A 121,654-nucleotide genomic window follows, 5' to 3' on the forward strand; every position below is an offset into this window, starting at 1 on the left:
GGTGCGAAAAGTGCAAATAAATCCCAGAACAACAGCAAAGGACCTTATGAAGATGCTGGAGGAAACAGGTACAAAAGTATCGATGTCACGTTCTGACCTTAGTTTCTTTGTTTTGTCTTTTGTTTTAGTATGGTCAGGGCGTGAGTTGGGTGGGTTGTCTATGTTCGTTTTTCTATGATTCTATTTCTTGTGTTTGGCCTGGTATGGTTCTCAATCAGAGTCAGCTGTCAATCGTTGTCCCTGATTGAGAACCATATTTAGGTAGCCTGTTTTCGATTGTGTTTTGTGGGTGGTTGTTTTCAGTCTTTGTGTGTCTACACCAGACAGAACTGTTCCGGTTGTTTCTTTGTTGTTTTGTTATTCAGTGTTCAGTTTTCATTAAATAAGATGAACACGTACCACGCTGCACTTTGGTCCTCACCTTCTTCCCACGACAGCCGTTACAATCTATATCCACAGTAAAACGAGTCCTATATCTACATAACCTGAAAGGCTGCTCAACAAGGAAGAAACCGCTTCTCCAAAACCGCCAAAAACAAGCCAGACTACGGTTTGCATCTGCACATGGGAACAAAGATTGTACTTTTTGGGGAAATGTCCTCTGGTCTGATGAAACAAAAATAGAACTGTTTGGCCATAATGACCACCGTTATGATTGGAGGAAAAAGGGGAGGATTGCAAGCTGAAGAACACCATCCCAACCGTGAAGCACGGAGGTGGCAGCATCATGTTGTGGGTGCGCTTTGATGCAGAAGGGACTGGTGCACTTCACATAATAGATGGCATTATGAGGGAGGGAAATTATGTGGATATATTGAAGCAACTTCTCAAGAGATCAGTCAGGAAGTTAAAGTTTGGTCGCAAATGGGTCTTCCAAATGGACAATGACCCCAAACATACTTCCAAAGTTGTGGCAAAATGGCTTAAGGACGACAAAGCTGAGGTATTGGAGTGGCCATCACAAAGCCCTGACCTCAATCCTACAGAACATTTGTGGGCAGAACTGAAAAAGCATGTGTGAGCATGGAGGCCTACAAACCTGACTCAGTTACACCAGCTCTGTCAGGAGGAATGGGCCAAAATTCACCCAACTTATTGTGGGAAGCTTGTGGAAGGCTACCCAAAACGTTTGACCCAAGTTAAACAATTTAAAGGCAATGCTACCAAATACAAATTGAGTGTATGTAAACTTCTGACATTTCACATTCTTAAAATAAAGAGGTGATCCTAACTGACCCAAAACAGGGACTTTTTAAATGTCAGGAATTGCAAAAAACTGAGTATAAATGTATTTGGCTAAGGTGTATGTAAACTTCCGACTTCAACTGTAAATAGCAATTTTCAGTAGTGCTCAAAGCATGCCATTCCATGAGCGCATTCCAACTCGAATCAGTTAGCCCAATCAGTACTCCTTGACAACAAAATCATAAACAACAGAGTAGGGCTGGCTAATAAATCCTTAGTTTAGGGCTTATGCTCAGGTAAAACAAGTTGGCTAATCTATGCTTCTGTATTTCCAAGTCCTTTTCTTGAAGATCAAGGGGTATACTATAACATTTATTGGAATGACTGGAAATCTGATAGGCTTTGTTTTTTAATGTAAAGATATCATTTGTAGTAGAAATATGTAGTAGAAAGCGATGGGTTAGAAGAAGCCTACATAACCAACCCATAAACTAAAATTGAACATCCATATATTGGCCAGCAATGTAAATTTAACATTGATTTATCTTGCAATAGATGTCATTCAATTGGTAGCATACATTTTTCCAATGCCTCTTAAGGGGAAAGTAATCTAAAACCAACAGAATGTAATCAGATAAAGGTTACTGAGTTTGGGTAATCCAAAACAGGTAATTAGTAACTGTAACGGATTACATTTACAAAGTAACCTACCCAACCCTGTTTCATGAGTATGAGTTTCTGAAGCATGTAGTCTTAGTTTTGAAAAGACTCCATAAAGTGCGTAGTTCGTTCAAAGTGGGACTAAAACTTTTAATGCAAGTCGGTACACGGTGGCCGAATGTCAATGACATGGTTCAAAGTAGAGGAGAGATTGACTGCATCACTATTGGTCTTTGAGCGAGGTGTTGATGTGTTGAAAGTACCAACCTGTCTGTTCAACAGTTGGCACTCATCAGTATCACACACGACATGCAACCAGAGGTCTCTTCACAGTCCCCAGGTCCAGAACAGAAGCTGTGAAACACAGTATTAAATAGAGCCATGACTAAATGGAACTATCTGCCACCCCAGGTAACCTAACATAGCAATAAACCCAGATTTAAAAAAACAGTTAAAAGAACACCTTACGGCACAACGGGGACTGTGAAGAGACACACAGACATTTTTATGCATTTTCTGTTGTATTATGCATTGTATTATGTACAGTATGTGATACATGGTTGGGATACGACTGTGATCTGTACTTGTCTCACCTGGCAGTCTTAAAATTATGCTCTTGCTGTGGGTTGCTCTGGATGGGAGTGTCTGTTAAATGACTCAATTGTAATGTAAATGTAGTGCTATGTATATTTATGTATATTATATATTTCATTTGTTGTGTTGTTTCCTGTTGTTGTGTTGTTTCCTGTTTGCTGTGTTGTTTTCCAGGAAGTGTAGTCCCTGCCTTGGCAGCAACTAATTGGGGATCCTAATAAATATTAAAAATACAATGTAGAAACTGTTTTCCTACATTGGAACGACCTGCAGATGTCTTCTTTGTTTTTTCTTTTTTTCTTTTTTGACTTATTTTTGTTTAAAAAAAACATGTACTTATTCTCTCTTGATGACAACAAATTGCTGTTGAATTCGTAAAATAACAGTTCAGTATGTATTTACTCATTTTCGATATTCTGAAGTAAAAACTGACCCTGCCCAATGTCTGTACAGGAGGCTACACCTGCAATTCTGCTTATCTTGCCAATGCTTTGATTGAGTCTCAAGAGCTTAGCTGATTCTCCACCCATCTGCTCTACCAGTTACTGCAGTAAGCAAAGCACTGGGTCATGTTCTTTATGCACCAAACAGAGGAAAACAGACTAAAACCAGGAGGAACTGCCTGGGCTTGTCCGTTTCAAAAAGTTTCAAATTCAAGTTTTATTGTAGTTCAGTAATACTGGTTAATAAACGATCATTGGGAGTTCTTGTGTAAAAATCACAATTAGAGCTCCATGCTTAGAAATCCCCAATCCATATGCGACTTGAGCATTTTATGAGAAACATATTTGGTTCTGTAAGGGTTAAAGAAGTTAAGCATCTGTTCTGTGCTCCCCTGCAATCCCCGACATTTGCCTTGTTTCCCTGCGCTCCCCCTTCTCACTCCTCTCCTAATTCGCTTGGAACTCAGCCCAGAGAAAGCTAGAAAGTCCAATCTTTTTTTAATGATTTCGACCTTAAACTTCTCTGCTTTTCTCAGTGAAGTTGTTTCTATCTTCTCGTCATTGTTTCAAGCAAGTTGGGATAGCTGGTACTCACTGTCTGGCTCCATTAGGATTTTCCTCTCAAATTCATTAAGACGAAGCCAATGAGTTGACTGCCTGGTTAGTCAGCTCCACTCCATAACCTAACCGCTTATGTTCATTCTCCATATGATATTATATGAATGCAGAAATGAACTGGCCATAGGGCAGTGCGGTCAAATGTCAGATGGTCTGGTCCATCTTTCGTCCAGTTGGCCTGTCTGGGTTTTCTGGGTGGGCTGGTGTGTTCATACGATTGACATGCAGTAATTTCTATCTTGCCTCATCCATGGAAACTAAGTGATGCTGTAGACCCATGGGTAAGTGGGGTGAATAATCTGCACTTCAATGGAGAGATGAGTCTCATTTATTTTGCAAGTTACACATTCAACAACAGAGGGCGCTATTATGTCACATTAGCCATATGCACAGACAGGTCATATACAGTACAGATCACTGGCTACATGCAGAACAAGATATCAGTACAGCTGAATGCATGGTCTCTTGCTGTGATGGGAGCAGTGTTTGTGTTACTCCAAAACAGTACATCTAGAATGCTAAAATATGTGCAGCTGTAATCAGATAAAGGTGGATCATGAAAGTGTAAATGTTCCATGGTCTAAACTAAGTCTGTGAATATTTGGTGTATGTCATTGATATGTCAGCATGAACCATCAACAGAGTGATTAGACCAGTAGCATAGTCTGTAAACATACAGCAAGTGAAATATTAAGCGTAGCGTAAAGATTGATCAGATCCAGTAGTGGGATTCTGTTTGTTAAAGCTATTCTTTTTCACAATGGAACCGGGTGAGAGTTACAGTATATAAAGATTATGCTTTATGTGGCTCTTGGACACATGTTGAAGAGCCAATCACAGGTGCCGAAAGATTCTCTCCACACACAGATCATTCAGCTCTGTCTTATCTGTCACATGACATGGGGAGTGAAGTGGAGCCGCTAAATAAGTCTCTTGCATTCCTTATCTCTTTTTGCACGTGTTCAAAGGGAAAGGGAGAAAGAGTTACTATGTCGCCCTTCTCTCAAAATGTTATATTTGGGACCTCTAGAGACGTTTTGTGACAGGTATTGTGGGTTCATTTAATTCAATCTCTCAGTGTTGCTGGTTTCCCCACATGACACCTCTTGGGTTATTCCTTTGTGTAGTAGAGTTGCAATAACTCTGTGTAATAGAGCTGTATGGACGGTGTGATTGCCAAGTTTTCTGTTTCAGTCAGCTGCCAAACGTGAAACTGACCAAAGGGAGGGGAGAGGGCTCTGAGGCATTTTAATTTACAGCTTTAAAGTAACTCTGGGCCAGCAAGACAAAAGAAGGGAAATGACACTGAAAACAATGGGCGGGCGGGGGGGGGGGGGGGGGGAGAAGGAGAGAAATGACAAAGCATATGGGGTTGGGGAAAAGAGTGCAGGGGAGGAGTGGAGTGGAGACCCTTAACTTGGACGTGAGAGGGGGAATGACACGGAGCAGGAGAGAGAGAGAGAGGATGCAGAGGAGAGAGTGGGAGCAGAGAGAGGGAGAGAGAGTTTGCCGAGTAGTATTTGATGTGTCGAGCCTCTCTTCCAAGCAGCTTCTCGGAATCCAGTGTCACTTCTACCTCCTGGAGCCTCTCAGCTTAGCCGTCTCTCTGCAATCAGGAGTCAGCAGGCAGCTGCCCAGCCTACACACACACACACACACACACACACACACACACACACACACACACACACACACACCAATAGCTCTGGAGATGAGCAGCACAGAGGCACTTCAAGAGGCTGTCGGATACACATTCACCCTAGGATAGGAGTGTGTTTTCTATCAGGTAAGGTCAAACATTTGCTTTCAGTGCTAATACTGTACTTCTATTATTTACTTTGCCTCTTGCTCTGTCAAAGGTATCACATGCATTGGCTGTGTTCATTCAGTGTCCACCTTTTAGATTTCAAGACAATTGCTCATCAGGATGACAGTCATACGTACAATTTTGTTTCCAGGGGATGAAAATGAGACTTTTAGCCCAAAAACATGTTTGCATTTGCCGAGAGCCTATGCAGATGATAAAGTTGTTTACAGTGCATGTCGGCCATAGTTTCTCATGAACCCCTTGGACTGTTGCTTGCCAGATCAAACATAAACAACAAGGCTGGAGCAGAGGTTTGACTTCTGCAGGGCGATATTTCAAAACAAGTAAGCCTCATGTCTTCTCACAAGTCTGCAGCCTCCGTGTTTATTTTTCAAACTCTGGCACGTGCTCACGGAAAATGGTGAGCCCCAATCTATCTGATGGGAAAACTTGAGGGGACTGAACGCTTTCAAGCTGTGCTTTCCACAGGTGGGGGAACCTCTAGCTTCGAGTTAAATACTGTATAACGTTGCATGGTTGTGTAGAAGTGGTGTTTTTGTTTACTGTACACTAGGGCTCTCTTTGGGCTAATTTATCTTGGGGTTTCTCCCAGAGATTGCAAAGCAGATGATGTCTATTCTGAAGTGATACCCGCTTTGGTGTGAGTAATGAGGGCTAACAGAGCTTTGACACACGCTAATCAAAAGCAGCCTCCAGTCGGACAGGTCCCATGTAGGCTTATTAGCAGGGTGACAGGGAGGGTTGCTGCAATCCTTAATTTAAAGATAAATACGACAAAATTATGAAAAATGGCTAAACTATGCCTCTTAAAAATGACTGAACAATGCCTTAGACCCAGGACATGCTTTCAATGGTGCTATCCCACTTAGTAGTGTACTATCATCATAACCCTCCACCCTCGTCCACTCGATCCCACTCACCCACCCACCAATCCCCATCCCACCATTTCTCCACCACAGCCCTGCAATTCGCATTGATGCCATTTTGTGAGAACCTGAAACTGAATTCCAGATTAAACTACTCACTTGAGAAATATAAAACTCTGAAAGGGAGAGAAAATCCAAGCCAGGAATGAATGTTTCAGTTCCAGTTGTGAGAACAGTTTTTTTTCCCCCATACCGTATGGCGATGGAATTCAGTGGAAGAGGTAAATGTTTTTAAATCAAAGTGAAAAATAAAGACGTCAGTTGAGCAGCTCTCAGGATCCATTACCTTGCCTAGACAAGCCATTAACATGAAATTCACTGTGCCAATAGCCTTTTTCTCTTAGAGTGTAGGTCTGTCTCTGTGATGATAGTTATTCTTGTAAATCGGGACAATCCCATCTTTTTTCTTCATTTTAACAACATTTGTTGTATATTTGTATGGACCACAGTATCAGCTATCACACCATGTACAGTGCTTTTAGAAAGAATTACCACCCCTTGAAATTTTACACACTTTGTTGTGTTACAAAGTGGGATTAAAATGGATTTAATCGTCATTTGTTTGTCAATGACCTACACAAAATACACTCTGTCAAAGTGGAGGAACACTTAAAAAATATAATGTAATTTATCAGATATTCAACCGCCTATGGCAGCAATTACAGCTGTGAGTCTTTCTGTGTAAGTCTAAGAGCTTTGCACACCTGGATTTTTTTACCCAATTGGTACAGACTTGGGAGAGGCAATGGTCTAGAGCCATGCGTCCTCTGAATCACAACCCAGCCAAGCCACGCTGCTTCTTGACACAATGCCCACTTAACCCGGAAGCCAGCTGCCCCAATGTGTTGGAGGAAACACTGTACACCTGTCAGGTGTACACTGCGCCCGGCCCGTCAAATTAGTTGCCAGTGCATGATGGGACAAGAATATCCCTGCCGGCCAAGCCGTGTTTTAGGTTATTGTCCTGCTGAAAGGTGAGTTTGTCTCCCAGTCTGTTGGAAAGCAGCCTGAACTATGTGTTCCACTAGGATTTTGCATGTGCTTAGCTCTATTCCGTTTCTTTTTATCCTAAAAAACTCCCTAGTCCTTGCCGATGACAAGCATGCCCATAAAATGATGCAGCCATTGAAAATATGGCTGCATCATACTTGAAAATATGAAGAGTGGATATGCCCCAAACATTGTATTCAGGACATAAAGTTAATTTCTTTGCAACATTTTTGCAGTTTCATTTTTGTGCCTTATTGCAAACAGGATGCATGTTTTGGAATATATTTTTTTTATCTGTACAGGGTTAATTTTTTTTCACTCTGTCAATAAAGCCCCACTGTGGAGGTGTCATAATACCGATAAAACCTAGTGGACAGACAGAGAAATGGATCTTATTGTTTTTCCACCATTCATTTTCCCATAGGCGATTTTTTAGAAACACTTAAAATAAGGGCTGTGTTTTCGTATAGGCTTAGCCTACGTGATGCTTTGATAACCATGTGAATCTCTCTCGGACAAGATGAATTTTATCAATATATTGCGCAGTCCACTGCTGGTTGATGCATGCGACGTCTGAGCAGGGGAACGTAACCAATATCTGCGGTGCTGCTCGTGGCAACGTCCTCTCAATGGGACCGTAAGATTCAGAAGCTTGAAAACCACATTAGAAAAAATAGCTTAAATAGCTTAAATTCGATTTTTACCTAAAATGTAGACAATTTATTTTTTAACTGAACATAATTCATGATGGTTTTATTTTATTTGTAATTCCTTTTGGAGTCAAAGATAATAATTTCAGTATTGTTTTTTCAAACGGGTTTATTAGTTATTCTATTTCAGTTTACGAAATAGTAATTTTATGATTAGCTTTTGTTTTAGTTTCAATTTTAGTTTACTATAATAACCTTGGTTTGTTGATAGTATGACCATCTGTAGAGCATCTACAGATGGACTATCCGGACTGTCCAAATAAGGTGGATTTATGTCAACTCCGTCATGCACATAATAAACTCCATGGCAGCTAGCCATATTCCAAGATCTTCATTTCAATCCCACCAAAATCGAATATCTTAAGTAAACAAATTAGCATTCCGGAAAGGAAACGACAACAAATGACTGTCCAAATACTGTAGAAAGTAAATGGGAAAAATTGTAAATTAATATATAAGAACTGTATCGTTTTACTGAGAAAAATAAAGCTTTCAAATGAATTACATATTAGATAATAGGCCATATAAGAACGGCATGTGAAGATTGACTAGTACAGTTAGTATAGAATGTTTGGCTAACAGAAAACAAATGGAATGTGTTAGCTAGCATTAGCAAAAGTTTGCAAACTATTTATTTTTAAGAATAACACATGGCCTCTGCGTGCCCCATGTTCCCTCCTCAACCCCCAGGGATGAAGCCTCCTAGCTTGTAGTGCACTACATAGGGAATAGGGTTAATTTGGGACACATCCACACACATCCCTCCCTGGCTTCGAAATAATACCCAGAATGGTGCCTAACACCCAAAACATTGATTACTCTGAGAGGAAAAAATGTGTACGGAAATGTGTTATGGAAACATCCTCAGAAGGCTCTCTTGTAACAGTAGGCCTACTGAGTTGCAATGATTAACTAGACATTATGATAGAGTTAGCCTGTCCATACCCAATAAAGATATGGAATAAGATTGACCAAAACAGGTCGGCAGTAGCTGTTCATTTATGATAATTAATAGGATTGTGTCACTTTCTGGGGCTTTGGAGAAAAATTGTGTCACTTTCTGTGGCTTTGGAGAACAATGGCATCTACTACAGGAAGGTATTTGTGGAACTATGCCATGGCACACATAGGAACATTCTATGCACCCCCATCCTCTGGAGTCAGATATCCGGTTTTACTTTTCCAGATGACCATTTACATTAGTAATGTATGGAGGCATTGGCATATGCCCCTAAAAAGGTACAGTGCTGATAGGAAACAATACTTTATCATGAAGTTATTGAGCTAGGAGTTCTGCTGAACGTTAGTTGTTGTGGGGGCAAACGTTTTGCAGTGACTTCAATGGCTATACTTCCCACTGGTGTACCAGAGCATTTAATACTGATTCTTCCCCTGTGAATTCTTATTTTTCTTCCCGCAATGGGATTTTGCCTCTGCCTGGAACATAAGTCGTTTCAAAAATAAGAATGAGGAGAGAAGTAATAGAGGAAGGATGGGAATGGGATGCAGGCCTGTGAGTGTTTTGCATTTCAAGCGAGAGCCAACATCCCATTGCCTCCAACTGAGGTGTGTGTGTGTATGTATGTATGTATGTATATATATATATGAGAGAGAGAGAGATTTTAAAAAAGAACACTCACTGGACAGTTTGTACTGTCCTCTGTGCCCTTTATTGTATCCATTACAGCCTAAAGTAAATAAGGTCCAGTGTAAGTCGTGAATGTCCCTTCAGGGCCACTGTACAGGAGCCATGATCCCAGGAGTCTAGTCATGGGGAGACATGGGGGAAGCTTGTTATGCTATTCCCTATGAACATGTAATGCACTATTTTTGACCAGGGTCCATAGGGAATAGGGTGCCATTTGGGATGCAGCACTAATACAGCCCATCTGGCATTCCACACAAACAGGATGCAGGGCACCAGTAGCTCTGGGATCCATTAAAACAAAACAGAACGAAAATATCAACTTGAAAGAAGCCTTGATTGAACTCCTTGTCTCTGTCTGCCCTGTCATCTCTCAGGCTTTCAAAGTGGCTCTCTACAAATACCAAAGGGGAGAGAGTTTGGGCTCGGGTTTAAACCAAAAAACCCAGCCTTTATTTTTGTTGACACTGTGGAAATCGTGTGCATGTGACCCTCTTTGCTTCTAAAGGGAATTGTTAAAAACATTTGTTTGTTTCCCTGAAACATTGACTGTTTAACCAGTCTCCTCATCACCAGTTTTAAAGGCCCAGTGCAGTCAAAAATATTTTCCTTATTTCATATATATTTCCGCACTATGAGTTTGTAATAATACTGTGAAATTGTGAACATGATGATAATGCCCTTCTGGTGTAAGAGCTATTGGTAAGAGCTGCCTGAAATTTCAGGCTGTTTTGGTGGGATGGTGTGTTGGCCTTCCAAGGTGACATCACCATGCAGTAAAGTAGTTAATAGACCAAAAATAAAGACAGTTCCAAACCTCTCTGGCAATAAGATAATTTTCAGATAATTTCTTCAGTTTTACAGCTAATTTCCTGCAATTCTACACATTTTGTAATGACTTACAGTATGCCATGTTAATATGATATCTGAGTGAGAATGATTAACAAAACCAATGGGGGCAGCCTGGAGGTCAGGGCCCCTGGGCATGTGCCCTTTGTGCCAGGTCGGTATTCAGACATGATTACTACTACTACTAAGTATAGATAGCTGGCTAGATTAACCACCACTCTCAAAATTGTTAGCTGACATGGCTAATTGAGTGACTGTCTGTGACTGACATAACGAGAAAAACTGCTAATGCACTACCAAATTTCGAAATTGTACCTGGTATTTTCTACTATTCTTATACTCTCAATAGTAAGTTGAGACCCCGACTGAGTCACCCCCACCCGAGTCACCCCTCCACCCCCAAATACAAAAAATAAATAATAATATTTTTTGATTTGGGGGTGGCGGGGGTGACTCGGATTGGGGGCCCCCTAGCGACCACTTACGTCGCTTAGGCTTGGAACTGGCCCTGCTCATCACATTTTATTAGCATGTTTTTTTGGGGAAAATAACAGTTGTTTTTGAACAATATGGTGATCATAATGATGCAGAATGTTGCATGGGAAAGACATTATATTCACATAAAGTCAAAATGCACAAAACTTTTTTCATATAAAATATTGAAAACTATCATCTGTTTCTATGCAATTTTACCTGCTGGCTAGCGAATAGCCAGACACATAGTCCTCCCTTTTCCCTCCCTATGCCAAGCACTGCATTCAAGTAACACATGACAGAATCTGACATCTTTTCCAGGTTTGCCTTCAATTCACAGAGTCAGCAGGAGAGTACATTAGAATGTATTCCTACCACACTCTGCACACGCATGTGCACACAAGCACACACACACACACCTTAAATAATTGCCATTGTCTGTCTAGACCGACGACACACATTTAGATTAAGATAAATGTATTGGTCAACTGCAATTAAGGTCCAACCAAAAGTTTACTTCTGCTTTGAACCCACCCCATCGAAGTACACATACACATATACAGGTCTTGGAGAGGTGCGGGACATCCTTTGATGCTCCCACAGTATAGACCTACATGAATACCCCAAGAACCGTCTTTTATGTAAGTCAGGAAGTGGAGTCTTTCCTATTTTATTCTTAAGGATAAGATTTTCGTAACAGCTTTGAATCAAGATGTCGCCGAAGAACATGGCTGGCGTTTTACATTCTCCCAACCAATTGTGGTATTTTGTTATTTTTGTTTTGTTTTGTGTAACTTATTTGTTTACTTATTGTGTACATAATGTTGCTGCTACCGTATCTTATGACCGAAAATAACTTCTGGACATCAGAACTGCGATTACTACCAAGACAGTCGTGAAGAGGGCACGACAAAACCTTTTCCCCCTCAGGAGACTGAAAAGATTTGGTATGGGTCCCCAGATCCTCAAAAGTTCTACAGCTGCACCATCGAGAGCATCCTGACCGGTTGCATCACCGCCTGGCATGGCAACTGCTCGGCATCTGACCATAAGGAGCTACAGAGGGTAATGCATATGGCCCAGTACATCACTGGGGCCAAGCTTCCTGCCATCCAGGACCTATACAATAGGCGGTGTCAGAGGAAAGCCCATAAAATTGTCAGAGACTCCAGTCACCCAAGTTATAGACTGTTTTCTCTGCTACCGCACGGCAAGCGGTGCTGGAACTCCAAGTCTAGAACTAAAAGGCTCCTCAACAGCTTATACCCCCAAGCCATAAAACTGCTGAACAATTAATAAAATCACCACCGGACAATTTACATTGACCCCCCCCCCCCCCTCCATTTTGTACACTGCTGCTACTCACTGTCTATTATCTATGCATAGTCACCCCCACCTACATGTACAAATTACCTCAACTAACCTGTACCCCCGCACACTGACTCGGTACAAGTGCCCCCTCTATATAGCCTCATAATTGTTATCCTTATTGTGTTACTTTTTATTATTACTTTTTATTTTAGTCTACTTGGTAAATATTTTCTTAACTCTTCTTGAACTGCGCTGTTGGTTAAGGGCTTGTAGTAAGCATTTCACGGTAAAGTCTACACTTGTTGTATTCGGCGCACAAATAAAGTTTGATTTGATTTGAATGTCTGAAGTTACACCCTATACCCTATACACAATGTACTCTATTGGCCCTGGTCAAAAGTAGTGCACTCTATAGGGAATAGAGTGCCATTTGGGACATTACCTGGAAGATAGATATGAACGGCCTTCCTATTGTCAAGAGAAAGGTTATAACTGATGAGCACAATACTAATATGGGGAAAGGGCAACAATCGTTCAGATATAATTTCTCACAGTTGGCACTACAAAACAGGGTTTGACTTGAACTTTAGAGGCAGAAATGTCATTTGATTTACATTTGATTCACTTTCAGCAAATAAATAATGCTGTTAATTATGCCATGATGAAGATATGACAACAATAAGGGAATGATTAAGATGCCATGATAAATCATGCAGGGGCCAAGCTCATCACCGAAAGGGAACAGAGAGCAAGCATGGAGAGAGGCATGCAGCATCTGGAGAAAACATTTTGACTAACCATTATATACCCAAATATCTCAACAACAACAAAAATGTAAACGTTCCCTGTATGTGAACGATGTGTTTAAAGCGTCTCATCGTTCCGGGTTACAGAATTAGTATCAAGGTTTAATGGGTATTCACGTTATGGGCCTTTTCTTTACAAGAGGGTCTCTCTGGTGAGGGTTCCAGTGGTTAGCCCGTGGTCCAGGTTGTGTGTGTGTGTGCTTATTTATGTGTTTGTTATTTCTTTGAATGTCTGAGTGTGGGGGTATACATACACTATATAAACAAGAGTATGTGGACATCCCTTCAAATTAGTGCATTTGGCTATTTCAGGCACACCCGATTCTGACAGGTGTATTCAATCGAGCAAACAGCCATGCAATCTCCATAGACAAACATTGGCAGTAGAATGGTCTTTACTGAAGAACTCAGTGACTTTCAATGTGGCACCATCATAGGATGCCACCTTTACAACAAGTCAGCCTTCCCGTGGAGGCTGTTATAACAGCAAAGATGCCCATGATTTTGGAATGAGATGTTCAACGAGCAGGTGTCCACATACTTTTGGTCATGTAGGGTATGTGAGTATTGTGTAGGTATATTGGGGGAAGTGTATAGCCTAAGTCTGTCTGTGTGTGTTTGTGTCAGGGTCCCCTCCTCTGGGCACTATTGTGGACCTTTCTGCCCATTGGGGAGGCTGTTTCTTAACAATTACTGCTGACCTGTGAGTGATTTACACAGTCTCTGTGTGGGGCTGGCTCTGGACGTTTGAGTAGCCCCCTTATGAGAGCCCAGCATACGTCATACCTCTCACATGTAAACATAGGCCCCCTTCTCCAATGTACACAAGAACATGTGAAGCTGGAAACACAAGGAACTGATTTGGGGCGTGTCTCTTTTTCCCTCTCTCTTGGGTGGGATGCGAAGAGTATTCACACAGTATGTTTGCATGTACAGCACCAGTCAAAAGTTTGGACACACCTACTCATTCAGGGGTTTTTCTTTATTTTTCCTATTTTCTATATTGTAGAATAATAATGAAGACATCAAAACTATGAAATAACACATGGAATCATGTAGTAACCAAAAAAGTGTTAAACAAATCAAAATGTATTTTATATTTGAGATTCTTCAAAGTAGCCACCCTTTGCCTTGATGACAGCTTTGCACACTATTGGCATTCTCTCAACCAGCTTCATGAGGAATGCTTTTCTTGAAGGAGTTCCCACATATGCTTAGCACTTGTTGGCTGCTTTTCCTTCACGCTGCGGTCCAACTCATCCCAAACCATCTCAATTGGGTTGAGGTCGGGTGATTGTGGAGGCCAGGTCATCTGATTCAGCACTACATCACTCTCCTTATTGGTTAAATAACCCTTACACAGCCTAGAGGTGTGTTTTGGGTCATTGTCCTGTTGAAAAACAAATGATAGTCCCATTAAGCGCAAACCAGATGGGATGGCAAATCACTGCAGAATGCTGTGGTAGCCTTGCTGGTTAAGTGTGCCTTGAATTCTAAATAAATCATGACAGTGTCACCAGCAAAGCACCCCCGACCATCACACCTCCTCCTCCATGCTTCACGGTGGGAACCACACATGCGTAGATCATTCATTCACCTACTCTGCGTCTCACAAAGACACGGCGGTTGGAACCAAAAATCTCAAATTTGGACTCATCAGACCAAAGGGCAGATTTCCACCAGTCTAATGTCCATTGCTTGTGTTTTTTGGCCCAAGCAAGTCTCTTCTTATTATTGGTGTCCTTTAGTAGTGGTTTCTTTGCAGCAATGAAGGCCTGATTCACACAGTCTCTATTGAACAGTTGATGTTGAGATGTGTCTGTTACTTGAACTCTGTGAAGCATTTATTTTGGCTACAATCTGAGGTGCAGTTAACTCTAATGAATTTATCCTCTGCAGCAGAGTTTACTCTGGGTCTTCCTTTCCTGTGGCAGACCTCATGAGAGCCAGTTTTATCATAGCTCTTGATGGTTTTTGCGACTGCACTTGAAGGAACTTTCAAAGTTCTTGAAATTTGATATTCATGTCTTAAAGTAATGATGGACTGTCGTTTCTCTTTGCTTACTTGAGCTGTTGAAAAAATTCCACAAATTAACTTTTCATTAACAAGGTGCACATGTTAATTGAAATCCATTCCAGGTGACTACCCCATGAAGCTGGTTGAGAGAATGCCAATAATGTGCAAAGCTGTCATTAAAGCAAAGGGTGGCTACTTTGAAAAATCTTAAATATAAAATATATTTTGATTTGTTTAACACTTTTTTTGGTTACTACATGATTCCATATGTGTTATTTCATAGTTTTGATGTCTTCACTATTATTCTACAATATAGAAAGTAGGAAAAATAAAGAAAAACCCTTGAATGAGTAGGTGTGTCCAAACTTATGACTAGTTCTGTACATTTGGATGAAGCGAAGTTGAGGTAGAGTTCTGATTGTTTTTGATATTGTGTCTCTGTTAGCCTTACTCTCTAAGTCTAAGTGAATGCACATGCATACATACCCATACACCGATAGAATTGAACGATGTGCTCCGTTGCTTTCCTCTCCCTTGTGGTTGGAGGATGAATTACGTACACAATTGCAGGATGTTATCTCCTAGGAAACAACAATTCACGTCTCTTTACTCAACCACAGCATATGGAGAAACACTTACCTCTTGTCCAGTCAGTAAAACTCAAAACAAAAAGGTGGAACATTTTGTGCGCCCCCCCCCCCCCCTCCACCCTGCTCAATAAATGCTGCTTTCTGGGGATTCTGGTTTTCCCTCTGTAGCCCCTACCCCTTCACCTCCCCATTCCTCCATCTCTGTGAAACAGCTTTTCAGTGTCAGTGAAAACATGTATCTCGCTCTCTCTTACACTCTCTCTCACTCTCTCACTCACTCACTCACTCACTCACTCACTCACTCACTCACTTATTCACTCACCTATTCATTCACTTATTCACTCACTTATTCACTCACTTATTCACTCACTTATTCACTCACTCACTCACTCACTCACTCACTCACTCACTCACTCACTGCTTAAACATACGTTGCACAATGGACTTAATTGGGCTCAACAACTTTCATACGCTCTATTTCCATATAGGTCCAAATGTTCCAGAGTGTTTATACTTTACAAATGCCTCCTTAGGAGAGGCTCGTTGTTCGTTTTTTTTTTTTTTTTGCAAGGAGAGCAAAGAAACAGACATACTATTATGATTATCAGATTATGCATTGCGAGGCCCCGTCATCTGTGGCTCAGAGCCAAAGGAAGCTGACTGGCTCTTGGGGAACGGTCATGCTGGAGTTAAAGTGCATTGATGAGTAACAGTCCCCTGAGTGAACAGCTATGCTCAACATGCAGAGAAGAGAGGAGAAACATCACTTCCCAAAACAGTGACTTAGTAACAACGAGAAACACTCACTGCAATAAACTAGTGAAGGGTCGTTTGCGAATGAACTGCTCTTTTTGAATTACTCTTTTTGGTTAACGTCAGGAACCGGATCGCATCTGTAAAATAGCCATTCATTAGGTAGTGAGGAGACATCCTCATTCTGGTCCACACACCACTCAACGTAGAGCTGTTTGGCAGAAAAATGAACGGCTCTTTTAGGTGAACAGAGCCAAAAGATCCGGCTAACTGAAAAGAATGCTCATCATTACAATAGACAACATCCTCAATCAGTCAAAGAAAACTAAAAAGGTTTACACAACGCCAATTCTTTCTATAGTGATGTCAACTTTTTAAGAATGTTTTTTATATATACAGTCATGGTCAAAAGTTTTGAGAATGACAAATATGCATTTTCACAGTCTGCTGCCTCAGTTTGTATAATGGCAATTTGTATATACTCCAGAATGTTATGAAGAGTGATCAGATTCATTTCAATGAATTGCAAAGTCCCTCTTTGCCATGCAAATGAACTGAATCCCCCAAAAAACATTTCCACTGCATTTCAGCCCTGCCACAAAAGGACCAGCTGACATCATGTCAGTAATTCTCGCGTTAACACAGGCGTGAGTGTTGACGAGGACAAGGCTGGAGATCACTTTGTCATGCTGATTGAGTTCAAATAACAGACTTGAAGCTTCAAAAGGAGGGTGCTTCCACTGGTCCTGGGGCCCTTGTTAAGGTCAATGACATCATCAACTTTACCCAGTACCAGGACATTTCCGCCAAAAACCTGGTTGTCTCGGCCAGGAGGCTGAAACTTGCCAGCAAGTGGATTTCTAGCAAGACAATAACCCCAAGCACACATTAAAATCCACAAAGATTTTTGACATATACTAGATTCTTGACATAGCTCATTCTAATATATTTACTACTGTACATATAATTCTTAGTATATCTTGTGTACATTTGTCTGGTGTATATACGTATAGATTACATTTTGATTACTGTTACAGTGCTATTTGGGTTGTTAATTGGATTCATCCTTGATTTCTAGTAAAAAATATATATATATAATAACATTTGAATTATTTGCGTTCTTGTTTGACATTTACTGCATTGCTAGTAACGTAAGCATTTCGCTGCACCTACTACAGCATAACATCTGCTAAACTGTGTACACAACCAAAAAACCTGGTTTGAAAGAAATAGTTAATTGGCCACAAAACCAACATTTTGCAATGGCCATCGCAATCTCCGGACTTGAAGCCCATTGAAAACCTGTGGTTTGAAGTGAAGATGGCAGGCCATAAGTGCAGAGCGAAGGATATCAAGGATCACGAAAGATTCTGTATGGAGGAATGGTCATATATCCTTCCCAATGTGTTCTCCAATCTTTGGAAACATTTTTGAAAAAGACTCAGTGCCTTTATGCTCACAAGGTGAGGTATTGAAAGGAATTGAAGAACAGGGGTGCCAATAATTTCAAAAAAAATCTAATGACTTGTTAAAAAAAATCTATTTCGCCGAGTAATTGTATTAGTATAAAATAATATATATAAGGTTGTACAATATAGCTCAGTATTTGTAGCATTTATTTTATGCCGTCTTTTTTTGCTCATCTTTATCAAGGGTGCCAATAATTTTGAACATGACTTTAGAATGTGGACTAAATTACTAGACTATGTCACCTTTTTGTGTCGTGAGGGGAGGTATTCAGGCGACAAAATAAAAACGCAGGTTTGTAAAAGTCAACACCGACTAAGTGGACTCATGAAATACAGGTTTCAACACTGCCTTGACATAATGTTTCGACTTTGTGTCAAATATGAATAATTCTAGTGAATCTGGGCCACTGCATGGAAAATAGCAAAGAAACAAGCAAACAAAAACTGTGAGTTGTGAGTCTCCAGATTGTCTCTTGAGTTTCCACAAGGACATTTTTCTTACTGGATCTTTTCTTTGTGCTAATATTTCAGTTGGCCCGGGCTTGGTAACTGCAGCGTTGTCATGTGGAGAGACACGGCTATCCGGGTCAAACACCGGTGTCTAGATTAAAAGACTTTCAGTAACTTCATCGGCCATGAAGTTGCCGAGTCTTAATCCTTTTTCACTTCCTACAAATATACCAGCGCTAATATTATTATGGAAATGGTACACGCTGCCCCGAACACCATCTGAGCCATACACTCTCAGAGAGCAGAGGAGATGTGTTTATTAAAGCCGTGTGTTGGAACATGTGCGATGATGGCTCTCATAAAGTCAACTCCTTCCCACTCAAATCATCCCTGTTTATTTTTCCACTGTTGGGGACAAATCTCTCACAGGGAGAATGTAACCGTTTTCAGATGAGCCAAAAATGTTTTTTTTTCAAAGTTAATCTTGCTGAGTCCCTCCCCTGTTGTGTACATTTTTTTCTCTGGTGGTTGTGCAGATCTTGACACTGAAAGCTGAAGGATCCAAACGTACACATACGCTGAAGTTACCTCAGGAGATCCAAAGGTCTTTCTCGGGGAGTATGTGAACGTAACATTTGCCTCTTGTCAGTCTCTGTCTTGATCTCTATCCTAGCCTACAATTTTATTTCACCTCTTGGCATGGTTGTTCCACATATTAGACCATTTTTGAAATGTTTTATTATTATTGGTAGTTACACTCTTGTCCCATCGCTGCAACTCCCGCACGGACACAGGAGAGGCGACGGTCGAGAGCCATGCAGCCTCCAAAATACAACCCTGCCAAGCCGCACTGCTCGCTTAACCCGGAAGCCAGCCAGCCTGGCGACTGAAGTCAGCTTGCAGGCGCCCGACCCACCACAAGCAGTTGCTAGAACACGATGGGACAAGGACATCCTGGCAGGCCAAGGATGCGCCCGCCTCATGGGTCTCCTGGTCACGGCCAGCTGTGACACAGCCTGGGATCAAACCTGGGTCTGTAGTGACACCTCAAGCACTGCGATGCAATGCCTTAGACCGCTGCGCCACTCGCGATGCCCTGACCATTACTTCCCTTGGTTACTCTGACCATTGCTTCCCTTAGACTCTTTCACAATTACAATGAATCAGTACTGCAGCAGAGATGTGCTAGGCTAGAGTATGTCCAGTGACACATTAGACACAAACTGACAAAGTATTCTAATAGGCTGATTTGCCTCTTTGCCTTGACTGGAGTCTCTTTGATATTGTGCTACCTCCATTCATAGAGTATTATGTAGCTAAACAGAAAGGACTATCTTAAACTGGATAACCCTGCATTGCGTCATTGAGTAGAAACATTGAAGGCCCAGTACCTTCAACATGATTTTCTATATATTCCCACACTATGAGGTTGGAATAATACTATGAAAATGATAATGCCCTTTTAGTGTAAGAGCTGTTCAAAAGACCGTCTGAAATTTCTGCCTGTTTTGGTGGGATGGAGTTTTGGCCTGCCTTCTGACATTACCAGGCGGTAATTACAGTTTTTTTCGATTGCTAAACGACAGTGGACACAACTGGAGTCACATGTGCAAAACTCTAACTACAGTCTGCACAGCAGCAGTTCATGTGGACCAAACTCTAGTTCGTTTTTCATTGCTTGAACACAGTTTTCAAAACTCTACACACTTATCCCATGACTTTAACCACAACCTGCACAACACTGTGGATTTACAGCACTTTGTTCAAATGCTAACACACTGCTGTCAAAACTGTGAACCACACATTCAAAACGGAATAGATTTCAGCCTTGTGCCTTTCAAACACTGCTGATTGCAATTTCAGCTGAAAGGCTAAGCAGGTGTCTTGTTTTAGACTTGTTAGTGAACACACACACATATTACAGTATATATAGGTAGAGCTCAGAAAGACTCATTTTGGAAATGGAACAAGGAAGATGGGTTCGTGGAGGGAGAAGGGTGGCAGGGAGAGGGCGGATGCGTGGAGGAAGACAAAGAAGACAAAGAGCTGTTATTTCAGATGAAATAAGGGCTACACTTATAGACCATGTCGTGAACCATGGTCTCTCATTGAGAGAGGCAGGGTTGAGGGTGCAACCCAATCTGCAAAGATCCACAGTGGCATCTGTAATGCGAATTTTCCATCATGCAAACAGGTAAGAGTTACATCCTTACAGTAAATGAAAACATTACAGGAATCTATTTTGCATTGCAATTATAGAATATTTACACAGATATATATTACAGTAAGTTTGACTGTAAAATATATTTTTACAACAGGACCCAAAGGCTGCCCCCAACAGGGGGAAGAGGAAAAATATTTTCAGATGTGCAGGAAAATGCTATTGTTGACATGGTTGTTGTCAACAATGCAATAAAACTGCGGGAGATTCAAGATAGAGTGCTGGCTGATAATGATATATTTGAAAATGCTAATTCTGTCAGCACAACAACTATTGCTCGAGTCCTAAAGAAACACCAAGTTACAATGAAACAGTTATACACTGTACCGTTCGAGAGAAACAGTGAACGGGTAAAAGAGCAAAGATACCAATATGTCCAGGTAAGACGTCTGAGGTTACGTACACAGCTATACAAAATATTTACAGTAAAAAAAAACACTAGCATTTCTACAGTAAAACTGTGCACTTACTGTTTTTCAGAGAGTAATGGAGGTGGAAGCACTGGAAAGACCACATTCATTTGTATGTATCGATGAAGCTGGATTTAACCTTGCCAAAACACGGCGCAGAGGAAGGAATGTTATAGGTCAAAGGGGCACTGTGGAGGTTCCAGGCCAAAGGGGGGGAAATATCACCATGTGTGCTGCAATGGCCAATGATGGTTTGCTTCTCAACACACCACTCATTGGCCCATACAACACAGAAAGGCTTATAGCTTTCCTAGAACAGCTCTATGCTCAGCTAGTGACAGCAGAACAGGGGGAGCCAGTAAGAAACCCCCAAGTTTTTGTCATAGTTTGCGATAACGTTGCTTTTCACCACTCTGCAGCTGTCACAGATTGGTTTGCAGCACATCACAGATTTATGGTTTTGTACCTGCCTGCATATTCACCCTTCCTCAACCCAATAGAGGAGTTTTTGGTGGAAAGTGTTTGGTCACCACCCACATGACCAAATGTCTCTTTTGGAAGCCATGCGTGCCGGATGTGAGGACACGAGTCCAGAGGACTGCCAGGGATGGATAAGGCACTCCAGAAGGTTCTTCCCCAGGTGCATGGCAAGAGAAAACATTAGATGTGATGTTGAAGAAAACCTGTGGCCTGATGCTAGAGAGAGGCAGGATTAGCCCCTCAATTATTTGTTTGAATTACAGTATGTACTTTTAGTTTCTACCTTTTTTTTTTATCATTACTGTAATTCCGTAAATTACTACAGACTATTGAAGCAAACTGCTAATTTTCATTTACCTTAAAGAATTGTTATGTTCTAAAAATTGTAATAAATCATGTGAAAGAATGTCACTCTTTTCTTTGAAGAAAATATTACTTTGTATGAAGTCACTGAAATTGTTCAAACTGTAAAGATGAAAAGTTTGTATTTTCTGTATTGGTGTTTGATGCTAGTGTTTTTACTCTCAGTGTGTTCTGAGTGACCGTGTGTGTTATCTCAGTGAGGGTTGTGCATAGTGTTTGGCTGCACTGAGCGTGTTTTGAGCCATGTGTTAAGAGTTGTGTTGCTTGGAATGAGTTTTGCAGGTGATGTGAACTGTTTAGCTCAGGTGACTGTTGGTAGTGCAGACTGTAGTTAGAGTTTTGCACATGTGACTCCAGTTGTGCCCACTGTCGTTTAGCAATCGAAAAAAACTGTAATAGACCAATAAGAACGAGAGATCCTAACTTTTCTGCCAATAACAAGCTAGTTTTCAGTTTTACCCTCCCCACTCAGACCACGCCCAGACAGGCCTAGCAAAATTCTTGCTTGTGAAATTGCTCGTTGCTAAGAAGCTATTTTGGTTTCATTATGCCCATTTTAATTGAAAACAATCCAAGTAAGGTACTTAATTGTTATCCAGAAATTATTTGATGTTGATCTACAAATGGCTGCATTGGTCATTATGGCCTCTCAAGCAAATCCTTTTTAGTTGTAGATATAAACATGTACAAGGCTCTCACCCACACTGGAGACAGGGAACAAGACATGTTTACATGTTTACTTCAAAGTCTAAATGAATTATTTTCTAGGGTTGTCGGAGAATATGCTGTTTTCAAGGACAATTACAATATATTTTAGTAGTTGTATACTGTTGTTTAAAGTGTTGACATTTTATGTCTGGTTTCACTAAGTTGCCTTTATTAGTGAGTAACAGCAAAAATGTTTTAACTGTCGAAACTATTGCTTAGTTCTGTGCAAATTTCTATCTCCGGCAGGAAATTGCATGAGTTACAACCCGAGGGAGGATGAGAAGTTCTGGGTTCTCAATCTCAGTATCTCTCCATGGCCCTCGCCTAGATCTGAGCCTAACTTACACAGAGACAAGGCTGGAGTGTGTGTGTGTGTGTGTGTGTGTGTGTGTGTGTGTGTGTGTGTGTGTGATGCTGGCGGGCTATGGAAGAGAGTAAAAAGCCATCTGACACTAAAGAATGTACAAATTAAGTGGATGACAACAAACTGAGACATGTGAGGGGAGACAGTACAAAACTAGGGCTGTCAAATTATTTTTTAAATGTAGTCAGTTAATAGTACAATTTACTGTGATAAATCAAGGTTAATTGCTTTTTCTGAATTTGCTGAAATTGAGCTGTAATTTAAGAAGTATTATACAAAAAGCAGAATATTGACGTCTTGATTTAGCAAAATCAGGTAAATTGATACACTTTCTTTTAACCTCAATGTCAACTTGTTTTGACATCACCTTGTTGTTTTAACTGTATAGATTATGTATTCTAGATGTTTTCAGTGTGTTTTGAATGCTTTCAGACAATGCGATTAATTGCTATAAAACCATTGTTTTTCACTAAAATGACAAAAAGTTAACTCAAGTTAACTTATTAACACTGACAGTCCAAAACAAAACGTAAGACGTCCTTCACCACACACGTCCTTCACCACACAGAATGTCACTGTTTGGAGTGAGGAATGGGACAGAGGAAAGGGAGGAAAGTATTGATGATGTGTCTTTCTGGCTTCACAAGAGGGTGTGTGAGGGGGGAGGATAGATGAGGGGATGAAGGAGTGATACTCTTTTTATGTTGTGGTAGAAAAGATCCTTCCTATCCTGTTTATCTGGATTGTTTATCAATACAAATAACCAGATTTTCTGGCCAAAACCATTTAAGGTTAGTGTCCTTGAGATAAAAGAGAGAGAGAAAGTATTCTGGTGCTGTGAGTATGGGGGTTTGATTTCATTATCAATGTAGCAATGTTTACTGTGAAACAAAACAATTCAACTTTGTTTACATTTTAAAATGCCCACAGTGTAAGAGAGATCCTAGAAAACCTGGAACTGTAAAATAACCTGAGTGATTAAGGCCCTCAGTCTGTTCACTGTAGGCTGAATGTAAAGTAACTAAATCAACATTGTGTGTGTGTGTGTGTGTGTGTGTGTGTGTGTGTGTGTGTGTGTGTGTGTGTGTGTGTGTGTGTCAGGCAGGCAGTGAACAATGTCGGTGAAGCTGCGGTTTGAGAGTCCCGCGGATGGGTGCGTGGTCCAGAGGAGCTGCTCCTTCACGAGGTTCAGCCCCGTGAGTGGACGCCGCCGGTGAGTGACATCCTTAGTCGACCACTAAGGCGATAAACAACTATCATATAATATGGTCACGTATAACATGGTCACACACCATGCTCCAATCAACTGAACTATCAGACAGACCCATGGGTATGGAACCAGGATCATCCTGACCAGCTCAGCAGGAGCTTGTTCCCTGCAGTCTAAAATACATGTACTTATAAGCACCCTATCAACCTCCACACATTCACTCTTTATTAGTGTGTATGGATGTCTTTGCTGACAGGGACACACACTTTTCATGCCACGTCATTACAAAGTGATTTTCGTAGCAGGTTAGGAGAGCATTTTCCCTAACCCTAACCCTTTTCCTAACCTTAATCTAACCTGTAACGAAAAGGTCACTTCGGTATCGAAGTGGCGTGAAAAGAGTGCTTCCCGGATTGCCTCAGGCACAAATATTGCTCTGCAAGAGAGCCAATCCCTTCACTTGGCCAGTGTTAGAGATAGTCAATCACTATGTAGTACAAGAGACAGTCAGCCTCCTCCCACAACCTCAGTCTTGGCTGCCAATCGACCACCTTGTATTCTAGATAGACAGATATAAATACTTCATTAAGCAACTCAGTCACAAGGACAACAATCAACAACAGTTAAACAATCAACAGGCAAATAAAGGTTAAATAAAATAAAGAACCTTATGACTGAATCCCTCCAATGCTTAATTTATGCTTGACTTACTTACAGTACGTTATCAATAACGAATATCAATAACGAATAGTGAGACAAGTAGAACTCAAGAGGTGAGCCAGCAGAAGAAAATTCAGTCATAGGGTGCATGTATATTTGCTCTGGCGTTCTACTTCGATTTCAGAGCACTCTCGTTTGAGTGTGCCAGAACACAGATTAACTGATGAGTTTACAAATGTATATGGCCGGTGTCAGTAAACGTCGGCAAAAAAAAGGTAATTCAAATGTGCCAGCAGAACAGTTACAGTCACCAGCGCTCTGGATAACATGAAAACAGCCTAACCAGCTCTGCTAGGGCGAATAAAATGGTCAGAGTGAGCTGTTCTCTCTTTTGTGTCTGGAAGTACCTAGCAAGCTAGCCAACGTTAGCCAGTTAGCTTGGGTGCTTGACTGCTTTTGTGAGGTCAGAACGTTCGGATCAACCCTACTCTTAGGCCAGAGTGTCCAGTGTGCGCTCTGAACACTCCAGGAGCGAAACACTCTGAATTTACAAATGGACAATCTGACAACGCTCTGAATTTTTGAACGCCCAGAGCTCACTCTGAGCACACTCTGGCAATCAAGATTGAATGTACGAACACACCCTTAATGACTATTAATTCCAACCCAAAGCCCTTAGTTTGCTGTGCGCTGTGTATATCATCTCAGGAGTGTAAGACACAGCTGCCAGTTGGAGAGGGGGGATTTTCAACAATTTTAGTGTCCTATTTACTGAACACTAATACAAACATAGCACATGGGACAGCAACCCGTTCCATCTCATCCCAAAGAGGTCTGGGGATTGTGCAGACCACTCAAGTAAACTGAACTTGGTGTCATGTTTCATGCAAAGTTTTTCAACACCTCAATTGTCCAGTGTTGGTGAGCAAGTGCCCACTGGATACACTTCTTCTTGTTTTATTTGATATGAGTGGAGTGTGATCGCCTGCTACAATAGCCCATCCATAATAAGGTTCGTCGAGTTGTGCGTTCTGAGATTACGTTCTGTACACCACTGTTGTGCTGCACCGTTATTTGTCTATTGGTCGCCCGCCTTTTAGCTTGCATGCCTTTTGCCATTCTCCTTCGACCTCTCTCATGAATGAGCTGTTTTTGCCCACAAGACTGCCGTCGACGGGAACCATTCTTGGTAAAATCCTAGACACTGTCATGAGTGAAAAGCCCAAGAGAGCGGCTGTTTCTGAAATACTGGATCCGGCACACTCAAGTGACTTACAGTAGTGAATGCATACATTTTTGTGTTGGTGGCCCCAGTAGGAATCAGACCTCCCATCCTGGCATTGAAAGCACCATGCTCTACCAACTGTCACACTTTTTTTTTGTACTAAAACACTTCTGGAATTCTGATGGGTTTGCAAAGGGGGACATGATGTCATCTTAAGAACCCAGGAGCAACACACTGGAATGCATTTCCTGCCTCAAAGCAGAGAGGGACAGAGGAAAACTGAGGATATTTATTTGATTAATTTAACCTTTATTTCGACAGGGAGTCATGCTGAGACCAAGTTCTCTTTTACAGATGAGCCCTGAATCAAACATACACATCAATACACTCAATACACATCAATATACATATAGAAATACACAAAATGCAAAACACAATCATATAAAACAAACACGTTCTTCAGTATAAAGGCCCTCATTCAGCCATCTAAATAGCCCCAGAGACACCAACGCTTCCAATTGCAAAAAAACTAAAATCAGATTAACCTAACTCAGCGGATATCGAAGGGCTCTTCAGAGTTAGCCATCCTTGAGATTGAGTCTGGCAGCTCGTACGTCTGTAACAATGAAGTAAGGTACAGCAGAAGTTTATGCAAGTCAAGAGGGCTTTATAAACAAAAAGAGTGCAATGCATCAATCTACGAGACTTCAAAGAGGGTCAGGCCTACTTTCTGATACAGAAAGCAATGATGTGTACAGAACCTGTCGCCTGTAATAATGCGTAGTGCGTTATGATAAACAATTTATCAAAGTTACGAAGTTTATTGTGCTAAGCATGAACAGCACTTGACGGTGGTCCTCATACATTGTTATTATAAAGCTTTCATGGTGACATACAGTGGCCTGTGAAAGTATTCACCCCCCTTGGCATTTTTCCTATTTTATTGCCTTACAACCTGGAATTGAAATAGATTTATTTTAGGTTTGTATCATTTGATTTATACAACAAGCCTACCACTTTGAAGATGCAAAATATTTTTTTTGTGAAACAAACAAGAAATAAGACAAGAAAACTGAAAACTTGAGCATGTGTAATTCATCCCGTCCCCCCCAAAAGTCAATAATTTGTAGAGCCACCTTCTGCAGCAATTACAGCTGAAAGTCTCTTGGGGCATGTCTCTATAAGCTTGGCACATCTAGCCACTGGGATTTTTGCCCATTATTCAAGGCAAAACTGCTCCAGCTCCTTCAAGTTGGATGGGTTCTGCTGGTGTACAGTAAATCTTTAAGACATACCACAGATTCGATTGAGAATTGGATTGAGGTCTGGGCTTTGACTAGGCCATTCAAATACATTTAAATGTTTCCGCTTAAACCACTCGAGTGTTGCTTTAGCAGTATGCTTAGGGTCATTGTCCTGCTGGAAGGTGAACCTCCGTCCCAGTCTCAAATCTCTGGAAGACTGAAAAGTTTTCCCTCAAGAATTTCCCTGTATTTAGCGCCATCCATCATTCCTTCAATTCTGAGCAGTTTCCCAGTCCCTGCCGATGAAAAACATCCTCACAGCATGGTGCTGCCACCACCATGCTTCACTGTGGGGATGTTGTTCTCGGGGTGATGAGAGGTGTTGGGTATGTGCCAGAAATAGCGTTTTCCTTGATGACCATAAAAATCCATTTTAGTCTCATCTGACCAGAGTACCTTCTTCCATATGTTTGGGGAGTCTCCCACATGACCTTTTGGTAAACAGCAAACGTGTTTTCTTATTTACTTCTTTAAGCAATGGCTCTTTCTGGCCACTCTTCCATAAAGCCCAGCTCTGTGAAGTCTACGGCTCAAAGTGGTCCTATGGACAGATACTCCAATCTCTTTTTAACAATGGATTTACTGGTGCTCCGTGGGATGTTCAAAGTTTTGGATATTTTTTTATAACCCAACCCTGATCTGTACTTCTCCACAACTTTGTCCCTTACTTGTTTAGCGAGCTCCTTGGTCTTCATGGTGTCGCTTGCTTGGTGGTGCCCCTTGCTTAGTGGTGTTGCAGACTCTGGGGCTTTTCAGAACAGGTGTTTATACATGTATACTGAGATCATGTGACAGATAATGTGGCACTTAAATTGCACACAGGTGGACTTTATTTTACTAATTATGTGACTTCTGAAGGTAATTGGTTGTGCCAGATCTTATTTAGGGGCTTCATAGCAAAGGGGGTGAATACATATGCACGCACCACTTCTCAAGCTCTGTCAAGCTGGATGGGGAGCGTCGCTGCACAGCTATTTTCAGGTCTCTCCAGAGATGTTCGATCAGGTTCAAGTCCGGGCTCTGGCTGGGCCACTCAAGGACATTCAGAGACTTGTCCCGATTCCACTCCTGCGTTGTCTTGGCTGTGTGCTTAGGGTTGTTGTCCTGTTGGAAGGTAAACCTTCGCCCCACTCTGAGGTCCTGAGCGCTCTGGGGCAGGTTTTCATTAAGGATTTTTCTGTACTTGCTCCATTCGTCTTTCCCTCGATCCTGACTAGTCTCTCAGTCCCTCCCGCTGAAAAGCATCCCCACAGCATGATGCTGCCACCCCCATTCTTCACCGTAGGGATGGTGCCAGGTTCTTCCTCCAGATGTAACGCTTGGCATTCAGGCCAACGAGTTCAATCTTGGTTTCATCAGACCAGAGAATCTTGGTTCTCACGGTCTGAGAGTCTTTAAGTGCCTTTTGGCAAACTCCAAGTTGGCTGTCATGTGCCCTTTACTGAGGATTGGTTTCCGTCTGGCCACTCTACCATAAAGGCCTGATTGGTGGAGTGATGCAGAGATGGTTGTACTCTGGAAGATTCTCCCATCTCCAAAGAAGAACTCTGGAGCTCTGTCAGAGTGACCATTGGGTTCTTGGTCACCTCCTTGACCAAGGCCCTTCTCCCCCGATTGCCGGGCGGCCAGCTCTAAGAAGAGTCTTGGTGGTTCCAAACGTCTTCCATTTAAGAATTATGTAGGCCACTGTGCTGTCTCTAAGCTCTACAGAGAATTCCTTCGACCCAATGGCTTGGTTTTTACTCTGACCTGCACTGAGGGACCTTATACAGGTGTGTGCCTTTCCAAATCATATCCAATCATTTTAATTTACCACAGGTGGACATTTCAAGGATGATAAATGGAAACAGGATGCACCTGAGCTCAATCTCGAGTCCCATAGCAAAGGGTCTGAATACTTATGTATATAAGGTATTTCAGTTCGTTTTTTGTTTTTTGGCAAAATTTCTAAAAACCTGCTTTCACTTTTTCATTGTGGTGTATTGTGTGTAGATTGATGAGGATGTTTTATTTAATCAATTTTAGAGTAAGGCTGTAACGTAACAAATGTGGAAAAAGTCAAGGGTCTGAATATTTTTTGAATGCACCATACGACATCTTGGTCCTCTTCCCTGCTATTCAAATCTGAAATTGGAACAGCATTATCTGGTACTGATGCAGCTGTTTAAACCTGTTACGGCTGCTGTCCCTGTACAGGGATCAACATCAGCGCACATCAGCAGAAATTTCAGAGTGACAACTAATAGTACTCGATACAACTCAAACTTTCATTAAAACACACATGCAGGGTACTCAATTAAAGCTACACTCGTTGTGAATCTAGCCAACATGTCAGATTTTTAAAATGCTTTTCGGCGAAAGCATGAGAAGTTATTATCTGATAGCATGTAACCCCCGAAATACACAAAGGGGACGTAAACAGAATAATTAGCGTAGCCGGCGCTACACAAAACGCAGAAATAAAATATAAAACATTCATTACCTTTGATGAGCTTCTTTGTTGGCACTCCTATATGTCCCATAAACATCACAATTGGGTCTTTTTTTCGATTAAATCCGTCCATGTATACCCAAAATGTCCATTTATGAAGGCCGTCTGATCCATGGAAAAGCACCGTTTCAAAACGCACCGTAATTTTTTTTAATTAAAAAAGTTACCTTTGACAAAACACTTCAAACTACTTTTGTAATCCAACTTTAGGTATTAGTAAACGTTAATAATCGATCAAATTGATCACGGGGCGATCTGTATTCAATAGCAGCACGTTTTGAAATCATGGTCCACATTCTCTCTTTCATTACTTCCTGTGGTGTGCTCGACGACAGGAAGTGCCTATTCCTCATGTTACCAAGAATTAATTTAAAATCAATTAACAGTACTGGCGACATCGTGTGGAAGCTGTAGGCATTGTAAACATCTATTTTCCCTTGCCATAGACAATACAGAGACTGGCGGAGGGATATTTTTGGGTTTTTTTTGTGAACAGTTTTCCTTGGGATTTTTCCTGCTAAACGCGTTCGTTTATAGTCACAGACATGATTTAACCAGTTTTATAAACTTCAGAGTGTTTTCTATCCACACATACTAATCATATGCATATACTATATTCCTGGCATGAGTAGCAGGACGTTGAAATGTTGCGCGATTTTTAACAAAAAGCTGCAAAAATTCGCAGCCTCTTTAACAGGTTTAAGTAACTGCATCAACAACATTTTATGTATCTTTTTAAGACAACTGACATTTTTACCACTTTCTTAACAAGTTAGAAAAAAGTAAACTTCTCTGCTATTCAAATTTGTCAATGGAACATACATTCACATTATAAATCTTTCATGGTGACATACAGGGTATATGACCACACAGACCAATGTCTGTAAAGAGAAGAGCGGGATGTACATTGATCCTGCTGCTCTGATTGGATGGAGTGAAGCTGTCTCCGTTCACTCGCTTCATATTTCACCTGATCACTTCTCATCGCACTTCTTTCAGTTTTCACACACAACAACTGTAGTTTAGACACTGACCACAGCTACTGACTACAACCATACACCTCTGACCCAAACTACTGAACCAGACCACAACCACAAAACTACTGACCACTAATGACCACAACTAGCTACTCACCACAACCACACAACTTCTGACCACACACCTACTTACCAAAACTACTAACCACTACTGACCACAACTACTGATCTCAACTACTGACCACAACCACACAACTACTGAACACTATTACTGACCACACAACTACTGAACCACACAACTAATGACCACAACCACACAACTAATGACCACAGTTAGTGACCACAACCACACAACTACTAAACCACAACTACTGACCAAAACCACAAAACTACCGATCACACCTACTGACCAGAACTACTGAACACAACTACAAAACTTGGGACCGCAATGACTGACCACTACTAACCATAACTACTGACCATAGCTACTGACCACTACCACAAAACTACTCACCAAAACTACTGAACACAACTACAGACCACAAACACAAAACGACTGACCACAATGACTGACCACTACTGACCACAGCTACTGACCACAACCACACAACTACTGAACCAAAACTACTGACCACAACCATACAACTAATAACCACAAAACCACTGAACCATATAAGTTATGACCTCAACTACTGACCACAACCACAAAACTACTGACCACAAGCACACAACTACTGACCACAACTACTGACCAGGTCCATACTGTAGGGACCAAAGAACCTTCAACACAACCACACAACAACACAATTACTTACCACAACTATTGACCACAACTACTGACCGTAACTACTGACCGCAACTGGCACTGTCATAGTATTCCACCTTTCCAACAAGTCAGTTCTTCAAATTTCTGCCCTGCTAGAGCTGCCCCGGTCAACTGTAAGTGCTGTTATTGGGAAGTGGAAATGTCGAAGAGCAACAATGGCTCAGCCGCAAAGTGGTAAGCCACACAAGATCACAGAACGGGACCGCTGAAGCGCATAGAGCATAAAAATCGTCCTTGGTTGTCCCCGGTTGCAACACTCACAACCAAGTTCCAAACTGCCCCTGGGAGCAACGTCAGCACAATAACTGTTCATTGGGAGCTTCATGAAAGGGGTTTCAATGGCCGAGCAGCCACACACAAGCCTAAGATCAATGCCAAGTGTCAGCTGGAGTGGTGTAAAGCTCTGGACTCTAGAACAGTGGAAACGTGTTCTCTGGAGTGATGAATCACGCTTCACCATCTGTCTGACGGACAAATCTGGGTTTGGCGGATGTTAGGAGAATGGTACCCGCCGGAATGCATAATACCAACTGTAAAGTTTGGAGGAGGACGAATAATGGTCTGGGATTGTTTTTCGTGGTTGGAGCTAGGCCCCTTCGTTCCAGTGGAGGGAAATCTTAACACTACAGCAAACAATTGTAATGGCGCTGGGGAGGAGAGTTGGACCAGAAGGATTTACTCCAGACACCCGAACAGGCCCTCATCCCCGTCATTTGCAGGAGAAAGAGATGGAAGAGTTATCAATGAAGGAGATTGTGGTGCCTTGTGAGGATCCGCCAACGAGTGACTAATTTGCCTTTGTCATCGTTCCTATTGGCCAACGTTCAATAGCTGGATAATGAATTGAACGAACTAAAAGCACATATATCCTACCAACGGGACATTGAAAAGTGTTAAATCTTATGTTTCACCTGGCCGTGGCTGAACAACAACATGAATGACATACAGCTGGTGGATTATACACTGTATCGGCAGGATAGAAGAGCAGCCTCTGGTAAGAGAAGGGGTGGCGGTCTATATAGATTTGTAAACAATAGCTGGTGGATGATTTCTAAGGATGTCTCAAGGTTTTGCTTGACTGAGGTAGAGTATCTCATGATAAGCTGTATACCGATTCTCTACCTAGAGAGTTTTCATCTCTATTTCCGTAGCAGTCTACATACCACCACAGACCGATGCTGGCACTAAGAACGCACTCAATTAGCTGTATACCGTCATAAGCAAACAGGAAAATGCTCATCCAGGGGCGGTGCGCCTAGTAGCCGGGGACTTTAATGCAGAGAAACTTAAATACGTTTTACCTAATTTCTACCAGCATGTTAAATGTGCAACCAGCGGAAAAAAAACTCTAGACCACCTTTACTTCACACACAGAGACGGGTACAAAGCTCTCCCTCACCCTCCATTTGGCAAATCTGACCAGAATTCTATCCTCCTGATTCCTACTTACAAGCACAAATTAAAGCAGGAAGCACCAGTGACTCAGTCAATAAAAAAAAGTGGTCAAATGAAGCAGATCCTAAGCTACAGGACTGTTTTGCTAGCATAGACTGGAATATGTTCAGGGATCCTTTGATGGTATTGAGGAGTACACCACATCGGTCACTAGCTTCATAAATAAGTACTGTGACAGTTTGCTTGGTACTGGGTCCTTGCGGCGACACGGAGAAGAGCGGCCCGGGCCTTCCTCCAGGTGCGATGACAACGGCGCATTTGATCAAGAACAGAGGGGACCGCAACCTCAACCTCTTGGGCGGGGAACAAGGTGGGTTCGTAACCCAGAGCACACTCGAAAGGTGACATACCTGACGAGGCGTTGGTGAGGGTGTTGTGGGCATATTCAACCCAGGGTAGCTGAGCAACCCAGGAGAAAGGGTTAGTAGAAGTCACGCAGCGTAGGGTAGTCTCCATCTCCTGGTTGCCCCGTTCGGTCTGGCCGTTGGTCTGGGGGTGATATCCAGAAGAAAAACTGACATTGATACCAAGAGCTGAACAGAAGGATCTCCATATCTGTCAGAGGGAATGCCTTGCAGACGAAACACATGGGATACCAGCAGGTCCTCAGTTTCCCTGGAAGGGAGCTTGGAGAGTGAGTCGCTTTGGAAAATCTGTCAATAATGGTGAGGATGACTGAGTTACCATTAGATGGGGGAAGGCCAGTGATGAAGTCTAGAGCTATGTGTGGCGACTGAGTATGGGAAATGGGTTTTAGTGGAGGTTTTGTTCCGGGGATAGACCGAGCAGGCTGAGACAAACTCCCAGGCATCTCTCTCCATAGTGGGCAACCAAAAGTGCTGATGCAGGAAGGTGAGGGTCCGGTTCATACCAGGGTGACAGGTGAGGCAGGTAGAATGGGCCCACTGAAGAACATCAGAGCGAACAGAATCAGGAACAAACAGAGCATTTCTAGGACTGGTCAGGCTGGTGGCAACAATGCAGGTGGATGGCACAATGGAATCTGGCTGAGAACCAGTGTTGTCGGTGGTGAACTGGCGGGAGAGGGCGTCAGGCTTGGTATTCCTAGAACTGGGGCGATGAGTGTGAAATTGAATCTACCGAAGAACAAAGCCCACCTGGCTTGTCGGGAGTTCAGATGTTTGACGGTCTGGATGTAGGACAGGTTTTTGTGGTCTGTCCACACAATGAAGGGGAGTACAGAGCCCTCCAGCCAGTGACATTACTCCTCAAGAGCCAGCCTAACTGCCAGGTGTTCCCGGTTACCGATGTCAAAATTGTTCTCTGCAGGTGAGAGTTTACGGGAAAAGAATGCACATGGTTGGAGCTTCTGATCAGAGGGGGAATGTTGAGACAGAACAGCATCTATCCCGATGTCGGAGGCGTCCACCTCCACGATGAACCGGAGTTCTGGGTCCGGCTGAGTGAGGACCGGAGCGGAAGTGAAGTGGCGCTTGAGTTCCAGGAACGCTGCCTCTGCCTCAGGGATCCAGTGAAACGGAGTGGATGTGGAGGTGAGAGGGGTGAGAGGTGCTGCCAGATGGCTATAGTTGCAGATGAAACGTCTGTAAAAATGGGCAAACCCCCAGGAAACGCTGTAGCTGCTTCAGGTTAGAGGGCGCAGGCCACTCTGTGACTGCCATGACCTTGGTGGGGTCCATACGTAACTCCCCCTGTGCAATAATATATAACCCAGGAAGGACACCGAGGAAGCAGGAAACTCACATTTCTCAGCTTTGACAAAAAGCTTATTCTCCCTGGAGAACTTGGTGAACGTGTTGCTGGTAAGCCCCAGGGTCCTTAGAAAAAATATGAATGTCATCCGAATAGACAAAAATGAAGCGTCCAATCACATCCCTCAGCACATCATTGACTATGTTCTGGAAAACAGCAGGAGAGTAAGACCAAAAGGCGTGACCAAATACTCAAACTGGCCAAGTGGTGTGTTAAACGTAGTTTTCCACTCGACCCCCTCTCTGATGGGGACAAGGTGGTAGGCATTCTGGAGGTCGACTTTGGTGAACACCATGGCACCATGGAGGGAGACAAAAGCAGAACTGATGAGTGGCAAGGGACACTTGTTTTTCACTGTGATATTTTTCAGCCCATGGAAGTCTACGCACGGCCTCAGTGACGCATTCGTCTTATTTACAAAGAAAAAAACAGTATCCACCGGAGAGTATGAAGGCCTGATAAGTCCTGCAGCCAGGAAATCCTGGATGTACTTCTCCATAGCCTTGTGCTCGGAGCAAGAGAGGTTATACGACCGGCTACTGGGGAGATTAGCTCCAGGCAGGAGGTCAATGAGGCAGTCATACGGCCGTTGAGGCGGCAGCGGCAGGGCGTGGAGCTTGCTGAACACAGGACCTAGATTGTGATACTCGGGAGCAACTGTTGACAGGTCCGGAAGTTATGGAATGGACTGGGGCACAGACAAGGCAGGAGCAAGGGCAGAATGTAAACAATTAGAGTGACAAAATGAACTCCAAGTGGTTGTCCAGTCGATCTGAGGGTTGTGCAGCTTTAACCATGGATGGCCAAGAACCAGAGGAGAGTGAGGGCAGTCGATTATGTGGAAACTGATCCTTTCCTGGTGATTTCCAGAGAGATGACAGGGACGGTCCTCTACCACTGTCCCAGACTCTCCCAGACACTCCCAGACAGCTGTCCATTGAGAGCGTTGACATCGAGGGGTGGATCGAGTGGAACAGTGTCCAGGCCCAACTGAGTAACGACACCACGGTCCAGGAAACTCACGTCGGCTCCCCAGTCGATGAGAGCTGGCAGAGGAAAAGCCTGGCTCTACCGCACGAGGACGCCGTCAAGCAGGGGTCTGGGGGGCGATGGGCAGGCAATTTGGCTCAACAGTATATCCCCCATTATTGCAGAGATTGCCGAGCCACCTCTTTTGCTGGACACAGGGAACAAGTGGAAACAAAGTGACCAACCTGGTCATAGTATAGGCAGCTCCTAGTGCTGATTCGCTGCTGCCTCTCCTCTGGAGAGCGAAAGGCCCGGTCGAGCTGCATGGGTTCAGGTTCTGGAAGAGACTTGGGGAGGGAGGCAGTCGGGGAAGGAGAACAAGGCAAGGAAGCAGATGTTATGGGGCATGCAACCTTACCTGCCTCTCCCTCTGACGCTCACGGAGATGGTTGTCGATTCGGATGGCGAGAAAGATGAGTTCAGCGAGTCCATCAGGCTTATTCCTGGACACCAACTCGTCCTTGATGGTCACAGTGAGAGCATTCTGGAATGCTCCCTGAAGGGCCTCCTCATTCCAGCCTCTCTCAGCGGCAAGAGTGCGAAACTCGATCGCCACTTCAGCGACACTATGGGAGCCTTGACGGAGGGACAGGAGTCATTTAGCGGCATCCTTAGCATTGACAGGGTGGTCAAAGACTCTATTCATCTCCTCCGTGAAGTTGGAGCAGGTGAAGCAGATGGGAGACTGTCTATCCCACACCGCCATGGCCCAGGAGAGCTCTGCTCCACGGAGGCAGCAAATCAGGAAGGAAATCTTGGCCCATTCGCTAGCATAAGAGTAGGGCTGTTGCTCGAATACTAGTGAACATTGTACCAAAAAGGCTCTACAAGTTCTGAGGTTGCCATCATAACGCTCAGGAGCCCGAGCAAACGGCGGAGGAGAAGGACTAGGGGCTGGTTGCGAGCTCTGGGGGAAGGTCCGGCCCTGCAGGTCAGAAAGGCTCAGTAAAAACTAATTGACGGTTGGGGTTTTAGGGCTTGGTCATGTTGCTCGAGCAGGGTGCCTTGGCAGGCGAGGGTTTGGTGGAGAGGATCTAAGTCTGCTGGGTTCATATCTTGGGCCAGATCGTACAATTACGTGGGGTGGAGCAGGTGAACCCAAGTGCATCTGCTAACCATGTGTATGTGACCAATACAATTTGATTTGATTAGATTTTTATACATGACCCAGAGCATGATGGGATGTTAATTTCTTTGGAATTGCTCAGGAACCACACCTGTGTGGAAGCAACTGCTTTCAATATACGTTGTATCCCTCATTTACTCAAGTGTTTCCTTTATTTTGACAGTTACCTGTACATGTAGTTCACTACTCCCCAACTCTGGCGATAAATATGTTGATTGCGTCAACGAGGATGTGTAAACTAAGCTATGACATACATGGACATACAGCACATATTTGACATGTCATAAATACCTCAGTAATTGCATGTAATTGCATGAATCAATCCAAGATGGCGTAGCAGTCAGACGTCTTTGTCCTGTCGTGTCCCTTGTATATATCGTTTTACATCTTTTTCTTCGCATATCTTTTAAAATATTTTGCTAAATCCCAACATCTAAATACTCTCCTGCAACCCACCTCACCCAATGTAGCGTGGATCTGCTTTTTCTCTCTAAAGTATTAATATTTACTTCGGATCTGGAATCCCTCAACTGAAGCTAGCCAGCTAACTACCAGCTATCAGTCAGCAAACCATTGCCAGCGGTCATCAGCTAACATTCAACTCGGAAAGCTCTCGCCAGTTCGAACAACGTGACTCTAACCAGAGCATAACGGACCTTTTATTTTTATCCCCGGATTCCTACCGCAAACTGAACATTTTCATCTGGATCTTCACAACTTGCTAACCACAATCCCGGATGACTACTCCTGGCTAATGTTTCCATCCCACAAGCAAGCACCAATTAGCTTGAAGCTAGCCCGGTCAGGGCTCCTGTGCTACCACCGAAGCATTCTCCTGGGCTACAATATCCGGACCCATTCTACAGCCGGTACGGGGCATGGAACCCCGCAGATCCCCTACGACTGGAATACCAACATAATCTGCTCGAGGACTCCAACATGCCCCTCTGGCGCGACGCCCGCTGAAGGCCCGATATGCCAACCAGCAAGGCCTGCTAGCTACCTAGAGCTACTTGGAACCATACTTATTCCACGACTGGTCTATCGACGTCACCGCACGAAGAGGCAAAAACAGACTTACCCCCATCGCGACGTCCCCCAAAGGCTAACTTTCTAGCCCCTGCTATCTGCTTGCTTGCTAACCCGGTCTGCTAACTGCTAGCTCGCCGAGCCCAGTCTGCTAACTGCTAGCTTGCCTGCCCGGTCTGCTAACTGCTAGCCGCTGCTAACTGCTTGCTTGCTCACCCGGTCTGCTAACTGCTAGCCCCTGCTAACTGCTTGCTTGCTAACCCGGCCTGCTAACTGCTAGCTTGCCGGTCTACTAGCTGCTAGCTTGTTTAGCCCCGGCCTACTAACTGTTAGTTTGTTAGCATCGGCCTGCTAACTGTCTGAATCGCCGTGTCCCCAGCCAGCCCAACCACTCACTGGACCCATATGTTCACTTGGCCACGCATGCCTCCCTCTAATATCAACATGCCTCGTCCATTACTGTCCTTGTTAGTGATTACTGTTTATATTTCACTGTAGAGCCTCTAGCCCTGCTCAATATGCCTTAACCAACCATGTTGTTCCACCTCCGACATGTGCGATGACATCACCTGGTTTAAACATCTCTAGAGACTATATCTCTCTCATCATTACTTAATGCCTAGGTTTACCTCCAATGTACTCACATCCTACCTTACCTTTGTCTGTACACTATGCCTTGAATCTATGCTATCGTGCCCAGAAACCTGCTCCTTTTACTCTCTGTTCTGAACGTGCTAGACGGCCAGTTCGTATAGTCTTTAGCCGTACCTTTATCTTACTTCTCCTCTGTTCCTCTGGTGATGTGGAGGTTAATCCAGGTCCTGCAGTGCCTAGCTCCACTCCCACCCCCCAGGTGCTCTCATTTGTTGACTTCTGTAAACGTAAAAGCCTTGGTTTCATGCATGTTAACATTAGAAGCCTACTCCCTAAGTTTGTTTTAATCACCGCTTTGCACACTCTGCCAACCCAGATGTCTTAGCCATGTCTGAATCCTGATTTAGGAAAACCACCAAAAACCCTGAAATCTCCATCGCTACCTATAATGTTTTCCGCCAAAATAGAACTGCCAAAGGGGGCGGTGTTGCAATCTACTGCAAAGATAGCCTGCAGAGTTCTGTATAACAATCTAAGTCTGTACCCAAACAATTTGAGCTTCTACTTCTAAAAATTCACCTTTCCAGAAACAAGCCTCACAATGTTGCCGCTTGCTATAGACCTCCCTCTGCCCCCAGCTGTGCCCTCGATACCATATGTGAATTGATTGCCCCCCATCTATCTTCTGAGTTCGTGCTACTAGGTGACCTAAACTGGGACATGCTTAACACCCCGGCCATCCTACAATCTAAGCTTGATGCCCTCAATCTCACACAAATTATCAATGAACCTACCAGGTACAACCCCAAATCAGTAAACACGGGCACCTTCATAGATGTCATCCTAACTAATTTGCCATCCAAATACACCTCTGCTGTTTTCAATCAAGATCGCAGCGATCACTGCCTCATTGCCTGCATCCGTAATGGGTCTGTGACCAAACGACCACCCCTCATCACTGTCAAACGCTCCCTGAAACACTTCTGCCAGCAGGCCTTTCTAATCGACCTGGCCGGGGTATCCTGGAATGACATTGACCTCATCCCGTCAGTAGATGATGCCTGGCTATTCTTTAAAAGTGCCTTCCTCACCATCTTAAATAAGCATGCCCCTCTCAAAAAATGTAGAACTAGGAATAGATATAGTCCTTGGTTCACTCCAGACCTGTCTGCCCTTGACCAGCACAAAAACATCCTGTGGCGTTCTGCATTAGCATCGAATAGCCCCCGTGATATGCAACTTTTCAGGGAAGTTAGGAACAAATATACACAGGCAGGTAAAAAAGCTAAGGCAAGCTTTTTCAAACAGAAATTTGCATCCTGTAGTACTAACTAAAAAAGTTCTGGGACACTGTAAAGTCCATGGAGAATAAGAGCACCTCCTCCCAGCTGCCCACTGCTCTGAGGCTACGAAACACTGCCACCACCGATAAATCCTCTATAATTGAGAAGAGAGAGAGAGCTGCAAAATCTGGACCCCTACAAATCAGCCGGGCTAGACAATCTGGACCCCCTCTTTCTAAAATTATCTGCCGAAATTGTTGCAACCCCTATTACTAGCCTGTTCAAACTCTCTTTCGTATCGTCTGAGATTCCCAAAGTTTGGAAAGCTGCCGCGGTCATCCCCCTCTTCAAAGGGGGTGACACTCTAGACCCAAACTGCTACAGACCTATATCTATCCTAACCTGTCTTTCTAAGGTCTTCGAAAGCCAAGTTAACAAACAGATTACTGACCATTTCGAATCCCACCTTACCTTCTCCGCTATGCAATCTGGTTTCAGAGCTGGTGATGGGTGCACCTCAGCCAGGTTCTAAACGACATCATAACCGCCATCAATAAGAGACATTACTGTGCAGCCGTGTTCATCGACCTGGCCAAGGCTTTCGACTCTGTCAATCACAACATTCTTATTGGCAGACTCAACAGCCTTGGTTTCTCAAATGATTGCCTCGCCTGGTTTACCAACTACTTCTCTGATTTGTCAAATCTCAGTGTGTCAAATCGGAGGGCCTGTTGTCCGGACCTCTGACAGTCTCTATGGGTGTGCCACAGGGTTCAATTCTCAGGCCGACTCTCTTTTCTGTATACATCAATGATGTTGCTCTTGCTGCTGGTGATTCTCTGATCCACCTTTACGCAGACGATACCATTCTATATACTTCTGGCCCCTCCTTGGACACTGTGTTAACTAACCTCCAGGGGAGCTTCAATTCCACACAACTCTCCTTCCGTGGCCTCCAACTGCTCTAAAACGCAAGTAAAACTAAATGCATGCTATTCAATCAATCACTGCCCGCACCTGCTCGCCCGACCAGCAGCACTACTCTGGATGGCTCTGACTTAGAATACGTGGACAACTACAAATACCTGGGTGTCTGGTTAGACTGTAAACTCTCCTTCCAGACTCACATTAAGCATCTCCAGTCCAAAATTAAATCTAGAATCGGCTTCCTTTATCGCAACAAAGCATCCTTCACTCATGCTGCAAAACATACCCTCGTAAAACTGACCATCCTACCGATCCTCGACTTCGGTGATGTCATCTATAAAATAGCCTCCCAACACTCTACTCAACAAACTGGATGCAGTCTATCACAGTGCCATCCGTTTTGTCACTAAAGCCCCATACACTACCCACCATTGCGACCTGTACGCTCTCGTTGCTTGGCCCTCGCTTCATACTCTTCACCAAACCCACTGGCTACCGGTTATCTACAAGTCTCTGCTAGGTAAAGCCCCGCCTTATCTCAGCTCACTGGTCACCATAGCAGCACCCACTCGTAGCACGCGCTCCAGCAGGTATATCTCACTGGTCACCCCCAAAGCCAATTCCTCCTTTGGTCGTCTTTCCTTCCAGTTCTCTGCTGCCCATGACTGGAACGTATTGCAAAAATCTCTGCAGCTGGAGATTCACATCTCCCTCACTAGCTTTAAGCACCAGCTATCAGAGCAGCTTACAGATCACTGCACCTGTACATAGCCCATCTGTAAACAGCCCATCTATCTACCTACCTCATCCCCATACTGGTATTTATTTATTTTTATTTTGCTCCTTTGACCCCAGTATCTCTACCTGCACATTCATCTTCTGCCGATCTACCATTCCAGTGTTTAATTGCTATTTTGTAATTACTTCGCCACCATGGCCTATTTATTTCCTTAAAAACTTGTTAAGGACAGTATTTCCCCTTTGGATGAATTGCGTGCCCATAGTGAACTGCATCAAAATCTGTCCTAAATTGCTAATATATGCATATTATTATTATTATTGTATAGAAAACACTTTGAAGCTTCTAAAACCGTTTGAATTATGTATGTGAGTATAACAGAACTCACAGGGCAGGCAATCTTCCAAACTAGTTTTGGAATCCTGAAAGTTGGGGCAACTTTGACGTCATCGCCCCCTCCCTTCCCAACAAGTTATGGATCTGGAAACACTTCCTATGTCTTCCACTAGATGTCCTCATTCAGTAGAAAGTGCAATGGAGCATTTGCTGTGAACTTTGACCTAATGGGAGGGAAATTACTACAGTGTCGCAAAAGATTCATGTGCTTGAAAGCGCGTATGCGTTTGGAGTGAGTCGTCGGTTCCAATCAGCCCGAGATGAACTAGAATTGCCCGTTTGGAATGCCATTCGTTTTGTACGTTTATAACATCCTGAAGATTGATTCTGCACTTAGTTTGACCAGTTTCGTCGACCTGTAATATGTAATTTGGAAGTTTTGATGCAAAATTATCCTGGACCAGAAGCCATTTTTTGGGCATTTGAGCTGAAAGTGGTAGCAGATGCTGCTACATGGACACTAGAATTGAACATTATGAAATAAAACGATTTATTGTTGAAGTAGGACTCCTTGCAGCACATTCTGATCGAAGACCATCAAAGGTAAGGGAATATTTATGTTGTAATTTTGTATTTCTGTTGACTCCAACATAGCGCTCAGACGTAACAATGTTTCTCCGCCGTCTCAGTTTATTGCAATGTTAGGCTTTTTCCGTAACGTAAAAAAAAAATGTGACACAGCGGTTGCATTAAGAATTAGTGTATCTTTAATTATATGTAGAATATGTATCTTTAGTCAAAGTTTATGATGAGTATTTCTGTTATCTGGCGTAGCTTTCTATAATTCCTCCGGACATTTTTGAGAATTTTCTGAACATGGCGTCAATGTAAACCGAGATTTATGGATATAAAATGCATAGTTCCCTGAAGGGAACGCCTCGCCGCAACAGGCTTACCTCATTTACACTCACTGTATATCGACTTTTTGTTTTCTTTTGTTCTACTGTATTATTGACTGTATATTTTGTTTATTCCATGTGTAACTCTGTGTTGTTATGTGTCGAATTGCTATGCTTTATCTTGGCCAGGTCGCAGTTGCAAATGAGAACTTGTTCTCAACCTGGTTAAATAAAGGTAAAAAATAAATAAAACAAATATTTAAAAAATTGTCCCAAATGGCACCCTAAATCCAAGCATACCTTATTCAAGGTGTCAACTAATCATCAAGCCCTCAATGCGTTGAATCAGGTGAGTTTGTCCGGGGCTACAACAAAAAGGTGTGCTGTTGGGGGTACACGAGGACTGGAGTGCCCTATTAGGGGTACTCGAGGACTGGAGTGCCCTATATGGTGCAGTACATTTAACCAGGGTTCATAGGACTCGAAAGTAATGCATTATATTGGGAATAGGGTTCCATTTGAGACGCAATCATCACTGTGTGTAAATGCTTGCCTTCTTCATCCTCTCCTCCATACAGGGTCTCCCCTTTACAGAACTCTTTTCGATCCAAGGCCCTGTCGGGGAAATCTACCAGGGTGCATCCTTCTCCCAGTCGGATTGGAGCCAGTATCTGGGGACAGCAACCTGAGCAGGTGGACCGGATATTTCAGGCCTTACGGAAAGGCCTCAAGTAAGTAGCAACTCCAATCATATGAATGTCCAATGGAGTAGACAAGTGTGAAGTTGCCCCTAGTCGCCGATCTAAGGTTTTATGTTTTCCACTTTAATTGGTAGGCTTGGGGAAACATAAGCTGATCTTCGATCTGTGCATCAGGGCAACTTGCTGTTAATTCAGAAGTCTCATGTACTGTACTGCACCAATCAGCATCACGCACAGTGCTTGGTGGCTGATATTGAGCTTTGTTGGCAGGGAGTATCTAGATGGCCATCAGACGGAGATGGACTTCCTGACCTCCCAGCAAAGAGACACCAAGAGGAACTCCAGACTGGTGAGTATATAGTAGTTGAGGTTGTTGGATGGGAAAATGGGAAGTATGGGCTCATTGCATTACACTCCTAGATAAACAAAAAGTTTATTTGTTTGTCACCATAGGTGAACACTTTTTGGTTCCAGGTATAACCCTTTGCTGGTGAAAACGGTTCTACTTAGAACCTTTTAGTGGACAAACGATTCCACGTAGAACCTTGTATTAATGAAAGGATTCCACTTATAACCAAACATAGTTATTTTCAGAGGGTTCTCCTACGGGGACAATTGAAGAGCCCTTTATGGTTCCAGATATTCCAGATATAACCTTCTTTTCGAAGAGTGGAATGAGTGGAACTGCAGTAAACACATGGAATAGAAAGCCTCCACTAGTACACAGTCCAGTCACAATGAACAATTTAGGCTCTTTATCAACAGTCTTTTCTCAATCTCTCACATCCACTCTTCTCGTCTCCTCAAAACACATTGGAGCAGAATATCTGAGGTTCCTCATCTAGGATCTCTTCCTCCAAAACGGCTTGAGAAAGAGGCGAGGAAAGGGAATGTGAGGGATAAAGAAACAACTTTTAAGACATTGCTTTTGTATCGAGTTCATAAAACATATAGATCTCCCAGAAATAAACCTAGACACTCCTCTGTTTTCAGGCTTTTCTGTATGATTTGGAGAAGGTGAGATACCGTTTTTTGCCTGCTCTCTTATTATTATTCGAATGGTCAAAATGAATTGTCATGGGGCCTCCCAAGTGGCGCAGTGGTCTAAGATCCTGGTTTGAGTCCAGGCTCTGTCGCAGCTTGCCGTGACCGGGAGACCCATGGGGCGATGCACAATTGGTCCAGCGTCGTCCGGGTTAGGGGAGGGTTTGGTTGGCAGGGATGTCCTTGTCCCATCGTGCACTAGCGATTCCTGTGGCAGGCCGGGTGCATGCACACTGACATGGTTGCCAGGTGTACAGTGTTTCTTCCGACACATTGGTGTGGCTGGCTTCCGGGTTAAGCGGGCCTTGTGTCAAGAAGCAGTGCGGCTTGGTTGGGTTGTGTTTCGGAGGATGCATGGCTCTCGACCTTCGCCACTCCCGAGTCTGTATGGGAGTTGCAGCGATGAGACAAGACTGTAACTACCAATTGGATACCATGAAAAGGGGGTAAAAAAAAAAATAAGACAACATTTTTAAAATTACATTTAAAAATTGTTGTCATAAAATGTACCACTTGATTTTGCGATGTCAGGAGATCCGAGCATTGGAGAGATACATAAGAAGACTGGAGTTCCAAATCAGCAAGGTAACAACTTCCATAACTTTCCTAATGTATATTGCTGGTGTTTTTATTTAACAGACATGATACTGAAGAGATGACAGGAAAGGTATGACATCTATGAGTCAGAGGGGCAGTGGTTCAGTTTCGAACACGTTCTGTCTCCGGTATACATGCAGGCCAGGATCAACAGCACAAACCGCTAGATAACACAGGCCACACTTCTATGACCTCTATGTAGGTCTATGTAGTGTCAATTCTGTCTCCACCACAGTCAAACACTGAGGGGTTTTCCCACCAACCAATGTGCATCGATGCATCAGGAAGAATAACACCATGTGGGAGCAGCAGCCTCATAAATAACCAGAGGGAGGGCAAAATGGTTGCCTGTTTATATTTACATTTCCAGGTGGAAGAGCTGTACGAGACTTACTGTATTCAGTGGCGTCTGTGTCAGGGGGCGGTGAACATGAAGAAAGCCTTCGCTCTATCGCCCTCTTCACGGGCTTCCAGAGAGAGCCTGCAGGAACTCAACCGTAACCATCGCCACAGCCTGGAGGTATTGCAGTCACACGCGGTCGGGTGCCACACAACTTTGTTTACCTCAACAATTTCATGGGTTATCTCACACACCGTATACACAGATCCTCTGGTCAAACGTGTCCTTTGGTTGCCATGTTTAGAACATACGGGTGGATATGGGACATGAACAGACAACCAAAAGTTTGTTCATCGTCCTGTTTCATGAGTTAATTCGCATGTTATACGCTTAGCAGCCAACCGCTGAGTCTGGAGTCACAGGTCACTGATGGGTACTTGAAGGACCATTACTCTTCATATTTCATGGGTTCTAATACACACCATAATTCTATGTACCATTGCCAGAGGGAAGGTATGGGTCACACGTGAGCTAGCATAACCCCATTTACCACTGACATAGTGTGGAGGTATGGTTCACAGATGGACTTTGAATCTCCCATTTGTCTTCTCTTGTCATGGGTTCTCACACACAGAATTTCACTATAAGATCTATTAGACATATTCAAGTATACTTTGAAGGAGTAGTTTATAAACAGGTTTGATTAATTCATAGATAGATTATAAACTAATAATAAACAATGTACAAACTACCTAGAAATACTTTATAAAGTTAATCTTTGTGTATAGTGTTACCAAGACATTATAAGTCTCTGATCATGCAGACAACTCCTATAGGTCCAGTTAGATCAATAAATCAATTGTGAAAATGAAGTACAGTAACAATCCACTGCTGATCATAACCTACACATATTTTCAGGATATGTGTGTCATGGAGGGGGAGTTGGAGATTCTCTTGGGAGAGCTTCACATCAAAATGAAAGGTAAAACACATGTTCAACCTTCATCATTCTAGTAAAATGGAATACAAAAAATGGCACACCTCAGTGGCAAGCTTCAACTTTGTCTGAAAAATCTATTCCAACAGGATTGATCGGCTACGCTCGACTATGCCCAGGCGACCAATACGAAGTGAGTGCCTCTATCAAAACATATCCCGGTGAAAAACGCTCTGAGGAACCACAACTGAGGAAAAAGACCCAGGCTGCGGCCGAAATGGCGCCATATCCCCATAGCTCTAAGGACCTTGGTCAAAAGTAGTGAGCTATATGTGGGATATGGGACATGGGATATGGGACACGGTCTCAAAGATGTATGCTTTTTTCCATCCAGGTTGTGATCCGTCTGGGGAGGCAGAGGTGGAAGATCCGGGGAAAAATCCAGACGGATGATAGGCAGTCATGGGATGTTGAGGAGATGATCTTCCTCGCTCACATCCATGAGAACTTTGATATAAAGGTGAGCTTTTTGGGGGGGGGGGGGCGGCTTCCCAGACACAGATTAAATCTAGTCCTGGACTGAAAACCTTGCTCAATTGAGAATCTGTATTGAAGCTGGCTCTTAATCCGGTACTAGTTTTAATCAGTGCCTAGGAAACTGGGCCCTAAAGATTTAGACTGAGCTGCATCTGAAATGACAGTCTAACTCGTACATAGTGTAGAACTTTTGACTGGAGTGACGTGTGGTCACATAGCACACTACTACAGAGGTAATGAGGTGACATTTGAGATTGAGAAGCAGTTGAAAGCGGTTGATTTCCCCCTGTGGAAACTTCATTTGTGTGTCTGTCAGGTACATCCAGGCACATCAGGATCACACATGACAATACATTCAGATGCTCTCCGGGTGCAAGCCCACACACCAGTGTGAACGTCACATCCTGTCAGGGGCGACCATGTGGGTGGTGATGACAGGCGTATTCCTGTCCTTTGTGTGCGGAAACACAGTGGCAAACAGCGCACAATGTGGATGAAGTTACATTCTCTGTTGATGGGGAAAACAACATCTCTTCTGTGAAAGAGATATGAAGCCCATTTTCTGGCTAAGTGAGGTATCTTTACAAAGGCCAAAGGATTTCCAGTCAAACTAAGTCCAATTGAAGTTGCAGACGTTCAAAGCTTGAGTCTTCAAGTAGTCTTCAAGTGCATGATAATACACCTTGAAAACCGGAAAAAGTAAATGGCTGTGAATGAAAAGGATAGAGAAAGAAGAACGTTGTATTGTTAAGAGTCGACACCTGAAGAATGAGGAGTAAGACAGTTCTGACCTCGCGTGACGTTTCAACTGACCAATCATGTGTCTCTACTCAGGTAACAGAGGTCAAGGGGCTGGGCTCCCTGCTGGTTGGCGTGGTAATGTGTAAGAGTGCTGACTTCTTCATGTCTCGACCCCAGCTCATGGTAGTGGACATCACTGAACTAGGCACCGTCAAGCTCCAACTAGAGGTGGTGTGGAAGTAAGTACACCAGTTAGCCATTTGGAAAATTATTTACAAGGTTTATGTTTATATGCAGAGTACGAATTATACCATGACATTGGGGGGGTCTCTATTTTTTTTCAAAGGACTCCAGGTGAATGCACAAAAGCATGTATGGGTTCGACATGTATTATAAGACATGTATTATAACGGTCAACATGTATTACCTTTTAATGTGGCATTAACACAACCAGTCTTGATGTTTTCACCTGAGTGTCAAACAAATCACTTCAAAAAGTAGGCTACCTGCTCACGTTCGTCCACTCAAGAATGATTCCAGCATCCAAACCAGTGCACTGTGCACCGGCCATTTGATGAATGGAAATAGACATCTGTTATAAAACACCAAAACGTGTCATTACATTCGCAGATTGTCATTGGGCGACCACTTTTGTAGCCTGAATTAATTGATGCATCTTGCTGACAAATTGAAAAGTTTTTGTAAAAAGAAACGTTGGGACACCTGAAAAGGGGCTGAAATACAGGAAACAAATACAGTTGTGTCTGTCTTGAGCTCATCGGCATAGGAAAGTGTGAGGGCCCAGTTTGCTAGCAAATACTCAAGACAGACAGAGATGCAAGAAAGGCAGAGTAGAGAGAAGAAGGCAATTCAAAGAACCTGAACCAACTGTCATTGGTATAAACCATGACAGAGAGGTGGTGGTGTTGGTTTCATTCGAAATAAACTTTCATTTTAACATTTGTATCAGTTTCAGAACATTGTTTATATGGTTATAGGGTGCTGAATTATTCCTGATTATACTGAGAAGTTAGTGGTGACGTGTGCAGGTAGGAATTCAAAATAGTAAAACATAAAAATATCTTCCTTATAAATAAAACTATACGAAGGTCACATGGTCAGGGAAATCTGCTGGTTCTTATTTATAGGTCATACTGTAGGTCATAGGTTTGGAAGTTAAGTGTTTTTTCTCTCTGAGAATTGAACGTAAGCATGTATTAGATCAATAGAAGGACATTTGCAGCTGCTACTCAGACAGTGCTAGACAGATTTACAGTGCCTTGCGAAAGTATTCGGCCCCCTTGAACTTTGCGACCTTTTGCCACATTTCAGGTTTCAAACATAAAGATATAAAACTGCATTTTTTTGTGAAGAATCAACAACAAGTGGAACACAATCATGAAGTGGAACGACATTTATTGGATATTTCAAACTTTTTTAACAAATCAAAAACTGAAAAATTGGGCGTGCAAAATTATTCAGCCCCCTTAAGTTAATACTTTGTAGCGCCACCTTTTGCTGCAATTACAGCTGTAAGTCGCTTGGGGTATGTCTCTATCAGTTTTGCACATCGAGAGACTGACATTTTTTCCCATTCCTCCTTGCAAAACAGTTCGAGCTCAGTGAGGTTGGATGGAGAGCATTTGTGAACAGCAGTTTTCAGTTCTTTCCACAGATTCTCGATTGGATTCAGGTCTGGACTTTGACTTGGCCATTCTAACACCTGGAAATGTTTATTTTTGAACCATTCCATTGTAGATTTTGCTTTATGTTTTGGATCATTGTCTTGTTGGAAGACAAATCTCCGTCCCAGTCTCAGGTCTTTTGCAGACTCCATCAGGTTTTCTTCCTGAATGGTCCTGTATTTGGCTCCATCCATCTTCCCATCAATTTTAACCATCTTCCCTGTCCCTGCCGAAGAAAAGCAGGCCCAAACCATGATGCTGCCACCACCATGTTTGACAGTGGGGATGGTGTGTTCAGGGTGATGAGCTGTGTTGCTTTTACGCCAAACATAACGTTTTGCATTGTTGCCAAAAAGTTCAATTTTGGTTTCATCTGACCAGAGCACCTTCTTCCACATGTTTGGTGTGTCTCCCAGGTGGCTTGTGGCAAACTTTAACTGACACTTTTTATGGATATCTTTAAGAAATGGCTTTCTTCTTGCCACTCTTCCATAAAGGCCAGATTTGTGCAATATACGACTGATTGTTGTCCTATGGACAGAGTCTCCCACCTCAGCTGTAGATCTCTGCAGTTCATCCAGAGTGATCATGGGCCTCTTGGCTGCATCTCTGATCAGTCTTCTCCTTGTATGAGCTGAAAGTTTAGAGGGACGGCCAGGTCTTGGTAGATTTGCAGTGGTCTGATACTCCTTCCATTTCAATATTATCACTTGCACAGTGCTCCTTGGGATGTTTAAAGCTTGGGAAATCTTTTTGTATCCAAATCCGGCTTTAAACTTCTTCACAACAGTATCTCGGACCTGCCTGGTGTGTTCCTTGTTCTTCATGATGCTCTCTGCGCTTTTAACGGACCTCTGAGACTATCACAGTGTAGGTGCATTTATACGGAGACTTGATTACACACAGGTGGATTGTATTTATCATCATTAGTCATTTAGGTCAACATTGGATCATTCAGAGATCCTCACTGAACTTCTGGAGAGAGTTTGCTGCACTGAAAGTAAAGGGGCTGAATAATTTTGCACGCCCAATTTTTCAGTTTTTGATTTGTTAAAATAATTTGAAAAATCCAATAAATGTCGTTCCACTTCATGATTATGTCCCACTTGTTGTTGATTCTTCACACAAAAATGCAGTTTTATATCTTTATGTTTGAAGCCTGAAATGTGGCAAAAGGTCGCAAAGTTCAAGGGGGCCGAATACTTTCGCAAGGCACTGTAGATCATTTGAGTATTTCTCTCTGACAGTTTTTCATTCATTCCTAAGAGAGGGAGGACTGAAACTGACTGAAACACAGACCAGACCATTACTGTACCTCTCCTCTAACATGACCCAGCTGTGACAGAACAGCTGATCCTATACAGACTATAGACTACCTCATCCACCCCCTTCCATGGACACACACACACACACACACACACACACACACACACACACACACACACACACACACACACACACACACACACACACACACACAGACACACACACACACAGACACACAGACACACAGACACACACAGACAGACAGACAGACAGACAGACAGACAGACAGACACACACACACGCTCCGCCCTTGCACCACAACACATCAGATTACAGTGGGTATATAGACTCCAGGTGGAGGACATTTCATGGTTTCTCTTCACAGTGCTGGTAGTTTAACCAGATCCTAAACCTCGGCCATCAATAAGTGCCTTCTGATTGCTCCGCCATTCTGTCATGATGCTATTCTGACCTGCTTTCTCAGTCAGACCACCAGCCATATAAACTACCTTTTGGTTTACTCTGAGAATGATTTACACTAAAATAAAAATACAAATGGAGTACCCGCAAAACACCAGTCTCAACGTCAACAGTGAAGAGGCAATTCTGGGATGCTGGCCTTCTAGGCAGTGTTCCTCTGTCCAGTGTCTGTGTTCTTTTGCCCATCTTAATCTTTTATTTTTATTGACCAGTCTGAGATATGGCTTTTTCTTTGCAACTCTGCCTAGAAGGCCAGCATCCCAGTGTCGCCTCTTCACTGTTGACTTTGAGACTGGTGTTTTGCGGGTACTATTTAATGAAGCTGCCAGTTGAGGACTTGTGAGGCGTCTGTTTCCCAAACTAGACACTCTAATATACTTGTCCACTTGCTCAGTTGTGCACCCCCCGGTGCACTCATCTTCACACTCATCTTTCTATTTTGGTTAGAGCCAGTTTGCGCTGTTTTGTGAAGGGAGTAGTACACAGCCTTGTACGAGATCTTCAGTTTCTTGGCAATTTCTCGCATGGAATAGCCTTCATTTCTCAGAACAAGAATATACTGACGAGTTTCAGAAGAAAGTTCTTTGTTTCTTGCCAATTTGAGCCTGTAATTGAACCCACAAATGCTGATGCTCCAGACTCAACTAGTCTAAAGAAGGCCAGTTTTATTGCTTCTTTAATCAGAACAACAGTTTTCAGCTGTGCTAACATAATTGCAAAAGGGTTTTCTAATGATCAATTAGCCTTAAACGTGGATTAGCTAACACAACATGCCATTGGAACACAGGTGGTTGTGTGATGGTTGCTGATAATGGGCCTCTGTACACCTATGTAGATATTCCATAAAAAAATTCTGCCATTTCCAGCTACAATAGTCATTTACAACATTAACAATGTCTACACTGTATTTCTGATCAATTTGATGTTATTTTAATGGACAAAAAAATGTGTTTTTCTTTCAAAAACAAGGACATTTCTAAGTGACCCCAAACATTTGGACGGTTGTGTACATTCTTTCTCTTTCTCTTTCTATTTCTCCCTACCTCTCTCTCTCTCTCTCTCTCTCTCTCTCTCCCTCTTCCTCCCTCCCAAGTCCGTTTGACAGTGGGGAGATGAGGCCAATCACCACTGCATCCAGCAGGCAGTCCATCCACAGCAGGAAGGGCTCGGTGTACAGCTGGATCCCTCCCAACACACCCAGCTTCACAGAGAAATACTTCATAGTGAGTGACCCATACTCGTCCCATACTGTATGTGCTATAGCCAACTCTTCTATCCTTCATTGTAATGTATTGTATTCTATGACAATGAATGATAGAAGAGTTGATCACTTTGGAAATAATAACTGTATTTAATGCTTTCGTGTGTTATCCTCTGGGATTGGGACTGTACAGGTGTTGGATCTTAATTTGACCCCTTTCGCCATAAGAGGAGAATAATACTCCAGCAGGAGGATTTGAATCGCTGAATAAATATTTAGAATCGCCACCAGGGGGCAGCCGGAAGAGGTGATTGTAAACAATGCAGGACCGTACCTACATTGTACCTTCTGTAGGCCATGTGCAGGCTACAGCATGTCTTGTGTGATTTCTTATGTGGATTGTAATAAATGGACATATCTGTAGGGGCTAGATGTATTTTTAATTGGGGGAAATCTGTTTTGTTTTTTTATCAATTGCTTTAGTATACTGTATGTTGAAGGCAAGCAATAGGCAGAATAAACTATTGTTTTTCTCAGTGCCTGTGTGGTCCAGTGGTTACAGTCACTGACCCATATATTCCAGAATTGGCATTGGTTCAAATCTGGTCCAATATCTATTTTTTTAGGCATTCACTCTGCGTGGTTACCGGGTTAATTGTGTGTGGTTACAGGGTTATAGAAGCAACTCAAAGGTTAACAGTTTAGGTGTTAATTCCAAATTATTTAAAGTTAGGGCTATGGTTTGGGGAATGATTAAAATAAAATAATAAAAAAAAAGTTTTGCATAGTATTGTTAACGCTTGCTAGAATGGTCTAAGCTACGTGCTCCATCTCAGAGCCTCCTGAATTGCTGGGCGATATAGTGATCAGCCTGAGCAGACGTGAGGGCCCACACGTTCATTTAGTTTATTTACATTTTTCCTAGAAGTAAAACGAATAGTCTGATCACTGACACAACGTGTCTCAGCTCAACGAAATCATCGTCGGATAGGTTCAAATGCATAAACATCTTGACAGCTTTACGAAAGTAAACATTAAAGCCACACAATATAGGCTTTCAATCCACACCAAAGGTCAGAACCTTATTGACAAATTACACATGACCTAATTATGAAATGTGGGCGAGCATCCCTACTGCAGAAAAGTGTATTGTTCTACATTAGGCCTACATCTGTCAATCGACAGATGGCCCAAATCAGCTCATCAACTCGGCCAGGGAAACACAGTAGCCTATTATTGGTTTTCACACCTTTCATTATGTGACACTGGATAGGGTAATGAGTAGCCTCCAGAATATAGCCTTTTGGAATATAATCAAATAACAAGGGGGCTGTTGCAACCAACGATAGCACAAGATTATTGCCAGCTGATGTCTTGTTAAACCATCAATATGCGCTAAATTCACACACACAGCTGATCCCAATTGCAACCATTATTGTTCACCTCATTACCACTTCCTGAATGATGATGTCGGTGTTACCCTTAGTCCTGCTTTGCAACTAAAGTCTTTCAAGATATGTTTGACTTCTGGTTGGTACTGTAATCTGAATAATTTAGTCTTTTTTTAACGGACTATGGGTGATTTATCTATTTGACAAGCATTCTCTAAAATATAAATATAGTATTTCATGGTTTACCATGGCAAATGTACTGTGGCAATTTAGCCAACACTTTGTATGAATGGAAACTGTTGTTGTAGTCTACTGTTATTATTTTATTTGTTTCCTATTTATGTTATCCAAAAGTGTCTAGCACGGTTAATTCTTATCGAGATAAGGGGTAAAATATCCCTGGACTGTTCATATTTTAAATGTGTGTAACTAAATCAAGTCAATCGAGTTAATTGTGCCGAAAGGGCATGGCCCGGAATCAATGGAGAGAAAGGGAACTGGTATTTTTCAGAAAGGCCAAATGCAATATTTGATCAAATAATAAATAAATAAAAATGTTGATACCTAGGGAGGTGGTAATGTAGCTATTTGATTTTGAATTTTAGGACCCCTGTAGGTATACAATATGTACAAAAATTATTTGATAAAATATTGAATTTGTCCTACTGCTATAGCCCATAGAAACGCATTGAATAACACATTCATAAATAGCAAAACAAACAGTCATAAAATAGGAATATGGTTTTGAAGAGTCTGTTCTATTTCTATGAGATATAAGAAAGCTCAGGTAATATATAAAAACATTTGGGACACATTTAACACCTTTTTTTGTTGACGCAAAACTACTTCCATACTTCCATTCAGTTTTTAAACCAGTACTGGGTTACTTTCAGACAAGTCCTGTGATACTTGTGAAAAACGGAGAACACCATCGTGTTTTTGAGAGTCTCCCCTTTTCCTAAGCCTATAGGCTATAAAACATTTATCTCTCTTTATACTCTTGAAAAAGGGTGCTACCTTGCACCATGATGGTTATTTGTCTTATCCTTATGTAACAGTTAGCTTCCGTCCATCTCCTTGCCCCATCCTGGACCCTCTGAGCACACTGACAAATGTCACCCAGGAAGCATCGCAACCTGTCATTTCACAAAAGCCACAGCTCTAGCAAAGCAAGGAAAACAACTGCTTCTAGGTTTCAGAGTGGGTGACGTCATCGACTGAAAGTTACTAGCGTGCACCACTAACAACCTAGCCATTTCACATTGGCGACACATATAGGGGGCTGCTTTCTGGTGCTCTTTTCCATAGAGATCCTAATAATTCTATGGGTTTTTCCAAGAACTACCCTTCAAATAGATCTCTAAAGAACCATTTTGAAACATGGCTAAAATATATGTGGTCTTCTATCTAGTCCATGGTACGACAGCTCCAGCACGACCCAGAGGGCTCCTTCTCCCTGGTGTCACGGGAGTCTCGAGGGGTGTCTCTACTCAGCTTCCTTGCTGACACCTCCCAGGCCCTCAACCCCACCCCCACGTACAGCCAAGGGGGCAGCCAGACCCAAATCAGCCTGACGGAGGACCTAGTCTCAGAGATCAGCCCACCAGAAGAGAGGACGTCGAGGGGACTTCCAGGGACTTCTGAGACAGGGGACGAGTGGCCCCCAACCGACACGGGCCTCTCCTCTCCCTCAACACCCGGGGAGACGAAGCGGGGGTCCCTGCTAGCCCAGCAGCAGCGGTACAGCACTCCGGACATCCTCAGGCAGAATGGAGGAGGCCCCAGTCCCAGTTCTAGCCCAAGTCCTGGTAGAGAGACAGCCACTGAGACTGTTCCAATAAGGAGCAGCAAAGGGGGGCCAGGTGTGGAGGTGGAGGTGAGGCTGGGGTACGAGGACATTGAGGAGCAGGAGAAGGAAGCTCTAGCCAGGCCGGTGGTGACCGGTAACCAGCACAAGGCTCAGGCTCTGAGGATCAGTGCTCTGTTGGGGGAGCTGGAGTCGGCTCTACAGGGCCAGGAGTGCAAAGAGAGAGAGCTGAGGACACTAGACAACCAGATCCTGCACCTCAACACCATCTTAAAAGTAAGTGCTTAGAGAAAGCATTGACACATGCTGTAACCTTTTGAACCCCTTTACCCTTTAACCCTTGGAACCCGTTTCCCCAGAACTTTCACTCCCCTAACAAATATTGTTTATGATATTCTAATCCCAGTGAAAAAGCACTTACAACAGAATGTATGGACAGAATGTATGGACAGAATGTATGGACAGAAGGTTGAAGCAAGTTACTGTAACACACTATCCCCTCATAAAACAAAGTGCTGAATGAATTAAAGTTGGAACTAATCTTCGTTCACAGCAACTGATGGAGTTGTTTAATACAGTACATGAAGGTGTGTGTGTTTGTGTCTGTGCTCATGCAATCATGCTTGCGTGCATGTGTGTGTGCTCATTCGTGCCTGTGTGTGTGTGTGCACGTGTGTGTGTGTGTACGTGTGTGTGTGTGTGTCTGCACATGTGCGTGTTACCCTCTCAGAATGACCTTTCCTTGCTGAAGAGCTCCTCTGCCAAAACACTTGCTGTGGAAGAGAAGGAGGTGCTGGAGAGTTTTGACTTCCTCTCCACAGACTTCAATGCTGATGAAGATGTCTCCTGTATGGGCAGCGTGCGCCTCAATGACACAGGGTGGGTTGTGAAAGAGTCTTCATGAGCATACTCCCATTCAGCCATAGATGAGACTGTAGACAGTGGTGTAGTGGAGGGTATATGCAGGTATACACCATATACCCACTTATTTTTCAATGGGCATTGCATATAGTCACTTCTTAATCCCCATGATGCGTATCAAAGTCGTGTTGTGGAGGTATACACCGTATCAATTAATGTGTGGCTGATGGAACAGATCAGAATATTTAGCTTTTTCTTCACATTTTAGGTGCAGCAATGTGCATACAGTTGTTGGCCTATACGTGCAAATGTTCCAAAATGCAATGTGCGGGAAAAACACTGTTCTAAAATGTGCAACGCACAGGCAAACGGTTTCATGGACAGAGACTGAAGTATCCATTTGAAATTTAGTAAGGGGTATACCTAGTCAGTTGTACAACTGAATGCCTTCAACTGAAATGTGTCTTCCGCATTTAACCCAATCCCTCTGAATCAGAGAGGTGTGGGGGCCTGCCTTAATTGACATCCATGTCTTCGGCGCCCGGGGAACAGCGGGTTAATTGCCTTGCTCAGGGGCAGAGCAACAGATTTTTACCTTGTCAGCTCAGGATTGGATCCAGATTCCTTTTTTGTTTTTTGCATAAACCCAGTGACCATTTGTTTCACAAACTCCATCTCATGTGCTACAGAAACACTGCTAACCAAACAACCGTGCTAGGTGCACTTGAATGAAAGGGTAACTACACAATAAAATAAAATACATCTTAGATTGTTCCCAGACCTCAAAAGTGGTCTCCTGGTTTGGTTTAAGCATTGTTATGCATTTTGTTGTTTTTTTTTTTTTTTTTTTAAGTGTGAGTATAAGAACAAAATCCTGAAAAAAAGGAAGAATTCTGAAACCTGTGAATTCTGCCTCAGTTGACAGCCTCATTTATCCTTTTACAGTACATATTGGGTTGGTCTGACAGTGAACGACCAACATGGGATTTATATTTGTAGGTTATTCACACAGGGTGCCTTTCCTTCGCTGGGAGGGACATTTGGTACATTTTTGGCAAATTAGAATATACCCACTTCTCTAGGCACCACCACAGCACTGACTGGAGATGAGACTAGCAGAGTAGCTACATGGAGAAATCTCCAACTCGCCCCCTTGTGGATGTGTAGCGCTATTGAATATATGATAGACCTAAGCAAATATCGGAAATATATCATGACATAGAGTAGCATAAATCCATAATTCCCATTTCAATCATACACATTTGTGAAATGTGATTTTAATACTATTACATTATAATAACGTGGATTAATGTGTAGTCTGTGGACCACCCAACCTGAGATAATTAAGTACAGCAGGCCCACACTGTAGTATTTGGACCTACTGTAGACCCTACTGTATTCCACTATGTCTCTTTCATCCAATAGAATCAGCTCATTCCAGGAAAGCACGCTGAGGAGCCTGGGGATTTTCTATCAGGAAAGCCAATCACGAGACAAGCTAGATGTTGCCACGCTGACCACCGGGAACTATAGTCTGGACCATGCTCTGGAAACACATCTGGGCATCTGCACTCTACTTCTGGAGGTATGGGGCCTGTCCAATACTGTCAAACACAAGACGGCCATTTTGGTTGTTAGTCTGTGTTTAGTAGTCTGTATTTGTCCTTTCTCCTCTAGTGACTCCCCATCCCGCATGAGGGAGCGTAATCATCAACTGACACTAATTAGCATAAAGGACATAAATATTCCTAGAAAATATTCCTATATATGAAAATCACAAGTGAAATATATTGAGACACAGCTTAGCCTTTTGTTAATCACCCTGTCATCTCAGATTTTCAAAATATGCTTTACAGCCAAAGCTAGACAAGCATTTGTGTAAGTTTATCGATAGCCTAGCATAGCATTTTGTCCAGCTAGCAGCAGGTAACTTGGTCACGGAAATCAGAAAAGCAATCAAATTAAATTGTTTACCTTTGATGAGCTTCGGATGTTTTCACTCACGAGACTCCTAGTTAGATAGCCAATGTTCCTTTTTTCCAAAAATATTATTTTTTGTAGGTGAAATAGCTCCGTTGAAGAACAACTTCAAGTTTGTCTGAGAAATCGCCCGGAAATTGCAGTCACGAAAATGCCAAAAAATATTCCAATTAACTCCATAATATCGACAGAAACATGGCAAACGTTGTTTATAATCAATCCTGAAGGTGTTTTTCAAATATCTATTCGATAATATATCCACCGGGACAATTGGTTTTTCAGTAGGACCGATTGGAATAATGGCTACCTCTGTGTTTTACGCGAGAATCACTCTAAGAGCATCAGGTGACCACTTGCGCAATGTAGCCGCTTACGGGTATTCTTCAACATGAATGCGTAAAACTACGTCACAATGCTGTAGATACCTTGGGATTTACGGAGAAAAAGTAATCTGGTTGATAGCCCATTCACTGCTCAATAGGGACGCATTGGAACGCAGCGCTTTCAAAACATGAGGCACTTCCGGATTGGATTTTTCTCAGGATTTCGCCTGCAATATCAGTTCTGTTATACACACAGACAATATTTTTACAGTTTTGGAAACTTTAGAGTGTTTTCTATCCTAAGCTGTCAATTATATGCATATTCTAGCATCTTGTCCTGACAAAATATCCCGTTTACTACGGGAACGTTATTTTTCCAAAAATGAAAATACTGCACCCTAGTCACAAAAGGTGTGAGATCATGTACTTTTCACCGCAAATGTACAAGCATTGTTTTGGTGTAAGCATGGTCCAGAAGTCATTTCCTTTTAAATCCAATGGGTAAGTGAACAAGTGCACTCTTCGGGGGAAAGGACAGAGAATTGGGACACAGGGAATAGTTTAAATTAAAATAACAAAGTAAATCGTAATAGAAGTAGTTATAACTGTGTAACTATGCAGCCTAAAATTGAAAGTGTGTAACCAGTGGCCCTGATTTACAGGCAATGAGGAGTTCAGAGTCAGCGGTAGTTCACAGGGACATTTTGGAAGAGATGTCACTCCAAGCAGAGGTACTTGAAAAAGTGAGCAGGTTGATGCTGGAGACAGCAGACATGCTCTCTGTCAGTAACAGTAAGTAGCCATCTTTTCTCTCTCAAATGCTTTGTTTTAGAGACTGGTTCAACTATTTTAAAAAATGGGGGAAAATGACAAAAATATCTTTGTATGTGTCAGAGTTTGGGTTCGTAGCCAACAGAGCTGCTTCTGGACCATACATATGGCGAGGGTTCGAAAGCCTTAGCAGTACCTTCAGCACAGGGGCGGCAGGTAGCCTAGTGGTTAGAGTGTTGGGCCAGTAACCAAAAGGTTACTGGATCGAATCCCTGAGCTAACAAGGTAAAAATCTGTAATTATGCCCCTGAACAAGGCAGTTAAAACCTGTCTAGGACTTGGGTTCTGCTAACTTTACGGAAAAAGCAAACCATGCAATAATCTGAGTACAGCGTTCAGACAACAAAGCAGCCAAAAATATATCTGCCATATTGTGTTGTCAACAATAGTCAGAAATGGCATTATAAATATTCACTTACCTTTGATGATCTTCATCAGAATGCACTCTCAGGAATCCCAGTTCCACAATAAATGTTTGATTTGTTCGATAAATTTCAGTATTTATGTCCAAATAGCTTCTTTTGTTAGGGCGTTTGATAAACAAATACAAACGCGCGTTCAGGTCCAGCCGAACGTTGGATGAAAAGTTCAAAAAGTTATATTACAGGTCGTAGAAACTGGTCAAACTAAGTATATAATCAATATTTAGGATGTTTTTATCATAAATGTTCAATAATGTTCCAACCGGAGAATTCCATTGTCTGTAGAAAAGCAATGAAACGAGAGCTACCTCTCATGTGAATGCGAATGACTGAGATTGAGGCTGCTGCCAGACCTCTGACTCAATCAGCTCTCATTCGGCCCCCTTCGCAGTAGAAGCCTGAAACAATGTTCTAAAGACGGTTGACATCTAGTGGAAGCCGTAGGAAGTGCAAAATACCCCATATCCCACTGTGTTTTTGATAGGGTATGAGTTCAAAAACTACAAACCTCAGATTTCCCACTTCTGGTTTAGATTTGTTCTCAGGTTTTTGCCTGCCATATGAGTTCTGTTATACTCACAGACATCATTCAAACAGTTTTAGAAACTTCAGATATTTTCTATCCAATGCTAATACTAATATGCATATATTAGCGTCTGGTACTGAGTAGGAGGCAGTTTACTCTAGGCACGCTTTTCATCCAAAAGTGAAAATGCTGCCCCCTATCCCAAAGAAGGATCCCTATCCCCACTGTTCCCCGGTAGGCCGTCATTGTAAATAAGAATTTGTCTATCCCTTTCTTTCTTAAAACACAACTTTTTAGCGTTGCTTTTCTTTTGTTTTTTATCCTCTTATGTTTGTTGCGTAGTAAATATTTCAGTTTTTATTTTCATTGTTTTTATTATTGTTTTCCTGGCTCTGAAATGTGCTGTATAAATAAAGCTTGATTTGATTTGTGTCTGTCTCCTGTCCCACTGTAATTGTTTTAAATCAAATGTATGACAGGGAAGAGAAGCTCCATTTCCCTTTAAAAAAGAAGCTTTGCATATGACTAATTAACTTACTTTCCTAGATACTGGATATAAATTGTCATGGTTGCATTGACAGAATTACACAACTCTGTCAATAGTGGTCAGTGTGAGGCCTCTGATCTGATTTAACATATCAATTAATGTACAGGTGTATGCTCTTAATTTGATGACTCTGTTGTTGCAGACAGGAAATGCAAACTTGTAGTGAATGCAAGGTTTAAAAAGGCTTCTAAAGTTTGATTTGCCCACCCCAAAAAATAGACCAACCCCTAAAAAAAGGTCAATTTAATTATTATCCATATAATAATTCACATTTCTTGTTGCTGCAGGATTATTTTCTTGCTGTGAGAAACTGGTCAAATTAACATAGTACATCTGTATAAATCGCCCGGAAATTGCAGTCACGAAAATGCCAAAAAATATTCCAATTAACTCCATAATATCGACAGAAACATGGCAAACGTTGTTTATAATCAATCCTGAAGGTGTTTTTCAAATATCTATTCGATAATATATCCACCTATCCACCGGGACAATTGGTTTTTCAGTAGGACCGATTGGAATAATGGCTACCTCTGTATTTTACGCGAGAATCACTCTAAGAGCATCAGGTGACCACTTGCGCAATGTAGCCGCTTACGGGTATTCTTCAACATGAATGCGTAAAACTACGTCACAATGCTGTAGATACCTTGGGATTTACGGAGAAAAAGTAATCTGGTTGATAGCCCATTCACTGCTCAATAGGGACGCATTGGAACGCAGCGCTTTCAAAACATGAGGCACTTCCGGATTGGATTTTTCTCAGGATTTCGCCTGCAATATCAGTTCTGTTATACACACAGACAATATTTTTACAGTTTTGGAAACTTTAGAGTGTTTTCTATCCTAAGCTGTCAATTATATGCATATTCTAGCATCTTGTCCTGACAAAATACCCTGTTTACTACGGGAACGTTATTTTTCCAAAAATGAAAATACTGCACCCTAGTCACAAAAGGTGTGAGATCATGTACTTTTCACCGCAAATGTACAAGCATTGTTTTGGTGTAAGCATGGTCCAGAAGTCATTTCCTTTTAAATCCAATGGGTAAGTGAACAAGTGCACTCTTCGGGGGAAAGGACAGAGAATTGGGACACAGGGAATAGTTTAAATTAACATAGTACATCTGTATAACTCTTCCTCTGATCTTCCCCTAGTTCTCCCAAAGGCCCAGAGACAGAGGGAGTTGCTGGTGTTTTGGGAGGAGTGTACAAGCACCGAGTCGCCCCTCTGCTGCCCCACTGACACGTTTGTCCAGACCCTAAGGAAACGCTACATCCACAAGGTCAAAGCCAAGCAGCCCGGCCAGCCAGACGCAGGTCAGCACCGTAGCACAACAGCTAACTCAATGGAAACAATAAAAGGGCATGGCTTCAGTATAGTTGCTAGCCTGGTTGCCAGTCTTTTACTGCTTTGGCCACCTAATTGTTGAATGCAGAAGCAGGTAATCAGGCTAAAAGTGATATGTTCCAGTATTAGTCACAATATCAAATCTGTTGACTGATGCAAAATGTCCCAAATGGCAGCTGTCATCCTTTACCTCCAACTGCTCCTTTCGGTTTCGTTAAAACAGCTATGCCTAAGGTAGATAGAGGGGTCGTTCCATGAAAAGAGTGCCACAACAGAGCCTGTCAAATGAATGTGCTGTGTTAGAGGTTTCATGGTGCTTGTATCTAAACCAAAGCAGATCATTTTTAAATGGTTCTATATATCAGTTGGGTTCTCTATAAGCTTCAATATGAGGTCATAACCCCAGCATGAATGTGCATCCTTGTAGCTGTGTGGACTAATATAGTCAAAATTGGGTAAGCTGAGCCAATGGTTGAGCCAATTGAAGCAAGGCATTATCACTGGGATATGAGGTAACAACAGGGCCTGGCCTATGTTAAACGTGAAAAAGAAAACGTACAAAGTGTTTGTTACAGTAGATGTTAAGCCTGTGTTAAAAGATGCTTAACATTATTAAAAGACAAACAAGCGATTGTGATTTTGTTGAATTGTGTTTTGGAAATAAAGATAGACATGGTTTTTACAAAAGTAGTGGTAATATTTCATTCAGTACAGACATTTGTAGGCAGCTTAACCACTTTTTTTATGGACAAGCTATGTTTTCAAAACTGTAATGTTCACATAATTCTCTCCAAGTTGGTGGAATGACCCAGAGGCTAGCTGGTATTTGACTGTAGTGGGTCACTGAAAAATTGTGTTGTCTGCAGTGTTTGCGCAGCTGTTGCAGCAGATCCAAGCTAGCTGTCGGATGGTGCCTATGGCCCGCTACAGTCCACAGAGGGTCACAGTTTTCCAGCTCTCCACCTACCTGAGCCGCTGGAGCTTCACAGACCTGGGAGAACACATCTCCCGCCTCTCCAGAGAAGGTATCCTGTCATAGGACTCTTTCACACTATCATGCTGACCTGACCTGAACCAAACTGTGCAGGCTTGGTTTACATGGCAAGAGGATCATTTACATGCCATCCAGGCAAAGCTCCGGGGCTGTACAAAAAAGTAGCAAAGATAAAAAAGAAAAAGAAAGGACATAGACACAACCGACGACAACCTTCAACATTGAAGTGTTGCTGTATCACCTCATTCAGTTCCATGCATTTGAGAAAAGTTAGCTACAGTATGTTAGTCTTAATGGAAGATTTGCGGATTAACAGAACACTCTTGAGTTGATCTTGAGGATAGTGAGTATCATACATTTATTTATTCATATTTTAAAGCCCCTAAATCCTATCCATAGGAAACAATGGGGTTTTGTACGGGAAGCAGAGGCAAAGACAATGTAGTAGACCACAGCATAAATACAGTTGAAGTCGGAAGTCGGACGTTTACCTTACCCGAAAACATTTAAACTCAGTTTTTCACAATTCCTGACATGTAATCCCAGTAAAAATACCCTGTTTTAGGTAGGTTAGGATCACCACTTTATTTTAAGAATGTGAAATGTCAGAATAATAGTAGAGACAATGACTTATTTCAACTTTTATTTATTTCATCACATTCCCAGTGGGTCAGAAGTTTACATATACTCAATTAGTATTTGGTAGCATTGCCTTTAAATTGTTTAACTTGGGTCAAATGTGTCGGATAGCCTTCCACAAGCGTCCCACAATAAGTTGGGTGAATTTTGGCCCATTCCTCCTGACAGAGCTGGTGTAACTGAATCAGGTTTGTAAGGCCTCCTTGCTCGCACACGCTTTTTCAATTCTGCCCACAAATTTTCTATAGGATTGAGGTCAGGGCTTTGTGATGGCCACTCCAATACCTTGACTTTGTTGTCCTTAAGCCATTTTGCCACAACTTTGGGAGTATGCTTGGGGTCATTGTCCATTTGGAAGACTACATTGGCGACCAAGCTTAAACTTCCTGACTGACGTCTTGAGATGTTGCTTCAGTATATCCACATGATTTCCCTCCCTCATAATGCCATCTATTTTGTGAAGTGCACCAGTCCCTCCTGCAGCAAAAGCACCCCGACAACATGATGCTGCCACCCCCGTGCTTCACGGTTGGGATGGTGTTCTTCGGCTTGCAAGCTACTCCCCTTTTCCTCCAAATATAATGATGGTCATTATGGCCAAGCAGTTCTATTTTTGTTTCATCAGACCAGAAGACATTTCTCCATATTTGTCCCCATGTGCAGTTGCAAACCTTAGTCTCACTTTTTTATGGCGGTTTTGGAGCAGTGGCTTCTTCCTTGCTGAGCGGCATTTCAGGTTATGTCGATATAGGACTCGTTTTACTGTGGATATAGATACTTTTGTACCCGTTTCCTCCAGCATCTTCACAGGGTCCTTTGCTGTTGTTCTGGGAATGATTTGCACTTTTCGCACCAAGGTACGTTCATCTCTAGGAGACAGAACGCGTCTCCTTCCTGAGTGGTATGACGGCTGCGTGGTCCCATGGTGTTTATACTTGCGTACAATTGTTTGTACAGATGAACGTGGTACCTTCAGGCATTTGGAAATTGCTCCCAAGGATGAACCAAACTTGTGGTCTACAATATTTTTTTTGAGGTCTTGGATGATTTCTTTTGATTTTCCCATGATGTCAAGCAAAGAGGCACTGAGTTTGAAGGTAGGCCTTGAAATACATCCACAGGTACATCTCCAATTGACTCAAATTATGTCAATTAGCCTATCAGAAGCTTCTAAAGCCATTACATACTTTTCTGGAATTTTCCAAGCTGTTTAAAGGCACAGTCAACTTAGTGTATGTAAACTTCTGACCCACTGGAATTGTGATACAGGGAATTAATTACATGTGAAACAATCTGTCTGTAAACAATTGTTGGAAAAGTTACTTGTGTCATGCACAAAGTAGATGTCCTAACCGACTTGCCAAAAGTATAGTTTGTTAACAAGAAATTTGTGGAGTGGAAAAAAAGTTTACTGACTCCAACCTAAGTGTATGTAAACTTCCGACTTCAACTGTATTTTAGATCCAGGAGAACGTGAGAGTCCCAAAAACATTCCCAAGACACACTATACATCTGGATGGAATCTGTCGACACTATTCCTATTCCATGTACACCAGAACTAAATTAAGTCATAAACTGAAGCATGTGGGTGCTCTAGGACATGAAAAGACCCATCGTGTGAAACAAAGGACAGGTTTCGTTAGTGGCCCCTACAGCTGTGTCTTCAGAAAGCCCAGGGGACAACTCACACCACACACTGAAAGATCCATACTACTGTAAATCTGCATGTGCAGAACGTGATGAGTTACCCTGTGAAGAATGCTGCAGAAAAGCTTCGATAATTGGGCATGTATGGTCTAGCCAGACCTGGGGTCAACTACTGTTTGAAATGCATTAGATGTGCTTGGTTTAGTGTGCCCATTGCAATGTGGAACCAACAGAAAAGTCCCAAAAGTGCAAAACCATCCACCTGGCACTACAGGCATGCTCAAGAAAGGGTTCAAAGTATTTCAAATAGTATTTGAACCCAGGTCTAGTCTGAGCTGCCACAGCAGCAGTTGGGGAACAGCCTAGAGTACTGTATTGGATGGAAGCCATGCATAATTTGTTTTATTATTGTACAATAGGCTATGCATTTTGACTGATAGGGGATGGTTCAGTCTTGTGGTTTTTATTGATAAGCCCTTTTGGGTTTCTGCTCAACATCTCCTCAACATGTGTGTCCTTTATCTCTCTATCTATTTCCTTTCCAACTGTTGTTGTACAAATATTTAGCCTGTTTATACCTTCCTTACTGTTTCTGCATTCAACAATACCTACCGAGTTGTTCGGCAAATTAATGACAAGTTGTCTTTAAGCAGACAAAAGCAAACTGGCACCCAGATTTTTTATTATACACTGAGTGTACAAAACATTAGGAACAGCTTCCTAATATTGTGTTGCACCCCCTTTTGCCCTCAGAAAAGCCTAAATTCGTTGGGGCACGGACTCTACAAGGTGTTGAACGCGTTCCACAGGGATGCTGGCCCATGTTAACTCCAATGCTTCCTACAGTTGTGTCAAGTTGGCTGGATGTCCTTTGGGTGGTGGGCCATTATTGATACAAACAGGAAACTGTTGTGTGAAAAACCCAACCGTTGCAGTTCTTGACACACTCAATTTTCTTGCCCATTTAAGTCTCAAGGCTTAAAAATAATTATTGAACCTGTCTCCTCCCCTTCATCTACATTGATTGAAGTGGATTTAACAGGTGACATAGGTAAGGAATTATAGCTTTCACCTGGATTCACCTGGCCAGTCTATGTCATGGAAAGAGCAGGTGGTTCCTAATGTATTATATAGAAAGGTAAAAATAACTTACAATCTTTTGGTGTGTGTGTTTGTCAGTGCACCTGGTGACTGCTCTGGAGAGTCCTAAGAGGAGAAAGGCCTTGAAGAAGCTGAAAGGGAGGCGCATCGCCGAACTGCTGCCCCTGGGCTATACCCTCCAGCGCCTAGCCAGTCTCCAGACAGATGCCAACCACAAGGTGTCCCAGGCTGCCAGCAACTGTCTCTGCAGAGCCGTGGGCTACAAGGCCTTCAGGACAAAGGTACGGACGAGGCCAATAGTGAAACTTTTAAGTCATTACCTGCTTGGTAACACTTTATATGACACCCAGTATCATGACACTGTTATGACACGGTTATAACACTGTCACGACACATATATTTAGACCTGTTGTGACATGTATTGCGTCATTTTAAGGCTGGTTATGACACCTACATAAGAGTGTTAAAACCCACAAAACCTTCCACACAAGGCAAAACATTCCATTACACCATAGCCTACGTGTCAACAGTATGTTTATTTTAGATGTATTTTTATTTTATTGACCATATTAAATTATCTTTGTAATTGCGCACACGTTGATGTCAGACATGCACCTACCCCAATGCTTTGCTGCTGATGACTGGGATTGAATGCAGGAGCATATTTTAGGAGTAGGACGAGACATTGTTCTTTCGACTGATGACTGATATAATGGCATGTATGTGACAGGCCTTTCTGGCTTATATGATTATGATGGTCATAATGCTCTTGTCATTGTCAAAAGTGTAATTTCTTAGTCCAAGTAAAGTGACACAGGATGGTCATAATGCTTCATGACAGAGTCAGAAAGTGTATTTTTTACAAGTTATTTCAAATACGATGACAAAAAATATAACTGTAAATAATTCATTTACATCAGTTGTAAATATATGGGCCATGACAGTGTTATGACCAATTATGACAGGTTATGACAAGTTATATCAGTTGTTATGACAAATTATGACAGGATTATGACCGTGTCATAACGTCTTATGGCCCTGGGTGTCAAGTACAAGTTACAAAAAGCATGTAAATGTTTATAAATCCTTCTTTGTTTAAAACCTCTGAAATGTAACTGCATATAATCTAAAATGTAATCTGCATAATCCCCAAAAGTAATTATTTATAATGAGAGGACCATAAACAATAACTAGTAATGGGCTCCTGAGTGGTACTGCGGTCTAAGGCACTGCATCTCAGTGCAAGAGAGATGTCCCTGGTTCGAATCCAGGCTGTATCACATCCGGCCATGATTGGGAATCCCATAGGGAGGCGCGCAATTGGCCCAGCGTCGTCCAGGTTTGGCCGGGGAAGGCCGTCATTGTAATGAGTTCTTAACTGACTTGCCTAGTTAAATAAAGGTTCAATTTAAAAAAGGTAAAATTGAAATATTCCAAGAAAGGCTCAATTGTCACCTTTCTGGTAAAAAAGAGTTATAAATTGTTGAGGTGTAGTCACTTTTTAGGACACAAGCTGCATGTACACAGAACAAATATGATAAAAATATGAAAATATGAAACTATTCAACAAAAGTCTATGAATAACACTGAAATAACTTATATGCTTTCTAAATGTAGTATAATCAAATTATAAAACCACTAACTATAAGATTTCACCTTCCTTATAACTGGAAAATACATATTTGTATGTTTAGTGTAAGAGAAAATGTGCATATTTTCTAAAGGTCTGTTTTGATCAAAATGTCTGCTCCCACCACTATGAACATCACACAGAGCTCTAGCTTCCTACCTTCTAGATTGGCTTCCTGAACTCATTAGGAACTAGCCTTTCATCTCATATCCTGTCCATCTATGACAAAGTGTTCTTTGTTTAGAATCTATTAATCATTTTAGATTAATAGCTATAAATCGATCTCTGAAAGTGCTATAGTGATGAAACCCCTCTCTCCTGCTGCGCTACGATGTAAGGATTGCAGGCATGTGCTTTATCAGTGGCCGTGACATAGGGTTCAGCCAGGAGTTGGTGGACAGTCGGAAGAGCGAAGGGAGGGACATCCCAGCTTCAAGTGGTTTCAAATGTCACATCTTACGTCACACAGGCGGACTAAATATACTACTGTGTTCATGGGAACCAGGGCTACGCAAACAATTTCGATCTACGGTGTCCACAGATCGATGTATAAGCAAAAATGTTGGTTGGAACTGGTACCAGAACCACACAGGTCTCCAGAACAGGGGACTTTATATCTAAGAGGATTTATTAAATGTTATAAATGCTAATGAATTGTAATGCTTATGAATGTTTTGTAAATAATGAAATACTAATTTCTTTACCTTTCTAAATTGTGTAATTATTCTCAAAGAATCCTGGGATCCATAAGAAACAAATCCATTACTGAAGGACAACACAAGCATCTCATCCTACTATTTAGTCTTTACTGTAGCTCTAGTCTAGATCCATCATCCCTCCCTCGGTTGGGATGGTATTTATTACAGTTGATTAAACTGAGACTCTGAGCAGCAGTGCATATCATTGTCATATGATGCTTTATTAGTGAAGTTCTTCTAGGACCGGTTTTGCAGACACAGACTAAGCCTTGTTCAGGAGTAAAAAGCATTCAGAATGGAGGTTCTCCATTGAAAGAGTTTTTTTAGTCGAGGACTAGGTTTAATCTGAGTCTGGGAAACTGGAACATAAAGTAGTTTATGTCCTTGTAATTGTATTATCCTCCTAGGCTATCGTCTACTACACGGAAACCCTGAGGGACAGCAATGTCCAGCTCCAGCAGGCTGCCTGTCTGGCCCTCAAGTGTCTCAAAGTGAGTCCTCTTGGTGTGTGATGTCTTTGTGCCGAAGCCACAGGGTTTCACAAGGAGACCAAACCCAAATCCCAGAATACACAGATGATCTCTCCTCTGTCTGCCCACATGTTGCCATTCGCCACTCTGCGTCAACACACCATCTTATCCTGGACACGAATGCTGTAGATTACCAGCCCGTTGGCTGCCAATGCTATAATCCTGTTTGTTTTGGCCTGGCAGTTCTCTCTACCACCCTATTTCATTGGGATTTTTTTGGTGACATATTTGAGGGAGCCACTCAAGTGGTAGACCTTTGGCCCTGCTTGAAAATAAAGACACCAAGCCAGCGTAAAGCTACAGGTGTTTGTTCTTGAGATGTGTTGTGGTTATGTTTTGAGGAGATGGCACCCTAGTGGTTTGGTTTATATAACACGCTTTGAACTTTGAACTCCTGTGTTTGGCAGGCGACTGAGAGTGTGGAGCAGGTGGCTGAGTTGTGGCGGTCGGCTGACGAGGACCTACGCAGCGCTGCTAGAGAGACTGTGCTATCATTTGGTAATCAGTCAGATGGTGTTTTCATTAACATGTTCATTTGCTTGCAATTACTTGATTACATAAATCATTTTAATAACTGTCCTGTGTTCAATTGGGCTAGATTTCTACCTAAGATGCATCATTTTCTGAATTCCTATATTGTGTTCTTGAGTGAATGATAAGAAACCTGGGCCTATATCACGAATCTTCTAAGTAAGAGTGCTAACGTAGGATCAGGTCCCCACAGTTATCCATTAGGATTTAAAAGGCAAAACTGATCTGAGGTCAACAATCGTACTCTTGAGACGCTTTACAAATGTGAGCCTTGATTTTTTTTGTAGACCTGATGCATTTTTTTCTTCTTTTAGGTAAAAAAGGTCACCTTGCATTCCAGCGAATGGACAAGATTTATTGTGAGTTGCAAGATGAAGCATATCAGAACTTGGATACTGAAATCACAATCCTTTAAGGTTGAGAGAAAAGTCATATGAATGTACCCCCCTCTCCCGGTTGGGCTGCCAAACTGCAGTGACTGGATCTGAGCCAGAGGAACATTTAGAATAGACCAGCAGCAAAACATAATGGGCCATAATCCATGTACATTCTCAAACTGTACAGATGTTGTACAAAGCAGTTGTCCTGACAGTGTATGGGGCCTTAAACAGTCGCCCGGCTTCATGTACAGGAAAACCTGTATAACCACTAGGTGCTCTGTATGATATAAAACACCTCAGATATTTATTCTATATTTTAGCAGTATCAATATGAAATGTACACAATACAAATAAAGTGGATACATGTACATATTTGCTTCGAACCAAGCATCTTTGTGTTGATAAATGTTTCTGGGGTGTGACCAAAGTTTCAACTGGCCGGAACATGTTGGGAAGCATTAATTGGACAGGTAACTCTACAAATAACGCCTTGCCAAGACAAGACCAGCAAAGATTTATTGAAAAATTAGCTGTAAAATCTCCCTTTGAACAAAATACTCACTCCCTGTGCATTACAGTGAAAAGCTCCATCTTTGTTTATTTACATCTATATGTAGAAATGACATTGGATGTAATTACTAGATATACCACACTGACAGGTGTGTAAAGGTATTAAAAATGAGCTAATTACAAGCCAAAAAAGATTAGAACAGAATGACTAACAAAGCCAAAATAACTATTTGCATTTACAAACCTCCCACATGTTGAATATATCCTATAAATAAAATTGGCAGCAACATTTTCATGAAAGAGCAAATCCAGACTGATGACCTAACCTCTTAATGGCAAACAATGTCATTTGCTACAACAACAGAACATAATATAATTAACTTAAGTTTCATTGTCAAAAGTTCTCAAAACCAGACCGGGCAAAATATAAACATTTTGTGTGGTCTGTGGTTCACTGGATAGCCAGCTGCAAAATGGTGAACTTTCCCTGATAGGTATCACACCGTGCTGGAGTTAAAAATAATCCCAAAACATTTTGATTAAGAGCTCATTATCTTGTCCAGCAGTTTCTTTATGGCCCAACTGAAAATAATCAATGTTAATATCCCTCCAGCAGCAGACAGCATTAGTGTACTGTACTTCACATTTCAATGACAAGTTACAAAACTTTATAAAAGCAAACTTTTGTCTTTTCAAATATTATGATTCTGTGAAATCTCAAAAATCTAATTATTATTTTCAGCAAATTTGTATTTTCATTTTTCGGTCTTGGGCATGGGGTTCTCGCCTTCGCAAATGCAGATAGTGGGCAACTGATAACACTTGGAAGTCGATATGAAGCCTAGAAGAACTGAGAAAACAAGGCCACAGCATCATGCTCAGTGTGATAACACCTTCAGAGGGTGAACTTTATTAAATGAAAAGCAGTAGTAGCATTTGAACTCTGCAGAAGTGACATACAGCACCTTCAGAAAGTATTCATACCCATTGACTTTTTACACATTTTGTTGTTACAGCACAAATAAAAATACATTAAAAATGTATTTTTTTAAGTGTCACTGGCCTACACACAATAGTAAAAATGTGCTTAACAAGTCATATACATTGCATGGACTGTATGCAATAATATTGTTTAACATGATTTTTTAATGACTACCTCATCTCTGTACCCCACACATACAGATCATTCTGTATGCGTATGGTCATTCAGTAAATAAATCATAAATCAACCAAAGACCAGGGAGGTTTTCCAATGCCTCGCAAAGGGAACCTATTGGTAGATCCCTTTCAGCATGGCGACGTTATTAATTACACGTCGAATGGTGTATCAATACGCCCAATCACTACAGAGATACGGGCAGCCTTCCTAAGTCAGGTTGACGGAGAGGAAGGAAACCGCTCAGGTATGTCTCCATGAGCCATTGACTTGAAGAGTTAAGAGTTTAATGGCTGTGATACAATTTTCTTCTATTTACTCCACAATACTAACCTAATTGAAGGAAGGAAGCCTGTACAGAATACAAATATTCCAAAACATCTGTCATGTTTGCAACAAGGCACTAAAAGTTTGCCTGCAAAAAATGTGGGGAAAGCAATTAACTGTTTGTCCTGAATACAAAGTGTAACGTTTGGGGCAAATCCAATACAACACATTAATGAGTAACATTCTCTATATTTTCAAGCATAGTGGTGGCTGCATCATGTTATGGGTATGCTTGTAATCGTTAAGGACTGGGGAGTTTTTCCCGATTAAAAATAAATGAAATGGAGCTAAGCACAGGCAAAATTCTAGAGGAAGACCTGGTTCAGTCTGCTTTCCACCAGACACTGGGAGATTAATTCACCTTTCAGCAGGACAATAACCTAAAACACAAGGCCAAATCTACACTGGAATAGCCTACCAGGAAGACAGTGAATGTTTCCGAGTGGCAGAGTTACAGTTCGGACTTGAATCTACTTGAAAATCTATGATGGTTGTCTAGCAATGATCAACTACTAACTTGAAAGCGCTTGAAGAATTTTGAAAATAATTATGGGCAAATATTGCACAATCCAGGTGTGGAAAGATCTTAGAGACTGACACAGAAAGACTCACAGCTGTAATTGCTGCCAACCGCACTTCTACAAAGTATTGACTCAGGGCTGTGAATACTTACGTAAATTAGATATTTCTGTATTTAATTAGGTAACATTTCTAAAAACATGTTCTAACTGTCATTATGGGGTATTGTGTATAGATGGGTGAGGTTTTATTTAATCCATTTTGAATTCAGGCTGTAATACAACAAAATGTGGAGTAAGTGAAGCGGTATGAATATTTTCTGAAGGCACTCTAGATAACAGATTCACATCACTCGCCTCCTCTTGACGTCCAAAGCTCAACAGGGAAGCAGGATTTTCATGTTCACCTTCCTGCTACTGTAACTTATACTGATAGTCAGCATTTTCACACCAACAACACATTTGATTTCTACCCTTTGGAAACTTTCAGATTTCTGTAATTAAAACATATGTATTAACACGACTTTTGAAAACTCTAAAAAAGGCAACCCATGCAAACGTTTAGATCCAATGAGGCCAGGGTAGGCGACATTCACTAAAAAACCAGGGGGAAAAGGCAGGGGTGGAGGGCAGTAGTGAGGAGGGTAGGGTAGGCTATTCTCTGGGAAGTGTACACATGCCCACACATTTAAAAGCAGTGGACTGGTGTATGCATGGGGGAGTAACCATATTTCAAACACCAGTCAATTCCTTTTAAATCCATTAAGAGACGTGAACAAGTGCATACTAAGGGTCGAGGGGATGAGAATCAGGATGAAGTCTATGTTTCTCCACATGGACAGTGTCAGGTGGGAGATTTTATTCACAGCCTAGATACATATTGTCCAGGATCCATCTGCGCATCACGTCACAGAGAATCCTCTTAGGTGCCCACAATGCTGGGGTCGTGTGCACAATCTGGTAGTGCGGAGTCATGGCAGTGGTACAGAAAACAGTTCCCCCAGCAGCTGTAGCAGATGAAAAACAGAGCTGCCAGGAACACTAAGGCACAAATGGTACATGGCTTCCTCTCCAGCAGGAAGCTGAGCAGGTAGAAGCCCATGAACATTGAGTGGTTGAACCATAAAGCCGGGTTCAGAGGTTTCGGGATGAGGAGAACCGGGAGCAACCACTGAAGGCAGTACATCGTCTTTGAGGGGAAGGCAAACACACACCAAGCTTAATCAGGTGGCCACAGGGCTGGGTGGAATGACACAGTGGGGTTTCCTAACCATCGCAGTTGTAACGTCGGAGCAGGTTGTAATCTGTTACCTTCAGGTCGGGCCTAAAAGGAGAGCATACAATTAATTAAAAAGGTGCAGAAACACAACACAAGCCATCAGTTTCTCTTTGACATGACAATGAAGAACGTTTAGCGTAGTGTAGCTATTGGTAGGGCTTAAAACGCTATAAAAAATTGACACAATTCTACAAAAAAATGCAGTAAAATCTGTTTTCACTTATTGTCAATAATGTGGTTGTCAAAACACATAGATTATTTGAAAACAATGTGGCAGTTATCACCCATGTCTAAAAATCCCAATACTGTTCGTTACGATATTTACGCAATATGAGTCCAAATGTAAAGCATGTGCTGTGCTAAGAGCGTTCAAATCTGTGGGAAAGCCCTTTTTGCAAAACCGGTGTCATCATATTTGCTCTTTGTGATGGGTATTCCTCAACTTATCAAAGTAAGATCGATGTGAAATTTGAAGTATGGGAAAGTCCTCAGGGTGTTGCATGGTCATCGGACGTCTTTTGACTGAAATATAAGGTGAAATGTTTTTTCCTTCGGCTTCAGATGTTTTCAGACACAAAACAAATAGCAGGTAACAAAGTATAACTTTGTAGCTACTTTTTGATGTATGGTTGTCAGGGATTGGTCCATGCCGTTCACTGAGGCAATGAGCCGGGTGAGAGGCAGTGTTGCACAGCATTGACCGTTTTGTGCCATCTGCAAATTTTGGGATTGATGGTTTTATTCTTTCAAGTAAAAACTACCAGAATTCAGTGGCTTGAAAATAATGAATTGAAAATAGGTCAAATCTCTCTTTCTGTGCAGCTGGCTAGCAGGCAGCCCACTGTTTCTTCTGAGCCTAGGCTAATTATTTGCTGGAAACATTGCAGTTTATCCTTCCTTCAAACTCATCAACACCAAAAATGACATTACAATGTAACCCAGCTAATGTGTTACAGCTAATACCTTTGAAGTAGGGCTGACCCCAATTCGTCAGTGATAGGCTGCTGGTAGACCGGGATTTTTTTTGTAGAGCCATAGCTAGATATATACTGTACAAGTGAAAAGTTTGGACATCAAAACTATGAAATAACACATATGCAATAATTTAGTAACAAAACAAAACTTAAAATATATTTTATATTTGAGATGCTTTAAAGTAGCAACTCTTTTCCTTGGTCAAAACGTGTTTAATTTAAGAAACCAGACAGGTGATTTGATGCCATTATTGACTTATGATTAACATTGATCTTTCTGCGACCTTTTTGACTTTTTCCGATAACTTGAAAATAAGATCTAATCAAAGTCCTACCCTCACGAAATTAAGTCTTGTGTTCCTGAGAAGATTCTCTACAACGAAGTAACGTAAACCAGAACTAGGCTGGACAATAGAATGACAATAGACAATAGAATGAGTCAAAACTCACCAAAGGCTTGAAAAATGGCCAAAGAACGTTGGCTGAGCTTGGAACACTAGCGCGAGGCCATAGAAATTGAATTGAAACAAACCGTCGCAGAGCCAGCCTCTGACTGAAGTGATGCTTAGAATTCCATTTCCCCTAAATGGCAGATTTTTTTTTTATCCCTTTCTATTTTACCACTACAATCTGTTCTTAGGATGAAACTGAAAAAAATAACTTGTGTAGAAAGTAAACAAACCGCACCTTGATGGTGTCAACTGAGCATGTCTGCGTAATGAGAAAGTAGGGAAAAAATTAAAACTCTAGACTCTTTCTGGTCTAGTGATCAACGACCACCGAGCTCGCTGCCCAGACTTACTTTATTACAAAGAGGAGATTGTCCTGACTAAAATGGTGTCTGACTTAAACTCTAAATATACACAGTGTGTTTCGTTTTTTTCTTTGTATTATATTTTACCAGATCTAATGTGTTATATTCTACTACAGCAATTTCACATTTCCAAAAACGTCAACATCAGAGTTTCCTTTCAAATGGTATCAAGAATATGCATATCCTTGCTTCAGGTCCTGAGCTAGACAGTTACATTTTTGTCAAAAATTGAAAAAAAGGGTCTGATCCTTAAAACCTCTTTGGGATAGGGGGCAGCATTTTCACTTTTGTATAAATAGCATGCCCAATTTCAACTTCCTGCTACTCATGCCAAGAATATAAGATATGCATATTATTAGTAGATTTGGATAGAAAACACTGAAGTTTCTAAAACAGTTTGAATCATGTCTGTTCCACAGATACTGCGTTTTGGAAATGCCAATGCCGGAATGATATTTGGTACTAATCGGTCAGCAGGGGTCGCTATTTTAAAAAGGCAACTGTAAGGGTCATATATTGAGTCATGAAGCAGGTAATACAGGGGTTATACTATTGGTATAGATGTCAACCACATTCAACTCATTGTTGTAAATACTTATGCTTCCAATAAAAAGTAAAGTAACTATTTTATTTAGAGACATTGAGAGGAAAATAAGTGAAATTATGTTATATTGGCCAAAATAATATGGGGTGGAGATTAATACAGTATTACATGATAATCTATATAGATGGCCTCCTAAAGATAGCAATTCTGTTTGTGATATAAGGAATATATGTCTATGGTTAGGTGTTGTATATATTTGGAGACATAAGAACCCAGACAACATTATGTTTACACGGAGTACCAAAGATTTATCTATACAATCCCGTATTTATTTCTGGCTGATAACTGAAGATATGGCTGACAAGGTTGATACAGTCTCTATAGAACCATCAATTTTAACAGACCACAAAGGGATCTCAATAAAGATAAATACGCATGGTTTGTCTACAAAAAAAAAAGTTATTAATGGTTACTGGAAAATGAACAAGACTTTACTGAAGAATGAAGTATTTAAGAAGGAAATAGCAGGAATTATTGCTAAACACTGGAATTGTGCCTGTGTCGTGAATACATTTGGGAGCTAATGAAATTTGATAAGGCTTTTGGCTATTTCAATGGGGAAAGAAATTGCTCGTGCCAAGAGAGAGAAAGAAAATGACATAAAGGGAATAATGGATTGTACTAAAAAAACTGAACTAACTAATCAGGAATTACTGGAGCTATCATCATTGCAAATGCAGTTAGACTGTATCTACGAGGAAAAGGCCCGGGGAGGGTTTGTAAGATCAAGAGGAAGACGGAAGGAAGAGGGAGAGAAAAATATTTATTTAATTTAGGAAAAAAAGGGCAGGCGAAAAGCCTTCCATATGTAAATTAATGATTAATAATATTTCCAATGAAAAGCCAAAAGAAATCTCTCAGCATGTTGCCCAGTTTTATCAGAATATGTATACATCAGCCCAGTCAACTTCCAATTAAGGATATTTTTTTAGACAACGTAGCAAACATTGCTAAGAGATAAACGACTGTATTAAAAGCCTTAAGGACAGACAATAGCTCCCCTGGAAATGATGGTTTAATAAGCGAGTTTTATAAATAATTTAATGATCAATTGATTCCTTTCATTCTTGCTATGTTCCAAGATCCAATAGAAAAAGGGGAGTTACCGGCTTCCTTAAAGCAAGGTGTTATTACTTTGATTCCCAAACCTAAGGATACTCTTTATATAGACAACTGGAGACCCATTAGCCTGTTTAATAATGATGGGAAATGATTTGCCCCTGTATTTGCTGAGGTTGAAACAAGGCTTGCATCATATAATTGATGAAGAACAATCTGGTTTTATGCATGGTCGACACATAAGTAATAACATCAGGTTGATCTTAGATATGATTGACTATAATGACCTCATCCTTGATGATAGTTCTCTTATGTTTGTTGATTTTTATAACGCTTTTGACACTGTAGAACTTGAGTTTATGTTCAAAGCAATATGTTTTTTGGGGTTTGGTGACTTTTTTTAAAAAAGCAGTCCAAACTTTAAATAGTGGTTGTACTAGCTCTGTAAAATTAGCTCACAGGACATCCCAAAGATTTGATATTGGCCGTGGCATTAGGCAGGGCTGCCCAATTGGTCCATTTTTATTGGTTACTCAAATTATGGCTCTTCATATCAAGAAAGGGAATTTTCAAGGTGTTTCAGCACTTGGCAATGAATTTAAACTATGTCAACTAGCTGATGATACCACCATATTTTTAAGAGACCGGAATGAGGTTTCTAAAGCAGTTTCCTGTATCGAAGACTTTTTCTTAGTTTCGGGTTTGAAATTTAATATCAATAAGTCATTCTTAGTTCCACTCAAGGATTGTGTTGTACAGGAAGTAAATGGTATCCCAATTAAAGATAAGGATACTTATCTTGGAATTGTTATATGCAAGGATGAAAAACAAAGGAGGGAATTAAACTACAACCCCATTATTGAGAAAACAAAGAAGAAATTGAACCTCTGGTTGCTGAGAGATATTTTGTTATACGGTCAGGTTTTATTGTCCAAAGCTGAAGGGTTATCCAGATCAGTTTATGTCTCGTTATCACTTGAATTATCCCCTAAAATTGTAAAGGATTTAGATAAGATTCTTTATAATTTTATTTGGAGGAACAAGCCTCACTATCTATGAAAAATATAATTAACCAATTATGAAAAAAAAGAGACTTATTTTTAAATACTTTATATGGAACAACAAAAAATTGAGAATACAATTATTTTGGTTGGTCAGTTACTGAATGAGGATGGATATCTACTGTCATATGGGGAATTTCTTGATAAGTTTAAAATTCCAATAACCCCGAAAGAATATGCAATTGTTTTTGATGGAAGTAACAGACTTACATGAAAATATATTCATTGGCAATATTAACATTGAAGATAAATGTAGTAATAAACAGATTAGGAATATTATTTGTGATACTACAATTCCCTCAGCAAGATTATTTTGGTCAAATATCTATGGTGATATACAATGGGGGAAAGCATGGACAATTGCTAACACATATTGTATCAGTAGCAGGGTAAAGGAAGTTTAATTTAAAATGTTACATAGAATTTATCCTGTGAAACATGTTTTGGAAAGATTCAAGCTGAATATTGACTATAAACGTGATTTCTGTGGAATGGAGAAGGAGACCATTTTGCATTTGTTTTTTGCCTGTATTTATAGTAGAATTTTTGGGATTGACATACAGAATTTTGTTACAAAAAATAGGGCCCACTGTACTATTTAATGGTTTTGAAATGATTTATTTAAATTCTGACAGATAAAGATGTAGTATATTTAATTCAACTGCTAATAATACTAAGTAAATGTCATATTCACAAATGCAAATGGTCTAATTCAAAACCGAACTTTTTCACTTTATAAATTAATTTAAAACAATATGGCACTACTTTATCTAAAATGAAACACAAAAAAGGCAATTAAAACATGTATTATTAATGAATATGATTTGTTTGTTTAGGATTAATGGCAATGTAAATAGTTTGTATGTATGCTTGTTTACATGTGACTATTTTGTTGACTCGTTTGTTGATATTTGTTAATAAAATAAACCTATCCATTTGGTTTGCAACTCATTGAAGCTGTGCAGCATTCGCTCAATTAGAAGGAACAGATTGACACATATCAAATGGCCTAGCAGACATTTTTTTTATTTGACCTTTAACTAGGCAAGTCAGTTAAGAACAAATTCTTATTTTCAATGACGGCCTAGGAACAGTGGGTTAACTGCCTTATTCAGGGGCAGAACGACTGTTTTTTACCTTGTCAGCTCGGGGATTCGATGATCGAATAGTTAGTTACAAGTCCAATGCTCTAACCACTAGGCTACCTGCCATAACATTAAATCGAAAATAAAATAATAATTTAAAAATATGTCTTCTAGCTGTTTAAAATCGGCCACATCTTGAAAAATAGGACACGACATGTTTTGTTTAGGTTTACACCCTTTTATGAAAAAAATATATATATGGTTAACCATGACCAGAAAGCTATGCGCCAGCCAAACGTTATCATACATTACACTGTTTGTCACCACAAAGTTCAGCCAGGCGAAAAGTGAGCTGACGTTACCACACCAAGTAGCAGTAAGAGATTACTTGAGGTAAATCTACTAAATTAACGTGGGCTCATTGCCAGCAATAGCAAAACAGGCTTTGTGACGCAGAACAATAGGCTAGGAATAGAACACTCGGAAGATTGGTGCCACGGTGCTATATAACCAATAGGAGCTGGCAGGGTGAAAAATGCCCTAAAATAAGGCAGCTGGGACATACGGTAATATTATTTAACTGGACTCCACGGCGGATGCAATTAACGAGTTTTTAAATCTGAAAAAAAAGTCGTTAATTTAATGTCCAGCCTAACAGAACCATAGATTCACTTAGTCCCCTTCACCCAGCTGCTTTAGCAAGTTTGTTGCAACATTGCTAATCAAGCTCCGAATCAGTCTATTTGCTTGTTAGTTAATAGAAACAAAGGATCACATGCACACAATTGTCTTATTTAATAGCTAGCTAGTAAAATGTCCCTGCAAATGCAAAAATAGCTACGCTAGTCTGCTAATACGTAGGGTCGAAGTGACTTAACATAGCTACTACTAGCAGTTAGCTAAAGCGGATTTGGTTAGCTAAGATCCAGGACAACAAATTGTATTTTTTTTGCATTCAAGGCCGGTTAACTATGGTGGGATTGATTTGGCTGACTAGCTAGCTACAGTCAGTAACGCTAACGTTGGCTAAAACAATAAAACATGTAGTCAACGTTATGTTTGCTTGTTAATAATTAGCTGGCTGGCTAGTGAGACACTAGCTACTTGCTTGCATAGCAAGAGTCAATAATATGTCACATTGAATCATACATACAAGTTAGTGTTAATAGCTAGCTAAGTATTTGCATAAACGCTTTAAAGAATAAAACTAGACCTGCCAATTTCCAGGTTCATTCTTGCTCGAGCACACTACTCGACTCCATTGCTGCTGCATTAAGAGTAGACGATGGTCCGTACTATGATGGATACTTGGGACTTCCCTACACCCCCCCATTGCAGTTTAAAATGGTTACGCTTCGAACACACGTTCCGTGTTTTACGCGTAATAGTAAGCGGCATCATCTGGATAAGTATGCAACAAAAGTTCAACATTCACACCGAACACAATGCATCTGCAACGTTTCAGTGGAAATTAATGTAATTCTGGTGTACCAAAATGCCAGACACTGTCGGTGATTTCGAAATATTAGGATATAGGGACGTCCCAAGGATACCAGATAGCACTGACCCCTAGACGACTGCGTAGCCACCAGCGGTTGTCACTAGATAACACAGCCACAAATTCAAAATTATGGCGAAACATCGCACATTTCTGCAATTTATCTTCTTACATTTTTTTTTTTAAGACCAAAAATTAAAAAAATTTAAAGCCAATTTTGACTTTGTACTTGTGGAATCTGACTTTGTGGCTGTGTTGACTAGTGATGACCCAGTCTGACGTAGCTTCAGTATTTCCATTGCAGGACTCTAAGAAATATACCTAACAAAAATATAAACGCAACAATTTAAACGAGTTTACTGAGTTACAGTTCATATAAGGAAAACAGTCAATAGAAATTAAGGCCCTAATCTATGGATTTCACGAGTGGGCAGGGGCGCAGTCTGGGCTGAGAGGGCATAGGCCCACCCACTGAGGAGCCAGGCCCAGCCAATCAGACTGAGTTTTTACTCCACAAAAAAGGGCTTTATTACAGACAGAAATACTCCTCAGTTTCATCAGCTGCCCGGATGGCTGGTCTCAGACAATCCCACAATTGAAGAAGCCTGATGTGGAGGTTCTGGGCTGGTGAAGATACACGTGGTCTGCGGTTGTCGGGCCGGTTGGACATACTGCCAAATTCTCTAAAATGACGGAGGCGGCATATGGTAGAGAAATTAACATTAGATTCTCTGGAAACAGTTCTGGTGGACATTCCTGCAGTCAGCATGCCAATTGCACGCTCCCTCAAAACTTGAGACAACTGTGGCATTGTGTTGTGTGACAAAACTGCACATTTTAAAGTGGCCTTTTATTGTCCCCAGGTGCTCCTGTTTAGTGATCATGCTGTTTAATCTGCTTCTTGATATGCCACACCTGTCAGGTGGATGGATTATATCGGTATATCGATTGTATGTCATCAATGACATCCAAAGCTTAGTTTGATCATGTGCTTTTTCAAACCGTGTTACAAAATGCGAGCTCCCACTGATTTCTCCGCGGTTCCGAAGCTTTCTTTGATTCCAAGCTGCCTACAAACACCGACCTCTACTAGACACCGTACTTACAAATATACACCGAACAAACATAAATGCAACATGTAAAGTGTTGGTCCCATGTTTCATGAGCTGAAATAAATGATCACCGAAATTTTCCAATAGCACAAAAAGCTTATTTCTCTCAAATGTTGTGCACAAAATTCACCTTACCTCATGTTTCAGCATGATAATGCATGGCCCCATGTAGTAAGTTGAAAATGTCCCAGATCTTCCATGGCCTGCATATTCAGGCAATCTATGAGGAACTCAAACTGCTCCTTGGTGATCTGATTACCGCCTTCCCTCCAAAGGGTCTTGATAGGCTACAAAAATAAAATACAATAAATTGTTAAAACATACACTCCTACAAACTTTTTTAGGTTAAAAGACTATAAGAGCACCATATAGAATTTAGGAACAGCATTAGAATGTTTTTTTTATTGACTGACTTCGCAAGATAGAAGTGCACAGATAAAATCCCAGACTTGACACAGGAGACAACACAGGACAAGTACAATGATACAATCTCAGCCTTTACCATGCATGCCTTACAAAAAAAATGATACAAATGTAACAACTTGCCATCTTGGTAAGGTTCCCGTTGTTGATGTAATTTGCCTCTTGCAGGAACTCCTCTGCAACAGCAATTAGATTGCTGGCCATCTCTTCATCAATCAAATGACCGCTTGCCCACCGAAGGCTCCGCAACATGGTCTCTAGCCTGAAAAATAGACCGCAGACCCGATTGGCCCAGTGACATTTTATTTTTATGTAGCTAACAACCCCTAAAGTGTGTTCTTGTCTAAACTGTGCCAACTTGCAGAGACTCTGACCTATGATGACAATTGTGCATTGACAGGCGATGCAGTTTTAACTAGCTACAAATACAAACTAGCTGGAAAAAATGGTTCTTTGTACAGACATCGCATAATTATAAATCCACAGATGGCTCGGAATGTTGATATTGGGCTGATAAGCATCAAAAACAACAGAGTCAACCACTGAGAGCAAAAATTAGAGGTCACAATGCAGACGTAGTCAAGATAGTAGAAACAACAACAACAGTTTGTCACATTGAAATTATTCTTCAATATCTCTCAAAACAGACATGCATCTTCAACAGCTTCCTCTCTGTTACTCTTGTACCGCCACGTACTGTGAGACTCCATCACTAAGTAACTGTATGACTGTGCTCCTTAAAAACAAGGCACACAATGGCTAACAGTCAATGGTATACATAGAAGCCTCAATCATGCTAGTTCATTTAGCTGTGCTGATCATTTGTATCATTGTCATCGGTTTACAAACGATTGAGTTATCACAGGTCGGTTTTCAAAGGTATCAGGATGAATCAACTTCATAAATGTTTTGTGTCCTCGTTTAAGGGCATATAGACACTTTCAAGTCAAAACAAACAGGAATGTTTGGAATATACAGTGTGGTGATTACCTTGAAGATGATGCAATTGTGATAACATTACTTCTTTTGTGGTCTTTGTGTGTAAAATGTGAAGCTGACATCATGTTAACGATCATTCAATTGTCAAACTTCAAAATATCAATATTGCATTAACCGTAATATGATCTTGTGAGCATTATTGTGATGCCACCCACATTTATCTTTTGATTTACTTTCATTCATGAACCTTGAGTGAGAAGTAGCCTGGTCCCAGATCTGTTTGTACTATCATGTCAACTCCTTGTCATCTTTGGCATGACAAAAAGTGGCAAGGAGTGGCATGATGGCAAAAACAGACTGGTACCCAGGCTAAGTGGAAAGGTATTGTAGTGTATTCCAGTTGTGCATATGTGAAATGTATGTATTCACGTGTAATAACTGGACATTCAACGGAGCCTCTCTTTAAAACTTCTTAAGGCTAGGGGGCAGTATTCGGACGTTCGGATGACTGACGTGCCCAAAGTAAACTGCCTGTTACTCAAGCCCAGAAGCTAGGATATGCATATAATTGGCAACATTGGATTGGAAAACACTCTGATGTTTCTAAAACTGTTAAAATAATGTATGTGAGTATAACAGAACTGATATGGCAGGCGAAAACCCGAGGAGAATCCATACAGAATTAATTTTTTGAGGTCACCACCCATTCAAATGCTTGTCTATGGGATATTCAAAGGAATTCCTCCCAGATTGCAGTTCCTATGGCTTCCACTAGATGTCAACAGTTTTTAGAAAGGCTTTCAGGCTTGTTTTTAGAAAAATGAGTTAATAATTTTAGTTTTTCAAGGTGGCTCTCATTTTGGACTGTAGTCTTGTGGCACGCGTGGATGCGGGCGCGCACTTCGTTATTTATCTCCGGTATTGAACATATGTATGTATGTATGTAATGTCTTCCTAGCGCCATAAAATACCGCTATGAATTACCATTTTTTTCTAAGGCGTCAAACTGCCGATGCGTTCACGTCACATTCATGTCACGTGACACATACACGTCATGTAGACGTAGTGTTCGCGTCGTGTAACGTCACGTGTCAGTTTGCTTGTAAGTTTATTATGAAAGATCTTACCATGAACGCCTTAAAAACGTCTACATGTACAAAAAAAAATGGCATTGCCAGAGTAATCTAATCAATTTCATTTGTCAATTTAGCTAAAATAGGCATATCACCTCAATACAAAAATTATTAGGCTAGTTGATATTTCAGCCAGCCACCATTACTGTGTAGATATGCTTATTTCTCACATCAATACAGACACAAGGGCTTCTTTGTTGGAGGTAGCCCTATTCAGAAATAAGGGATAGTCAAGGTCTCTAGTGGCACATTCAAAACAACTCGGAAATCGTCAATCTCTGACTTCCGACTTCTGTGCGTTCAAGACAACAGGGAACTCGGAAAAAAACAAACTCAGACTGGGATTTCATTTTTTGGAACGGTCATCCAACGGTCATCCAGAAACTCTGGCATCTTTCTCTGACCTGAAAATCACTGATATCATGATTTGACCTCGTCCCCCCCTACCGCAAAATACCAAAAAGATAGAATCGTATGGGTCTATGCATAGACCAAACAGTTTAACAGATAAATACTTTTTAATTAATTTCAGTGCAGTTGCATTCTTATGCATAACTTTAGCCTAAACAGAACCGAAAACACCCCAGCCTGTTTTGATCACAGGTCAGGATGAAGCTTGAACACTTCAGCTGTTTGTCATCGATTTAACCTACAATCGCCTACAGATTTGATACACATGAAGACCTATATTTAATCTGGATTTGACAAAAAACAGCCTGACTTGGATCCAGGGCCCTCATTTATCAATGTTGCTTAGAAAAGCTTCTAAATGAACTCTTACGAAGAAAATTTAGAATGTTCGCAAGTACAAAAAAGTTAGTATTTATCAATTGCTCATACGCTTGATTTACACACACCTGTAAGTATTTTGCCTTGATAAATCAGACACGTTCTGAAACACTGTGCTAGTGCACGTGAAGTCTCATTTACATAAAGAACTGCCCTACATGACTATTTATGTTCACAAACCTTCCCTTAAAGCTGCAAGAAATGTCACTAATTTCTATCCGCCAACATGGAGAAATCAAAGAAAAAAAATTGGACGCAAAAATATAACTTTTGATCACTGAAGTGGAAGCAAACACAAGCCATACTTTCTGCAGTCCTCGGCAATGGCATTACAAATAAGTTAAAAAAAATATTGCTTGGGAGCAGGTTAGAGCTGTGGTAATTTAACAGTTAATGAAATTAAAAATAAATGGTTTGATTTGAAAACATATGCAAAAAAATATATGATCCACAAAAGGGACATAAGTGCAACAGGAAGAGGGCAGAGTGACTCTTCACTGTCTGCTATGGACCAGCGCATTGGCAGCATAACTGGAGAGACTTGTGTCTGGCATCATTTGTGATGGTGATACTGAGGACCCTCTCCCAGACCCTGAAGGAATACCAGACAACAAGTGATGGTAAGTCAAGCTTTATTTTTGCAACCATATTCAGACATGGGCCACATCTACATATTTGTTATATGTAACAAAATAAATATAACAAAACATGAAGTCTTCACAGAGGTGGCTGATTTGCCTGACCCCTCAGCCATTTCCAGGCCTACAAGGGTGTCCTCGTTGGTGAGCGCTCCAGCTGCTTTGGCTGACGCAGTCCTGAAACAACAAGAAGAGATCAACACATCAATTCTCAGATTCAAACAGCAACTGCTGGAGAGAGAAACAATAATTGAAAGAACTTGTTTGTGTCAAAACATGTGAGACAAATTCTGGTGCAATGTAAACGTGTTTTCCTTGACGATTTGATTATATTTGGAAGAACAGATACCTAAAACCGTATGATATTGACTCTTGTGGAGCACACTGCAAGCCTTGACAATGTAGCAAACCTAAAAAGGAATTTTCACATTGTATTACATTCACATAATGGCATTTGAAGGAATGTCATTTGCGGAAAGCCTTGCTAGGCTGGTATTGCTGTCCCAGACAAGAACAGCCAACGCCATTTCAGCAGGCCTATGGTGCGCTCCACTGTTCTTATGCATGCGTGGGCTTGGTTGTACGTTGGTTTGAGGGGTTTGTGAGGGGAGTCATCAGCCATGTTTTTAATGGGTAGCCCCGGCCTCCTGCAGTTATGAACACAACATTTAGTTTCCCAGTAGAGGTCTAACATGGCAAATGAAACCTTGCAAATGAAATGTGTTGCTTACCAATAAGCCATCCATCCTCAACAGCTCCTTCCTGGAGGTGAAGGCCAACTGAACTGTTCTGCACAATGAATGAATTGTCCCCCACCTGGCCGTTTGGCCACTACATTCAACAAAGCCAAATGTGAATCACAGATGACCTGCACATTGACAGAATGGAAACCTTTAGTTTTGACTAAGTTGAATTTGTTCAGTGGTGCTTTATTGTGATGTGGTTGCATTCAATTTCTCCAATGACATTGGGAAATCCAGCTATGGAAATCCCTTTTCACTCTGGCCTGTTGCACGGAAACTGTATATATTGTGGAGTCAATTAAATAATGCCATGAGGACTGCAGCCAATATTCGGCTCATGGTTGGTTTTAAAATGCCAGACCGATCCGCATTCTCCCGTTAGAATGTTCCAGTGGCTAAAACTCCCAGGGTGGAGAAGACGTTGGTATGCACTGGGGCGTTTCGTCTCCCTTTCTAATACTGGTTAGAGTTGGTTACAGAGACACAACAAAATATGCCTTGAAAACAAAATCTAATAGGTCAAGCGTCGCACTCAGCAAAGAAATCTGCATGCTCATTGAAAATACACTCCCTGCATAATGGGGCTTGTGCCAGATCCTCCAGCAATGTAAGATTTGCCATTTTGGACAAGTCACAATGCCTCAGTGTTGCCTTTTATATTATTTAACTGGTTTAACTAAATTGCCTCCAACCTTACATTCCACTCTTTCTAATTAACTTTATTCAATTAGGCTTAAATGGTTTCATGTTTATGTATTCGATAGCACCCTAAGAAAACTATTAGTAGCTTAAGTGTCTATAAAAGAAAAATTTACTATTTATGTATTAACTTTTTTCGTCATAGTTTATGATTTGGGTCCAGTATATCAATCCTTTCTCCATTCGGTGGATGGAATTTCATTAGCAGTTTGACTTTTCTACCACATGGTCAGAGGTCCGCTTAAATTTTTACACACATTCTCAAGTATAAGTACAAATGGATACATCCCACTTTGCTTAGAAATGATCGCACGCATGGTTTACGAACATTTCTATTCGTATGCAACGTTAATAAAGGAGGGCCCTGACTTTTCCCCACGTCATATTTGTTACCGATCAGGCTAATGTATTCCTATTAATGTTACTTGCCATCTTCTGCTTTTTATGAATAAATAGACATTGGGGTAAAAAAAAAAATGTATATTTTAATGACCCCCCTCCACACATTGTTACTTACCTTGCTGATCCCAAAGTCATTCAATTTCCACTCCATTCATATGCAAATACATTTGATTCATACACTGGCTTGTCTGTCTGGGATGTTTTCACTTTAAACAGGCCTTCCCTTATCTACACAGAAATAATATTATGATTTTATTTTTTACAAATCATAGCTACAACAATGAATAATATTGAGCTAACAAATAATAAATTACAATTTACAATAAACACCTCATGAAACACCTGTGAATACCAAGCTGGCAATATTTTAAATTTAAATAAAAAATATGTATTTTTTTTGGTACGTGTGTCCGTTTACTTTCACAGATTTTTTTGCACACTCACATGGCAATCAGACTGAAATACTGAATTCTGGCGTGTGGAATGGAGAGGAGGTGGGTGCTGTGTGGATGGGAGATTCAGCCTGTCACTTGTTTTCAACAGGCAGTCAGTCTCGGAAGGGGGACTCGAAGAGGGAAACTGCCAAGTCCAGGCGCTGCTGCTCTCTTTGTTCTGAGTGTTTGCAGTGCTAGTGTTTTTAGCTTATCTGTGCATCTCACATTATGTGCCCAGTAAGATCATTTTCTTGCTCTTTCTTAGCAGATAATGACCACATGACAATAAGAGTAGCTGATGCAATGAAAAGTTGGAGGGTGGTTGGTAAAGGAGGATCAGGTGGATCCATGTCTGGGTTTTAGGCAGAACCCCTAGGTCCTGGAGAACAGGAGCAGAGTGAAGGGAACAGGGTAGGAGACAGACGTTAACAAGCAAACACACAGGTTGCAGGTTTATCAGGTACTGTATGTAAAAATACAGTTATTGAATGATTTAATTTCAATGTTTGATTAAATATGCAATAATGTTAAAAGGATACCTGTCTGTAATTTTTTATGTCAGTGGGCTTGATGTGGGAGGTAAGGGATGGTCCCTGGAAAAGATAGAGAAACTCCAGGGTGGTGTCATGACCCCTGGAGTCATACACCTTAACAGTACCTACCTGGAAGTGGCGCTTACTTAACGTGACCCAGTGGTTAGCCTTGAGATGGACTATTTGGAGAAACCCCTGGGCCAGTTTTGGTACTTCTGACAGTATGGCGATACCACCCAATGAGAAGGCAAATGCAAATAGTTATCATCTGAGATTTGTATATTTACCTTAACGGATGGGGACCCCAGCTAGAAGCGAAAGAGCAGCAAGGTTTCCCAGGTCTCGCCTTCCTTTTGTCCTTCTTCCAAGCCAAGTCATTCGCCCGGATGTCGAAGCACTTGGTCCCCTTGATTCTCATCTGGTGGCTTTCCTTCTGTTTCTCCTGGGCCTTGTCCTTGTACAGTCTCACCTTGATTGATAATAGAAATAAATGCAATTATATTTTCACATTATTACAAATACATCTCTTGGAAGGCCAGAAAATAAATAACTGCGGACAATAATTTTTACCTGGTCAAAAATCTCCACATCCTTCTCATCCTGTGCCTGAAGGTGGTCCTCGAAGGTGTTCTGATCTGGTTTGACACATCTATCACATCAGGTGGAGTTTCAGTGACCTCAAAGTACGTTGTACAAAAATAGCAATAGAAAAAAATCACTAGCGCTAAGTCATTCATTTTTATACTACAGTATATGCAATAATTGTATATACAACTGCATTGTCTACCTCAGTAAACAGCTGTGGCTCCTGTCTGTACATCAGGCGATAGGGTGAGAACTCTGGAGGCCTGGACGCTACCGTTGTGTGCAACGATAATTACCTTCAGATTGTCTTCCCACCATTCCCACCATCCAAAGTCCATCCATGGCAGTCCATCCAAACCTGGAGTCACCATACACACATGATATATTGTACTCAAGTGTCAATTTCAAAAACAAACGCTAAATGATTGAAGGCCTATGCAAAACAATGCTACAACCATTACATTATTAACCGCTGACATTCTCTGACACCAACTAGTCTAGAGCTAACCAACACTTAGCCAAGCTCAATTTGGTTAGCATCAAGCTAGCGAACTGTTAAACTCTTATTCTTGTACTAATATTCACATATTTACATAATACCTAAAGTAAACTGAGCCTTTGTTCATAGAAAATAAAACTTTGGTGAAAAAAAAGTACAGAAAGTTCAGACGCCATCTTAATCCTTTCTCTTACATGTGAACCATTAGCAACTTCGCAAACCCCATTACTTTACAATGGGAAAAATACCAACCAGTTTTTCACTCTGTGAAAACTCCCTTCAATTGCCTTCAAACATCACCAAACTCATGGTCTATCTAATTAACCATGTTACCTCAATATTTTGAGTCACATGGCACTTTTGCACATTATATACCTGAATTAATAGAGTAAAATGATGAGACGGAGAAATGTTCATTTTCAGTAATAGTCATTCTCCAAGATTGAAGAAGAAATCTCCAAGATCTCACTAACTCACTCCATTGGCATCACAGCTCCCCCTAGCGGTAGTAATCACATACATACATTACATTTAAATACCTGGGAGGCCTTTTCTTTACAGAAAACCACAGAACCACCACTGCAATATAGGCCTACACTCAGAAGGTGCTATCTACAAACTAAAATTAATCTTCCACCGTCCCCATAGGAGAACCCTTTATTGGTTACAGGTAGAACCCCTTCCACAGAGGGTTTTACATGGAACCAAAAATACTTCTCCCTGGAACCAAAAAGTGTTCTCCTTTGGTGACAGCCACAGAACCATGTTGGAACCCCTTTCTCAAAGAGTGTACTCGAAAAGTTTAACCTGTTAAGTTTACACCATTTAATTCTGTACTCAAACATCTGCCTGGTATTCGAGATAACACGCAACATAGCACCATCACCTTTGAAGGTTTTTGTCAACCTCTGCTCAGACTTAAATAGCAGTGTTCCAAGAACCTCCACCAGGGGTGACTGTAGTATCCTCAAAGGAATAAAAAGGAGACGAGGGCACCCCCACTCATTTTAGATCCCATGGGGTCTTTATTTTCATACTGTATGCTCTCACTCTCATCACTATCTACTTTGCCCTTTTCTCGTGTCTTTTCTTGGAACGCCATCCATACACAACACACACTACTTGTTTACATTTCTCACATTTTAGGCTTCCAGCTTTGACCTTGGATGGATCATGTTGCAATGAGATGGGCACAGAGGTATGCATGTACAGTCCTTTTCAGTGTGCCGGCAAATTAATTGAACAGGAGAAGAGGATGTGGTTGCTTGTAGAGGGAGAGCTGTGTGGGTGGTGGGTAGAACAGCTACAGTGACGCTGATTGGTTGCTCTGGCTCATCACTTCTTGGCTAAAAGAAAGATAGATTTAGAAATTAGTTCGATCTTGCTCAACAGTTCAACAGCTGAAAAGCCTTCATTAACATACTCCCAGAGATAGCAAGATATTCAATATTCACTGAATGAAGTAGCCTACCCATCCCCATTTACAATTTCATTCATCAATTAAATAAGTTATACTATAGCACATTCAATGACATTACTATTGTAGATTATATACTACTCCAGTATCTTTATTTATTTTTTATTTTACCTTTATTTAACTACGCAAGCTCAGTTAAGAACAAAAAACAGTGGGTTAACTGCCTTGTTCAGGGGCAGAAAAACAGATTTTTACCTTGTCAGCTCGGGGATTCAACACTAACCAGGCTACTTGCCGCCCCTACCTTGTGCAATAATCATTGAATGAAGTAGCGTACCCATCCACATTTCCAATTGAATTAATAATTTAGATGAATAATACAAGCACATAGTTACATTATTTTAGAATAGGCTACTCTTGTATCCACACTATATTAGGACACTGTTATGATTTCATTGGTCTTGTCAGGCATGATTTTAAGGTCTTCGATTGAAGTTGTATATCGTACCTTGTTCCCATCTTCAGTGAAAAGTAGTTATACATCCCCCATTCAATATAGTTTGAGTGTGAATGTGTAGGCCTAGTGACAATTGAAAAATAAACCCATAGCTTCAGCACACAATGACTTGTAAGGATAGTGTATTACAATGTAAAATATGTAAATATCCTATTGCACCACGTCTGTATATGTCTTATGTAGCAAAGTTTGAAATAGTGTTTTTTACATGAGATAAAAGTAGAGACTCAGAGCTATAAAATTGTATATCATACAGTACAGTTGAGGAACAATGAGAACATAATTTTGCTTTGAAAGCTGGAGAGAGCTACTTTGTCTATACCCATCCATTGTTCACACCTCATAAGGATGGGACCCCTTTTAACAAATTTAAATTGCCTAAAATGACATACTCAAATCTAACTGCCTGTAGCTAGGACCTGAAGCAAGGATATGCATATTCTTGATACCATTTGAAAGGAAACACTTTGAAGTTTGTGGAAATGTGAAATCAATGTAGGAGAATATAACACATTAGATCTGGTAAAAGATAATACACATATTTTTTTTTCCATCGTCTTTAAAATGCAAGAGAAAGGCCATAACATCACATAGTAGATTAGGTGCAATTTAGATGTTGGCCACCAGAACAGCAGTGTGTGTGCAAAGTTTCAGACTGATCCAGTGAAGACATTACTGCACAACATTTTGAATCAGGTCTACCCAAATGTGCCGAATTGGTCAATTGATACATTTCCAAGAACATAACTACAGAGAACATACAAAAATCTTATGGTAATAAAAAATGTACATTTACACACTCCCAGGGTGTGGGGCCATAAAAGAAGGGGCTTCAAACTGTAGAACCCAGTTCCTACATTTTAATACAAAAATAGATTTTATCAAACAAAACTAGGCCACTTTTTATCTCGGAGACCCTCAGGATGACAAATCAGAGCAAGATTACTGAATGTAGTACATTATTTACCTTTAGAGGTGAACGTATCAAACCAATTAGCGTGATAAAAGTTTGCTGTTGTGCACTCTCCTCAAACAATAGCATGGTCTTTTTTCACTGTAATAGCTACTGCAAATTGGACAGTGCAGTTAGATTAACAAGAATTTAAGCTTTCTGCACATTTAAGACATGTCTGTCCTGGGATTTTGTCCTGGAAAATAGGCTGTTACTTACGTCATTCTAGTCAGCAACAACCGTCCCGGTATAGGGACAGCGATCATATAGAGGTTTAAACTTTAGCCCAACCCATCTCTTTAATAAATATTTTTCAAGCTAGGGCCTATTTTTCTCCACTTCCTTTTCTGACTCACATGCCCAAAGTAAACTGCCTGTTACTCAGGCCCAGAAGCCAGGATATGCATATACAGTGGGGCAAAAAAGTATTTAGTCAGCCACCAATTGTGCAAGTTCTCCCACTTAAAAAGATGAGAGAGGCCTGTAATTTTCATCATAGGTACACTTCAACTATGACAGACAAAATGAGGGAAAAAAATCCAGAAAATCACATTGTAGGATTTTTAATGAATTTATTTGCAAATTATGGTGGAAAATAAGTATTTGGTCAATAACAAAAGTTTCTCAATACTTTGTTATATACCCTTTGTTGGCAATGACAGAGGTCAAACGTTTTCTGTAACTCTTCACAAGGTTTTCACACACTGTTGCTGGTATTTTGGCCCATTCCTCTATGCAGATCTCCTCTAGAGCAGTGATGTTTTGGGGCTGTTGCTGGGCAACACGGACTTTCAACTCCCTCCAAAGATTTTCTATGGGGTTGAGATCTGGAGACTGGCTAGGCCACTCCAGGACCTTGAAATGCTTCTTACGAAGCCACTCCTCCGTTGCCCGGGCAGTGTGTTTGGGATCATTGTCATGCTGAAAGACCCAGCCACGTTTCATCTTCAATGCCTTTGCTGATGGAAGGAGGTTTTCACTCAAAATCTCACGATACATGGCCCCATTCATTCTTTCCTTTACACGGATCAGTCGTCCTGGTCCCTTTGCAGAAAAACAGCCCCAAAGCATTATGTTTTCATCCCCATGCTTCACAGTAGGTATGGTGTTCTTTGGAATCTTTGTCCTACAAACACGACAAGTTGAGTTTTTACCAAAAAGTTATATTTTGGTTTAATCTGACCGTATGACATTCTCCCAATCTTCTTCTGGATCATCCAAATGCTTTCTAGCAAACTTCAGATGGGCCTGGACATGTACTGGCTTAAGCAGGGGGACACGTCTGGCACTACAGGATTTGAGTCCCTGGCGGCGTAGTGTGTTACTGATGGTAGGCTTTGTTACTTTGGTCCCAGATCTCTGCAGGTCATTCACTAGGTCCCCCCGTGTGGTTCTGAGATTTTTGCTCACCGTTCTTGTGATCATTTTGACCCCACGGGGTGAGATAAGGCGTGGAGCCCCAGATCGATGGAGATTATCAGTGGTCTTGTATGTCTTCCATATCCTAATAATTGCTTCCACAGTTGATTTCTTCAAACCAAGCTGCTTACCTATTGCAGATTCAGTCTTCCCAGCCTGGTGCAGGTCTACAATTTTGTTTCTGGTGTCCTTTGACAGCTCTTTGGTCTTGGCCATAGTAGAGTTTGGAGTGTGACTGTTTGAGGTTGTGGACAGGTGTCTTTTATACTGATAATAAGTTCAAACAGGTGCCATTAATACAGGTAATGAGTGGAGGACAGAGGAGCCTCTTAAAGAAGAAGTTACAGGTCTGTGAGAGCCAGAAATCTTGCTTGTTTGTAGGTGACCAAATACTTATTTTCCACCATAATTTGCCAATAAATTCATTAACAATCCTACAATGTGATTTTCTGGATTTTTTTTTCTCATTTTGTCTGTCATAGTTGAAGTACCTATGATGAAAAGTACAGGCCTCTCATCTTTTAAGTGGGAGAACTTGCACAATTGGTGGCTGACTAAATACTTTTTTGCCCCACTGTATACACACACACACACAGACATAGGCTATGGTCGTTCTCATACAAACAAACAGACCCTCACTCACAATGACTAGCTAACGTTTACTTTACCCATTTCATTACATCTTTATATTTTGCAAATAAAATGTAAAAACAATCACAAATAATATGTTATATTAATTTCAAACAATGGCATTAGCATAAGAGCAACTTACCAGTCCAAAACAATGTCCTCTCCATTAAAAAAATATGCCTCAGTTTCAGAGTCTTCAAAATGGAGTCTTCAAAAAACAGATCTGTCTCACTTTCACAATGAATTTCCTCTAAAATTGTTTCTACATTCGTATATCTAGTCTTAGAATGAGCTTTCCTCGACTTATTCGCCATGATGTTGGATAAATAAACAGCTGAAGATGCAAGTCACCGAAATACTGTTGTGCGTAAGCTTTGCTCCTTCACGGTTGAATTGGCAATGGCGAAAGAACGGTCTTTACGCCAGCGTTCAATGGAAAGGTTTGTCTTACAACAAAGAATCATGGGATATTGCCATTTACCTCTGCTCATTGGCTATCCACCCAGCTAGATTTCAAGATGATCAGTGGCCATTGGGTTAAAATACAGTCAATCAACGAGACAGTGGTCATATAATTGGTGCACAATGGGTTCGTCACTTGTTGTCTTCCAATCGTTTTTTCCGGGTCAATACGTCCCGCAAAATGACCCATCAGGTTTGGTTGTGTTACAAACAAACAGTTGATTGCAAGGAAACCAAACATGACTGGATAAAGTCAGGGGAAGTCTGTCTATTTTACGTTGGATGTTACGTTGAAAATTGAATGACACAAAATTCAACGAGATAAGCGTTCACAAAATGTTTTGTGTTAGGCTATAAAAAATGGATTTAACCGAACAAAAGACCATTCATTGTGTAACAATGAGCCTTGGGATTGCAACCAGAGCAAGATCTTCAAAGGTAAACGATGCAATGCAATCTCTGATTTTGTTACGCAAGTGCTGGCTGAATAAGTAGTTTGGTATGGGGGTCTGTGCACAGATAATCACAGCGTATTCTTTCGCAATAAATCATTTTTTAAATCTGACAACGCAGTTGGATTAGCAAGATTCTAGGCTTTCGAACCATGTGAGACACTTGTATTTTCATGAATGTTTAATATGACTATTTATGTAGCGATCACCGTATGTTGTCGAATTTAATCCCGCTAACGGGTTCGGTGCGCAGAGAGGTTAACTTGCTAGCTTGTTTGTTAACTTACTTCCAGACACAAATGAGAGAACAGCTCACTGAACATTACTCGCCCTAGCAGAACTGGTTAGGCTGTTATGTTAACCAGAGCGTTGGTGACTGCCACTGTGCTGTCAGATTGTCCGTTCGAAAATTCAGAGCATTTCGCTCTCAACGTTCTGACCATAACAGCAGTCAAGCACCCAAGCTACCTGGCTAACATTGGCCAGCTACTTCCAGACCCGAATGAGAAAACACCCCACTCTGACCATTTTACTCGCCCTAGCAGAGCTAGTTAGGCTGACACACTCAGATGAGAGTTTTTTGTTAAGACATGTAGCTAGCTAAACAATGAACCATAATCCCAGCTCATGACGTTACTACGCTGCATGAATCTGCAGGGAGCTAACCAATCAGGTTCAATGTTAGCTAGCTAACATTAGGCTATAACTAGTCAAGCAAATGGCTCTGAGATACCGAATAATAAGATCATACACGTAATGTTAGCTAGCGGGCCACTTTCTGTCAAAATTTTAAACATGTAATATCTGAAAGTCTAGCGAGTTACATTATCTTACCTATATACATCATGGATGGCCGCGTCTCCTGTCGGATGCCATGGTTGCCCTTAGTTTGAAGATGTAATCCGGAGACAGGCTTTTTTTCTCCATCTCCTTAGCCAGCATACTCAAATTTCACTGATTTCAAAACTCGGTCCTCCAGAATGTGGAGAGCATACACGTAACGTTAGCGAGCTAACAGTACACTCAAACTTGACATTAGGCTTATCCAGTTTTACTATGTGATACATAAAAAAGCTGTTTTAGATAGGATTACCTAGACACACAGACCAGCTCAAATAGATAAATGGGTGCTATATGGCAGACCAATCCAAACTCACCTCTGGGCATGTCCAGACCACTCATTATTTCAGACAATCATGGCTAACGGGAAGGTTGCTGACTTTTTCTGTGGCTAAACCAACTAGGCTAATTTTGATTTAAAAAAACATATGTTCTAACAGCTCTCTGTGAAGTAGTGACCTGTGACATATTCCTAGTTTCCTGAAACTGGCCACATATTTTATTTTACAATTTAATTAACCCATGAAATAAATAATATCAGCACATCAAATTGCATTATTATTGTACACCAACCTACTCCCCTATCGACACATTAAATAGTATTGCCTAAGTGCTTTCGACAATACGTTATCAACTCGTTTTCAATAAAAAGTAATTATTTTCAAATTAACCAAATTTGCCTTATCAACACAGTAGGCCTATATTTCCTATCGATATCACAACTTAAATATAGCCTACTTACTACTCAATCGGATCAGGGAGATCTTGATAGTTTCCTTAGAGTCGTTGAAAATAATTATCTGGGGCAGACACTCTCGAAAATCGCTTCTGTCGCTTGTAAAAAAACAAAACAAAATGAATGTCTGTGTCGCCGCCAAGCTCTCAAATAACGTGCCCTTCTCTCACTCTATGAACGGTCACTGCAATCCAGATTCCTTAGGACGTCTCTACCCTGAACCCTAAACTATAACCCCTAACTAACACTAAACTTAACCATTTTACATGTATAGTTGATTGAGGGAGGGATATCCCAACAATCCTGAATAGCACGGACCCCCTGGGAACACCTATGAACTCCTCTATTTGACTGAAAGCCATGGACACAACTCTTATTGGTTGTCTGATGTAGGTTACTGGGAACTGGTAACAACAGAGTCTGTGATTGGCTATACAGCGAGATAAGATAACATACCATGCAATGTTAGACAGATAACCTATAGATTGGACATAATCTTTTCTAGGCAATTAGGGATAACAGGATAGCGATAACAGGAAATACACAAGCCATAGGCTACACTATAGCTCAAGGTGGCTACTTCGGAATGTCGGCGTGCACGGGAAAAACTGTAAATTTGTAACATTTATGGTTGAGATTTAATTAATATAAACTATGCATGTTCGTTGCACATGTCAAGTTAGTCAGAAGTTCAATGGACAGCCACGTGGTAGTATGGTTGACTAGGCTTAATTCTGGCACATATCACCCCCATAGTGCAGGTAAACGTTTTTAATGTCATTACTGTCAGCTCCACAACCAGCTGAAGCGATGCGCTCCCTTTCAACCACCAATTTCATGGCACCGTTTGTTTGCGCATGGCCAGTTGCTCTCTAGGTCTTTCGTTCCCCGTCGAAACAACCGGCATCTTTGCACTGCACTACAACATCTTATCACTGGAGCGTCAACGCTTGGGGGTAGGTCCATTTTTGTGTTTAATATTGATATATCAATAGAGTAGGCTGTCTTTTTTTGGATAGGATGTTTATAATATTATTGTAGTGTATGCGGTTCTTGTTGAATAGTCCTCTTTAATTGATTGATACTTAGATATAGATAGGCGATATACTACCGGTCAACATACCTAATTTAATCCAATACATAGGCGACGTTTTTGTGATGGGAATCAAGGTCATGCCAGGGTTGATTTTGCACTGTTTTTAAAGACGATTAAACCCCTATCATGGGCAGAAATAGAAGGTATTTCATGAAATGTAAATCATATAAAAATGTGTCAGTATCCCACTGTTATTGGTATATGTCGCATATATTGTCACAGACCCTTATCAAACTGTTAGATAATCTGCTAATTGTAGGCTAAACTGATAATGAAAAGTCTGTTCTTGTTAACATATCAACGTTTTTTGAAGCCTTGACTTTCTCCACCCAGTTTAATGATAATCAGAGCAACTGTGTTACCAGTCGCACTACATGGTCTTCCTTCTAGGTTAGAGGGTGGGAGGGATGCATTCATTCCCATAAATAGCCTACAATCAGTGACTTGAGTTAAGTGTTTTTAAGATGCATAATGTCAGTATAAGGATAGCCTCTAGATGAATCTGAGAACATATTTTGGTAAGACTTTTAATAACACTGCTAGTTTAACTCCAAGCACAGAAATTATTTTGCTTAGAATTAATCATGCAAACACTTTATTGTGGCACAGTCAGTGAGATTCAAAGCTATTTCATGTCCTCTATCCATGGAATTAATCCACTGAGACACCAGGATTTCATTTTAGTCTATTGACCCGGACCCCATTTCAAAGGAAAAAAGCGCTCATTAAAATCAGGTGTGGCTAATTAATGGGCGTGGCCAGCACACCTGAACACACTTAACAGGGTAGAGGATAGAGAGTTTTGTTGACACTGAGAATGGAATGTATATGTTTTTAAATAACATTCTTATAAATGTTTTCTTGTGGTTTTTATGGAAACTTTTCTTAATTTTCTGAGAACATGACTTTTGAACCATGCTGAAAATGTTATGCTGAAGTACTGAAATTCCCACAGAAGAACGTTGTTTCTAAATGTTCTCTAAACATTTTGAGATCATTACTTTAAACATGAGGAAACATTGTGCTGAAATTCCCACTTAAGGTTCTCAGGATGTCATGTACTAGTTGGGATTTCTCACTCCATGACCAAGGTTGACACACTTCAACGCTTTGTTGTTTTGTTATGGCTACATGTTATTTTATCGCTTTTGAATAAAGATATATATGGCTTAAAATTAGATTTAAATTGTATTTATATTTCACAAAATATTGCGGACTATTCAAATTTGAGAGGCAGACACCGCATGCATGATACCTATGCAGCTTGTTAATGCTATTTCATAATTTAAAATATTCCTGCAGGTATTTGGCAAAATAAGGAAGGGTGGCCAAATCATGACCTGAGCAGATCGACTGAATTTCGATGGAGTCTTTGAATGCCGTAGAGCTCTGTGAATTGGGGGATGGCGACAAGCCCGCTGCCTGTGAGGTCACTACAACTCCGCGAAAAGCTACCCAGTCAAGACCTCGGACAGTAGCTAGCACTGGAATCGAGAACACGTCATATCAGGACGAGGAGCACGAGACGAGGTTCAGTCCCCAGGGAGCAGACAGCTCGACTGTTCATCGGTCCACGTCTAATGACAGGGGCTATCAGTCACAACCCCGGCCTTTCCAGCGAGATGAGCTGTCACACCGCTCTGAGGCGGGACATGAGATTGACTTTAAAAACCATTCACTCGACTACGGTTTCCTATTTGCCATGGTGTTCTTGGTGAGTGGAATTGTACTGGTGGTCATTGCCTACACCATTCCCCGAGAGGCTAAGGTCAACCCAGACCTGGTGTCAGCCCGTCAGATGGAGAAACTGGAGATGTACTACACACAACTGGGCTCGCACCTCGACAAGTGTATCATAGCAGGCCTGGGACTGTTGACTCTAGGGGGAATGCTCTTGTCCATCTTGCTAATGGTGTCCATATGCAAAGGTGAGCTGTACCACCGGAGGACATTTTTCCAACCCAGGAAAACATACGGGTCGATTCACCTCCGGATGAGACAGTTGGGCGAGGGGGAAGAATCTCTGTTTGAATGTGAACTTAGCCACACTGGCACCACAGCTCTAGCCACTAGGCCTACAGATGGAACACAGGTGCACAGTGGCACCCAACAGGAGTAGCACAATACGAGCACGTTTCTATCCACAGACCTATTTCAAGGGTTGTAATCATTACTTAACGGGCTTTGTAAAAAAGTGAAGCCAGCAAGGTAAGCCGACTGTGGTTAAGACTATATAAGAGCACATTTGGAAATGCACATCATGTATGTAGGATCAAGTCAGAGACTGAAATAGATAGGCTATGAAAAGCACAATGGGCACCCTTGAGGAATGAATAGGATAGGCTAACTTGACATGCTGCAAATAATGGCTATCGGACTCTTTAAGAATTGAATATACAGTATTTCTGGATATCAAATCATTAATGAACAAAACATGTATAGACCTACAAATGTTATTTACATGACATTTTAGTCATTTAGCAGACACTCTTATACAGTAGTGAGTGCAGACATTTTCGTATTTGTTTGTACTGGTCCCACGTGGGAATTGAACCCACAACCCTGGCATTGCAAGTGCCATGCTCTACAAACTGAGCCACACGGGACATTATTATCATGTAAGGATACAATATGCCTTAAACTTAGTCACTGTAAACATGCCAAGGTAAATATGTAGCAACTCACTGGAACCACTTAATCTATTGGATTTTTATTATAACATGATCTTGGTAAGAATATACAGCAACACAAACAAACAAAAATCCAAGCAAGTGAAATGTTTAGATTTGCATTAGAGGCTTTTGGACAGGTTTTTGATTAAGAAAACCAATGATTTTATTTCATAATGATGTAGAAATATATACCAAATTTGGAAAACTAGAAACAACATACAACTTCACATCAGAATGTGTTAAGGGGAGGATGTCCGCACAATCATCCCAGTGGTTTGGACAAATATAGCCTTTATCTTTATGAAGACATCAGAGTCATTCGGTAAAACAGTCATCTAAAGTTAATAATGGAAGTGTAGGTGTGAATTTCTCTCTCTCGGGCTCTTGCTCTCATGCTTTCTTTTTTAAAATCAGACAGTTAAACACCAGCACATAAGTAATTTATGTATTATAAATATTATATCAAATCAAAGTTTGTCACTTCGCCGAATACAACAGTTGTAGACTTGACAGTGAAATGCTTACTTACAGGCCCTAACCAACAGTGCAATTTTTAAGTAAAAAATAGGTATTAGGTGAACAATAGATAGGTAAAGAAATAAAAAAGACAGTGAAAAATAACAGTAGCGAGGCTATATACAGTAGCGAGGCTATATACAGGCACTGCTTAGTCAGGCTAATTGAGGTAGTATGTAGAGGTAGTATGTACATGTAGGTATGGTTAAAGTGACTGTATATATGATAAATGGAGAGTAGTAGTAGCGTAAAAGAGGGGGTGGTGGGGGGCGGGACACAATGCAGAGTCCGAGTCCTTTAGTTGACATTTGGCAAACTCCAAGCAGGCTGTCGTGTGCCTTTACTGAGGAGTGGCTTACGTCTGGCCACTCTACCATAAAGGCCTTATTGGTGGAGTGCTGCAGAGATGGTTGTTCTTCTGGAAGGTTCTCCCATCTCCAGAGGAACTCTGGAGTGCTGTCAGAGTGACCATTGGGTTCTTGGTCACCTCCCTGACCAAGGCCCTTTTGCCCCAATTGCTCAGTTTGGCCGGGCAGTCAGCTCTAGGAAAAGTCTTGGTGGTTCCAAACTTCTTCCATTTAAGAATGAAGGATGAACAATGGAAACCGGATGCACCTGAGCTCAATTTCAAGTGTAATAACAAAGGGTCTGAATACTTATTAAGGTATTTCTGTTTTTTATTCTTTATACATTTGCCAAAAACTCTAAAAACCTGTTTTTGCTTTGTCATTACGGGATATTTTGTGTAGGTTGATGAAGAGTTTATTTATTTAATTCATTTTAGAATAAGCCTGTAATGTAACAACATTTTTGATGAAGTCGAAATGGGCCTGAATAATTTCTGAGTGCATGTGGTGGTACAAGAGTAACAAAGAGGACGCTGTTGAAACTGCATATGTATTTTGTGAAATAATGTCAAAATCCAATGCCTCATGACAATTTAAGAATAATTTCAACATGACAAACTTTTGTTTCTTCTCTCTCAACTCTACGTCTCTTGTGTCCTCTTTATTTTTCCTCTGTGGTTGACTTTTGTTGCTTATCAGCACCATATAAACATTCAGAATCCTCTGTGTATTTAAATAAGACTGTCCTGTGATAGAATTGGTTATCTGATTGATAGAGGCAGTGGAACACAGGTAGGTTTTTCTACAGTGTATTGAATACTTCTTGTATCCTTTTTGAATACCTTGATTTTTCAATGTAGCTGCAGTGCCATTATGCAGTGCCATCATACTTTGGTAGAGAGCCCCTTTGGAAGTTTTGTGCATATTTTCCATGGTGACCATCTGGCTAGTTCGGGGTTGGGGTCAATTCCATTGACTGATTTGAAATGGAATTGACTGACCCCAACTTAGGGCTGGTCTATTCCTTTAATGAACTTATTGAGCACATCTCATGTAAGATGGTATCAAGGGTCAGGGGTCACTATGTCAGAAGACAGTGAGATGAGTGGGCAGGTATAGGCTACTTTTAGTTTTCCACTTGCCAATATGACGACCAGTTAAATCCCAATGGCATTAGAAGGCACATAGGCCTGGGGTTTAGCATGTCTGACAAGTTAAACTCCCTGATCCTATTATTGTAGGCTGTGGAGCTGCAGATAAAGGGACATTTGCTGAAATGCAGGACACACAAATACTAGAGAGGTAACAGAGAACCTGAATGGAAAACGTGGGACAACTACTGAAAAAGCCCACTATTGACTGAATGCAGAGTGCAATCCAGAATGGATACTGTACACAGAGCCTGTTACTCCAGTTTAATTCAGACAGATGCCTTTGTGTTTTCACCATAGAAATATAATTACTAAAACATTGTGTATACCCATGAGTGATCCAGTCAATTTGCTGTGGTCTGAAGGGGTTTTGTCCATTCTAGGAATTATATTTCTATGTTTTTTTTTTGAATTTTACCCCTTTTTCTCCCCAATTTCGTAGTATCCAATTGTTGTAGTAGCTACTATCTTGTTTCATCGCTACAACTCCCGTACGGGCTCGGGAGAGACGAAGGTTGAAAGTCATGCGTCCTCCGATACACAACCAACCAAGCCGCTGCTTCTTTAACACAGCGCACATCCAACCCGGAAGCCAGCCGCACCAATGCGCCGGAGGAAACACCGTGCACCTGGCCACCTTGGCTAGCGTACACTGCGCCTAGCCCGCCACAGGAGTCGCTGGTGCGCGATGAGACAAGGACACCCCTACCGACCAAGCCCTCCCTAACCCGGGCGACGCTAGGCCAATTGTGCGTCGCCCCATGGACCTCCCGGTCGCGGCCGGTTACGACAGAGCCTGGGCGCGAACTCAGGACTCTGATGGCACAGCTGGCGCTGCAGTACAGCGCCCTTAACCACTGTGCCACCCGGGAGGCCCATATTTCTATGGTTTTTACTGTAATTCCTTCTGTTCACATTGTTATGGGTCTGTGATAATACATATAAACCCTAGAACTGACCATTGAGGTGAATTGATTGATAGATTTAAATTCAAATGGAAAAAAAAATATGAATTAGATAGAGAAGCTAACTATTCTCGCCAACTATCATAGAATCAAGAACTGTGTCCACTCCATATGCTCCATTTCTACTGGGGCAAGCTCTTAGAATGCATCAGCACAACAGGACACAACATCATAATTGGAAACAACCTCTGCCACTGACTAACATGCTGCTGAACAAGACCTTAGCTTGTCCATATAGTGACATGCATAGTAAACATATATGACAGAGAAGAGTAATGAATGTCTCTCCCTGTGTCTTGTCCCTCTGAGGCTCCGTCCCATATGGCACCCTAGTGCATCTGATTCAATCAGATCGAGCGTTAACATGCGCTGGCCGACATCCGCATAGTGGTTGTTTTGCCGGTGTTGGAAGTGTAACTGTGCTATGAGCTGACAAATCGGTGAGTGGCTACTCCTGTGTCACCAACCACTCCCTTTCTTATTATCCCTTCCATGTTAGAAGTTCAAATGTCGATATAAAGTGTAGGTTCTATCCTTGATAGAAATAATGACAGCCATGTATTCACATTCATTTTAGATGTGTGTGTGTGTGTGTGTGGGGGGGGTTAAAGTTCCTTCAGAAAGTATTCACATCCCCTTGACACTGGGAGAATTCACCTTTCAGCACACAGGAGGTGGGTGGCACCTTAATTGAGGAGGACAGGGCTCATAGTAATGGCTGGAGCAGCATGGAATCAAATACAAACACATGGTTTGATGCCATTCTACAGTCGTGGCCAAAAGATTTGAGAATGACACAAATATTAATTTTCACAAAGTCAGCTGCCTCAGTTTGTATGATGGCAATTTGCATATACTCCAGAAAGTAATGAAGAATGATCAGATGAATTGCAATTAATTGCAAAGTCCCTCTTTGCCATGCAAATGAACTGAATCCCAAAAAAACATTTCCACTGCATTTCATCCCTGCCACAAAAGGACCAGCTGACATCATGTCAGTGATTCTCTCATTAACACAGGTGTGAGTGTTGACGAGGACAAGGCTGGAGAACACTCTGTCATGCTGATTGAGTTCAAATAACAGACTGGAAGCTTCAAAACATTGTTACCTGGAAAGAAACATGTGCCGTCATCATTGCTTTGCACAAAAGGGGTTCACAGGCAAGGATATTGCTGCCAGTAAGATTGCACCTAAATTAACCATTCATCGGGTCATCAAGAACTTCAAGGAGAGCAGTTCAATTGTTGTGAAGAAGGCTTCAGGGCGCCCAAGAACTCCACCAAGTGCCAGGACCGTCTCCTAAATTTGATTCAGCTGCAGGATCGGGGCACCACCAGTACAGAGCTTGCTCAGAAATGGCAGCAGGCAGGTGTGAGTGCATCTGCACGTGTAATAGGATAGACTTTACGTCCGTCCCCTCGCACCGACCTGGGCGCGAACCAGGGACGCTCTGCACACGTCAGTCACCCTCGAAGCATCGTTACCCATCGCTCCACAAAAGCCGCGGCCCTTGCAGAGCAAGGGGAACCACCACTTCAAGGTCTCAGAGTGAGTGACGTCACCGATTGAAATGCCACTAGCACGCACCATCGCTAACTAGCTAGCCATCTCACATCGGCACACCAGACCATCCTCCAAAAGTCTTCGCCTCAGTGTGCGTGTGTAGCCGATGTGAGATGGCTAGCTAGTTAGCGATGGTCCGTGCTAGTGGCGTTTCAATCGGTGACGTCACTCACTCTGAGACCTTGTGTGCGTGTGTAGCCGAGCAAAGAAGAAGCAAAGAAGTGCAGCAAAGAGGCCACGTCTCTCCAGGAAAAACATCAGGGACAGACTGATATTCTGCAAAAAGGTACAGGGATTGGACCGCTGAGGACTGGGGTAAAGTAATTTTCTCTGATGAATCCCCTTTCCGATTGTTTGGGGCATCCGGAAAAAAGCTTGTCCGGAGAAGACGGGGTGAGCGATACCATCAGTCCTGTGTAAAGCATCCTGAGACCATTCATGTGTGGGGTTGCTTCTCAGCCAAGGGAAGGGTCTCACTCACAATTTTGCCTAAGAACACAGCCATGAATAAAGAATGGTACCAACACATCCTCCGAGAGCAACTTCTCCCAACCATCCAGGAACAGTTTGGTGATGAACAATGCCTTTGCCAGCATGATGGAGCACCTTGCCATAAGGCAAAAGTGATAACTAACTGGCTTGGGGAACAAAACAGATATTTTGGGTCCATGGCCAGGAAACTCCCCAAACCTTAATCCCATTGAGAATTTGTGGTCAATCCTCAAAAGACGGGTGAACAAACAAAACCCCACACATTCTGTCAAACTCCAAGCATTGATTATGCAAGAATGGGCTGCCATCAGTCAGGATGTGGCCCAGAAGTTAATTGACAGCATGCCAGGGCGGATTGCAGAGGTCTTGAAAAAGAAGGGTCAACACTGCAAATATTGACGCTTTGCATCAACTTCATGTAATTGTCAATAAAAACCTTTGACACTTATGAAATGATTGTAATTATACTTCAGTATTCCATAGTAACATTGACAAAAATATCTAAAGACACTGAAGCAGCAAACTTTGGAAATTAATATTTGTGTCATTATCAACTTTTGGCCACGACTGTATTCACTCCATTCCAGCCATTATTATGAGCCGTCCTCATCTCAGCGGCCTCCACTGTTTCAGCAGGACAATAACCTAAAACACAAGGCCTAATCTACGTTGGAGTTGCTTACCAAGAAGAGAGTGAATGTGACTGAGTGGCCGAGTTACATTTTTGACTTAAATCTATGCCAAAACCTGAATGGTTGTCTACAAATGAACAACCAATCTGACAGAGCTTGAAAAAATCTGAAAAGAATAATGGTCAAATGTTGCACATTCCAGGTGTGGAAAGCTCTTAGCGATTTACCCTAGAACGACTCACAGCTGTAATCGCTGCCAAAGGTGATTATGACTCTGGGTTGGATACATAATCTGGATACATACAGTATTAGTGTTTTATTTTTCATAGAATATTTCTTCCACTTTGACATTAAAGTATTTTGTGTATTCAAATTACAATTAAATCCATTTCACTCCCACTTTGTAACACAACAAAATGTTGAAAAAGTCAAGGGGTGTGATTACTTTCTGAAGTGTAGACAATAGAACATCACGAATTCGAGTGTTGGAACTTGTAACACGGTTGCATGAACTTCTAATGGGGCTGCATGGAATTTGTCAGATATAAAGTTTGGTGTGGTTTCATTTCATCCAATAGCAGTGTCCGTGGCAAGGTAACACAAGGAGCCGCATGTGATTTTGACAGCTCTAATGCAGTTCCACCTCCGACACCGCCAAAATAACCGCTATGCAGATGTTGCTAGCAAGGATCTGTTACAATCTATCCCTTATTGTAGTAGAATTAGGAATTGCTCATCTTATGTTAGGGTCCAGCCAAAGAGCATTCATATCTGCTTACATCATGAATACTATTACAGATGTAGGATCTTAATTTGAGTCAGTTTGCTACAGCAGGAAAATAATTCTGCAGCAGTAGGACACGTGCATTATGTGGATTATAATTAAAGGATATTTTTGTAGTGGTATATCCATTTTTTGTTAGGGCAAATCAATCAAACTATAGATACAGTGAAGAGGTCACTCCGGGATGCTGGCCTCCTAGGCAGAGTTTCAAAGAAAAAGCCATATCTCAGACTGGCCAATAAAAATAAAAGATTAAGATGGGCAAAAGAACACAGAAACTGGACAGAGGAATCCTGCCTAGAAGGCCAGCATCCCGGAGTCGCCTCTTCGCTGTTGACGTTGAGACTGGTGTTTTGCGGGTACTATTTAATAAAGCTGACAGTTGAGGACTTGTGAGGCGTCTGTTTCTCAAACTAGACACTAGTGTACTTGTCCTCTTGCTCAGTTGTGCACCGGGGCCTCCCACTCCTCTTTCTATTCTGGTTAGAGACAGTTTGCGCTGTTCTGTAAAGGGAGTAGTACACAGCGTTGTACGAGATCTTCAGTTTCTTGGCAACTTTTCGCATGGAATAGCCTTCATTTCTCAGAACAAGAATAGACTGACGCGTTTCAGAAGAAAGTTCTGTCCATTTTGAGCCTATAATCGTACCCACAAATGCTGATGCTCCAGATACTCAACTAGTCTAAAGAAAACCAGTTGTATTGCTTCTTTAATCAGCAAAATAGTTTTCAGCTGTGCTAACATAATTGCAAAAGGGTTTTCTATTGATCAATTAGCCTTTTATGATAAACTTGGACTAGCTAACACAGGGTGCCATTGGAACACAGGAGTGATAGTTGCTGATATTAGCCCTCTGTATGCCTATGTAGATATTACTTAACAAATCTGCCATTTTCAGCTACAATAGTCATTTAGAACATTAACAATGTCGACCCTGTATTTATGATCAATTTTATGTTAATTTAATGTACAAGAAATGTGCTTTTCTTTCAAAAATGTCTAAGTGACCCCAAACTTTTGAACGTGCGTGTGTGTGTGTGTGTGTGTGTGTGTGTGTGTGTGTGTGTGTGTGTGCGCAGTTGAAGTCGGAAGTTTACATACACTTAGGTTGGAGTCAGTAAACTTTTTTTCCACTCCACAAATGTCTTGTTAACAAACTGTAGTTTATGCAAGTCGGTTAAGACATCTACTTTGCATGACACAAGTAATTGTTTACAGACAGATTATTTCACTTAAAATTCACTGTATTACAATTCCAGTGGGTCAGAAGTTTACATACACTAAGTTGACTGTGCCTTTTAAACAGTGTGGAAAATTGCAGAAAATGATGTCATGGCTTTAGAGGCTTCTGATAGGCTAATTGACATCGTTTGAATCAATTGGATGTGTACCTGTGGATATATTTCAAGGCCTACCTTCAAACTCAGCCTTACTTGACATCATGGGAAAATCAAAAGAAATCAGCCAAGACCTCATAAAACAAATTTGTAGACCTCCACAAGCCTGGTTCATCCTTGGGAGCAATTTCCAAACACCTGAAGGTACCACGTTCATCTGTACAAACAATAGTAACCAAGTATAAACACCATGGGACCACGCAGCCTTCATTCCGCTCAGGAATGAGACGCGTTCTGTCTCCTAGAGATGAACGCACCTTGGTGCGAAAAGTGCAAATTAATCCCAGAACACGGTTTACAACTGCACATGTGGACAACGATTGTACTTTTTGTAGAAATGTCCTCTGGTCTGATGAGACAAAAATAGAACTGTTTGTCCATAATGACCATCGTTATGTTTGGAGGAAAAAAGGGGAGGCTTGCAAGCCGAAGAACACCATCCCAACCGTGAAGCACGGGGTAGCAGCATCATGTAGTGGGGGTGCTTTGCTGCAGGAGGAACTATTTCACAAAATAGATGGCTTCATGAGAGATTTTTTTTTTTATATATATTGAAGCAACATCTCAAGACATCAGTCAGAAAGTTAACACTTGGTCGCAAATGGTTCTTCCAAATGGACAATGACCCCAAGCATACTTCCAAAGTTGTGGCAAAACGGCTTAAGGACAACAAAGTCAAGGTATTGGAGTGGTCATCACAAAGCCCCGACCTCAATCCTACAGAAAATATGTGGGCAAACTGAAAAAGAGTGTTCGAGCAAGGAGGCCTACAAACCTGACCTGGTTACACCAGCTCTGTCAGGAGGAATGGACCAAAATTCACCCAACTTATTGTGGGAAGCTTGTGGAAGGCTACCCAAAACGTTTGACCTAAATTAAACAATTTAAAGGCAATTCTACCCAATACTAATTGAGTGTATGTAAATATCTGTCCCACTGGGAATGTGATGAAAAATATAAAAGCTGAAATCATTCGCTCTACTGCCATTCTGACATTTCACATTCTTAAAATAAAGTGGTGGTCCTAACTGATCCAAGACAGGGAATTTTTACTTGGATTAAATGTCAGGAATTGTGAAACTGAGTTTAAATGTATTTGGCTAAGGTGTATGTAAACTTCCGACTTCAACTGTATGTAGTGCATTCGGAAAGTTTTCAGACCCCTTGACTTTTTCCACATTATGTTACGTTAAAGCCTTTTTTTCTTTTCACTCATCAATGTACTCACAATAGCCCATAATCACAAAGCAAAAAAATCAAATTTTTGCAATAAATAAAAAAGCTGAAATATCACATTCAATCTTTTTACTCCGTACTTTGTTGAAGTACCTTTGGCAGCGATTACAGCCTTAAGTCTTCTTGTGTTGGACGCTACAAGCTTGGCACACCTGTATTTTGTGGGTTTCTCTCATTTCTTCTCTGCAAATCCTCTCAAGCTCTGTCAGGTTGGACGGGGAGCCTCGCTCCACAGCTATTTTCAGGTCTCTCCAGAGATGTTAGAGCTGGTTCAAGTCTGTGCTCTGGCTGGGCCACTCAAGGACATTCAGAGACTAGTCCCGAAGCCATTCCTGTCTTGGCTGTGTGCTTAGGGTAGTTGTCCTGTTGGAAGGTGAATCTTTGTCCCAGTCTGAGATCAAGGATCTCTCTTTGCTCCGTTCATATTTCCCTCGATCCTGACTAGTCTCCCAGTCACTGCGACTGAATAACAACCCCACAGTATGATGTTGCCTCCACCATCTTTCACCGTATGGATGGTGCCAGGTTTCCTCTAGCCAGGGAGTTCAATCTTGGTTTCAGACCAGAGTGTCTTGTTTCTGCTGTGAGAGTCCATTAGGTTCCTTTTGGCAAGCTTCAAGCGGGCTGTCATGTGCCTTTTACTAAGCAGCGGCTTCCATCTGGCCAGTGCCATAAAGGCCTGATTGGTGGAGTGCTGCCAAGATGGTTGTCGTACTGGAATGTGGGTTCTTGGTCACCTATCTGACCAAGGCCTTTCTCCCCCTATTGCTCAGTTTGGCGGGGCGGACAGCTCTAGGAAGAGTCTTTGTTCACTGTGTTCTTGGCGACCTTCAATGCTAAATAAATGTTTTGGTACAATTCCCCAGATCTGTGCCTCAACAGAATCCTGTCTCTGAACTCTGCGGACAATTCCTTCGACCTCATGGCTTGGTTGTTGCTCTGACATGCACTGTCAACTGTGGGACCTTATATAGACAGGTGTGTGCCTTTTCAAAGTAATATCCAATCAATTGAAGAAACATCTCAAGGATGATCAATGGAAACAATTTGCAAACATTTCTAAACCTGTTTTCGCTTAGTCATTATGGAGCATTGTGTGTATATTGAGGGGGAAAATTAATTATATCAATTTTAGAACAAGGCTCTAATGCAACAAAATGTGGAAAAAGGGGTCTGAATACTTTCCGAGTGCACTGTGTACAACATAATATTCAGTGCTGTCTAATTTGATTATAATGCAGCCTGATTCTTTGTAATGTTATCTGTCCTCAGATACAGAGACTTGTGAAACACTGTCTGCGGATGAAGAGGATTATGGGGACCTACTGTATGTTAGCGAATTTAAAACAAAAATACAGTTTAAAAATCAATATGTATAAAGCTATTACAACTGGAGCAGGCCAACCCTGCTGGGTGTGCAGGCTTCTGTTCCAGCCCAGCACTAACACACCTAATTCAATTTATCAGAACTAAGTAGTTGATAATCAAGTGTGCTATCGCTTGGCTGGAACAGAAGTCTGCTCACCCAGTAGATCAGGGATCAGTGGAAGGAGGTTCGCCACCTCTGGTATTGACTTTCTTTTGTTCACCTGAAATTATGCTTTAGTAATAATAGCCTACAAGTTACTAAGATGTCCAACCTTTACATATGAGTTAGCTTACTTTTATACTTTGAAATATGAAAGTGATCATTCTTTGAAGTGAAGTGCTTGAATTCGTTTTTTGTGATGAAGTAATGTCAATGTTAATTAATCACAGATCACAATTGTGCTAGAAAGAGGGGAAGAGAATATGTATCTAATTTGTCTGTTTCTGCAGTGTATTCTCAAATGAACAAACGGTACCTCCTTTGTTCAGTCTGAAGCTCTCCAATTAGTTTTATCCTGGAAAAAAAGAGTGACAAATATCAGCCATGTGAACCCATTTTGCAGCTTATTATGGTATGCAACACCAATGTAGCCATAGGCCTTCAGCAGTGGTTCCCAACTCCAGGCCTTGAGTACACATTGAGTACTCCCAACAGTACACACAATACTTTAACTCATTCAGGGCCTGATGATTAGTTCACAAGTTGAATCAGGTTTGTTTGCCCCGGGGCTTCAATAAAACTGAACTGTTGGGGGTACCTGAGGACCGGAGTTAGGAACCATTGACCTACAGTATGATGGCATTAGTCTTATGGGTGTTTGCAAGGCACCCAATTGACATTCTGCATCTGACCCGAGAATAGATTAACTCCCACATGGTTTACATATTGTTGAGCTAGATCTTCTTAATTTAAAAATGATACCACAAGACAAAGTATGAGGCTAATCGTTATAGTAGAGTTTGTACATGCCTTGTGCTGACATTTTTTTATTTGTTTAGTGCAAATCCAACCTTTGCAATCTAGGTGGTGAGATGTCTAGAAGCAGGAGATTATGGAATCTTTATCTTAAAACATACACACAACTACTACCAAGTTCAATGCTCGACACTTTTCTCCCAGAAGGTCTGAGTGGCACTTGGAGGTGCCACTTGTGATAATGAAGATGGTTTGCCTTGGAACATGTCATTGTTGTGATAGTCTATGTTAAATGTGTCTGAATTGTAAAATAAAGAAAAGTTAGGCTATAAGAAATACATTTTATTCAATGGCGCAAGGAAAAGCAGACACAAAATATTTTGAATGTCGCCCATACAACAACAGCATTAAAGTACACTATGTTTACATAAACAATAGTATTTTACATGTTCTAAATGACGTGTTATATATTCATACGGTTTAAGGGGGCACATGTGTCATGTCGACAAGGTGAAGGTGCTCTCGACTCAAATGGCACAACAGAATCATTCAGATTGACCACAGCACATGACAACCATCTTGTACAACGGGGGGGGGGGGGGGGGGGGGGGAGAGAGAGGGGAGAGAGAGAGAGAGGTCTCCTTTTCATATCTGGATAAGGACGAAGTCGTAGAAACTGATGCTGCTGCACCATTGCTCATTTTCACGGGGGAATCCAGTCGACATGGGTGTCTTGATAGAGGTCTGCTGGTGAACCTACAGTACATAACAAATTAAAAGCCACCTGATGTTAGATTATCACTTATTCGGGTCACCTATACCATCAGGGCTCTTAATTGTTTGGTTGTGTTTAATTCATTCAGCTGTTTTGGTGTCAAATAAAGAGTAAATATATTGTTGGGCTGGAACAACCAATATTCAAAACAGCCAGTTGTCTTATCCCATTGAGGCCTTTGCTGTAATGTCCATACCTTTTCCCTCTTATAAATAAAGTTCTCAACAAATTATCATTGGGTCAGTGCCACTGAGCTTTTTTTGGACAATAATGTTCTCCTCCAGGCTATATGGACTTAATATTGTACAATTTGGTTCTCCCCTTTTTTCATGGTCATGTCTAGAAGGTTTTGTCATAGCAGATTAGCATAATTAAAGTAGCCGGTTAGGAGAATTAGGTTAGGGTTAGGAAAAGGGTTAGGGTTAGCTAAAATTAAAAAAATAACTTTTGAGGTTAATTTGACAAAAGCTGGATTCCTTCTAGCCATGAACCCTTTACATAGGTCTTCGTTACATGGTTGCATTCAAGACAAGTTTGTTTTTATTGATCTGTTGTCATTGTCAGCAGAGTAGGCCTAGGTTACCATCATATAAAAAGTATGCTAATGTCTCCACACATATAAAGTGTAGTAGAATTGCATAAAATGTTTGTCAAAAGGACATATTTTTTCCCGTGCAAAGAAAAGAAACGTCTCTGATATCCTATAGGCCTATGCCACTACGAGCTCATTGGCTAGTCAATTTAGGCTATTAATCAACCCATTACTTCTGTTTCAAATTGTACCTCTCTTCTGAACTGTAAAATGATGGTAGGCCAACTGTTGGCGGGTAGGTAGCCTTGTGGTTAAGAGTGTTGGGCCAGTAACTGAAAGGTTGCTGGTTTGAATCCCAGAGCAGACTAGGTGCAACATCTGCCGACGTGCCCTTGAGCAATGCACTTAACCCTAATTGCTCTGGATGAGAGTCTCTGCTAAATCATGGTTTCCCTAACATGGTTCTGGCCCCCCACTCGGTCCTGTCATGCCTGTCATTACAGCCATAAAGGTGATGCATTTTCAAAACTCAAGTTTGGCTACAGAAATAAACTGCGTTTTACAGCTGCATTTGGAGCTGAAAGTCATCCATGTTAGCAGCCGATATCTGGAGTCCAGAGAAAGATGAATCATACAACCATATGACCTACTTGTAGAAGAGGTTGCAGGATCGGATGGAAAGCATGTCATGTTTGGAACTTGCCATCACGTTGGAGGGCAGCCTGCCTACCGAGTGCTCGTTGCCAGCCTGGTAGCCCTTTACTTCCTCACAAATATCTTAATAAATTATTCATCCCATAATATTGAAGACAGTGCAATGTTACAGCTACTTATCTTTAAACATATAGCAGGTAGCCACCCAAACTGAAATACAAAAACGATCAATGAAATCGTCAGGTAGCCTATTGAGTCAGTAGTAGATCGCTAAATTGTATTTTATATGGACGATAAACGTAGTTAACAATGATAATCTGTTTTTGTCAGGCAAAACTGGAGGAAATGAAACAAGTTCTTTCTGGTCACTAATCTGGTATTCGCGTCAGCCTTTGTATAGAACGCCGTTTGGGTCTTTGCGTGTCCATAAAGATACCCGTCAAATAACACTATTTGACATGTCAAATCATCTTGTTGCCCAATCAGGACCTTAATATGACTGTACATAATAATTTAACACGTTCATGAATTTTTTACGTTGTTATTACACATGGATTATATTCTCATGAGTCAGATTTTGTCACTGATAATCCTCATTTGCACGAAGGTCGTTTGGACTCCTCAATTCTCAGGTACTGACGAAAGACGTTCACTCAACTTTCTGTTCTTCTGAGGTTAAGTTAGCTAACTGTTCTTCCGAGGTAAAATTGGCTAGCTACAGTAGTTAATGGCCTTATCGAGCACATCTCATGTAAGACAAGGGTCAGGGGTCACTATGTCAGAAGACATTGAGATGAGTGGGCTACTTTTAGTTTTCCACTTGCCAATATGACGACCAGTTAAATCCCAATGGCATTAGAAGGCACATAGGCCTGGGGTTTAGCATGTCTGACAAGTTAAACTCCCTGATCCTATTATTGTAGGCTGTGGAGCTGCAGATAAAGGGACATTCGCTGAAATGCAGGACACACAAATACTAGAGAGGTAACAGAGAACCTGAATGGAAAACGTGGGACAACTACTGAAAAAGCCCACTATTGAGTTCATGTGACTGCAGAGTACAATCCAGAATGGATACTGTACACAGAGTATGTCTGCCTGTTACTCCAGTTTAATTCAGACAGATGCCTTGGGTCAGAGCACCTTGGTTTTTCCTTTGGGTGTTTTCACCATAGAAACATAATTACTAAAACATTGTGTATACCCATGAGTGATCCAGTCAAATTGCTGTGGTCTAAAGGGGTTTTGTCCATTCTAGGAATTATATTTCTATGGTTTTTACTGTAATTCCTTCTGTTCACATTGTTATGGGTCTGTGATAATACATATAAACCCTAGAACTGACCATTGAGGTGAATTGATTGATAGTTTAAGATTCAAATGAACATTTTTGATGAATCAGATTAGATAGAGAAGCTAAAATAATTCTCGCCAACTATCATAGAATCAAGAACTGTGTCCACTCTATATGCTCCATTTCTACTGGGAATGCATCAGCACAACAGGACACATCATCATAATTGGAAACAACCTCTGCCACTGGTAGTAGACAATGCATAGATTTTTTTTGTGCTAGCGACTGCATGCGCAGTGGATGTTTAGCTGACTAACATGCTGCTGTCCAAGACCTTAGTTTGTCCATATAGTGACATGCATAGTAAACATATATGACAGAGAAGAGTAATGAATGTCTCTCCCTGTGTCTTGTCCCTCTGAGGCTCCGTCCCACATGGCACCCTAGTGCAATTGACTCTGGGCCAATTGTGCGCCGCCCCATGGGCCTCCCGGTCGCGGCCGGCTGCGACAGAGCCTAGGCTCGAACCCAGAATCTCTGGTGGCACAGCTAGCACTGCGATGCCTTAGACCACTGCACCACCCGGGAGGCTCCCTCAAACACAGATTTAACTGCAAAGACCAGGGAGGTTTTCCAATGCCTCGCAAAGAATGACACGTATTGGAGATGGGTGAAAAAGCAGACATTTAATATCCCTTCGAATATGGTGAAGTTATTAACTACACTTTGGATGGTGTATCAATACACCCACTCACTACAAAGATACAGGCATTCCTTCCTAACTCAGTTAATCTGAATACTGTAACTGTACTTATATTTTAATTATCCGGCCAGATGACTTCTGACGTCATGTGCGTCAGCAATGTTCTGTATTGACAAAGATGGCTGCCATATTCAAGCGAGGGAATTTCAAATACCTTTTTTAAGGTTTTTTCTTAGTAAGAAGAACAAACATCTTGAATTTTTGAAGTAAGCGGCTAATGAACTGTTTTGACAACTACTGTATATTCAAACAGGTTTCAGTGTGTGGCTGGAACTAGATGCTCCGGTGTTGGCAACGTCAAACCGAAGAATAAGATTACATGCTGACCAGACCGTACGCGAGCATTGCAAAATACATTTACACACACATGTTATTCAATCATTGCACTAACAAACGCTCACGGGTGTCAGCGTGGCCAGGCGCTAAAATAGAAATTGGTTATGTTTCACTATATTGGATCACTCCAATATATTGGTATCACTCCGCGTCGGAGGGATACGTCCGAGGTGAGGATTTACAGATTTATTCCTGTGTACACCTGTGTCATATCCTGGGGTATCCTGGGGAACTTTGGCGTTCCTTAAAACCTCTTAGAGCTACCCCCCTACTTTTTTCAATTTCCGCCTGAAGACATACCCAAATCAAACTATATACAAAATACCAAAATGGTATTCTAACACACCCCCCAAAAAATGGAGTAAAAACATGGGAAAAAAAAAAATCTATATTTACAAAATAACACTTTCAATATTTGGAAGAGCCTCAGTCCTCTACACAATATTGTGCTGCTGATGACAGGTGTCATAGCAGTCTCTTTCTGCTGTAAAGCAGAGGGTCACCAAGCATGTGGTGCAGGTGATGGGGGACTTAATTTTGCAAAGAACACAGCGACGCCTCCATGCTGTGCCCTTTTGGCCCTGAGGCACATCCATGCCTGCAGAAATACATTTGGGCAGATGAACACCACTTGTGGCAGGAGCTGGATGAACCAGCTTCAGTGGGGGATGGACACCTTGGCACTGGGGGCTCCCATTCGGAGTCACTGTCACTGTGAAAGAAAATGTTCAGTTAGAATAGTTTAACATATGAGCCCTGTGTCAACAGGTATAATAAACAGATGTATATAGAGTACAGGGAACATAAGGTTGAATATATTATTATAGACCTGCTAGATCTACTGTCTCTATTATATTATGACAGACCAGCTAGATCTACTGTCTTTATTATATTACAACAGACCAGCTGTAACTACTGTCTCCATTTCATTTTGGCCATTGTTGTGGGCCTGCCCTCCCCCCCCAAAAGCCTCAAATAGGCTATTTCATTTCACAAATAATATTTTATATTATTAATTTCAAACAATGGCATTAGCATGAGAAGAACTTACCAGTCCAAAACGATGTCCTCTCCATTCAAAAAATATTCCTCCATTCGGGAATCGCTAAATGAATCGTCCTCGATCAATTTCTTCTAAAATTGTGTGTACATCTGTATATCTAGACTTAGATTTAGCTTTCCCTGACTTAGTTGCCATACTGATTTGATATATAAACAGCTGAATATGCGCTTTACCAAAACAATGCTGTGCGTAACATGCGTGGCTCCTTCCGGTATGAATCGTCAATGGCGACTGAACCTCTTTACGCCGGAGTTTACTACATGGGTTGGTCTTCCAACACATAAACATGACATATTGCCGTTTACCTCCGCTCATTGGCTCTCTACCCAGCTAGATTTCAAGAAGATCAGTGGTCATTGGGTTAAAATACAGTCAATCAACGAAACAGCGGTCATATCATTGGTGCACAATGATGTCATTACTTGTTGTCTTCAAATCGGTTTCTTTCAGTCAATACGTCCCGCGAAATGATCCATCAGGTTTGGTTGTGTTACAAACAAACCAGGTGATTGCAATGAAACCAAACATGACTGGAAAAGTCACGTTTTGTGTGTGTATTTACCTCGAATGTGTCGTCGAAAATGGAATGAGATGGAATTTACGACACAAGTGGTTCACAAAATGTTTTGTGTTAGGCTATAAAAATGGATTTTATCAAACAAAAGACCATTCATTGTGTAGCAATGAGCATTGGGATTGCAAACAGAGGAAGATCGTCAAAGGTAAACTATTTATTTTATTGCAGTTTGTGATTTTGTTACGCCTGTGCTGGTTGAAATAGTTGGTTTTTATGGGGCTCTATCCTCATAATCGCATCGTATTCTTTCGCAGTAAATCCTTTTTTAAATCTGACAACGCAGTTGGATTAGCAAGATTCTAGGCTTTCGAAACATGTGAGATACTTGTATTTTCATGAATGTTTAATATTACTATTTATGTAGCGATCACCGTATGTTGTCGAATTTCATCCCGCTACCGGGTTCTGTGTGCAGAGAGGTTAACAGAGTTACTCCATCATATGGTGCTGTTTTCATCAGTCCACATCTCTGCTGAGTTCTGCGAGGCCTTGCAAGAGAGCTGGACCTCTGCAAAGGGCCACTTCCGACTCACAGCAGAGACTTTACCTCCCGGCACCATCTCAGGCTGGCGCAATCCCGTCTGCCAGCTGCTCTCCAGAGCACATTTTCCACTCTCCTCATCACCCCAGGGCTCACGATTGGCCCAGGGGTTGATGACGTTCGGGAGCAGACCGATTCGTAGGGACCGGGAGACCCTGAGACGGTTCATGATGCCTCCTCAGGCCCCGGGTTCAAGACAGACGGGCCGTCGTCACCCACCCACACCCGAACGATGGTGGGGTCCTTCTCCTGCCCCATCACCACTTGCTGAGGGATGACAGCGGGGAGGGGCAACAACGTGAGATGGAGCAACAACCTGTCAACCATCACTGCCATAGGGACGTGCCTGGGGGACCCAGGCGCTCGGGGCGCCAAAGGAGAAGCAGGACCCCTGACAGGACCCCAGAAGACCCCTGACACACCATTCCCCGGCCACTTCTCCCGATCTCAAACGGCAAAGTGGGAGGAGGGTGTGGAGTCCCCCTGGGTGTTGTCCACAATGCTTGAGGGGTACCGACTCCACTTATTCTGTGGTTCCGAAAAGAGACGACGGCCAGCGGCTGTTGGCTACCCCCTTGGAGCAGCAGGTGAATCAATACACTAGAGCTCTGAGCTGTACCGCTGGCCCTGCGGTCTTTCCTCCCACATCTGAATGGAACACATGTCCTGGTCAGGACTGGAGCCTACATCCCCAGGTAGTGCAGCACCTGTGGGACAAGTTCAGGAGGGCTCAGGTGGAACTGAGACAATGCCTTCCTGGATAATGCACACGGCCCCTGTGATACTCCATGTTGGAGCCACCAGGGCCTCTGGGCTTGAATGCTCTGGCTCACGATTGGTAAGGGCTGGAGCTTTACGCATTCCCCCTTTTTCGGGGGAACTCTGTGGCATCCGAGACTACACCGCCTCAGTCTGTGGGCTTGGCCTCTGAACGGCACCAATGGTCCATGTTAGGACTACAGGAGGGCGTAATGTACACCAGGCAGAGCGCAAGGGCACTGGCTACAACCGCAGCATACCAGTTGCGCTGGTTGTTGTTCTGCTCTTGGTGCACTGGTATTGAGGTTGTACCCGAGTCATGCGGGGTGCAGTATGTCCTCCAATAGCTGCATTTTCACTTGGATGAGGGCTTGGCAGCCTCTACGCTGAGAGGGTATTTGGCCGCTATATCTGCCTGCCATGTGGGGTGGCTGGACAGGCCGGCGGGGCGCCATCCCTTAGTCTCCAGGTTTATGAACGGGCTTCGTTGCCTGCGTCCAGCTAGGATCCACTCAATGGTGAGCTGGGAATTGGATGCTGTCTTGGCAGCTTTGGCAAAGCCGCCTTTTTAACCGTTGGAGTCTGCCTCCCTGAAACACCTCTCTATGAAGGTGGCTTTCTTGGTAGTGATTACTTCCATGAAGAGGGTGGGTGAGCTCCATGCTCATTCAATGAGTTCTGAGTGCTACCGGATGGACTCTGGTGGGAGGAGTATTTCTCTCCTCCCCAATCCTTCCTTCCTCCCAAAGGTTCTGTCAGACAGGCATGTGAACATCCCTTTTATCCTGTCTGCTTACAACCCCCCCGGCAGTGGAGGGGAGTCTGGGCCTCCCTACGACATGCTGTGCCCTGTGCGGGCACTGGCTGCCTATGTGGTGCGGACACGGGCAGTGAGAACAACAGACCAGCTCTTTGTCTGCTGTGGTGAGTGAGTCCTGGGGGCTGGGTTATCAAAGCAGAGGCTCTCTCACTGGATCGTGGATACGATTTTGACAGCATACCGCCTGGCTGGCAGGACAGGGCTGGGATCTGTGGTGACACATTCAACACGAGGTGTGGCTGCGTCCTGGGCTCTACTGAGAGGAGTGCCCCTCGTTGATATCTGTGCTGCGACCAGCTGGGCTTCCTCTTGCACCTTTGCTAGGTACTATCGGGTAAATGTGGCCCCTCCCTCTGCGGTTGGTTGAGCAGTCCTGGGCATCGCCTCCCCTTCTAGGGACTGTGCCGGGACCTTCTTCCACATTGACGGCCCCTGCGTCTCCATTCCGCACTGGGATTTCGCCGCTGGCTGGCCAGGTCCCTTTAGCACCGACTACATCTGGTACGGGTGTACCAATATATTGAAGTGATACATAACCTTTGTTATGTTTCACTATATTGCATGTAACCACGGTTATGTGAGCTATCTGGATCACGCCAATGTGATGTCGTGGCCATGGGGTCTATATATAGGGGAGGACCCCAGCCGTGACACAGGTGTACACGGGAGTAAATCTGTCAATCCTGACCGGATGTATCCCTCCGCCGCGGAGTGATGCCAATATATTGGAGTGATCCA

The 121,654-nt window shown here is 41.7% G+C and overlaps 3 protein-coding genes, 1 long non-coding RNA gene and 1 other non-coding gene across 11 annotated transcripts; 2 read left to right on the plus strand and 3 right to left on the minus strand.

Annotated features, from left to right (window-relative positions):
• Positions 1-4,914: 4,914 nt before the first annotated feature.
• On the plus strand, positions 4,915-70,796 carry LOC139370695 (RIPOR family member 3). Of its 6 annotated transcripts, none has more exons than XM_071110325.1 (22): positions 4,915-5,286; positions 23,966-24,077; positions 43,287-43,439; positions 43,680-43,758; positions 44,403-44,426; positions 44,985-45,038; positions 45,421-45,570; positions 46,309-46,372; positions 46,477-46,520; positions 46,722-46,847; positions 47,699-47,844; positions 52,130-52,259; positions 55,040-55,711; positions 56,166-56,314; positions 57,722-57,881; positions 59,262-59,391; positions 62,084-62,245; positions 63,143-63,301; positions 66,736-66,938; positions 69,393-69,476; positions 69,923-70,013; positions 70,361-70,796. In XM_071110325.1, exons 2-22 carry the CDS (start codon positions 23,980-23,982, stop codon positions 70,459-70,461), a joined length of 2,979 nt encoding a protein of 992 aa, XP_070966426.1. In that variant the 5' UTR covers positions 4,915-5,286; positions 23,966-23,979; the 3' UTR covers positions 70,462-70,796. The 6 variants fall into 6 exon arrangements, with proteins under 6 accessions (XP_070966426.1, XP_070966427.1, XP_070966432.1 ...); XM_071110326.1 differs by having other exon boundaries at positions 4,941-5,286; positions 23,970-24,077; XM_071110331.1 differs by having other exon boundaries at positions 4,943-5,286; positions 52,142-52,259.
• Positions 70,797-72,157: 1,361 nt separating this feature from the next.
• Positions 72,158-81,130, minus strand: LOC139370697 (bladder cancer associated protein). 2 transcript variants are annotated; one of them, XM_071110335.1, is made up of 2 exons: positions 81,031-81,130; positions 72,158-74,261 (listed from the first exon to the last, which is right to left on the minus strand). In XM_071110335.1, exon 2 carries the CDS (start codon positions 74,121-74,123, stop codon positions 73,860-73,862), a length of 264 nt encoding a protein of 87 aa, XP_070966436.1. In that variant the 5' UTR covers positions 74,124-74,261; positions 81,031-81,130; the 3' UTR covers positions 72,158-73,859. The 2 variants fall into 2 exon arrangements, with proteins under 2 accessions (XP_070966436.1, XP_070966435.1); XM_071110334.1 differs by having other exon boundaries at positions 81,027-81,130.
• An 8,374-nt stretch (positions 81,131-89,504) lies between these two features.
• LOC139369705 (uncharacterized) lies at positions 89,505-90,044 on the minus strand. The gene is made up of 3 exons (XR_011627058.1): positions 89,944-90,044; positions 89,727-89,805; positions 89,505-89,625 (listed from the first exon to the last, which is right to left on the minus strand). It is a non-coding gene; the product is annotated as an uncharacterized lncRNA (long non-coding RNA).
• Positions 90,045-98,556: 8,512 nt separating this feature from the next.
• Positions 98,557-100,880, plus strand: LOC139369706 (transmembrane protein 74B). The gene is made up of 2 exons (XM_071108966.1): positions 98,557-98,621; positions 100,064-100,880. Exon 2 carries the CDS (start codon positions 100,125-100,127, stop codon positions 100,878-100,880), a length of 756 nt encoding a protein of 251 aa, XP_070965067.1. The 5' UTR covers positions 98,557-98,621; positions 100,064-100,124.
• A 414-nt stretch (positions 100,881-101,294) lies between these two features.
• trnaa-ugc (transfer RNA alanine (anticodon UGC)) lies at positions 101,295-101,368 on the minus strand. Its single transcript has one exon. It is a non-coding gene; the product is annotated as a tRNA-Ala (tRNA).
• Between the last annotated feature and the right edge of the window lie 20,286 nt (positions 101,369-121,654).

The sequence above is a fragment of the Oncorhynchus clarkii genome, chromosome 17, assembly GCF_045791955.1.
Source record: "Oncorhynchus clarkii lewisi isolate Uvic-CL-2024 chromosome 17, UVic_Ocla_1.0, whole genome shotgun sequence".
Lineage (NCBI taxonomy): Eukaryota > Metazoa > Chordata > Actinopteri > Salmoniformes > Salmonidae > Oncorhynchus > Oncorhynchus clarkii.

What these genes read in the sequence shown, in the direction of transcription:
- LOC139370695 (XM_071110325.1), top strand. Translation starts at nt 23,980, where the DNA reads ATGTCGGTGAAGCTGCGGTTTGAGAGTCCCGCGGATGGGTGCGTGGTC. An exon ending in TGGCCCTCAAGTGTCTCAAA is followed by an intron (nt 69,477 to 69,922) that starts GTGAGTCCTCTT and finishes TGTGTTTGGCAG; the next exon opens with GCGACTGAGAGTGTGGAGCA. An exon ending in AGAGACTGTGCTATCATTTG is followed by an intron (nt 70,014 to 70,360) that starts GTAATCAGTCAG and finishes TTCTTCTTTTAG; the next exon opens with GTAAAAAAGGTCACCTTGCA.
- LOC139370697 (XM_071110335.1), bottom strand. Translation starts at nt 74,123, where the DNA reads ATGTACTGCCTTCAGTGGTTGCTCCCGGTTCTCCTCATCCCGAAACCT.
- LOC139369706 (XM_071108966.1), top strand. Translation starts at nt 100,125, where the DNA reads ATGGAGTCTTTGAATGCCGTAGAGCTCTGTGAATTGGGGGATGGCGAC.